Raw genomic sequence first — 127,000 nt, 5'->3', positions numbered from 1 at the left:
AAAGGATATCGTTGAAACTGATAAGTTTGATTTATATCTTAACATTCTCTTAAAGTAATATAATTGTATGATGTTGGTTGATTAACCAAGTGCTCTACAAAATGAATATTTGGTTTTCTTTCCCTTCTTGGTACATGTACCATTTCACATATCATGAGGTTTCCAGGATGTACTTGTTGGAGGGTTATCTTAGCCTGCAAAATATTACTAAACCATGGCTCATATATATTATTATTAAGTTGAAGTCCTTTCCTTGAAAGTTGTTAGGGCATCATCATGGTTTGTTTGACCGTTATTAGAAATCTGCATTACAGATTGCCACAGATATGTTCCATTTATTTTACAGGGTTGACTGCTGGGGTAAATATATTGCCATTTTATTTAATCGTCCCGCCTGGCAGTGTAACCCGTACTATTTTTATTTTTAAGGGGATGACGGAGAAAGGGGTATGTCTAAATACACAAACACCTCCGATGGGAATGTGGACATTAATTCGATGATTCTGGTAAGGAAAATGTCACGTTCTGTAAATTTAAAGAATCATTGCAACGACACCCTGAGAGTTCAATTGGTTGTCTGTTGCGAGGTAACATTTCTTCGTCTTCCTTACTTGCAATACTTCCTATTTTAAGAGTTGTTAATTTGTAATTGTTATGATTATAGATTTGCATGAAATATTTGCCACTGGAATGAAAGCAAGAAACAATCAATCAATATGCCAAAATGACGTCCTCCTTTCTTCATTCATGACTATAATCAACAACTGCAAATTATAATTGAAACGAGCATCACTATAGTTCAAATAGGTTTACCCAGACTTATTCTAGTTGATGTTACTCGTTTTAAGTGTATAGTTTCAGGACTTATATTATTTGTGGTTTCGTCTTTGTTCATTGCTTTATCTTTTTTGGATACATGAATTTTGATAGCTCCCGTGATGTCCTCTTGCTTTTGTTACAAATTTGTGATATGCATTAACTATTTTCTGCTGGGCGTAAATTAATCCAGAACTGAGAGACAAAAGTAAAGAATGATGTATACACTCACCTTGTTTTCAGGAAGTGTGTAAAGAATTACGACCACAAAGACACTATATGCTAGATATTGATGATAACCTGGTTGTCCTTATTAATGATAGGACTGATAAGATAGAAACAATGTTACCATCTTTGCACGAACAAACGTAGAGTATTACAAAAGTGTGAATTTCTAAGGTGTTTAAGAATCGGGATCAGATTTTTGATATCTTGAGGAAAACGAATATCAATGCATATATAAATCAACATGTAGACATCTTATACATTCAGGAATTTTACATCCAATCTTTTATGGTAATATTCTATACAAAGCACAAAAATGTCGTCATTCACATCCAAAGCTAACAAAACCTTTAAACAGACTTATTCAGAAGGGATATAGTTACGATACTGTTGTCAGGTCATAAAAGATGGCATATTTTGGAATTAATATTGATTCACTCATAGGGTCTTTGCATCGGAAATAAACACATTTATTCTAAAACCAGTTGTTGGCATCATACAGGTTATGTTATTCTCATATATTTTATGATGGTATGATACTAAACCTCTAACAGGAGGGATTGTGCTTGATTTTCATATGATAAAGACATAATCTTTCAATCAGTCTAATTGAGGTCTGGAGCTGGCATGTCAGTAACTGCTAGTAGTCCTTTGTTAATTTATGTATCATTGTCATTTTGCTTAGTTTCTTCTGTTACCTATTCTGACATCGGACTCGGACTTCTTTTAAACTGAGTTTTACTGTGCATATTGCTGTGTGTTTGTTTATTCTACATTGGTTAGAGGTATAGGGGGAGGGTTGAGATCTCACAAAACATGTTTAACCCCGCCACGTGTTTGCGCCTGTTCCAAGTCAAGAGCCTCTGGTCATTGTTATTCTTGTATGTTTTTTTTTATTTCAGTTCATTTATATGTTGTGACGTCTATTTTCACTGAACTATAGTACACATTTTTGTTTAGGGGCCAGCTGAAACCCGCCTTCGGGTGCGTGATTTTCTCGTTGTGTTGAAGACTCATTGGTGGCCTCCAGCTGTTTTCTGCTCTTCGGTCGGGTTGTTGTCTCTTTGACATATTCCCCATTTCCATTCTCAATTTTATTTGTCGAAAAACGAACGTGTTCTTCTTTTGTCATTCTGTGACCTTTAAAAGCGGTAGTTCATAAATATTTTAATCTGTTTCCAGAACAGATGCGTTATGAATCGTAGCTTTCCACATAACATTTTATGTATTTTATCACATAGTATATTAAATGACTGCCATAGATATTTGAATGACCATTTAAAACCTAATGTTACATTAGTGTGAAGGAAATGAGATGATGCGTATACATCGTTGATTGATTCCTACCTAATGATCAGTGGCAAATAATATATCATGCACATCAGGACCACATATGATAATAAATAAGAATATACGCTGCTTTCTACTAGACCGACACGCATAAGATATATTTGATGTATGAACATTCCGTAAAAATTTGAATTTGAAACGGAAGAAAAGGTCACAGGTCATTATCTATTGATTATCGTGTCAATAACATCCAATTTCAGGATTTTCAAATTTATAGCGATCAAAACCACTAAATATCATGATACAAGTTAGAGCTAATTATGAAGGATGAACAGAACAGGTGGAATTGGAGATTACTTTGAATGAAACATAAAAATAGGGGCCTTTTTGTAGGCTCGGAATATATATGAACTTCTCTGTGGAAATACTGGACATGGCCGTTAAATCTCTGAGGACACAAAATCTCATACAACAAAGACTTAATCGATTTCATAGAACCAGATCAAGTATCAAATGAATGTAATAACTGGTTCTGAATATACATGAACTATTTGTCACTGGACGATGCAATTGACCGATTATTCGAATTCATTAAAACGCCTTTGTCTGACGAACTAAAGGCAAAATTGACACATGTAACAGCATCCTCTTCAAGCTTCATTATACAGCAGCTATAGGTAAATTTAATTTCTTGGTTAACTGTTACAGATTCCCAATCACAACAGGTGGTAAGTTTGGACAATATTTATACAAATAAATGATCACATAACGATATAGTACACTTGAAATAAATATATCTAGGATTCAGAAAAAAGCAAAGTTGTTTTTACAATCTGTCTCCTACAAGGTGGTTATATTTTGCATACTGTTCTATATTTACACAAAATAATTGATGTGACTGTTTCAGTGAACAAACACTACTTACACTTACCTGGACACTAATATACTCCGGTTTGTAGTCAGATTAGTGTTGCTCATGATTATTCATTAGCTTCTTGTTTATGTTTTTTTTTACATTTTTTTATATTGTGGTCTCTTTTTCTTTCTTTTTTTCTGTCCAAAGGTGAGGCCTGTCGTTTGAAAAAGGATTATATTGACAGGTCCAATTTACTATTTTATTTATTTTTTAAAGATAAAGCAAGCAGGAGAAGGAATAACGATTTTTTTTAACCCTTTTGACAAATATATCATTAAATTTTAATCTGTAATTGTGAAACTGTATTACGGTGAGTTCAGCATAGGGTTAAAAACGATGCGGTCAATAAGGTCGTAACTGTTTGGGATTCCGTATAGATGCAAACGAAAAACCTCGAAGACTTACAAGGTTGCAGTGCAGACATCCTAATGAAACTCCGGATTTTGAATCTTAGACTATCTCTTCCGTTTTAAAATACTCTACTAGAAAATTTCCGTAATCGTGTTGCTCCTAAAAGTTACTAAATAAGGTTGTGGCTGAATACCTTTTTGGTTTTGCGTTTTTAAATGTAAAGAAAAATGACCATAAAGATATAACCATGGGTAACGTAACACGCAATAATTTGTGTTTTTATAGACAGTTGTTGCACAAAGTGCCCATAATGTAATGTGAAAAAATTACAGTCTATTTCAAAACAAATTTGTTTATAATTTTGCTAGAATCCGACCTAATTTCTACAATTGTTCGGACATTTTCACCAATTTTGATAATTTGGGTTGAATTATTATTGGTGTAACACACTCTCATTAAATTATGATAACAATTTTATTACGAATATCATACTAAGAAATGAGAAGATGTGGTATAATTGCCAATGAGAGAACTATCCATAGACCAAAGGACAATAATGAGAACAAACACGTGTCATCGTATGGCCTCTGACATTGAGAAACCCATACTGTATAGTAGTCTATAAAAGCCCCAGGTACAAAATGTATAACAAAATGGTAAACAAAACGGCCTGATTTGTCCAATAAACAAAATCAAAAATGATAGACAGCAACCGACGACTACTGGATTATAGCTTCCTGACTACGGACATGAACATAAAAAATTTGGTTGGGTTTAACATGTATATGGGTACTCAACTATCCTTCTAAATATTAGTTAATTGTGGATGTTACCCGTCTTCTGATTGGCTGAAAGTTTTTTTCTATCAGCTCATAGACATAATTTTGTCATGTGACAGTGACGTCATCAATTTTTTTTTCATGATTTACTCCGTAAGGATGTACTTAGGTGAAATTAAAAAAATCTAGAATTTAAAATTGATACTATAAGTCGGAAGAGCATTAGTTAAGGAACAAAATAAACATATTGATGCAGCTCCTTTTCGAGATATTTAATTTTTTTTTTAAATACGGGACTATTACCTTATATTTGCATTGGTATTATTTGGGTCTCAAATCGAAAGAAAAGAAATCTAGAATCTGCTTAAATTTTGGTAAATGACCTTTTATGAGCTTTTGAAGTCTTATATGAAAAGAAAAATGGGTGTTATGGGGCAAAATATTTTACCCTGTATCAAAGGAAAAAACCAAGGCGTCCGAACATCTGACACAAATTCCTAAACCTGACCTAAGTATACCCTTAACCCTCTTGCTGCCGAGTTTATTTCTAGCTTTGTCGCACCAAAAGTATCTTCACGTTTCATATTTGTGACGTTGCAAAACGTGTGCCTCTCTGTAGAACAGCGCTTTCCCGCGTCAATTTAGCCGTAATTAGGAAAAAGGGTGTAAAAGTAATTTTATAAAAAATATTGCCCCAAGAATGTTATAAACGATGTTTTTAATACAACATTATTTAAAAACACAACTTTTAACCTTGAAATATAGTTTTTTTTTATATTTCTTATCTTTAAAAAAAGAAGATAATATACTCATTGCTAATAATTTTACAAGCGCTTTTGTTTTATCTTTGTAAAGTGAAATGCATAACTGATTCTTAACCACCTCTAAAATATTGGAATATGTTTATCCTTGTTATCTGATTAGCTTACTAATAGTAAACCTTGTTATGATTGATAAAAATGTAAAGAATCTCTCAAATAATTATACAAACAAAACAACGGCACCCAATAAAAATAAAAATAAAAACAATACATGTACAAATAGAAATAGATAAAACTCCGAGCAGCCGATTCTATGACCTACTTCGTCTTGTAAAGTATTATATAATGTCAGATTAAATTTTCATTCTAAACCTTGTTTCGGTATGCGAGGAAAGAATGTTTATCCATATATATTCCTTTTGTTTATTTCTTGATCATGTTTTTTATTATTTTGTTGACCACTTACCACTTATTGCACAAAATTTTAGGGAAATGTTTGAAATATGAATTTTAAAAACAGAAAAAACGAGGGAACATTTTGCGTGAAAAGGAACAACTACATAATTAGTAAAAACGTTAAATAAGTTGGTAATATAGTACTAACAAACTTATGATCCTGTATCATGGACCATTGACGTTCTACACAATAACAAATTTTGTGTGTAGAAGCCATAAATGTCCCTTTGGCAGCAAGAGGGTTAAGGACATACGATACAGGGGACGTAAAATGTTTTTTTTCGCGACGTCAAACTGTGACATATCGGGAAAAGATACATTTTTCGACTGATTTTTATCATTCAAACTGATTTAACTTAAAAAAACGAGTTCATGGAACCCTCTTTTTTTTTAAAATGACATTAGGTTTGATTACGTATGAAGATTATTTGTACCAATTTTTATGAAAAAGTCACCGATGAAATTTTTTTCAATTAGATAAAATATACAGCAAAAAATGCCGTTTTTTCTAAAATCAAGAAACTTTGATTAAAAATTGATTATTTCCAAAGAAAAATTTAGAGCATACTTATATAAAGAAATTTTTATAAATGATTTTACAAAAATCCGCTTGAATTTATCTTTTGAAACAAAAAAGTTGGGTATGTCTATCCAAACTTAAGGATAGAAATGTTCAACAATCCGAAATTTTGAGTAAATGTCTAAAATTTCGAACCCATTTATACCTTAACCGTTAGAGTGCCACGGATTTTTTGGGTAAAAAACCGATGAGTGCCATGGGATAGGCCCTAGATTTTTTAAAATTTCAACGAAAAACGTCATAAAAGAAGCGTAACAATGCATAACGTCATGCAATTGTTTTTGTCTGGAAGCAATACTGTTTCGACGTCCGGCGTATGTCAGGTACGTCAATGGACAATCAGTTTCTCTTTAACTAATAAGTTTTGTGTGATATTTTGGTATCTTTCGCATCTTTTTTTATATCAAAGTTTCTGGTCCTTTTTGCGATATTTATATGATTGTATTATATTCATTCATACTCACTATTTCCGGATATCTTATTTAATATATATATGGGAAAGTACAACAGCTACATATATCTTTTTTTGATATCATCATGCAGTTATTTGAACTGTAGTTTCAGTCAAAATTTAAATCAAATCCGTGATCTCTACCATTTACGTACCTATTACCTTAATTGGAGTATATGGTCAAATTTAATAGTGAAAAAAGAAGTAAATTAATCTATTTTGTAGTTGTTTGTTGCAGTCTATAATATTTGTTTTTCGTTAATTATTTTGTTACAGTACATTAATCAGGTCGTTGACTTCATTGTTTAACATTTTGTTATGTTGGTTTCTTTACAGCTTACAATACGGTATGGGTTTACGCACTGTTAAAGACCGTACAGTGACCTACAGTTGCTCACATTTACGCCAATTGGACTTAGATGGATAGTTGTCCTCTTGGCAATCATACCACTTCTTTCTAACTTTACATCGATTTTTCCAAGCAAAAAAAGGAGTCCAAGATGAAATAATTTTTCTTCTAATAAGCCCCATATTTGTACATTTTTTAAATATCAACACTGATTTAAAAGGCAAGGCTCTGCAGTCAATGTGTAGCGATTCCCATTCAACATTGAGAAAACATGTTTTTAACATTTTTTAAAAGTTTGACATAATACGAAAGGGACAATAGAAAAGCAATGCTTAGTCTCGCCCTACGCAATTTCTGTTAAGAAAAAAATTAATGTTTGATTATCAAATTGGGTGTAATATTTGTGTAGTGAGGAACAAAGCCAAACAATTTGTGACTGTGTTTGTTTGCCCCTTGATGTCTTTTCATTTTTGAATCGTTTGTTTGTGCTGTCTAATGGACGTACAGTACAGTCCTATTCAATATATTTTTTTTCGTATAAAACAACACCGTTTTGAAGATAATAAATATATATCCATATATATACAAATCTAAATTGAAAACAACGTGCCAACCTATGATTGCGTTGGATAGAAACCGCAATTTTTATACGTGTGTATGCAAAACAAATTTCTTGGTAAAGGGGTCTAAATACAGCACAAACAATTATATTAATATTAGAAACACTTCTCATTGCTGATATTTTAACAAATATATCTCCTCTTGTATTGATTATGCAATCCCTTTTGACAGCGAACACATTCAGTTCTAGCTCTATGCATAATCCCATTTTTCCGGTCAGAGCAAACAAGCAGTCCTTTTGTTTACCGCGCTTAATCTTCCTGATACCTGACTGTGAGATCAACGGATTACTTTTCTTTTGGAGATGTTCAAGTGCTAAACTGTCAATAACGCTTTGAATGAACTGAAGTCTTGACAAAGGTGGGCGTTCATCAGTGTTCTTATAATATGAAATTAAGAATTGAATAAAATGAGATGAAATATATTAATAAGAACTTTTTTCCAAACTCGGCAACTCTTTTTTTTTTGTCGTTGTATTTCACAATCATTTTATCTGCCAAATCAACACCTCCCATGAAAGTGTTGTATGCACACAGAACTTTTGGTTTACCTGTATTTGCAAGTGCATTATAATAGCACATGAAGGTATATTTTTTTATTACATATTATTAATTGAATTGACTAGTAGGTGAAAAACAGCTTGTATGCAAATTTTCGTAAAAACATCGCCGTTGGATCAAATTAAAACTCTATCGTCTGCCCCTAAAAATGGAATTTAGAATTAAATTATAAGGAATATTTTTTCTGTCTATTCGAAATAACATATAAAATGTGGTGCACACTTTTAAATAACCCGCGTTGTGTGCACCACATTTTCGATGTTATTTCTTCATAAACAATGGCGTAACAACACAACATAAACACAAACTGTAAACATCACTTGGAAAGGAAATGATTCATAAGATCGGAAGCTCTAACACTAAAATAACAAAAAGACAAAGATTCAAATTACCGAGTACTCAGTTTCTGAAAACTAGTTCAAAGCCAATTTTAACTGATAAATAAACCAGTCTTAATAAATAATGAAAAACAAATCGAACTATTAGTTTACCTCACAATAAGTATATCCGCTATCAATCCATGCTAAAGTTTAAATTGCTCTGAAAGCCTGACGAATTTTCAGAGTTAAAATATAAATATAAACGAAAGTGGGGTATATGCCAATAAGACAGCAACACAGCGACATAACATACAGAGGGCAACATACAGTCTTCAACAATCGCCAAATATCTATACAACATGCCGAGCCTTTAATCCGAGCTGAGTAGGTATTTAAAAAAATGAATTTCTCTTTAAAGTCATATGAAACAAGTTTCTGGTGATTATAATGTTAATGAAATTAATGAACCAATGCATGGTTTTTTTAACATTTATTACGAATTCATAATGTATAATCGACAAAAAATATTTCATTCGATGATTGTTGATGGAAAATATTGACTGCTTATTAACTTTTTTTGAATTTTTGGTGACGAAGTTTATCGATCGTTACCTTTATAACAATCAACAGATAATGATGAAGCACGTGAAAAATGAGTGAAAACATAAATGTATGTTCATTTTTTTTTTTATATATATATTTCCCATTTGTAAATCACGTTCTTTTAAAAAAAAAGAACTAAATGGTTCATCATTTAATATACTTTATGCTGCTTTTTGCACAAAATGATAATCCGAAATTTCAAATCTTTTCCATTTAATAAAGTAAAAGGGGTGCGTACATTGTAGTTGGCCTGCTGTGAGGCAAATCGTTCTCCCATATTAACATATGACATAATTTTCATGTGGCAGTCTAAACTTAAACGCCTTCATCCAAGTGGACCTATAGTATTGATTTTTTCGATATTTTGCTTTTGTTTGATTATACACGAAATATTCGCCGTTCCATGTCAAACAAACAACAACTAATCAATTCAATTTAATTTACCCTTGTTAAATCACCCTACTAAAATAGCCATTATGTAAGGAGTCCCAAGTCAGGAACCTGCAGTTCAGTGGTTGTCGTTTGTTGCTGCATTTCATATTTGTTTCCCGATTTTTGTTTTGTACATGAATCAGGCCGTTAGTTTTCTCTATTGAATTGTTTTACCTTTTACTTTATCATTTCGGTGCCTTGTACAGCTAACTATGCGATATGGGTTTTGTTCATTGTTGAATGCCGTACAGTGACCTGAAGTGAATACATGTACTTCTACGTCATTTGGTCTCTGAGCAATAGTTGTCTCAATGGCAAGCATACCACATCTTCTTATTTTTATATATGGAAAAAAGAAAAAGTCAATTTTCATTCAATTTTCTTTTTTTATCGTTATTTCATCGTCAGACAAGCACACATTTTTACGGTACCAGTCGTTATATTTTTTACCAGTCCATGTCAAGTTTCTTGTTTTATATGTATTCATTAATTCACATAAATCACACATTGCTCTCCAATAATTCCTTTCATTGTCTATATGATATTTATCAGCTTCTTTAAGATATGATATATATTCATTTTCATTTGATGCTATGTTTAATAAATATTCGGCTAAATGTTTAGAACTATTGAAATCAGTAACATCTATATAAGTTTTTGGAGGTAAAACTGACTTTACATTCGGTGCTGTTCTGGCTACATATACTGCATTACTATTGTCTAGGAAAGTGTGGAAAACTTTCTCAGTTACATAATCTTTGCATAAACTATTTTCAAATCCTAGATAAAACTTATACTTCTGAGACAAAGCTTCGTGACAGCCTGGCATAGTTTCTGCGGGACAAGGGGCTTTACCACATCTTCCATAAATATCAACCTCGATATATTTTTCCAATTCTGTGACGTACTCGCCACGTTTTGACGCTGACCCGCAATTGCTTACCGCCCACGCAACTAATTTCGTTTTGTTTTTATAAATCTCGTGGTAATTTTTATCCAAGGGATGCGTTCTCCTAAAGGTTTTATAATTCAATAGGATTTCACTGTCCCGTCTGTAAGTCATGCTCCAATCAAATTTGTTATCCCACACATGACTTAAATCTGAATCCGAAGCAGGGCTTTCAATATTGACAATCACCCAAATTTGACCATTCTTTTTTACGGGAACGTTGCTCCACATATCCCGATAGGCAAATAAAACTGCCTGGCTGGTATTAAGCACTTTCTTGTCTTCAGTCAAGATACAGTTTGAATATTTACAATCTGTGAAATTAAAACTTCCGCTAAAATAGGGTTGCTTTGCATACCACAGAATAAGTATTTTTGGCGCAGTTTTGTTTTGGATAGCAGTTAATGCAGATCGCTCACGCATGTTACTTAATTCCGCAAGGAATGATCGGATATAGAATGTTGTTCGAGGTCCAGGACTGAAAATCGTGATTATTTGCAGTAGTTCTAGCAACACTGCACCGACAAAAATGATGAAACAGAAAATAAAAAAATTCTTCTTCATATGAATACCTGCAAAATAAAAACAAACTATTCATTTAAAATAATTTCATTACATAGTTGTTTCATGAGACTCCTTAATTTGTATCGCCAGAAAATATCTAAATAGTGATTTAAATTCATCATCATTCTTTCCCAGAATATAAAGTTGATAATGTTTAAAAGGCTTAATGACTTTATTGGTTGTTCTTGGCTTTGAACTAGCTTCAGTAACTACAATAATCTTAAATCGATACATTATGCGTTAGTTGTTTTTGTGCTTCGTGTCGATTTGATGAGTGAAGCCATTTCTGACTGATTTTTACGTTTTGTTCTTATGTTGTGCTTTTACACCATTGTCCCTGGTTAACGACGGTGGTGAGCACTCACCTATATGTGTGTGCCTGTCCCAACTCGGAGGTCTGAACTTCAGTTGTTGTCGTTGCTTGCAGTCTGTATAATTTTTTTTTATTATTGTTTTGTCATAAATCAGGCCATTAATATTTTTGCAATCGTTTCATATTTTGTCATGTTTGGCCTTTTATAGCTGGCTATATTGTATGGGTTTTGCTCATTGTTGAAATCCGAACGGTGATCTCTTCATTTGGACTATGTTGGGTATTTGTCTTATTGGCAGTCACATCAACATCTCATTGTTTTATATTAATAAAACCAGTCTCTCAAATTTCTATCCAATATATGCCATCTCTTAACGATTGTATACTTTATATTCATCGCGTGGTTGGCTTGAACTCTACAGGGGCAGTTCCAGGTGAGGGCGTAATGGGTGTACGCACCCCTCCTTTAAAAAAAAAAAAAAAAAAAAAAAAAAAAAACTATCGTAATCTGCTTATATTGTTACATTAGTGCATTTCACAATTATTTTATGTTTTTTAGCAAAAAAAGGTCCAAAAACATTTTTCCAAATGCAGTCATTGTTTAATCTTGGATACAATTTTACAGAATTGTTAACGTCGCGGACAAGGGTTTTTAAGGTTAGTGGTCATAACGCTGCAATTATACAATACATATATAAGTTGACTTTGCAAATTTCACGAAATTAAATGCAAAATAAAACGTAATAGACATACCTTTATTGGAATGTGTGTGCTTTCAACTACACACTACTCTCATTCACACAATTATATGTTTTATTTATTTATAACTTTGAATTAAAAGGACACATTTTAACAGGAAACATTTAAGAATCCCCAAGTACATCATGGTGTTTTATTTCCCGGTATGTGAATGACATATATATAATACTAAGTGAAGTTTAGCTTTTCTACTAATGGAGGATTTAAATGTCATAATATCTGGTATAATTGTGTTCATTCGTCAAAACAATTAAGTGATGTTGAACTTACTGAAGACACCGAACATTCATGGAGGAGGCATGTTTGCTTTTTAAATACACTTGTGAAAACAAATAAAAAAAAAATAATGTTTGTTTCTGTTGCTGTTTATAAATGATTTGCATTTCACAAAAGTATCCTTTGTGCTTATACGTGCATGACAATAAAGATAATTTATTATTTTTAGTCCGGTATATGATGCTTGTTTGTTGTTTTATCAAGGCGTTTTTCGGCACAGCGGTTTTCTTTCAACAACTTTGTTATTCTTAACCAAATATAATCAGGTTTATGAAACAACAAACATTAAGAAAAACACCCCATTCTAAGGGTAGTCACGGCTTCTGAAATCTGGTTCAAAACCAAATACAACTAAATTAATAACTAAATCATGTTCTCCCAGACTTAAGGATGTACTTAGGTCAGGTTTTGGATTTTTTGTCAGATGTTCGGAGTCCTTGGTTTTTTTCCTACGATAGAGGGTAAACAATTTTGCCCCATAACACCCATTTTTCTTTTCATATAAGACTTCAATAGCTCATAAAAGGACATTTACCAAAATTTAAGCTTATTCTAGATTTCTTTTCTTTCGTTCTTATGACTTCTAGTATCAATTTTAAATTCTAGACTTTTTTTAATCTCACCTAAGTACATCCTTGAGTTCAATAAGTTTCCAATAAATTTAATGGGAAGATGTCATAAACAGTCTGATAAATGCCAAAATATAAGAACATTGTATCGACAGGATGAAGGACCATATTCTTTTATAACTGTATAGCAATACATACTTACTGTGCGGTATGGGCTTTGCTCATTGTTGAAGGCCGCACGGTGACCTATAGTGGTTAATTTCTGTGTCATTTGGTCTCTTGTGGAGAGTTGTTGCATTGGCAATCATACCACATCTTCTTTTTTATATTTACTAGCAACCGTTATGTTTTAATTTATAAAAAAACAAAATAAATCTAGTATCTATAAAACAATATTCAAAGATTGCACTACGGGGTATTTGGATCGTATCTACATTGACGGCTCTATATACGACATCCCCGTTAAAATAAGGATGTGATGTCCCGTTTGTAATAAGAATTCTACAGTTTAAGCCAAACTTCAAAACCTCAAAACCAAATATTTGTATCTACTACTAAACAATTTAATAAAGGTTTTAAGTAATTTGTGGAAACGAAATCCCCGAATTATTAATTTGCCAGTTATACATATATAACGTTCATTGAAATCTAAAAAGTCACTACCGACACGTACATAGCGAACGCATTAGGAAATATACACACCGTAAGGAAGGTCCAAAAGGAATAGCAACGTCCAAAAAAGGAAAATTAACAGTAGGGAACGACAAATCGAATGGTTTGTCATAAATTTTTGTATAGAGTTTCCAGTGTGAAAAGTTGACTATCACAAACACATTCCTTATTTAAATAGATAACTCAATTGACCACGTTCTACCACTTTATTTTATAGGGGGCATTTCCAACCCACCCACTAAAAAAAGAATAATAGAAAATGTTTAAGATTATGTTTAATATATAATTTTTTAAATTGAATTCACAAAGAGAACATGAAATTTACCTCTAACATTTTCAGGTGCCTTAGTAAAAAAATGTTAGAAAGACCTACAGATTGACTGATTGTTGTTGCTTGCTTAATGTCCAGTGGCAAATATGTCATATATATACTTGTCGAGAATATATTAACAACTAAAACCATATGCAGGTTCTGTATGGTAGCTCGGGATGGAGGGAGGAATTTTCGGAACTATACTGAAGGCCGTATTTTGACCTAAAACTGTTAACTTTTTATACATTGTGACTTGGATGGAGAGTTGTCTCATTGGCACCCATACCACATTTTCTTATTTATATCTACGTAACGCAAATGGCTTTCAATTGTCTATATACACAACCTTTATACATTGTGCATGTATTTCTTACAAATTTAAAGTAAAACATATGATTGCAGTGGTTCAATTCAAGTACAGTAAACTCTTGTAATATTTTTCATTGGTTTTCACGCACAATGTAGGTCCATTTAGGGCAATCGAAATTTAAACATATTTTTTGCGGATACTTTATTTCGCGTGCGTTTCTCAGTTTTCATCCGACTTTGCGGCGATTTTTTTTTTTTTTTTTTTTTTTTTTTTGTTAAAGCGATTTTCTACATTTCTTGATGTATTTAAAGGATAAATCCAAGTTTTACATATTCGAGACGGTCTATATTCGAGATATTTTCGTTCTTGCGAAGTTCCGTAAAGTTGTTGGTTTACAGTGCATTATTTCGGTAGAAATTGTAGATATAACAATAAAACACACACACACACGTAAACAATATATTTATAGAAATTGGCGTTTAAAGAAAAGATAAATTTTCTTCACACAGCTATATTGGATTTCTTTTCTAAAATGTAGGTCGCAAAATGGTTTCATACATTTTATCGTCTAAATTGTCCTTTATATTCAATTATCAAGTGTATTTAAAAATAATGAACCAGTGGTATTAACATCCACACATCCCTTCAACATTGTCTCTAGCGTTATTTGGTTACATTATCTATAAACATGTAGTGAGTTATCAGACAATCCGACAATGGCACAACGTACAGATCAATCTAATGGAGGAAATTAAAATGATAATGGCGCAACGTACAGTTCAATTTAATGGAGTTATAATTATAATGACAATGGCGCAACGTACAGTTCAATCTAATGAAATTGGTAAAAATGACAATGGCGCAACGTACAGTTCAATCTAATGGAGTAAATTAAAATAACAATGGCGCAACGTACAGATCAATCTAATGAAGTTGGTTAAAATGACAATGGCGCAACGTACAGTTCAATCTAATGGAGTAAATTAAAATGACAATGGCGCAACGTACAGATCAATTTAATGAAGTTGGTTAAAATGACAATGGCGCAACGTAAAGATCATTCTAATGCAGATGGTTAAAATGACAATGGCGCAACGTACAGATCAATCTAATGAAGTTGGTTAAAATGACAATGGCGCAACGTACAGATCAATCTAATGAAGTTAGTTAAAATGACAATGGCGCAACGTACAGTTCAATCTAATGAAGTTGGTTAAAATGACAATGGCGCAACGTACAGATCAATCTAATGAAGTTAGTTAAAATGACAATGGCGCAACGTACAGTTCAATCTAATGAAGTTGGTTAAAATGACAATGGCGCAACGTACAGATCAATCTAATGAAGTTAGTTAAAATGACAATGGCGCAACGTACAGATCAATCTAATGAAGTTGGTTAAAATGACAATGGCGCAACGTACAGATCAATCTAATGAAGTTAGTTAAAATGACAATGGCGCAACGTACAGTTCAATCTAATGAAGTTGGTTAACAGGCGCGTAGCTACGTTTACGTCAAAAGGCCCGGCGTGCACTTGCATTTTGGAGAAACAAATATTTTAACCTTAATACATTAAAAAAACTGGTTAAAAGCACATGAGCTTTTAATTATTTCTTCGTTGGCTTGTAATTGAAGATAAAAAAGACGAAATTTACTTTCGAACAAAATGGTATCATATTATGTTCATTTTCTGTCAAAGTCTGAATCTACTATGAATTTTATTCACTTTTTTTTTTTTAATGCAATTCATTACCTGCTAAGATTCGATATGTGGTTTGCATTTTTTGTCGAGCCTGCGAGACATAGCGATCCTAGATTTCGTCGTCCTCATCGGCGGCGTCAACATTTAGGATCAGTATGTGGTTAAATAACATGACATAATGACATGAATGATGAAAACATATTTTTAGTTTCCCGTATTTTACTGATAAAAAAGATTCGTTTTTGCACTTAACACGTAGTCTGTGGTTAAAGTTTATTACACATCAATTACTTTGTCAAACCTTCATCAAATTTTATAAAACTTTGGCAGAAGCTTTTTTTATGATTTATGTCTGAAGCAAAATTTTTAACGTATCTTTTTCAATTTTTTAGTATTACACTGACAGACGGACTTACTTTTTTTGCAATTCACAGCCGGTCTTTGAATACATTTTTTTGACATGATAAATTCGTAAACTTTCATAGATTGTATTGAAACTTTGACAGAAGCTAATATTTAAGACCAAGAAAAAGTATCCGAAGTAAATGTTAGATTTTTCTTAAATCCTGTATTTGACTGATAAATGGATCCACGGAACGCTTAACGGATTTTCATATTACACCTGAACATCTATGAAAACTAGTTATTTCATGTGTCCATTTACGATCCGAAATTTACAAAAATACACAAATTAGACTCTAAAGGATGTTGTTATTGAAGAGTATTTAGTGACAGAATGGTATCCTATTCTCAATAACTCGTTAGCTTCTGCCATGTGGGCTTCGCATCCTCGAATCCACCACCAGGAGGTCCTATCCTCAATGCTATGTCCTGAACCCGTTTGGGCCCTCAGTTCGGGCGTACACGTAATAATGGCCTAGCTACGCCACTGGTTAAAATGACAATGGCGCAACGTACATTTCAATTTAATGAAGTTGGTTGAAATGACAATGGAGCAACGTACAGTTCAATTTAATGGAGTTAATTAAAATGACAATGGCGCAACGTACAGTGCAATTTAATGGAGTTTATTATCAAAGTACTGAAGTACTGAACATCGGATGACCTCAAGGGTTCATTCCTCCTATTCCCACTTTTTATAAATCTGGTAAGAAAAGTTAAAATTTCATGTGGGAATAGGGGAAAAACTTGTGCAAACAAAGGATTATACTGTATAAACATTATTTAATCAACTTTAAATTGACAAGTGTTTTTTTGATAGGTTATAGGTTATTTTTGTATGTGTTAAATTCTGTGTTTTTAATTCAAGTTAATATGAAAGAAATGGAAACAAATATAAGTAAATTTATTTTATTTCTTTTATAACACAAATTCAACAGTAGATTCAAGCAAGCATTATAATATGAAACACACAATACAAGTTTACAGCACTAAAACAAATCACACATTGTAGCACACACATTAGAAATTCACTGTATATAAGTCTATTAATGGTTAATAATCTATTCAACGCGAATAAGGTGGGAGGCTGCATCACCAAACTGTACTGTTGTAACTTCATAGTTGCAATATCTATCCATAAGCTCTTCTAATCTGTTGTTGATTTCGACATACTTTCGTTTTTGGGCCACTCTCTTCCCATCGGCTGCATACTGGATCATGGTCAGGGATTAGCTTCCTCATGTTTCAGTAGTTTTATGAGTTTAAAGATGTTTGGATGTGGGTGCTGGACATGTTTTATCAGCTTGCTTTGCCATCCCTCTAGATGATGTGTAGTCCTCAGTCCCTGTGTTGTGTAATGGTGATTAGTTAAGCTGATCAGTAAATATAGTCTAAAAATGTTTTGTTTAAATAAAAGAGTGTTATTATCCCGGTATGTCATAAAATATACTGAATTGAACTTCAAATTTAATCTAAATTCATATTAAACTGCTCTAAAATGCATAGTCAATTGAACTACAAAACAAAAACTTGAGACTACTATAACGTAGAGATTGGTCACTTCCCATGTTATAGTAGCCTCAGACAAAAACAAAGCTGACTTAAAAAAAGTATGTTCAGAAATTTCTTGAAGAATGGACAACAATGAGATATTTATTATTCTAATATCGGCAAAAATCTCATAGTATCAAATCAGAATTTAATCGCATTATTTACTTTAATAAAAACCTCATGATAATTTCTGAATTTACAGTCATGACTTAGCTTGTCAATCTCTGCGCTTAAAAGATTGAGTTTCCTAGGCCTAAATGTCATAAATGTGGTTGAAATACTGACAATTTTGCTAACTTTTACCAAAAATCTTCAATTAATTAAAAAACATCAATTATTTTTGAATTAATAGCCCAAAATATTAATCTGGAATCAGTACATACATTTGTTTTTCTTAAACATCTATACACTATTCATTAGTAGAGAATTCATTAGGGAACTTATAAATTTTGCACAAGACACTCATGGCAGTATACTTAGAAAAAAGGATGTTGAGGACTTGGCCACATCAAACAGCATTTTTAGACACATTATGGCCTATTGCAATCTGCCCTATTTGCTCCAACCTATAAGTAATAAAATTAATGCCTAGGGTGGGAATTAAACTCATGTATGTTCATATATACTCTTTTGTTCTCTTTGTACATACATGTATATGAAAAATATCAAATGCAAAAAAATGCTGTAATGTAAATATGGTAATTTACATCATTACAACCTCATTTTTTTTTAATAAGGACCTAGTAAAGGAAATCCCTGAACCTAGTTAGACCTATTTCTTAGGCAAGGTGTATTATATATGCGGATCCAGGGAGGGGGGAGGGGGGGCGGCCCCCTCCCTTTTGTGGGAAAAAATTGGTTGCTTATATAGGGGATCACTGAAGCATGACTGGAACGCGCCCCCCCTTTTTAGGTCAGTCAGCGGAACATCATTCTCAAAGATGCCGTAGAAAAAATTATAGGAGGGCGTAAACATTTTACATACGGGTACTTTTTGTGTCGACAGATTGACCTTTATCTGTCAGATTCAGGCGTTTGCCTTTCTGTGTATAATTTCCTGTATTGATCGCCTCTCCTGTTTCTTTCAAGCTCGCTCTTGATGAATGCGCATTCGTGGTATTCATCCGCAACATAAATTTTTCGGTACGTCATAGATATTAAAGATTGTTTGACTTATATATTAATATTTCTAACGACAAAACATTTTAATATTATTAATTTGTGTTTAAAAAATTTTTTTTTTTGGAGTATCCATTGAAAAAAAGGAATTTAAAACCAGCGATAAGGAATGTTATTTTGCACTAGATAATGTCCGCGGATCTATAATTTTTATAGATCGGTTGAAAACCCAAAACTAATTTGCATAATGGAAATTTAGGCGATAGCAATACACCGGATTGACCTCACGGCGCAACGTACATTTTAGTTTAATGGAGTTTATCAACATACCACTTAATTGCCTGATCGTTTTGAGTATTTTCGTAGTGTTTCAGGAACTAACTTTTTTCTTCAATTAAAAGTGTATTATTTTTTTCAAAATGTCTCAAGATGCATTATTGTGTTGATTAAATACTTTTATCGACTTTGAAATTCAAACTTTTAGGTTGCAAAGAACAGATTCAAAAACGGTGCCCATACAATCATGATGATAATATAATTTTGATTTATTTATAGTAACTTATAAACCATATGATACAATATCAATACGCAGGCACACTCGAGACCAGAGGATATTAAATATAAATAGAATATTGCAGCACCTCTTCACTGTAAATCATTGCAAATGGAAATGGGGAATGTGTCTAAGAGACAACAACCCGACCAAAGAGCAAAAAACCGCCTAAGGCCATCAATGGGTCTTTAACGCAGCGAGAAAATCCCGCAACCGAAGTCGGGCTTCAGTTGGCCCCTAAACAATTCAATAATGCATACTAGTTCAGCGAAATGGACGCCACACTAAACTCTGAAACAAATAAAGGAACCAAAATTAAAAAATCACACAAGACTAACAAAGGCTAGAGGATCCTGCATTTGGACAGGCGCAAATATGCGGCAGGGTTTGTGAGATCTCAACCCTCCCCTTTACCTCTAGCCAATTCAGTGTGGAATAAACAAACACACAGCAATACGCACAGTAAAGATCAGTTTAAAAGAAGTCCGAGTCGGATGTTAAAATAGGAAACAGAAGAAACTAAACAAAATGACAATGATTAACATATTAAATTAACAAAGGAGTACTAGCAGTTACCGACATGCCATCTAAAGACCTCAATAAATATAATATGCAAGTTTTAAAAAATGCTATATATGAAACTGTAATGTTTTCAATTACTTGATCTTTTCAGTTAGCAAAGTTAATAAATTCTGACATGTCTCGTTATGTGTTATATTTTCGTAATATTTTATTTATCTTCTTTCTATCAATAATTTAGATAAAGAAAATCACCCTTTAACTTTCAAGTAGAGGTTAACAAACAGAGACAGATAGAAAAGAATCTAACAAAACTAAATATCAATTTCAAATGATAAAATTGTTGAACGCTCGAATAAAATAAATGAAAGATGACAAACCGGTTTTTTGATGATTTTTGATAAAAGTTAATCATATGTAAATTACTATATGATACTATCATATGTATCTGTACATATGCATGAGTGATCTTTAGTTGGCAACAATTAGCCGGGAATCTGCATCGAGGATCACGTGATACATGTTTATAGAACACGTGATCTCTATTAGACTATTATCTTCACTCGCCAGAAGGTAGACATGCATAAATATTAACGAAATTTTCAATGTTTGCTTTTAACAGTATATTTGCGATGTTACATGTATTTTTAAATTTGTCGAAGTCAAAAATCGGTATTAGGAAAATAGTCGATTGTAAAACGCTATCTTCCCTAAGATAACAAATAATCCCTACAATAAAAATAAATCAACAGACAAATGAAAACAACAATTAAATTAAATTGTTACTATCAAAGTTAACTTGGTCAAAGTTTTCTTTGACCACGTAAACTTGGTCCAATACATCTGTTGTCACTATCAAAGTTTTTTTTTATCAAAAACTTGGTGAAAAGAAAAACTGCACTGTGCACGTGATTGGATAATTCCCGTCCAAGTCCATCCAAGTTTCAAGAAAAATAGAATGAGATTCTATTCCATCCAAGTCCGTCAAAGATTTTGATCAAAGTTTTCTTTGACGGTTGTCACTATCAAACTCCCCGGCAATTCCAGCTCCGATCCGCATAGTAAAGGAAAATAGTTCCGGAACGGAAACGATCACTGTACGGAGTTTGGATTGTCACTATCAAACAATCCATCAACAAACTTTGATAAAAACAGCGGGCCTTAAGATGAAAAAAAAATAAGACATACTTTTTATTTCTTAAATGAGGATTGATTGATTGATTGTTGTTTGCCTAACGTCAAGTGGCAAATATTTCATGCATGTTCAGAACTATAAACAACAAGAAATGATTGTAACAGGATGCTGTTACGAAGTCTCCCAAACGAAGCTCCCATAATTCGTAATTCCCATGGTCGCCTGACATTGAGCAAAGTCCAGTGAAAATTGGTTTGGTCCAGTAAAGTTATATGCATTAGTGATGCCTGGGGACTAACCCTGTATATCATTCAAATCATCTTGGCATGACAAACCAGAATATATATGGTTTAGTGGTGGGGATCTCGACCATTTACAAGATAGAACTTTCTCAAATGGCAGGGGGTGGGGATGACCCCTGGGGACTAACCCTGTATATCATTCAAACCATCTTAGCATGACAAACCAGAATATATATGGTTTAGGGGTGGGGATCTGGACCATTTACAAGATATTAGAACTTTCTCAAATGGCAGGGGGTCGGGATGACCCCTGGGGACTAACCCTGTATATCATTCAAACCATCTTAGCATGACAAACAAGAATATATATGGTTTAGGGGTGGGGATCTTGACCACTTACAAGATATTAGAACTTTCTTAAATGGCATAGGGTGGGAGTGACCCCTGGGGACTAACCCTGTATTTCATTTGATTTGCTTTATCATGACAAACAAGAATATATATGGTTTAGGGGTGGGGATCTCGACCATTTACAAGATATTAGAACTTTCTCAAATGGCAGGGGGTCGGGATGACCCCTGGGGACTAACTTTGTATATCATTCAAACCATCTTAGCATGACAAACAAGAATATATATGGTTTAGGGGTGGGGATCTTGACCACTTACAAGATATTAGAACTTTCTTGAATGGCATGGGGTGGGGGTGACCCCTGGGGACTAACCCTGTATTTCATTTCATGTGCATTATCATGACAAACCAGAATATACATGGTTTAGGGGTGGGGATCTCGACCATTTACAAGATGTTAGAACTTTTTCAAATGGCAGGGGGTCAGGATGACCCCTGGGGACTAACCCTGTATATCATTCAAACTATCTTAGCATGACAAACCAGAATATATATGGTTTAGGGGTGGGGATCTCGACCATTTACAAGATATTAGAACTTTCTCAAATGGCATGGGGTGGCGATGACCCCTGGGGACTAATCCTGTATATCATTCAAACCATCTTAGCATGACAAACCAGAATATATATGGTTTAGGGGTGGGGATCTTGACCACTTACAAGGTATTAGAACATTCTTAAATGGCAGGGGGTGGGGGTGACCCCTGGGGACTAACCCTGTATTTCATTTAATGGGTTTTATCATTTAGAACATTTTCAATTAAAAAGATTGTGTCTATCACAAACGGTTTTCAATTTATAATCATTTGAAAATTTTAAAAAATAAAATCCCATAGGGTTCTATAGTAAAACCCTCTTATGTTTTTGCCCCTCAAAGTACCCCTTTATAAACCCCATTGCACAAACAAAACCCTGATTGCACCACTAGACATGTTAGTCTAACATATTGTGAAACCCTAACTTAATCTGACAAGCGGTTTTGGAGAACGGGTGCGGACAAGTTCAAATTTAAAAGCGGCGGAAGAGGAAGAGGAAGAGGAAGAAGAATAATAATAATAACAAGAAATGATTGTAACAGGATGCTGTTACGAAGTCTCCCAAACGAAGCTCCCATAATTCGTAATTCCCAGGGTCGCCTGATATTGGGCAAAGTCTAGTGAAAATTGGTTTGGTCCAGTAAAGTTATATGCATTAGTGATGCCTGGGGACTAACCCTGTATATCATTCAAATCATATTGGCATGACAAACCAGAATATATATGGTTTAGGGGTGGGGATCTCGACCATTTACATGATATTACAACTTTCTCAAATGGCAGGGGGTCGGGATGATCCCTGGGGACTAACCCTGTATTTCATTTGATTTGCTTTATCATGACAAACAAGAATATATATGGTTTAGGGGTGGGGATCTCGACCATTTACAAGATATTACAACTTTCTCAAATGGCAGGGGGTCAGGATGACCCCTGGGGACTAACCCTGTATATCATTCAAACCATCTTAGCATGACAAACCAGAATATATATGGTTTAGGGGTGGGGATCTTGACCACTTACAAGATATTAGAACTTTCTTAAATGGCATAGGGTGGGGTGACCCCTGGGGACTAACCCTGTATTTCATTTGATTTGCTTTATCATGACAAACCAGAATATATATGGTTTAGGGGTGGGGATCTCGACCATTTACAAGATATTACAACTTTCTCAAATGGCAGGGGGTTGGGATGACCCCTGGGGACTAACCCTGTATATCATTCAAACCATCTTAGCATGACAAACCAGAATATATATGGTTTAGGGGTGGGGATCTTGACCACTTACAAGATATTAGAACTTTCTTAAATGGCATGGGGTGGGGGTGACCCCTGGGGACTAACCCTGTATTTCATTTCATGTGCATTATCATGACAAACCAGAATATATATGGTTTAGGGGTGGGGATCTCGACCATTTACAAGATATTACAACTTTCTCAAATGGCAGGGGGTCGGGATGACCCCTGGGGACTAACACTGTATATCATTCAAACCATCTTAGCATGACAAACCAGAATATATATGGTTTAGGGGTGGGGATCTCGACCATTTACAAGGTATTAGAACTTTCTTAAATGGCAGGGGGTGGGGGTGACCCCTGGGGACTAACCCTGTATTTCATTTAATGGGTTTTATCATTTAGAACATTTTCAATTAAAAAGATTGTGTCTATTACAAACGGTTTTCAATTTATAATCATTTGAAAATTAAAAAAAATAAAATCCCATAGGGTTCTATAGTAAAACCCTCTTTTCTTTTTGCCCCTCAAAGTACCCCTTTATAAACCCCATTGCACAAACAAAACCCTGATTGCACCACTAGACATGTTAGTCTAACATATTGTGAAACCCTAAGTTAATCTGACAAGCGGTTTTGGAGAACGGGTGCGGACAAGTTCAAATTTAAAAGCGGCGGAAGAGGAAGAGGAAGAGGAAGAAGAATAATAATAATAATAAGAACTGAGCAAAAACAATAAGTCTTCCCAAACTTCGTTTGGGAGACTTAATAAGAACTGAGCAAAAACAATAAGTCTTCCCAAACTTCGTTTGGGAGACTTAATTAATACAATAGGTAGGTCCTGTAATGAGGGTCGACGGGATGGCTGTTAGTAAATTAGACTGCCACTGGAAAAATTAGGATATATTGGATAGGGACAGAAATCATGACTACCAAAAAGCCACCTACCGACCCCAAAGAGTTGTTGCAAAGGTTCTTACCGTGCAGGGAGCGTGGTATTCTCTCTACACGAGGTATTGGATTTAATGTCTCCATGCTGACCAAAATTGGCTGTGTATTTTCTACATCCGGCACAACCAAACGGACGTCCCAATTTGGCAAGGGGTGTACTGGCTGTCGGAAAAAGACCAAGATGACCAAGATGACCATATTTTAATTCTCCAGTCAACCATGGTGATAAGAAACTCGACGAGACAGCAATACTGTTTGTCGGTATGATTAGAGACATAAGACAATTTTATTTTATATGTTTCTGTTGTGTTTGGACAAAACTTTCCAATCATGCCCTTAGAGTATAAGTTATCAAATAGTGTTGCCTACAATCGTGGTCGAGTTGTTTAATACATGGACCGATTACAATAATGTTTATTGAAGAAAATGCGCGGAAGTTCGAGCCTTATAATTCATTTTGGAGAGGTAAAAAAGTCGCAAGTGGCACGATTATAAGTTAACTTTAGTTAATACAGTGGTCAGTTGATTTCTAAAAAAAATAGTCTACAGTAAGAACAATAGACTGACGTCAGAGAAATGGTTTAATTACATATACAATACTGATTTTATAAACAGGTCTATCTAAGTAAAATTGCAATATGTCTGTATCACATAATTATATGTATCATTAAATCGATATGAATTGTTTAAAAACGCGTTAACGTCGGTAATAATGGTATATTTCATTCTTTGTTTAAGGGCATGTATAAATATAATTATCAACATTAGTTACGCTTTGGCTATATATCATGAAAATTGAGATAAATTATATGGCCTTCCAAATACCGTTTCGATTCCTAACATCACTGAAGAGACATTAATTGTCGAAATCCGGATATGGTGTACAAATTTTTGCACCTCATCTTTGCGGTATACCATTTTTTTTGCAAGTTTATTGTTTTCTGTTTGGTATTAAATTAATAATAAAGATCCATTTTGTTACAACTTGTGATCCGTTTATTTGGCAATCGCCAATGGCAGTCAGCAGGGTTTAAGAACATCCGTTGTTCGTCCTGTTAGTCAAATGCGTTTTGTTTAAATATACCTTTTCACTTTTTTGGTCTTTTGGAAAATGTTGTTTGTGCTGTATTTAGACCCCTCTACCAAGAAATTTGTTTTGCATGCACACGTATAAAAATTGCGGTTTTTATCCAACGCAATCATAGGTTTGAACGTTGTTTACAATTTAGACTTATTTATCATGAAATTCATATTTACATAAAATATCTCTGACTGAACTTGCCCAATTCATTTTGTCGTTAGGTTTTTAAATGAACTGTCCAACATGTCTTCATAACATGCTTTCAATATACAGTTATCAATATTCAATATTTTAAACCAAAACTGAATCATTCTTCTGTGTCTTTCATTTGGTAAAGTCCCAATTCACAGTAAACAGAGGATATTAATTAATCATTTTAATAATGATAAATCCATCAATGACTTGACAGAACGATCCATAGGTTCCAAGGTTTGCACAGACCCTTAAAAATGTGGCGGCTTCTAACATGTTTGTAGGTGCCTAATCATTCAATAACTTGTGGGACACATGTTTGGGGTATTAGGGGTTTTTAAGGCAGACATTCATTAGTCGAAGAACAGAAAGTTAAAAAGTTGTCAACATTGTAAGAGGGTCTGTATGGGGTTTACAGAATAGAGATTAATGGAACAAGATTACAGAAAAATGGGACAAAACAATAAATGATGGACAAAATAGGCAAAAATTAAAAAAAAAAACCAAGAGAATAATGACCTGTATAAATATAAAGAATAGAAAATATGGACAAAATAGATTAAAAAAAGAGATAAATGGCCTAAAAAAATTTATATAAAGAAATGAAGGACCCCCATTCTGACCCTCATACATGATATGAAATGTATACAAATTTGCTGTCCTAATATAAAATTGCAGTTTTCAATTTCATTATGTCGTCGTTATCTCTTCAAATCAACCCAAGCAAAAGTAAGTGGTGAATAATGACAAGTTATAACATTTTCACTGAATTCCATATTTTAAATCTTATTAGTAAGACCGTTTGATCGTGATAAAACCGGATTTGTGTACCTAACAAAATCTTTTTTCTTTTTAGTCACTAAAACACTAGCGAAATTTAACAATGACTGATTATATAAAAACTAGGTTACATGACTTGTATAGAATGTACATGGATCTCAAACTTGTAACGATATATCACTGTCTCATGTAAATCAATTTGATAAAAGTAAGCAAACACGGCGTTTAAAAACAAAATTGGACATTCATTTCAGGCCCTGATTCTTATTCAAAAAGTAAATCTAAAATTTGTTAATTTATTAACAGATATTATGTTTGAAATCGATCTCATTAAGAAAAACAGGCACTTTTGTCAATCTTACAATAAGAGGAAATAGGACTACATGGACATGGTCTGGTCTTTCATAAAAATTCAACTGTATTTTTAACAGCAGTGTATCTTTGTAATTATAATGAACATACTCCTAGATGGATAAGAAACGATATCGAATCATAACCATTCCCAAGGACAGAATTGACCCTAGCAGCTATCAGCCCCTAGCTATTAACTTCTTAATAATGAATATTAAGTTTTGTTCAATGTCACGTGGAATGGTCTCAACACATCATATATTGATTAAGCTATCAAATTTAACATACAGTGGAATATCATGAATTATATAATTGCAAATGGTTGATCGAGTTATTGGTAAATAGCTGTGTAACGTCCAGCAGTCAGTCCAACATTAGTAGTCAGAACAATACACACCGCGTCGGAGAAAAGTACCACGAAATTGTAAATACAAAAATTATAATATTTTATAGTATAAGTTGGTGCACGCGCTTTTATGAAAAAGATAAAAATAAGAAGATGTGATATGATTACCAATGGGACATCTATCCAAATAGAGTTCAAATGACGTGGTTATAAGCAACTATAGATCACCGCACGGCTTTCAACAATGAGCAAAACCCACACCGTTTAGTAAGCTATAAAGTTGGCTTTGAAGAGAAAAAAAACCTGATTTATTGATTTATTGATTGATATACATATATATTGACTCTTTCGTGCTACATGTAAGGTAACGCCCATATTTATGTAGAACTGTAAGATACATGTATGGGAACTATGTAATAATAAAATGGATGCATATTTGTCAATTATACAACGAATTATTAAAAGTAATTGGGGATTAACGTCCAGTGGCATATATAACATGCGTATCAAAGACGATAAACGTAAATGAAAATACCAAACGTTCCGACACTTTAAGTCAGATTTGTAACGACCAACAGGAGGATGTTGTTTCACCTTGCCCATGCTCGATATTTTGACTTTAAGGGTTTAGCTGTATCATGATAAATTATACTTATAAATATCTATTGTTATAAAAACCTAATGATAAATTCTTTTAAATTATGAATTATATTAGTGAATGCATAACTGCAATTTAAATAGATTGTGGTGGATTTTAGTTCTTTTTAGAAAATATGCAGGAAAAAGAAATGTCCGTCGGATAGAGGTAACCTCGCATTGCTTTCGGATGTACAAGCATGAATAATCAACATATTACAATTTGTATTCTTTGAAAATGAATAAGTTAAAACATTTATTTATTGTATATATTAAGCTTCTTGAAAACACCGTGATTGTAGCTTTACGTTTCTAATTTGACTAAGTGATACGATATTACAGAATTAAGTTACCATACCGCTTTCATAAATTTGAATAAATTATCTAAACTATCTAAACAAGAAATATTTTGACTTTTATTTATAGTATTATTTCTAACTCATATAATATACATCTCCTTATTTTTATATTTAACAATTTGTCCTTGAGCATGTTGAGACAAAGGAAGTTAAAAAAATGTGTGTCATTGCTTTATAGCTTCAATTGATTATACTTACTTCATAATAGTAGAAAACAGTTTTTTAATTTTAAAAGTAGACTGTAATACGCTATGAACAAATTAAAAATCAACAAAAATCATATAAAAATAGATTATACTGAATAGAGGTAAATAAGAAAGAAATATATGTACTACCTGTTAAGTCGAACGAGATAAGCCCCTTATCTTATTTACAAATCTCAGTACACATACAAACACACGTTGCACAGTCTACCTAAGGTTTTTAAAATCTATGCTTTACACCTGTGTGCATTAAATTTTATTTAAACGACTGTAATTAGACTGGAAAGAAGAATGATATAAACTCATCAACAAATAAAATCAAGGATCGTGTGATGAGTTTCTTTAATAAACTAAGTGATAGAACAAACTGGGGTTTTTTTGGGGGTGGGGAGGGGGTCAAAGGGAAGTTGAGAGTTCATAAAAAAGGTATGGCCAATTGGTCCGAGTATACACTATTTGCGTACATTCCCTTTTCGTTTGGACAAATCAAAAACGCATTTTTGCCTGAATTTATTTCAAAGCAGGGCAATTTTCTAAAAGTCCATTTACCGGTATATTATCTTATTTACTTAAATTCACAGTAAGGTAAATGATTGATTGATTGATTGTTGGTTGCTTAACGTCCAGTGGCAAATATTTCATGCATATTCAGGACGTAAGGTAAATGATTAGCGTGCTTAAAAGTTTCAATAACATTTCGGGTTTTTGACGAACAATTAACCAAAATGTATAAATAACTAATGAGACAAAAAAATGTCTTTTAAATAGAGTTTGGAAGAGTTATAGTCACCCGAAACTGTATAGCAAGGACATTTAAAAAAAATCCTTAATGGAAGAACTTCTATAAATAGTTTTTCATATACAAATTAATTCTTTTGCTTGATATCCTTCGGTTAATCCAATTTATTAATTTTACCCTAAAAAACCTGATATCAAATCAAATTGTGGCTCAAAAAATAATTTTCGATGAAACATTGAGACAGTTTTTACGCGTCTGATGTCCCAAATTATAGACCGAGAATATGTATCTAGCCTAATATCTTTGGTTAGTTTTTACGTCATTTAATCCGTTTAAACAAAACTTATGCACAGATCCTTACATTCATTGACGAGACATTCGCCAATTTCAATATGTATGTGTAAGATTGTATCTTTTAGTTGGAATTATAAGTCATAAACGGTTCTTCGAGCTAAAAGACACTAAACATATAAATAATAATCATAACATTCACAATTGGCGAAAATTCAAATTGTTCGTTCAACTTTTAAAACGGATTAAATGTGAAGCAAAACTTACGAAATCTAGCCATTTGATATACTAGTGCGTGTTTTCATCTGTGTAAGGCTATTAAGTATCGTTAATTTTCTAGTATCTGTTACATACAAAAGTCATGTACAATATAATTTATACCATAATTATTGCTTCAGTGATTTTTTCATATCATGTCACGAATTTTCCATACAATTTTGTCAATTTAAATATAACTAAAAAAAATCTTTTATTTCTGAAATTTGTTTGAGTAAATTCCTCAACAACATGTGTGCATTTGTATATAAAGCATGTAAAATCGACTAATAACGTTCTTCAAATTGTCTTAAAATCATCCAATAGCCTAAAACCAATTATAATAGATTTTCTTAAAAATCAATCTGTTAAAAAACAGTTGTTAATATGTTGTTGTTACTTAAATTTCTGTTTTAAACAATACATGGACCATTAACTGTATGAACTGTTACCGTGTTGGTAGTGAAAATTATTTTGTTCACACATCGTTGTCAATATAATGGAATTTAATGCGACTGTCATACAAGTGAGAGGTTTAGCTAGCTTTAAAACCAGGTTTAATCCACCATTTTCTACATTAGAAAATGCCTGTACCAAGTCAGGAATATGACAGTTGTTATCCATTCGTTTGATGTGTTTGGGCTTTTGGTTTTGCCGTTTGATTAGGGACTTTCCTTTTTGAATTTCCTCGGGGTTCGGTATTTTTGTGATTTTACTTTTGACATATTGTTGCTTTACATGTAACATTGTGCATTTCGACGTTTTTGATATTGATATTTTTTAATCAAGAAAACTACTGTTACTAATATGTACCCAAAAAGGAATTCGGTGACAAATAAAAAGCGCCAATTATCCTGAATTTATTTCACAGCAAGTCAAATTTCTAAAATTCCATTTATATTTACTAATGTTTACAGTAAGAAAAATGATAAGCGTGCTTAGAAGTTTCAATATCATTTTGGCTTTTTTCCCCGAACAATTGACCACATTATAGATAATAAAAGATACAAAAAAACTGCGATTTCAACAGATTTTGGCAAAATTATAGTTTCATCCAAAAACTGCCTAGAGTGATCATTCCGGGGCTGCTCCATTGCAAAAAATTTGGAGGAACCGTAACACTGTCGGTAGAGAGGCGAATGCAGGGTCCCATGATCATATCCAGGATACACAGAAATTCTAATCTTGTCATGAATCAACTTGTAAAAAGGAAAACAATCAAGAAAACCCACAAATGTCTACCTTTATGTAAAGCGATACAAAAACTTTTAATCAATTACGTTTATGTCTTTTAAACCTAAGATATATGATACAGTACTTTAGTTGAAATTCTACAGTTTCGAATTTCGATCTATTCATACAAAATAAATTTGGAAGATAAATTATTTAAAGTTTAAAATGTAAACAACATTCCGATCTGCATCATCAATTCAATTTTAAAAGGAAGTAATTATATAAAAAAATATTGAATATCAATATGAATTAATTATTATACATAAAAATTGAAATAGATGACATAGTCTAGTAAAGTTTATAAAAGGCAGTCAGTAGTATACACACTTATGTTCAAAGGTAGCGGGCCTCGGTGGCGGTGTGTTCGAAGTTGTTTATCTACTGTATCACTAGTTTGGCAACACTGAGGTTGTTAATCTCGATTACCCAGACGCATATATAAATAAACCGTCTGGGTTGATTAACCGGACTGGTCAGATATTTATAGGGGGCGTAACAAAAATTTAAATATAGAACATCATCCATAAATAGCACTTCCGTTATCCCCCCAAAAAAACAGTAAGCAGTGTACTAGTATATCTATAAACACTGGACACTTTTAATTTGCAAAACACTCATTTGCAAATCCGCCGCCGCCTCTCCTTAGACCTACAGTGTCGTGTAAATAACCAAAATGTGCGGAATTACATGGGATTCAATAATTTCATTGCTTTTCTGCTGTTATTATTATATATATTTTGTAATTTGATTTAGAAAAACATGGGATTTTCAATATCCCATGGGATAAGGCAAATCCCATGGGATTGACCATTATCCCATGGGATTTTGGTTAAATCCCATGGGATTTTTTGGGGTCCCATGGGATAATTGTAGTCCCATGGGATATTTGTTGTCCCATGGGACAAAAAAAATCCCATGGGACTATAATTATCCCATGGGATTTTTAATATCCCATGGGACAAAATAAAATCTTATGGAATTCAAATTATAAATATACAGTAATGTGTATGTGACAATGAATTCTGTTTGGTAGTAAAAAGTTTATAATATATATATGAGTGTCATTTGGTTTTTTTCATTTTGTTACAAACATGTTTTTAATTTGTTTATATGACAATAAAGATTATTATTATTTTGGAAATATAATAATATTTAAAGTCAAAAAATAAAATCCTTTAACTGAAATAAAATGATGACGTCTTAATAAAAGAAAAAAATATTGATTTGAAATCTTTGTCTTCTTTGTTTTATTATGAAAAATAGAACTGAAAAAAATATTTCATATTCTGACTGAATAAATTGACAAAGCACAGTTAATAGTTTACTCTTTTCATGAGGTAAAGTTTTCTTTGTTATAGTTCCATTGCAATACATGAATATGCAAATGATTTGAATCTCATTTCTTTGTGGTGTTCATAATATTACATTTATATTTGTAAATTTATAAAATAAACACTTTTCCTGTTAAGTTTTAGTTTTCTTGTTTCAGCTTGCTATGAACAATTATTCAGCCCACTATATAAGAGTCAAGTAAATAAATTATTTCATCCACTACAATATTCCTACAATTCTAAGACAAAACATTCATGCAATCTGTTCTTCAAAAATCTTCCTCAGTACATCTTTATTGGATGGAGCGATTTAAATGAGTGGACAAAGCAAGTTCATTTGGACAACAAAATACTAATATATTTTTTCATTCCTCCCTTCTTTCAATTGATAATTACATTGTTGCATTTACATGATTAAGTTCTTGAGCATCTATGATCATGATGATATGACTCCTTTTTGTTTATAGTAATTATGTTGAAATTTCCTCTTTCTTATGTAGGAAAAAAAACACATTCCATTTCAAATTAATAAAAAAGTCACACTATGTAGAAAAAATATCAACTTTAAGTTTGCTGTTCAGTATTGACCTGTTGAATAATGATCATGAAAACCAAGATGTCTGACCTACAAATACACAAAACTCAAAAATTATAAATGAAGAGAAATACAGCAATAAAATGGCTTTTTTATCATGTTTATGTACATTTTGATAAAAATTTCATTTGAATATTTAAAATTGTAAGAACTCTTATTTCAGTGCTTTGTGTCTATGGTTTTCATATTAGTTGTTTTTTGTGCCTTGTTGCAGTCTTTCGAGTTAAGCCAATTGCAACAAATGTTTACAGTTTGTTCAAATGTTGTGCTGTTATTAAAACCACTGTCCCAGGTTAGGGGTGGGTTGGGTGCTCACTAAATGTTTATTTTATTAGTTGATATTTGCTTTGAATTAGCTGTCAGTAACTGTGAGTACTAATAGATCTGTATGTTGAGTCTTTTTTGTTAAAGGGAAAGAATAAATTTCCAGCCACATCCGGTCTGTGTTTTTGGTAGCTGTTTTTCTGCTTTGTTGCATTCTAATGAGTTAATAAAATTGAGAATAAAAATGGGAATGTATCAAAATAATTTAATTTTGGATGTAACGCGTCTTCTGATTGGCTGACGTTGTTTTGTTTATCAGCTCATAGACATAATTTTGTCATGTGACTGTGACGTCATCAACGTTTTTTCATGGTTAACTCCGGTTTAAAATGGAATTTAGAATTAAATTATAAGAAATGACTGTAATATTTTTTCTGTCTATTCGAAATTGCATAAAAAATGTGGTGCACACTTTAAAATAACCCGCTACGCGGGTTATTCAGTGTGCACCACATTTTTGATGTTATTTCTTCATAGACAGAAAAAATATTATAGTCATTCCTTAAATAACCTGACCTAAGAGCAGAAAAAAAACCTTTTCAACTGATTTTATAGTATTTATATTGAACTGACACTTACACCACTGTCCTTAATTAGAGGAGGATTTGGCGCCAGCAAACATGTTAAACCATGCCACATTTTGTAAGTATCTGTCCCAAGTCAGGGGTCTATTATTCAGTGGTTGTCAATTGTTGCTATATATCATATTTGTTTTTTGTTTATTGTTTTGTGCAAAAATCAGGCACTTAGCTTTCATCTTTATGGTGTTTCCCCCAAGCATGTTTAGCATGGATAGACACAATGCCCTTTTTAAATGACGGCATGCCCTTATTGAATTGTTTTATATTTGATATTTCATGGCCTTTTATGGATTACTATGCAGTATAGGGTTTGCTCATTGTCGAAGGCTGTACAGTGAACTAATTTTGTTAAATTTAATGTCATTTGATCTCTATTGGAGAAAAGTCTCATTGGCAATCGTACCGCTTCTTATTTTTATATCAACCCTGCCATATATTGCCTGTCATTATTTACAGGTCATCATTGGCCTCTAATAAGTAATTGCATTGCTTACATCCACTTAATTGAACTCTGGTGGATAGTTTTCTCATTTATCATACCACATCTTATTTTCATAATAATCATTATTCTAGGGCAATAACTTTTATAGAAGTGGACTTACCATTTAGGCTTTGTTTACGTCTGTAAATCTACTTTTGTTGATAATTTCTTTTGTTTATAGTTTCCCTTTATCTTTAATGTTCTTGCCCTACACATAAAAGGGTAAACATTATCATTTAATGACAATAACTACTATTACATAATGAGTAGGCAACTGACAATTTTGGATCATTTGTATCTTGTCTTGCTCATCATTTTTGCTTGATATTATCAATATTCTATGAAAATGAGGTCACAGTAATATTAAACTTGGCAGACAGACATCTTCTTATTTTTATATGACACCTTGTAGTCATTCCATACACCAACAAGTAGACATATGCTTATTATATCTGATAAAATGAATAAAATGCTCCGCTGGGCGCAGCTTGATACGACCGCAGAGGTCGAACCCTGAACAGTTGGGGCAAGTATGGACACAACATTCAAGCTTGATACAGCACTGAATTTGGATTGTGATTAAATAATTGACACAGCATAGGTTTCTGACACAGAATGAATGTGGTCTAAGAACTTAAATTTTTTTAATTTGCCTATTCAAACCATATCATTATTATTTGCTTTTATATATAAATCAGAAATAACCAATTTAAAATGGAAAATTTTAAAGAAAAAAAAAGGAAAAAAAGGGGAAAAAAATCCCCCCCAATTTTTTGAACCCCCTTATGATTCATCACCCCAAACTCAATCCCAGCCTTCCCTTTGTGGTATGGTACCTTGCAGTACAATTTCAGAGAGATCCATACACTTATACACAAGTTATTGTCTGGAAACTAGAAAAATGCTTGTTTTTTTGGCCCCAAATTCCTAAACGTTTAGGGCAATTACCCCCAAACTCAAACCCAGCTTTCCCTTTGTGATATGGAACCTTGTAGTACAATTTCAGAAAGATCCATACACTTACACACAAGTTATTGTCCTGAAACTAGAAAAATGCTTGTTTTTTGCCCCTTTTTGGCCCCTTATTCCTAAAATTTTGAGGCAAATACCCCCAAAATCAATCCCAGCCTTCCCTTTGTGGTATGGTACCTTGCAGTACAATTTCAGAGAGATCCATACACTTGAACACAAGTTATTGTCTGGAAACTAGAAAAATGCTTATTTTTGGCCCCTTTTTGCTAAACATTTTGGGCAATTACCCCCAAACTCAATTCCAGCTTTCCCTTTGTGATATGGAACCTTGTAGTACAATTTCAGAAAGATCCATACACTTACACACAAGTTATTGTCATGAAACTAGAAAAATTCTTGTTTTTTGCCCCTTTTTTGGCCCCTAATTCCTAAAATTTTAAAGCAATTGCCCCCAAAATCAATCCCAGCCTTCCCTTTGTGGTATGGTACCTTGCAGTACAATTTCAGAGAGATCCTTACACTTGAACACAAGTTATTGTCTGGAAACTAGAAAAATGCTTATTTTTGGCCCCTTTTTGGCCCCTTATTCCTAAACGTTTTGGGCAATTACCCCCAAACTCAATTCCAGCTTTCCCTTTGTGATATGGAACCTTGTAGTACAATTTCAGAAAGATCCATACACTTACACACAAGTTATTGTCATGAAACTAGAAAAATGCTTGTTTTTTGCCCCTTTTTTGGCCCCTAATTCCTAATATTTTGAGGCAATTACCCCCAAAATCAATCCCAGCATTCCCTTTGTGATATAGAACCTTATGGTACAATGTCAGAGAGATCCATCATGGTTATATGAATCTGCCAGACAGACATGCACACCTTACAATCGTTACATCCGCCAAATATAATTTACCTGTTGCTTAAAGCACATGATAAACTGACAAAACAATGCAAACTTTTCATTGACCAATGAACCATGAAAATGAGGTCAAGGTCATATAAAACATGCCAGACAGACTGTGCATCTCACAATCATTCCATTCACCAAATATAGGGGCCTTATTCATGTTATTACCTAGGAATAGTGATGTCATGGACTAGGAAAATTAGTCTGGGGACATAAATTACTGACATCGGACTAAATATACTAGTTAATTCTGTATCCATGGACTTTTTATACTAGTTATATTTGTCTGACCAGACAATTTATCTCTTAAACTAGTTCTCGGAGAGACATGTCACCTTACCTTGACACATTATTCTGACTCTGAACAAACCAGTATTTGCTCTTACTCCTTAATAATACTGCGTGCTAAGGGGAGAAGCAGCAAATACCAACTTTAAAGTCTTTGGTTTTACCCGGTTGGGTTCAAAATAAACAACCTTCTGCACGTGAGGTGAACACGCTACCACGAGACCAGGCAGTATAATATAAGGAGTTTACCCAAGAATTAAAGTTTCCAAGTTTTTGCAAAAACTGGATCAAAATCATCATTGAAAAGCAATAACTTTTTAATAAGATTTAAGTTTCTCTTTAATTATTACAGTTTTCGAGATAAAAAGGCAAATTCAAGAAATATGAAGAAAAAAAAAATGGTTAAAATCTGTATTTAAGGCAACAACTCCTATGAGTCAGCTGCTAGTTTTGATGCAAATGGACAGTAGATTTTTTTTTCAACATTCTGAACATTTCTACCCTTGTCGGATATCGTCTATCTATTTTAGCCTTTTGTAGCTTATTACGCAGTTTGGCTTTTTAGCCCATTGTTGAAATCTGTACGGTGACCTATATAGTTGTTAACTTCTACGGTTTAAGTTTCTGTTGAAGAGCCGTCACATTGGCAATGATACCATATTTGTATATGTTTTTGTCATGTAGGTGTAAGGAGACAACCTTTTGATTTTCTGGTGGGATAAAAAGGGGAGACAGATTTGTTATCACCTGGCCTGGTAAGTTTTTCAGGGTTCGTAAGGATAGAAAACCCGGCAAATTGTAACAAACCCCTGTGGTACGACCATATTTGCCAAAAGATTAGTCCAAATAATTATGACGTCTTGCAAGGCTATTTTAACTTTTTTCTGGGCACGTAATAGTCAAAGTTGTGACTGAGTGCGGAAATATGAAGATAGATAGATAGAAAAATTATAAAGGGACATAACTGAAGAACGGTAAAAGTGACGCTACCCAAATTTGAACTTGATCTGAGTTTTGTGGTAATAAGCATTGTGTGTAAGTCTCATAACATTTGGTTGAGGCTAACTTAAGTAGAGAACAGAAACTAAAAATTCAGCAATTTTTCTATTTGTAAACACACATAACTCTAGAACGGTTGTGTATAAGTTTTATAACATTTGGTTGGTTAAGACAAACTAAAGTTAGAGAACGGAAACGAAAAATTCAGCAATTTTTATGTTTATAAAGGGACATTACTCAAGAATGGTAATTTGTCGCCACCTAATTTCGTACTTAATCTGTATTATGTAGTAATAAGCATTGTGTATAAGTTTCATATCATTTGGTTGAGGCAAACTAAAGTTAGAAAACGGAAACAAAAAATTTGTACTTGATCTTAGTTTTGTGGTAATGAATATTGGGTATAGGTTTCATAATGATTGGTTGAGGCAAACTTAAGTTACAGAATGGAAACTAAAAATTTGCAATCATTCAATTTATAAAGGGGCATAACTCAATAATGGTTAAAGTGACATTACCCAAATTCAACTTGATCTGTGTTTTATCAGTGGAAGTCAAAATTAAACATTGCATTGTATAAAGCATTGATTGTAGTTGATTCAACTATAATAATGGACAAAGGGAGATAATTCCAATTTTAAAAATTACTTGATTTTAAGAAGAAAATAAAAATTTTGCAATTTTTCCATTTATAAAGGGGCATGACTCTAGAACAGGTTAAAGTGACGCCACCAAAATTCAAACTTGATCTGTGTTTTGTGGTAATAAGCATTGTGTATAAGTTTTATAACATTTGGTTGAGGCAAACTTAAGTTAGAGAACGGAAACTAAAAATTTAGCAATTTTTCCATTTATAAAGGGGCATAACTCTAGAACGGTTAAAGTGACGCCACCAAAATTCAAACTTGATCTGTGTTTTGTGGTAATAAGCATTGTGTATAAGTTTTTACTTTAACATTTGGTTGAGGCAAAGTCAAGTTAGAGAACGGAAACCAATTTTGGGACGTACGGACGTATGTACGTACAGACGGACAAGGGTAAAACTTAATGCCCCCACCGCTACAGCGGGGGCATAAAAATAATAAAATAGCCTTGCTAGACGTCATAATTATTTGGACTACCAAAAGATGTAACCTAATTCTTACTTGTTTGGGGAAGAGGGGATTAACCGAACCACTATTCAATCTAAATCAGTGAACTGAATTATTGTCTTCTGCAGTAGTCCGAGTCGACATCTGGAACTAATCATGCAAATTGATAGTCAACAGTATACCTTTTTCAGAATGTCAGTTCACAAAGAATCACTGGTGGTAGGGGAGTGTAACCGATAAATTGATCCTGAATCAGATAAGATTTTCCAAGGACGTATAACTAACACAATACGTCCTTGGATTTTCCCAGTAACGGAGAACCCCTTTCTTTGAGTGAATATAAATAGTGACGGGGGTCTCACAAATAAATTTAAATCTGAATTACAGGAACATCGATTAGCAAAGTAAACTTACATATTAATCTCGAAGTTATTTACGGTAAAGACAGACTATGCTCCTGAATTAAGGTATTATACATTTGTGTATTTTACTCGGGGGGGGGGGGGGGGGGGGGGCACTTCCTATATACAAGGTGATATGACTTTTTCCAGCTTGAAAATATGGGAATAGGTGGGGAAAACTATCAGAAATATATGATAAGGTCGATAAAGTTCCAATTACTTGTATATGAAAAGCCCTGTCATTTTTTCACAGCCGAAAGTCTCGCCGTAAGTAAACATTACATACAGAATCTTAGCCTTAAATATTCCACTTTTCCAACACACCCCAAGAAAACCAACCAATATGGGAAAAGGTTACAATTTTACCCTCGCAATATATGAAAAGGTATAATACATTTTTAAGATCTAAATTATATGAATAGGGTGGGGTAACAGAACCCTAGCGACACCCCCTATCAATTAAGTATTGAAGTGCCCCTCCCCCCCCCCCCCCCCCCGGAGGTATTTTACTGCTACAAGATATTTAAATTGCTAATCACGCACCCGTTGATGAGCAGAGAACCATACTTTCAAGCCAGGGGCAGTCTATACTAACAGTTAGTATAGAAAGACCCTGTAAAAAGGCAGGCAAATTCTAACAGTACTGTAACTTAATGATACATGTATATCAAGTTACAGCACCTCACCCAGCACAGTTAGCACACTGGTGTGTGTCAGTCTTATAATATAAAACTGCGTAGGTTCATATCGTTTGATTCAACGTTTTTTCGGATATTTTTTAGGACCGTTGTCAACTTGACATTGTCAAATCCGATCGCGACCTGCCACTTTGCAACTTGACCTGCAAAAACATAATTCGACTAAAAACAATGCCAGTCAAAATTGCTTTTTGAGACTGGGCGACTGAAAAAGTTTTAAAATGTGACCTTGTGACCCTACTTGGAATTCTTCATTTATCGGCGTGTGTCGGTTTGGCTAAAAAGGGGGCATTGTTTTTTTTTCTTGGGACAAAAAATTGTTTCTATCTCTATTAAAAAAAAATAAAGACCAATCATAAACTTTTTTTTCAAAACTCAGTGTCGTATTTTATTGTTTTCCCAACAATTTTTAATAAAAGCTTGAAATGTTTGTTTCACTTCCCTCTGACTTACCTCCTGATTTTTTTCTCAAGAAATTATAGAATTAGTAAATGGATATATATATATGTCTGTGGTCACCGTCATGCAGTTAGATAAGACATTCCATCATGCATCATCAAATAATTCATGTGTATTTGTGACATCAACATAACTGAAACATTATATTATTTCCCAGTAATTATGTAAATCATTTTGATTTACAATTATATATGTCTGGCACCTATGCATGTATATATCTCACAGGCACTTGTCTCAGAAAAAAAAATCCTATTTACTTTAATAAAAGTATATAGGAAAAAAATTCTGATACAAGTGCCTGTGATATATCTGTCAGTCCCAGAATAATAAATATAATTGTATCTTAATCTTTGGGAAAATCCGATTATTAAATTGTTAAATTCTTTAACGTCATAATTCTATCAAAGTTTACTTTTTAAAGTTTTAAATTTTAAAGTTAAAATGAATATTCCGTTTTGATCTGAGGAAAAACTTTTTAAACTGTAATGACATGGTCAGTCAACTGATTTGTTGCATGGCTGATTACAGGTAATTAAAGCATGCAGTAATTTTCCATTACGACAGTGCGTGTACCCTGGGGTGTGTATAACGTATTAGAAATATCATAGTTTTCTAGAGAACATCCTGTCTATGTGTAATACAGATTGATGACATTACACAATTTTTTTTTCGTTAAATGTAGTTAAGTATCTGTGTCCATTCCCTATTGCAACACTACAATTCTTTCGAAGAAAAAAATGTTAAAATTAAAAAAAAATAATCATTAATATAAAATAAAGAAGAAAAAAGTAGCAAATAAACTTATGTAACTACGCATTGAGTAAACATAATTTCACTTTACATGTACAAACCCTTGAGAAAACGTATATATAGATGTGTTTTTAAAGGCCAATTCCCAGTGGATTTATTTCACACTAGGACCACAGGCACTTGTCTCAGAATTTTGTTTCCTATATACCTTAATACAGGGACTTTCTATACTAACATAGTGTAGAAAGTCCCTGCTTAATATAACATTAAAAGTATATAGGACATTTTTTTTCTGAGACAAATGCCTGTGACTAGGAACTAAGATAACTAGAACTAAGTTCATTGGAAAGTCTTTTTGTCTGATATATGTATACCTATAGATAATGTACATAATTAAGAACAGCTTCAAATATATGCCTGTAAATTAACGGTACGTCTAAAAACCGCTCAGGACCTCCTGAGTGCAGACATGACATAAAAAGTCACTCAGGACATGTATATATGTTTTAGTGAGCGTTGAGGGTATACATTCGATAGATAATTTAATATTTGATCTTATAATTTTGGTTTTGATAAAATCAAACCAACATTAAAGAAGTTATTTGGGATACGTCATGCATGACCGATGATCATATTCAATACCAATCATCATTTTGATTACAACGTTTGATCTTTAATAATTAGGACTGATTGGTGGTGGTTATAAACACATACAAGTAAACTTTGCAAACAAACAAAAAAAAACACGTTTCCTAGGAAAAAATATAAAAATACATGAATATTGTTTTTACAAAAAAAGTTAAATAAATTTTTCGTTTTGTATGTAATAATTGAAGCCATTTAGAAATATAAGAAATCTTCACATAGTCGGGAAATTTTCAATTCAAGTTATTTCATTTGAAAACGTTAACAAATATAGTTCTTATTCGATGTAAAATGTGGCGTCCTTGGAGATCAAAACCCCGTTTAAATAGGTTTTGTCTACTTTCGTCTATTGCCGAACATTCTATAATCAAGGATTTTTACAAATCCTTGCTATAATATAATGAATCGCGTCGCCAATATCACCACAATTACATAAAGTACAAATACAATCTTCTCCTAAATATTTGGCATCTAACAATTACAATAGGAAATTTTGAGTCGAAACTGAAGAACCAAATCTACAAAAAGAATCACTATTTTTTGTAGTAGTAGGCGTTGAAAACTAAACTGTTTATAATCTTTTTTTTTCTCCTAAATTAATTGAAACTCCTGAAATAATTTAACATTATCTATAATATAGACAGCTTACATATGCAAATCTTTTTAGAAGTATGTGAGTGTATAGTAATAATTTGTTCATTAACCCCCCCTTTTTCCTTCTATAAAATTACATTGTAATCGATTTTATTTCCAAATTTTTGTTTGCTAGGATTGACACTTAGAACGTTCAACAAAAAGTAACAAGTAAAAAGTCACGATTCAGTTTTGGGATATTTTTTTTGAATAAACTTAATTTTAAAAACGTTTCAGTATTTTTCTGAAACATTTTTAAAAGGGAACGGACTTGTAAACAAAATTTATTTTTGATTATTAATATGAACAATGATTGTTAAGAAAACAATCTGCAAAAGTGGTTTGGTAATTAACTGAAGTCATGCTGTCAAAAATGTCTCCTTTTTACAAGTTATTGATAGAAAAAAACTATTTGAAGGCGAATTAATCATTTCCTCAACTAAATACATTTATCTATAAATAAAGTCAATTCGTCAAGAACTTTCTCTCATATATTTAAACAATTGTAAAATAATTAATCTAAACCTTTGTCCTGCGACTTTCTGTCCGTTTACCAATACTTATTCCTTGTTAAGTTTTTTCATATCCATTTACGAATACTTATAACGTGATAATTAATTTTTCCGGATGCTTTTTATCCTATTTTCATATCAAACAACCATGTTACCCGTAGAACGGAGTTAAGTACAAATTTAGGAATTTAGTACTTAAAATTTTCGACAACACAATTTTACACTTTCATTTACCTGGATTTTTTTCTACGCTTCGAAGCCGCCACCCTGTATCAAACTTATCCAACACCTCGCATGGCGTATTCACGATGTGGAGGGATTGACAATATACAATCAAAGTTAGCAATATACAGCAAGTAAGTAATTGGGTGTTGAATGCCAGTAGATCTGAATTTGTAAATTTTTAAATTGAATTTAACCTGTTTAGAACGTGTATTGTTGAATTGTTCAATAAAATTACACACATAATCTGGGCTGATATGCATAAAACCACTTTAAGTTCAAGGTATCAATAAAACTGGGTCTGCATGAAAAAATGACTTATCACATAATACCAGAACCTATGTTTAGCCGATAAGAAAATATAGCTGTAGGCCTAGTTGAAAATCTTTACAAATTATTTATTCTTTTAATTTCTGTTTGACTGTCTGGGTGCTTCTTATGTGTTTTAAATGCTATAGTCAAGTTTTATATACTGTTGTACGTCATTTGGTCGTTTTTAAGTTTTTGCCATGGCGTTTGTCAGTATGTCTTCGACTTATAAGTTTTATCAAGGATTTGTATAGTGAGATTGGTTTTATATAATCTGCATCTCTTGTGCTGTATTTTAAAATGTATTACAATTGCTGCATCTTTACACATTCACCAATACACCAAAAAATATGAATAACGCTTTCGTATATATATAAATAAGGAGATGTGGTACGATTGGTAATGAAACAACTATCCGCCAGTTCAATTCAAAAACCTGATATAAGCAAATGTGACTTACTTACTTACTTTTGTCAGAGAGATCTTGAATCTGAATTCAAGGATACGAAGTGGGAAGGGTTTAGAGGTGGATTAAGGTGAGGGCATGGGGGGCCGCCCCTTTTTTGGAAAAAAATTGGTTGATTATTTAGAGAATCAATGAAGCGGGCCCCCTCTTTATGCATGACAGTTAGTGCCTCCTTATGAAATTTTTTGGATCTGCAACTGGTGAGGACTTCATAAAAAATTATTTAGTAAGTTTGTGTTTTGTGATAAATAATGTATTTAGACAGAAATAGGATAACATAAACTACCGAAAGCTTAAGTATGGATGGGGGTTAACAGAATAGAGAATAACGGGCAAACAATAAAGATTAAAGAATAATGAAATGCTAAAATATGAGGAAAGAGAGTAATGAGCAAAAAGTGTAAGTTTGTAGAAATATAGCAAAAAAAAAATAAAGAACACAGAAAAAGAAGACCCCCCCCCCCCCCCCCCCAAGATCCTGACTTCAACTTTGACGCTGCTGGGATATTTTTTAGACAAAGTGCACGTATTAGTAGTCAGCCGAAACCACTAAGCGTTTTGCATCCATACGGTTTTTTTTTCGGGATACTGACTGCATAGTAAACTATCAATGTACTAGTTAATGTTCTCGAGGGATGACCCTATTACAGAGACATATATACACATATGTGTAAATATGTCTCTGCCCTATTACGTGTCAGTAACCTCCTCGACACGGTTCATTTTTACGGCGGCTCAGTTTTGTCTTAAGAATAAACATAATTGATAAGTTTCTTTCCCCTGCATTTCTCGATCGCACTTGTAAATAGCACATTGGTCTCAAGACATTGGTTACAACACTTGCCGTCAGTACTCAAAATTGGAAAAATATTAAATAAGAAGGTATAGAAAATTAAATTAATGCACACACACTATTATCAACCACAGACATGATGTTTTTCTCAATTTGCCTAAATCGTTATTCCGCAATACAACGAGGGTGAAAACCCACCACTTTGAACACAGTCACAGGCACCGGCATGCTGTGGACTTGTAAGTTTCCCAAATGAGTAACTATCCATGACTTTTCTAGTGTAAAGTTTTATTTAATACACATTTGATTTGAATGGCATATCAGAGAGATATATAAACATATATCATAGGCTGATGCGGGGGGGGGGGGGCTTTCTTGGGAAAAATTTGGTTGATTATATAGGGATCACTGAAGCATGACTGGAGCCGGCGCTCCCTTATGAAAAGTTCTGGATCTGCCACTGTATATTCATAAAATAAACCAACAAATTATCCAAAAGATGAATAATACTTAATACTTACGACTAAGATTGATTATAAGTATACTTGAGTCGGTTTTACAAAAAAAAAAACTTACAATTTATCGTAAGTATACTGTATTGTACATGACTTAATTACTATCAATATTATTTGTAAGTTTTTTTGTGAAACTGACTGCTGAATTGTTTTTCCATGCTTATGGTACATCTAAGTCGTATGCTTTTTTTAAAACCACCTCCAGGGTATAATGTCTGCTCGCCCATAGAATCTGTTTGTAGATATAGGAAGATGTGGTATGAGTGCCAATGAGACAACTCTCCATCCAAGTCACACAATTTATAAAAGTAAACCATTATAGGTCAAGGTATGGTCTTCAACACAGAGCCTAGTTTTTATCAAAAATGAAATATATTTATATTAATAGTCATGATAGTATACAGGTTAAATAATTTATTCATACATTTTTAATTGACTGACTAGAATTATCATGATTATTGAGGAATTTGAACCATTCCTATTTTTAAAAAGGAACAAAAAATAAAATTTATATATAATAACAGGGTGATACAAATGAGAGAAATTGTTTTCAATTAAGATAAATACATGGTTTTCAGTTGATTTTTAAAGCAGAGGCAGATTTAGTTTAAAGTTGGAAAAAATTGTTTGTACCAACAAAAATAAATACAGAAAGTTAATCCAGAATTATGTGTTTATCATTTTTTTTTATGTTTAGGTTGCCAGCAAGATGAAAAGAACAATGCAGTTCAAAAGTCAAAATGTGGATAAGCTGCGGTACAAAGTTCTACTTTTGCAGATTTTCATATTTTGCATGAATGAATTTGAAGTTTATATCCTGGAGGGCAGAGAAAGAAAAGAAACACTTCAGTTTTCCTGCTTCTGAAGGATAAATGTAAAACATCTTGTTTGGTAAGTTTTATGCTCTGTTATGATAATGTTTGTGCATCCATCTGTCGTTCTCTAAATTGTATTCACTTTAAGTTTTTGGTTACAGTTCACCATGAACTTCAGTTAGTAACTTGTGGTTTTACATGTATATACTCAAAATTTAGTACTTTAAAATGTTCATGTATTTTTGTCGAGCCTGCAACTTTTGTCGCAGAAAGCTCGACATAGGGATATTGATCCGGTGGCGGCTATGGCGGTGGCGTTAGCAGTGGGCGTAAGCTAACTTCCTAAAAGCTTTATATTTTAGAAGGTGGAAGACCTGGATGCTTCATACTTTGTATATAGATGCCTCATGATACGAATTCTGTCTGAAACATGTCCATTGTCCTTGACCTCATTTTCATGGTTCAGTGACTACTTGAAAAAAAAGTTCAGAATTTTTGTAATGTTAATTTCTCTCATATTATGAATAATAGGATAACTATATTTGGTATGTGCGTACCTTGCAATGTCCTCATGCTCGTCAGAGAGTTTTCACTTGACCTAGACCTCATTTCATGGATCAGTGAACAAGAACTTAGTCTTAGATGCATGATTTTTTTTATTAGTTGTTAGTGGCTTTGTACTAGCTGTCAGTAACTGCGAGTACTCTCAGATCTGTACTTAGTGTCTTTTTGTTGTTTGGATGTACAAGTACCCGGCCACGTCCACTTGTATTTGTAGTATTTGTATTTTTATCCATCTGATGAGTTAAGCCTCTTTCAACTGATTTTTTTGCGGTCGTATATTGGTATGATGTTGTCGTCGGTGTCGTCGTCGTCCAAAGACACATTGGTTTTCGCACTCTAACTTTAGTTTAAGTGAATGGATCTCTATGAAATTTTACAATAAGGTTCAATACCACAAAAGAAAGGTTGGGATTGATTTTGGGGGTTATGGTACCAACAGTTAAGGAATTAGGGGCCAAAGAGGGGCCAAAAATAAGCATTTTTGTAACTTCCAGACATAACTTGTGTGTTAGTGTATGGATCTCTGACATTGTACCACAAGGTTGCATATCACAAAGGGAATGCTGGGATTGGTTTTGGGGGGTAATTGCCTCAAAATATTAGGAATTAGGGGCCATAAAAGTGGCAAAAAACAAGCATTTTTCTAGTTTCATGACAATAACTTGTGTGTAAGTGTATGGATCTTTCTGAATTTGTACTACAAGGTTCCATATCACAAAGAGAAAGCTGGAATTGAGTTTGGGGGTAATTGCCCAAAACGTTTAGGAAAAAGGGCCAAAAATAAGCATTTTTCTAGTTTCCAGACAATAACTTGTGTTCAGGTGTATGGATCTCTCTGAAATTGTACTGCAAGGTACCATACTACTAAGGGAAGGCTGGGATTGATTTTGGGGGTAATTGCCTCAAAATTTTAGGAATTAGGGGCTCTTGTGTAGAATTGTTGTCTCATTGGCAATCATACCACATCTTCTTTTTTATATTTAAGGTTAAGTTTTGGTGGTCAAGTCCATATCTCAAATACTTTAAGCAATAGGTCTAGTATATTCTGTGTATGGAAGGACTGTAAGGTGTACATGACCAACTGGCAGGTGTCATCTGACCTTGACCTCATTTTCATGGTTCAGTGTTTGAATCATTATTGAAGGCCGTACGGTGACCTATAGTTGTTAATTTCTGTGTCATTTGGTCTCTTGTGCAGAATTGTTGTCTCATTGGCAATCATACCACATCTTCTTTTTTATATTTAAGGTTAAGTTTTGGTGGTCAAGTCCATATCTCAGCAATAGGTCTAGTATATTTGGTGTATGGAAGGACTGTAAGGTGTACATGACCAACTGGCAGGTGTCATCTGACCTTGACCTCATTTTCATGGTTCAGTGTATGAATCTCTCTGAAATTGTACTGCAAGGTACAATACCACAAAGGGAAGGCTGTTAATGAGTTTTGGGGTGATGAATCATAAGGGGGTTCAAAAAATTGGGGGGGGGGGGATTTTTTTTCCTTTTTTTTTACTTTAAAATTTTCCATTTTAAATTGGTTATTTCTGATTTATATATAAAAGCAAATAATTATGATATGGTTTGAATAGGTAAATTAAAATTTTTTAAGTTCTTAGACCACATTCATTCTGTGTCAGAAACCTATGCTGTGTCAAATATTTTATCACAATCCTAATTCAGTGCTGTATCAAGCTTGAATGTTGTGTCCATACTTGCCTCAACTGTTCAGGGTTCGACCTCTGCGGTCGTATCAAGCTGTGCCCAGCGGAGCATTTTATTATTGTTCGTTCTTATGTTGTACTGTTACACCACTGTCCCAGGTTAGGGGGAGGGTTTGGATCCCGCTAACATGTTTAACCCCGCCACATTCTGTATGTATGTGCCTGTCCCAAGTCAGGAGCCTGTAATTCAGTGGTTGTTGTTTGTTTATGTGTTACATACTTGTTTTTCATTCATTTTTTGTACATAAATTAGGCCGTTAGTTTTTCGTTTGAATTGTTTTACATTGTCATTTCGGGGCCTTTTGTAGCTGACTGTGCGGTATGGGCTTTGCTCATTGTTGAAGGCCGTACGGTGACCTATAGTTGTTAATTTCTGTGTCATTTGGTCTCTTGTGTAGAATTGTTGTCTCATTGGCAATCATACCACATCTTCTTTTTTATATTTAAGGTTAAGTTTTGGTGGTCAAGTCCATATCTCAAATACTTTAAGCAATAGGTCTAGTATATTCTGTGTATGGAAGGACTGTAAGGTGTACATGACCAACTGGCAGGTGTCATCTGACCTTGACCTCATTTTCATGGTTCAGTAGTTATAGTTAAGTTTTTGTGTTTTGGTCTGTTTTTCTTATACTGTATGCAATAGGTCTACTATATTTGGTGTATGGAATGATTGTAAGGTGTACATGTCTAGCTGGCAGGTGTCATCTGACCATGACCTCATTTTCATGGTTCAGTAGTCAAAGTTAAATTTTTGAGTTTTGGTCTTTTTTTCTAACACTAAATGCAATAGGTCAACTATATTTGGTGTATGGAAACATTTTATGATGTACATGTCAGTCCCGCAGGTTTAATTTGACCTTGACCTTATTTTCACGGTTCATTGCTCAGTGTTAAGTGTTTGTGTTTTGGTCTGTTTTTCTTAATCTATAAGCAATAGGTCAACTATATGTGTTGTATGGAAGGATTGTAAGCTGTACATGTCTGCCTGGCATGGTTCATCTGATCTTCACCTCATTTCCATGGTTCATTGGTCAATGTTTAGTTTTCTTGGTTAAGTCTGCTTCTTAGAAACTATAAGCAATACCGGTAGGTCAACTGTATTTAGTAATTTGAATGATTGTAAGGTGTACATATATTTCTTGTCAGGTTTATATGACCTTGAATTCATTTTCTTGGATCATGTTGAGTTTATGTGATAGTTGTAGTAAAGCTTTATATTTAGGACTATCAACATGATATCAATAATTAGTAAAGAAGGCGCAACATTTCAGTGTGTGCACTCTTGTGTATACATTAAACACCACATTTACTGTTTTTACCCTGATTTTATGGATCACTGAACATAGAAATGTCATAATGTGAAATTATAGTACATTCTTACGTTAAAGTTTTAGGTTAAGGTACATAGCTTACCATGAAGTTGAATTTCATGCACATGTTCATTATGTGGTGAATTTTTAAATTCAGTGCCAAAATAAGATTTTGAGCCTGATTACATGATTGACTAGACATTGACACATGCTAGTGTTTGCCAGGCATTGTGTCCTGTACTAGGAATTTGTCCTGTACTAAGAACTTTAATAGTACTCGCTGAGTATGGAGTTTTTGTGAAAGTTTAATATTAGTGAGATTTTTGCATGACATCCTGTCAACTGCTTGTTGATCATGTTTATACATGTCTTAAAATTAATATCTGACACATTGGTGTTTTGTGAACTTGGAAATAAGTTATTTGATAGAATAATAATGTTTTGAGATTATCAAAATAAAAAATATCCCATTTTTACTACATTGTGTATTAATGATTAAGTATTTAAAAAAGAAGATTTAGGATATATGTATAACCATATATAAAAATGAGACAGCAACCGAACAACACAAAAATAAGAAAAAAAAACCAAATATAATTTTTTGTATCAATGTTATAATTTCCAACATGTCAAAGAGTTCAATGTATTTTCTAATTGAAATAAAACACAAGTGGAACTCTTTCAGAACTTCAGAAGCTTAAAGAAGTGCTGTTTCTATTGTTGGCTTTCTGTATAATATATTGCAAATTCTTGTGAAAAATGGAATTTTATTGTAATTGCCTAAAGTTTTAACATTGATCTATATATATATAACTGGGGAAAATACCCAAATGTTATAAAGAAGAATACATAAATTGATTGTTATATAATATTAGAATAGGAAGATGTGGTATATTGCTAATTTGACAACTGTCCATCAGAGACCAAAGGATGTAGGAGGTTAGCAACTGATGACACTGGACAACCTTCAACAATCAGTAAAATCCATACCGCATAGCTATTTTTATTGAAAATCATATGTTCTTGCTACATGTATGTATACAATTTTTTATTATCCATAACTTCGGATTTTATTGGTTCTTTTTCAGAAGGATTGGAATTCATCACTGAGAATAGAAGGAGAAAACACAGAAACAAGACCAAAATAAATTCAAAGACAAAAGTCTGATCAGTTATTATTTTCATCACTCAGCCAATGAATTGCAGTTCTATTAAATATCTAAAGATATTAAAACCACAATAATGACAATGTTCTGTGCTGAATGGCAAAAAAGTGGACTATACATTACGATCACACAATGCTGGATGATAAGAAACTATTAATTTTTTGGGTGGAGGGATATCCTGAAAAAAAAATAGATTTATGTAAAAAGCTACTAGTATGTTAAGCCTATTAATAGAGTATTCATTGATTTCAAATGGGAAAATATGTGTTTCAAAAAAGTGTTCTAGAATTCATAAATAAACATATATTGATACTTACATTATCTGCTTTGTTGTTTAAAAGTTTAGTTTTGAACAGTTATAGAACAATATAATTGCATTAACATTTCCAAGGAAAAAAAAAAGATATTTAACTAAAAAGATTCATCATAAAACAATTTACTACCAAACAGAATTCATTGTAACATACACATTTATTTACTGTATATTTATAATTTGAATCATAGGATTTTATTTTGTCCCATGGGATATTAAAAATCCCATGGGATAATTGTAGTCCCATGGGATATTTGTTGTCCCATGGGACAAAAAAAATCCCATGGGACTACAATTATCCCATGGGACCCCAAAAAATCCCATGGGATTTAACCAAAATCCCATGGGATAATGGTCAATCCCATGGGATTTGCCTTATCCCATGGGATATTGAAAATCCCATGTTTTTCTAAATCAAATTACAAAATATATATAATAATAACAGCAGAAAAGCAATGAAATTATTGAATCCCATGTAATTCCGCACATTTTGGTTATTTACACGACACTGTAGGTCTAAGGAGAGGCGGCGGCGGATTTGCAAATGAGTGTTTTGCAAATTAAAAGTGTCCAGTGTTTATATGTGATTATTAAACTGACATTCTATGTTCTTGTAGCTCACGCAGTGATGCCCAACTTGACAGTGATATGCATTTTTAACAGATACATTATGTCAAATAAATAAAACGACTTCCAATACCACTTCACATGTATTCTTGTCTCAGTGGTTTATAAACATTTATTTAAGATCTATAGCCAAAATAAACCTGTACACCGTACTTATTCAGATTTTTCGTTGATTAAAAATACTTATAAGTTTTAATCATTGTTTTGCCATGATTTTTATCTAAAAGACTTTATCATTATAACTACTTGTCTAGCTTAAATTTCTACAAAAACGATTATAAACTGTAACTAACGGTGACCTTTTTGACTTGAATTTTGTACATGTACATTTAAAAAAAAAGAAAAAACTGAATTGGTAAATGCTCATACAAGATCAGTCCAAGTTTTCCAAAATAGAACGTGAATGTCTGTTCTAAATGTTATAGCACTCGTGTATAAGAGGGTACCACGCTCTCTGTGCGCTATGAGAGGGGTTCGTAAGTGGACCGTTGTACTAAAGGCTAAATTTCTGACTTTGCAGGTTGCAGTCATAATTTCTCAGATCTGTATCCCGGACGGCCTCTATTACAGGACCTTAGTTTTCTCGTTTGAATTGTTTTACATTTGTGATTTCGGGGCCTTTTATAGCTGACTATGCGGTATGGGCTTTGCTCATTGTTGAAGGCCGTACGGTGACTTATAGCTGTTAATTTCTGTGTCATTTGGTCTCTTGTGGAGAGTAGTCTCATTTGCACATCTTCATTGTTATACTTATTATATTTATTGTTAATTTCTAATCGTCCTGAACATGTATGCAATATATTTACCACTAGACTATAACCAAGCAATCAATCTATTCTTATATTATAGCACACCACGTTATTCCTTTTATCTTTATACTATAAAACACCATTATTCTCTATTGTTCACATTATAGCACACCACTTTTCTTTTTTTATTTTATATATTGTAGCACACCATTAGTCTCTATTCTTTATTTTTTGGTCCATTTTTCTTATTTTTTTTCCATTATTCTCATTTCTGAAACTCCTGTTATAATTTATGCTGTCCTAGTTATGTATTTTTTCAGATATCTAATACACCTGAGTCATTCATGAAACCCGATACTATATGTGTTATAGCAGTCTCAGGATACACTTACCTTACAAAAAACACACATCAAGTTACTTCTATGTAAAGAAAACTAATACAAATACTAAGAATGCAATGTAAAACAATTTCCTCAACAGCTATTACTTGCAGATCAGTGAGATCACACAATGAGCCAACTCAATTTTCATTTACAAAATAAACTGCAAACGACAGAATAGTATCGCCTAATCCTTTTGAGAAGAACAAATTTATGAACCAACCTTCACACAATACCACTGTGCCAGTGTTACCCCCGTGTCCATAGAGGAAATACAGAACTTTTAAAACCAGTCATTCATGAAACCCAATACTCTTTGAATGCATGTTTGTATCATGCACATGGAGAAGATGGAATAGGATTTATCCCATACTGCATGGTAACTTGTTAAAAAACCAACAACTCAAAAGTGTATTCTACTTCTCTAGAGGAATATCCTTATGATTGTTATTAATTAACTGATTTATTGTTTCAGATCTCCATCATTTCTACTACAATTTTAATATTCATCATGTATTAGTATGCAAGAAAGGACAGCTTCACAAGAACAATATCTTCTCTTGTGAACCTTTATATAAAAATAAGGAGATATGGTAATGATTGTTAAAGAGGCAACAACCCACCAAAGTTAAAATGATGTGGATATGAGCAAATATAGTCACTGCACGGCCTTCAATATTGATAAACTCCATACCGTATAGTCAACTATAAAAGGGCGTGGCATAAAAAATGTGATACAATTCAAACGAGAAAACTTACTGTTTAATTGTTTATATGATTTTTAATTTGTTAATACAAATCTTAATGCTCTGACATGTCTGACAACAATGTTGTTCTTAATTTTTGTTTTATAGACTTAATATACGTCTGTGTACCTTTTTTGCCTTTGTGGTTGCTGTCAAAATAATGTTTACCCAACATTCTTGGTACTGTGATTTTTTATACTGATTTATACTTCAGTATTTAAAAAAAAATTCTTTGAATCTTATTCTTATAAAATTGAAGCTGTTTAAGCATGATACAATGAATATCCTGAACATTATATTTTTTTAATTCTTGATATTTATCACATATTTATCACATAAAATCTGTGTCCAGAAATCATCATTATTGTTTGAGAAAAAAACATCATACAAATATATTGTATAAATTAGTGTCTAGGGACAAGCTGAATCCCGCCTCCGGAAGGGTGATTTTCTCACTGCACTGAAGACCCATTGGAGCATTGGGCTGTTTCCTGCTCTTCGGTCGGGTTGTTGTCTCTTTGACACAGTCCCTGTTTTTATTCTCTATCCAAACCATTCTCATTGTTGAAGTCCATACAGTTAACCATAATTGTCCACATCCACTTCATTTGAACTTGGGTGGATAGTTTTCTCATTGGGAATGCCGCATTCATACCGCATCTCCTTATTTTGCATAACAACGTGTCCAATTTCTAATCTGTATTGTTTAAGCAAAGTGCATACGTTTTTTTTTAAATCGAGTATAGAACATTTTGTCCGTTTGGTGTATATACAAAATGGCATCTTCTAGATACACTTTGTCTGTTTTTAATCTACTTATGGTTTTGGATTGCGTTCCCTCCTTTGAATATGTACATCATTGTGAATCTCCCCCTTTTTTTACACATATCAAGATGCAAACTCCCTTATACAGATAGATACAACAATCTAATCTTGGATGAAGGTCATATTTCGGCGTCATAGCCCCTTTTCATCAAATATTTATAAAGTTTAAGATACTACATATCAACTCCAAATTGTATTTATAGCATGTACGACTATTCGAGTGGTCCCATGCAGTCAACAGGTCAATACAAAATTTGTCATTTAATTGTATAACTATTAACTCGTTTGCATAGCACGGACATGCATGAAAAAATATAACTACTCAATGTATCAGGTTGCATTGAAATTTATGTTACAGTTTGTATTGTTATAACATCTTACCAAGCCCAAGGTTGGCTATGTTGTTATTTTCCTTCGCGGCCAAGCCATGCTGTCTGGTGTTTTCCATGATTTGTATAACGTCACAAACAAATAAAAATAGCTTTAAACGACGTCATTCAACTAATCCAAACAACAATCGAAACACTCGGACTTTTCAATAGACGTGTTAGGAAAGGGATATCAATACTGCGCTGATGTTAAATAACAATACCGATACAAGATTTAAGTGTGGACTTTCTCAAAATGCAATTGGTGGTGTGTTTGATACAATATAAAGCGAACAGTTAAAGTCGACTCCTAATTTTAAGACGTGCATGGGCCTTTCGTATAGATCTTCATATATTCATTTGTATTTGTTCGATTGAGGATGTAACGAAGTCAGTAAGTGGATAATTAAATTTTATTATGTAATTACAAAGTTAAGACTGCTTCTAAAGTTCAAATGTTCGATTGTTCACAACTGTCTTTAAAGTTGAATTGTTCGAATGTTCATATCGTCACACGGACACGTGATCGTATAGTGGTATAACTGTTCGGTCCTGACTGAGTAATTCGGATGTTTAGTGAATTAATTCCAGCCTACCCACGAGGGGGGAGACCTTGGCCGAATCTCCTGTCGGAATCTATCTGTACGAATCTATCTGCCCTTCGAGTCCAAAGCTGGATCTTATATAGTTCAGTGGTCCATACAAACGGTCCATAGCTGTAGGCCGGTTACGTAGTAGTCTGGTTGTGGAGTAATACTAGTCTGTGGTTAATTGTCAAACTATGCAATTAACCCCTGACGGATACATGTTATTTCACAGAAGACATGGTCATTTATTGGCTGCAGGGTATATGTCTATAATATTCGTACAGATTGTTATTAAGTGTCTAAAGGTTACATGTAATCGTTTCGGATTTGCTGTATTTAGTTACTTCCTGATGATTAACGTATGGAACACAATTGTGTTACAAGGAGGGCAAAACAAAACTTCGAAAAAAAAATATATTAAAGGGTTAAGAATTGGAATGACGGATTTTTACGGCCACAAGTCCAAATATATACATTCAATGATATGAGTAGAATATGTTTGATAGTCAAATAACTCAGTTTGTCTCTCAACAAGTCTAGCTCACAATTCAACAATTTGATTTAATTCGTGTCTTGGATGTCTCCACAAAGTTCCGACAACCCTAAATGTTTTTAAACGTCTGATAAAATTCTTCTATTTAGTTTTTTGCACTTTCTTTTTTCCCTTCGCGGTGTTTGTCTCAAATGGTGTCTCCTATAGTGCGTAACAATTGGTTGACGGTTCGCATAAATCTTATCGCCTAAAATAACACGTTTTGGAGGAAAATCCAATTCCAAGTTAATGCCAATTCTTGGAATAAGGTTGTCTTGCTGAGCATCGTTTCACGGAAGTTGGACAGACTGCAGCTTTTTATGCTAAAAAAATTATCCATGATAAACATATATTTTTATTTTTTTTACTGATAAAAGACTTTGTTTTTTGCAGTTACACAATGTATAAAGTCTGAGGTTAAATTTTGTTACACATCAGTTACTTTGTCAAACCTTCATCGAATTTTATGAAACTTTGGCAGAAGCTTTTTATGATAATGTCTGAAGCCGCAAAAGTACAAATGCATATTTTTTACTTCATTTTTCAGTATTAATATACTGACAGATACTTTTTGGCAATTAACAGACGGTCTGGGATTAAATTTTTTTGAAATGATAAATTTTTAAACCTTCATAGATTGTTAAAAACTTGGGTAGAAGCTAATCTTCAAGATAAAAAAAAGCATCTAAATAAAAAGTTTGATTTATTTTTAAATCCGATATATGACTGATAAATGGATTATATTTTTACAGTCAACATTACACTTTTACACTGACAGCAGCAATCGAAGGCGAGACACAGGGTACCCTTTGCGAATTTTCATTTTACACCTGACCATCTGTGAAAATTATTATTTCATGTGTCCATTAACGAAATTTGCACATAAAAAGGGAAGCAAACTAGATGAGGTCAAAATAAATAGAACGACAACATTGAAATGTAGACTTGCTTTTTTACTGTTTCTAAAGTTTTGGATTTTTTGTCGATTGATTGTCGTACCCCACATCTCTTTTTAAACATATTTTACAGTAACTGGTATTGATATTTTTCTCTCATTAGATTCCAAATCAACACAATAAATAAATTAAACATAAGACAAATCATCAAATTAGACAGTAAAGTATGTTGATTTTGATGTGTTTTAATGACAGAAATGGTATCGCTTTCTCGATAACTTGTTAGCTTCCGGGGGCTTCGCCCTTCGAACCCATACCAGAAGGTCCTCTGCCCTGGACCCGCTGGGGACCTTCAGACCTCTCACCGAGGTCCAGGCGTACACTTAAAAATGACCTAGTTACGCCATTGGGAAGCCGTGATACCAAGAAAAAAACTTTCGAACCTTCACCGAAACGTAAATTTAACATGCTTGAATAGTGCCAAATGTGGTAATCTTTTAAAACTGAATTCGATAACCTCTTCTGTCCGAAAAACTAACTGACGAAAGTTGATAGAAAGAAAATGTCAGGGAAAATGTGAATTAGAATAAATAATTCACACATTTTTTTTTTAGATATTGACCATTTTCAGCATTACATTAAAGGGACATTTCTAGATAAACATAGAAAATAAAGATAATCAAATTGAATACGCTTTTGTTTACATTCTATTATTTCTTTTAATTGTCAAGTACACAAATCTCTAGTTCTTTTATTAGAATTTAAAGCTACACATTTCTCTATTCTAGAAACATGATATTAAATAAGGAGATGTGGTATGATTGCCAAAGTAGACATCTATCCAAGAGAGACCAAAATGACGTAAATGTTGGCATATATAGGTCACCGTATGGCCCAAAACAAGGAGCAAAACCCACCCCGCATAAAAGCTATGAAAGGCCCCGACCTGAAAAGTATATTTTAAATAAATTTCAAATAAACGAACATTTTGAACAAAGATTGATGTAGAGTAAACAAATGGATTCGGATGTGATTTGATTGCAGTGTTTTTTCATTCACTTTGCGGATTTTCCTTGTAGTCAGAAAGGGGGGAACTACTATGAAACAATGCAATTTTATGATAATAATATTAATAATGATCGTGTTGATTTGCTGTATCCTCGTCGGTGTATTGCGGAATAAATTGTTAATATTTTATTGTTTAAAAATCATCTCAACATTATCAAACAAACCCATACAGGTAACTATAATGAATGATTATCATTCTGTGCTTTTTGAGATGGTCCCCACTATAGCCTAGTATAGTAGTATTGGTATTTAACATCAGTGCCAAAATCGTATTGACTTTCCTAACACGTCTAATAATATTATCGTAATGTAATTTCTTCCGAAGTCAATAACCAACTTCTTGGTTATTCGTCTTTGATATTAACCATTTAAACAAGCTAAAAAAGCCGATACTATTCCGATTGTCATAAATTACCATTTCTATATCACTTGTCATCCAGACGCTATACTTTGAAAAATAAAGCGGCTGGATGATCGAGACTATGAGGTTGTGAGTTCGAACCCCGCACGTGGCAGCTGGTTCGTTCGACTCCAATCTTAATTGACTCGGTTTGCATGTTTTCATACCGAAGGTCAGTGGTTCTCTCCGGGATATCCGACTTCCTTGACCAATACTAGTAAATAATGATCGCTACGAAATATCCAGTGGACTGAGAGTGGCATTACAAACCAAATAATCAAACAATCAATGTACAAAGGTGCAATACATTTATTCAATCTTTTTAACGGATCGAGATCGACATGTACATTGTACATGTAGGTGTACGGACTAAAATACAGTACCGTTTTATTATTAAGTTTAAATTTTGATATTTAGAATTTGATAATTTCGACTTTTATTTTTATAAAATCTTGAAATATTATTTGAAAATTCAAATATTTATGTACATTTGCCTGAAAAAGAAAACACATTAGAATTAAGTGTAATGCATATCCCATCAAGAAACAGGGATGAACTCAGGTGTTCTGGATGTGTTTACAGCTCATGTTTCAAGAAAGCAAGCGCCCTGGAAGGGTAAACAGCTCATGTTTTAAGAAAGCATGTGCTGTGGAAGGATTTTGCAGTTCCAGGAACGAAATGCTGTGGGAGGATTTACAGTTCTTCGATCTTTTACTACCACAAGAGCTCTGAAATTGTTAACAGGTCATGTTTGAAAAACGGAAGGGCTTCGGAAAGGCTTACATTTCCTGTTTTAAGAACGCAAATGTTCTGGAAGGGTTTACAGTTCCTATTTTTAAAATTAAGAATGCACGTGCTTTTGAAGGATTGACAGTACCTGGAACTAATTATATATATATATATATATATAAGTGTGCTCCGGAAAGGTTTATCGTTTCTGTTTTAATAACGCGTTCTTGAAACAGGAAATGTAAGTCTTTCCAGGCCCCTTACGTTCTTAAAACAGGACCTATAAACCCTCGAAGAGAGCACTTACTTTCTTCAACACTTACAGAGCACTTGTGTTGTTAAAACATGAACTGTAAACCCTCCCAGAGAGCACTAACATTATGTTACCCTCCCATGGGAACTTTGTTCCAGGACTTAATAGAGCATTCGCGTTCTTCAAACAGGAAAAAAGTAATGTAAGCCTTTCCAGAGCACTTCCAATCTTAAAAAAGTTGCGTTCTTACAATAGAAAATGTAAGTCTCTCTATAGCACCGTTCCGTTCTTCAACAGGAATTGTAAACCTTCCACAGCACTTTCGTTCTTAAAGCAGAAACTGTGTATTCTCCCAGAGCACACCCGTTCTGAACTTGGGCAATATGAATCCTTCCAGGGCACTTCCGTTCTTAAAGCAGGAACTGTGATTTTTTCATAAGCACTTCCGTTCTTAAAGCAGGAACTGTGATTTTTTCATAAGCACTTTCGTTCTTAAAACAAGACCTGAAACACCTTTCAGAACAGGTGCGTTCTTGAAACAGGAAATGTAAGACTTTCCAGAGCACATCAATCTTAAAGAAGTTGCGTTTTTACAACAGAAAATGTGTCTTTCCAGAGCACCATTCCATTCTTCAACAGGAACTTTAAACCCTTCCAGAGCACCGTTCCGTTCTTCAACAGGAATTGTAAACCTTCCACAGCACTTTCGTTCTTAAAGCAGGAACTGTGTATCCTTCCAGAGCACATCCGTTTTGAACTCAGGAAATTTGAATCCTTCCAGGGCACTTCCGTTCTTAAAGCAGGAACTGTGAATTTTTCATAAGCACTTCCGTTTTTAAAACATGACTTGTACTCCTTTCAGAACAGGCTGCCGTTTCATAAAACAATCGTTAGATTACGTTTGATCGTTTGAAACGTAACGCCGCTAAAATACCGTTTCATAAAACAATCGTACTTTGCGATGGTCGTACATTGCGTGTAAATCGCGAACGCTAATTGCGTGTAGTTAAGCCTGCCGCAAAGAGATCATTATATCGAAGATGGCCGTCGCCTTGCATATTTTGAGACATAACTGACGCTGAGCCTTAAGCCGAGAAAGGGTTTTCAGGGAAAAATTTAAATGACACAGATATCGCTACCTTCTTGATAGACAGAGCATATTTGAGTTTTCAGATAACCTTTTACATGTACCACGCCTTGAAAGGGCAACCTCCTTTCTTCCACGTATTGACAACCTTATGTATTATGCAAAGGGGGGCTTCGTGTTCGAGATATTCATGGGATAAGCTAGTCATCGGTCAGTCGTTCAATATCCTCCATACTAGTAGAGGATGAAAAGACTTTTGTTTGTAGGATAAACTTTCATGCCTTAAATGTGCAAGGCATATGTGATGCAAACATGAAGATGGTATAAGTCAAATGTATGCTATTTGAGTGAAATTTTCTTTATTCTACCAAAAAATACATAGATATTGCCTAAATGAAGACCATACTGAAATGTTTGTAGTTGTGTACACGTGTCATTTATGATCTGCTATCTTAAATTTATTAACTTCTGTTACTCTACAAAAAAAAACTTGTTTTCTCTTTTCGGGTAAATTCACTTAGAGTGCTATCTACTTACAAAGTAAATCTATAACAAGTTATTTTAACATAGCATTCAGAAAAATCTGGACCCAAACCATTTCTTTATGATATATGAAAAACATGAGCAAATTAAATTGTGTATCAAATGTTTAATTGTTGACGCTACTTAAAAGGTGTCTTCTGTCATGGCCGCGTTTTGACAGGGAGTGCTTGTTTGTCCAATCATAATAACTCCGGCTGAAATATTTAAAAAGTTTGTTTTTATGATTTTATCCACTAAGGCATTTGAAACTATCGAAATCCGTAGCTGTTAGTAAAAATGGTAGCAGCACTCTATTAAAAAAGATACGGAAAGGGTATAAGGGTATATTTATATAAAAAAAAGTTGTCAGAAATATTGATAGTCGACCTTCTTACTGATAGAAACACGTGCCTGTGATATACATGGATACTTTTGTTCTTTACCTAGGCTACACAACAGACGAAAAATATATAAAAAATTGTCTATAAAACAATCAAATTTCGGGTATGCAACAGCAGATGACTGAAATAACTCCCCTTAAAATGCTAACAATAATTGTAAATAATAAAAACAATAGCTTTTGCAAATATTATAATTAATATGAAAATAATGTGGTACGATAGCCAATGGGACAATTATAACCGAATATACCTCTCAACCCGACCAAAGAGCAGAAACAGCCCAAGGCGACTAATGGGCCTTCAACACAGCGAGAAAAACCTGCATCCGGATCGGGCTTCAACTGGTTCCTAAACAAAAATGTGAACTACTTCAGTGAAAATGGACGTCAGACTTAACTCCGAAACAAATAAACAAAAAACAAAAAACAAAAAATACAAGACTAATAAAGGCCAGATGTTCCTGACTTTGGACAGGCGAAAAAAATGCGGCGGGGTTAAACATGTTTTGTGAGATCTCAACCCTCACCTATACCTCTAGCCAATGTAGAATAAACAAACACACAGCAATACGCACAGTAAAATTCAGTTAAAAAGAAGTCCGAGTCCGATGTTAGAATAGGTAACAGTTTTAAATGGATATTTTGAATCGTTGTGTACTTCTGAAATAAGATTGTACAGACTCAAAATTTTTTACATTTTACTGAAATGTAAGATCACCATCACCAGCCAATTAAAGCTCAATTGATATACACACATCTTTCTAATTTTAAAAATATCATTTCTCTCGCTTCATTTTAAAAATAGCACTAAAAACAGTTGAAACAATACTCAGCAGAAAACCATAGAAGCCACCGATGTGCTTAAATAAATTCTAGAGATACTGCGATCAAAGATCACAAAATGATTTTTACGTCCCGTAGAAAGTTTATGCTTTTCTGTGGTCTGGTTAATGCACGAAAAATGCACAACAAAAATCCACTGACTTCCATGCTCCAGGTATACGAAAGGAACATATACATGTTGAAGACCGTACTTTGACCTATAATGGTTTACTTTTATAAATTTTTACTTGGATGGAGAGTGGTCTCATTGGCACTCATACCACATCTTATATCTATATAGTGTGTGTCGGGATTGAGCATGTGTCCGAGTCCTCAACAACAACCCTCTCCCAACCTAAAACAGTGGAGTTGACAACAGCCTTACATAGAAATACACTCTTTAAAAAACAGCAAAAACATCCACTTACTAGACACAAAACACACATTGATATAAAAATAACAAAAAGGCAAACAAAAATGGTCCAACATATTATCGATAATGTACGGTTGGCGGAACATCTTGTAAAAAAGTTATAAATTAAACACAAGATTAGAGTTAGGAAAAAAAAGAGCTATCATATTATATATAAATGGTATTTTCCCTATCAAATAAAGCAAACGCGGTCATTTTGAACACGAAATTATGTATATATCTTTTACAATGTTTCACTGGTTTTACTAGTCTTGAACAAAATGCATGCAAGAAATACTGCAGTTTTCAACCATGAAACTGTTAATATATAAAACAAGAATGGTGTGGTATGGTTGCATATGAGAAAACTATCTACACCAGACCAAATGACGTACATACATGTAAGCAACTATATATATTGATTAGAAATAAAAATAGAAATTCTTTATTTTCCAATCATGGACTTTTGCGAGTTTGTATAGGTCAACGTACGACCATTTCCAACGAGCACATACTATATTGCGATGATAGTAAGTTATAAAAATGCCCCGACTTGACATAATGAAAACATTCATACGAGAAAATCAATGGACTAATTTCATATGTAGAAAGTAATACACGAAAATCAAATATATATGATTGACAGAAACAAACAATAAACAATGAATTATTACAGGCTCCTGACATAGATTGTGCACATAGTTAAGATTGGGTTGTTAGATATGTTTTAAGTACTCAACAACCCCCTGACATGGGAAAGTGACAAAACATTAAAACATAAGAATAAATTTCAAGATAAATTGAAAATGGCTTAATTCGTTACATTGCGGAGACACAAGACATAAAAAAACAACGATCAAAAAGATAAAGTACCGATTGACAGTTACTGAAATCTAGTTTAACACCAATTACAACTATTTAAAATCACGTTTCCCCAGACTTAAATATCAGTCCGTACTAATTAAATTATTCTGGATATATCTAAAATAGTCTAAATCGAAAAGATAGTACTTGTTGTTTTGCAGCTATAACATTTCATCTCCTCTGAAATTACTGCACCAAATACATCCAACTTTAAAGCCGCAGTCACACCTTACCGGATAGAGCGAACGGACGACGAACGGATAGTGTTTTTTCTTCAATCCGTTCATGCCTATGTCACAGATTCACGGATCACCTCGCCAGTTCCACTACGGATTAAATCTCACGGATGATCCCGGAAATGCAGTTTCCGTAGTCTGCTACGAATCCGATACGGATGCACAGCGGTGTGATTACGGGCTTTGATGTATCTACCACGGGTGAAGAAAGAAAGGGGCTATTTGGCGACATGAGTGATACGGATTCTTACGGTACGACACGGTTTAATACGGACATGACACGTTTTAATACGCAACGGTACGTGTCGGAGAATTAAATAGTATTATTCTTCCAAATATGAGATTTATCAAGTATTTAATTTTAGTGTGTTTGATGATACATACTGTTATAATGGAATTGTCTATTGTTTAAAATTCAACTATCATCCCTCCGTTAATCATATAATATATTGTATAAATTGAAAACTTATTTTATTATTTCCTCGAAAATATTCACTTTTAAACTGAAATTCTCTTATAAAAAATCCTGACTGATAATATATGTATATAAGTCAACACATTCGATCGTCCTCATTGACCTGATGTTTTTATGTACACGAGCGAATGAACATTAATGTAGACATATCAAGTTGTGATATTTCCTGTATTTATATATTTTGCAAACTGTCCTAAATCTAAAATTCATTTCCGTTAGAACAAACTTATTAATTCATTTCCGTTTGATCAAACTTGTTATTTCTATTTTTTGAAATGCGGTTTTATTTCAAGATAGTGTACACAGGAGAAAAGGAAACAACGTCTGCCCGCTACAACTGGTAAATTAGACTGAACTGATTATCGATCGAAAAAATTTGCCGAATTCGAAACTAACCAATCAAATTACGTTAATTGGGGATTTCCACAAGGTATCGACAGTTAGCTATAAAACACTGAAAATCTAATCATTTACCATTGTTATCGCGACTATTAAAAAGAAAAGTCACACAAAATATTTTCTTAATCTTCTAAAGAAAAATAAAGGTATTGTATCATTGTGTATGCTTGATTATCAATTTATAAACGACTTTAAACATTTAGTTAAGACTTGTATCGCTACAATAATAATCATCTTGCTTATTTTTTTTTTTCTTTGAATAAATTACCAAAACAAATAAATGGAATAGACATATGCTTATTTTCAAAATAATGGGGGAAAAAGTTGGGGGGCTTTATTTCAATTTTAAGTTCTCGAACATTTGAAGCAGTCTCATGCACTGGTAAGGTGTAGTGACTTAGGGCAGTGTCATTTAGCTTAAAATGGAGAGGAAGTGTCATGTGGCATGCTCCGTTATAGTCAGGAAGACATCTCCGACAAAAACCTTTGCAGTCTTGCTTAACTGCGAGAGCAGCTCTGTTTCCAGTGACGGAAATGTTGACGGGCGGTGACTACTTTGGCGAAAGCCTTAGTCAAACATTCTTGAATATCAATCAGATCGTTATTCATATCAGTATCAAGACTGGGAACCCATACGGTCGGTAGACTGAGGAGTCGTTTTTCCGACCCGTGGGCGAGTACCAGTGACGATAGGCTCCTTTGATATGAATAATGACTGGTTGTCCGTATCATATTATGATGAATAATTAAAATAAAAATGAAAATGCTTTATCAATATTGAGCAAACTTTCAATTTTCAGAAAAAGATGGAACCAGCGTCGAAAAAAATAAAGATGGCAAAATCTCCAATCAAATGTAGTGTATGCGGAAAATCGTTTTCCCATAAAGAGAGTTTAATGCGCCAAAAGAGATCGGAACGAAATGGCATTGCGCCACCTGCGATGTGGTATTTTCAAGAATAGACAACTTCCAACATCATAAACGAAACCATGATAAACAACCAATCCAAAATGGTGGTGGTGCTACCATGACTGGTACAGAAACACATAAAAAGACGGATCCATGCAACTTCAAAGCGCTCAATGGCACCGTTTAAACACATACTATCGATGCAAAAGGATTGAATAAATTGGATCCAATGTCATTCCTGAAAAGCCAGTATGATGATGTTAAAGATGTCATCAAGCGTAAAATTAAAGAAAGAGGTGAATTGAAGAGGTATCTATCTATGAAGGTTAAAATGAGCAGACGAAAAGGAGATGCCATAGAAACAGCAGAGCCACATTTCCGGGGAAAATGCAAAACAAGTTTAAAATTGGAGGATATAGATGAAGGATTGAAGGAATCTAACAAAAAGATGTATACGTCTTTCATTGAATATCAGCGACAAGTTATATTCCACTTCCGATCAAGCTCAGATCAAAACATGCCGTTATTAATGTGAAAAACAAGGACAGCAAATGTTTCATATGGTCTATTCTGGCTGCAATGTACCCAGCGAAACGTGATGGAGAGCGGGTTTGGAAGTACAAGGAACACGTATCCAGCTTGAACTTTGAAAACATCATGTTTTCTGTAAAATTGGCCGACATTCCAAAGTTCGAAAAACAGAACAAAATATCAATTAATGTCTTTGGATTCGAAAAGGGTGATGTATTCCCGATACACATTACGAAACATCGGTATGAACAACATGTAAATCAAATCATGATATCAGATAGCAAAACATCACACTATTGCTGGATCAAAGATGTAAATAGGTTGTTAGGGGACCAGCATAGTCATTGCGCACGACATTATCACTGTCCATACTGCTTACACGGATTTACAAAAGAAAGAATATTAAACAACCACCTACCAAACTGCCTAACCCACGGACCACAGAAAATCGAACTTCCTACTGAAGAAAATAAGTGGTTACATTACAAAGATATACGTAAACAGCTGAAGGTGCCATACATAATTTATGCAGATTTTGAATGTCTTCAAGAACCAATACTAGATAGCAACGAGTGTGATCAAAAGACGAAAAAGACTACGTTATATGTATCATGTGGCTTTGCATACAAAGTCGTTGGTCTTACACCTGAAACTTCGAGTGAACCAGTAGTATATCGCGGTGCCGATGCTGCTGATAAATTTGTGGAGTGTATGGTAAAGGAACAGGAAGAAATAGAACAAAGATTCAACCATTGCGAGCCCATGATAATGACTGGGAGTGATTGGCAATCGTTTAAGAAGGCAACTCATTGTCACATATGTAAAAAAAGAACTAGCAGACAATAGAGTGAGGGATCATTGTCACGTGACTGGAAAATTTAGAGGGACGGCTCATAACGACTGTAATATCAACTATAAGTTTACAGGTCGAATTCCAGTTGTTTTTCACAATCTGCGAGGATATGATAGTCATTTAATCATTCAAGTTATTGGAAAAGTTGAAGGAAAGCAGCTGAATTGTATCGCTAATAATATGGAAAAATATATTTCTTTTTCATTGGGATGTATGGATTTTATAGACTCGTTCCAGTTCATGTCTTCGTCATTACAAAAACTCGACGAAAACCTTGCAAAAGAAGGTGCAAGTAAATTTAGACACATGACAAGCCACTTTGGAGAAGAACAGATACAACTGCTTCTGCGAAAACAAGTATACCCTTACGAGTACTTTGATTCTGAGGCAAAGTTTTTAGAATCTCAACTGCCACCGATTGAAGCTTTTTACAGTACATTATCGGGAGAATGTATAACAACAATGGACTATGCACATGCACAACACGTTTGGCAATTGTTTAACATACAGAATCTTGGACAGTACCACGACTTATACGTTCTATCAGACGTTCTTGCATTAGCTGACGTCTTTGAAAAATTTCAGAGAGATCTGACCAACTACTATGGACTGGATGCTGCACGTTTTTATACGTCACCCGGTTTCGCCTGACAGGCTGCCTTGAAAATGACAGGTGTCAAGCTGGAATTACTCACTGACGTAGATATGCATTTGTTTATAGAGAAAGGTTTAAGAGGGGGAAGAAATTAATGATATCCCATCGTCATGCCAAATCTAACAACAAACATGTGCCAAACTACGACCAAAATCAACCCAATAATCACGTAATGTACCTAGATGACAACAACTTATACGGATGGGCTAAGTCCCAGGCACTTCCAGTTGAAGGTTTCAGATGGCTAAACGAATGCGAAATTAAGAACCTACACATAAGTGACATTGCAGATGACAATAAAAATGGTTATATATTGGAAGTTGACATAGAATATCCAAGGGAACTTCACGACGACCACAACGAATATCCACTCGCCCACGAAAAATTGAAGGTTACAAAATTAATGATATGTTATCACTCTATGCGGAAAAGCTATTGGACGATTTAAACTTAAAAGGAACATCGACAGAAAAATTGATACCAAATTTATATCCAAAGGAAAAATACGTGGTACATTACAAAAATTTAAAACTCTACTTATCACTTGGAATGAGACTAACAAAGATCCATAGAGTCATGACATTTGAACAACGACCCTGGTTAAAGACATATATTGATTTCAACACAGAGAAGAGAAAGCTTGTAATAAACGAGTTCGAAAAGGATTTTTTTAAACTCATGAATAATGCAGTCTTTGGAAAGACAATGGAAAATTTAAGGAAGAGAACAGATATAAAACTTTTGAATGACCAATCAAAGGCCAGAAAACTAATCTGCAAACCAACATTTCATGCCTTCAAAATATTCAACGACGACTTGGTGGCTGTTCACATGCTGAAACAACGATGATACTTAAACAGACCCATCTACGTGGGATTCAGTATACTCGATTTGTCAAAGACGCTTATGTACTATTTTCATTACAATTATATGAAGGATAAATATGGGCCTAGAGCAACATTCTTGTTTACGGACACTGACTCGCTATGCTACAGCATCAACACTGATGATATATATCAAGATAGGATGGAGGACAAACACTTGTTATTTGTCTGTTTGTCTTTTTATTTTTGGCCATGGCGTTGTCAGTTTGTTTTCGATCTATGAGTTTGACTGTCCCTCTGGTATCTTTCGTCCCTATTGTTTGATACGTCAGAGTATAACCCTGAACATCGGCTTTATAACACATTAAATAAAAAGGTGTTAGGAAAGATGAAGGACGAAACACATGGTATCCCCATACAGGAATTCGTTGGTCTCAAGTCGAAGATGTACTCATTGATATATGAGGAGAATGAACAAATCTGTGAGAAGAAGACAGCAAAGGGTATAAAGAAGAGTGTGATCAAACATGACACAAAACACGAACATTATAAACAAAAATTATTCAATAAAGAAATCCACATGTCTACCATGACACAGATCCGTTCATACGACCACAAGTTATATAATATATCCATCAAAAAACTTGGCTTATCCCCTTATGATAACAAAAGATACTGACTAGCCACCACCACCACTGATGCCACATGTGGTACTACATCATCCATTCACTATGATGTTGGCTGGACCTACTGGTTCAGGTAAGAAGTTTTGGATGAAAACATTATTGGAGCGAGCACGGACTATGATCAAACCATCACCTGATAGGATTATATGGTGTGATAAACGGTGGCAGCCATTATTTAGTGAAATAAAGCAGACCATTAAGAACATTTTGTTTGTTCAAGGTTTACCTGAAAATTTGAATAATGACTCATTCATTGACTCTAGATATCCAAGTTTAATAATCCTAGACAATTTAATGAGAGACGCCACCAATAGTAAGGATGTGTGCGAATTATTTGTCGAGGGAAGTCATCACCGTAACTTGAGTGTAGCTTGTATAATGCAAAATGCGTTCCCGAAGAGAAACGAGAGTCGAACCATGAGCATCAATAGCCAGTATATAGTCCTATTCAAAACCCCACGTGATCAAGTTGGGCCAGCCATATTTGCTTGACAGATGTATCCTAATAACCCAAAGAAATTCATGAATAAGTACAAAGAGGGGACACAACGACCATATGGGAGCCTATTCATTGATTTGAAACATAATACACCAGAAGACGACAGACTAAAACTTAATATATTCGAAAACAAGAACATGATTGGTGGAGGTAATTCTGAAGAGTATATTAGCAGAAAAGGACTAGAACCACCTCAGTTTGAAGAAACATTTCAAAGTGAGCAGACGTATTTACCAGACGAGAGAGAAATCATGCCTTCATGTGATGATTGCGGTGTAGTCTTTGAAAGCGTTCCTGATTTAGCTAGACACATGAATAAGTGGTGCCCGGATAATAATGATTTAAAAAGAAAAAGGGGAAACGAGGATGACGACATTCCCTTAAAGAAGTCTCGTGTAAACGAAATTGATATAGAAGATGGAGAAGATATTGCTTTTATAAAATTAGCTGAACTTGCCAGAGAGGCAAATGAAGATATATGGGAAGAAAAAGTTGATAAATACATGGATGGTGACATGAATGAAGACCATGCAATAAGTAAGGCCAATCGCAAACTAAAAGACGAGGATATGGATCAGTTTTGGTCGAGATATAGCAGTTTGGTTGAGTATTTACTACAGTTACAAAATGGTAAATTGCATGGAAAAGTCATGAAAATGATTACAGAATTAGTTAACGATGGCATGGACTACGAGAAAGCCATTAAAGTAGCCATCAGGAAATATAAACCTTTGTTGGAAAGCTATCTAGATGAAGCTATTGATAACGAAAAAAATGATGATGGTTCTGAAAGTGAAGATAGCATTGATGATGATGAAGAGGAAGAGGAGGATGAGGAGGAAGTAGACGATGAAAGATCAACTACTGTAAATTCAGAAATTATTGCGAGGTTTTTAATAATGCGAATAATGCGTCTGGGTGAGTATCGCAATAATAAGAATTCGCATTTTGATATCTGATGCATTTATCTGAATGAAGATTTCCCTGAAATCGCAATAATAAATCTCGCATTTTCGTCCTTATTTCAAAAATCGCAATAATAAATGCACGCAATATTCTGAAATGGTTAACAGTGTTTGTTTTAGCAACGTATGTGCTTTTGAAGAATTTAAAGTTCATGACAGAAGTGCTCTGGAAGGATTTATAGTTCCTGTTTTAAGAACGCACGTGTTTTTTTGGAGGATTTAAAGTTCCTGTTTTAGCAACGCACGTGTGTTGGAAGAATTTAAAGTTCCTGGAACATAGTAATCTGAAAGTCCTGTTTAAACACCGCAAGTTCTCTGAATGGGTTAACTGGTGTTAGTACTTCCTGGAAGGGTTTACACTTCCTATTTTAAGAACGAACGTGATCTAGAAAAGCTTACATTTCCTATTTTAAGAACGCAAATGTTCTAAAAGGATTTACAATTCCTGTTTTAACAACTCAAGTGCTCTGGAAAGATTTACAGTTTTTGCTTTAACAATACAAGTGATCTAAAAGGATTTTCTGTTCCTTTTTTAAAAACGCAACTGTTTTGGAAGGATTTACAGTTCCCTTTTTTTAAAAGGTTCATGCTTTAGAAGGATTCACAGTTCCTGCTTTAACAATCTAAGTTCTCTGAAAGGATTAAAGACGTATCTTCTCTGAAGGATTTACAGTTCATCTTTGAAGAACGTAAGTGCTCTGGAAGGTTTTGAAGATTCTGTTTTAAAAAATGCAAGTGATTATGAAGGATTTACAGTTCCTGTTTTAACAATGCAAGTGTTCTGAAGGGGTTAAGAAACGTCAGTGCTCTCTGGAACTGTTTACAGTTCCTGTTTTATGAACGGAAGTGCTCTGTAAAGGTTTTCAATTTCTGTTTTAAGAACGCAAATGTTCTGGAATGGTTAACAGTTCCTATTTTAAGAACACAAGTGTTCTGGAAAGGCTTATATTTGTTGTTTTAAGAACGCAAATATTCTGAAAGGATTAACAGTTCATGTTTTAACTTCACAAGTACTCTGAAAATATTAACTGACGTTAGTGCTCTCTGGAAGGGTTTACAGTTCCTGTTTTAAAATCAGAAGTGCTCTGGAAAGGCTTACATTTTCAGTTTTAAGAACACAAATGTTATGGAAGGGTTTATAGCTCCTGTTCTAAGAACGCAAGTTCTCGTGAAGGGTTTACCGCTCCTGTTTTAAGAACGCAGATGTTCTGGAAGGGTTTACAGCTCCTGTTTTAAGAACGAAAATGTTCTGAAAGGGTTTACAGCTCCTGTTTTAAGAACGGAAGTGCTCTGGAAGGATTCACAGTTCCGTATTTAAGAACGATAGTGCTCTGGAAGGATTTGCAATTCCTGCTTTAACATAAGTGCTTTGAAAGGTTTAAAGAACGTAAGTTCTCGGAGAAGATTTACAGTTCTTGTTTTAACAATAGAAGTGCTTTCTTATTTGAAATTGCATTCAAAGAATGGCAGGCTTATGAAAATAATTTAGGGTACATGATTATTCGTGTAAGAAGCTGAATTACTTCGTTCTTACACATTTTTTACTGTACATTTAATCCTAATGAGAAATTCTAAATTTTTGGCCTTGTTTTGCATCAAACTCATTAAATACTTCAAAAAATAAATTTCAATGAACATTGAAATACAGTTTACGCGTACCAAATTATAAGCCTGGTATCTTTGGTGTGTTTTATGTCATTTGATCCGTTCATGAGTACATTTACATATATTGATATTCATAACGGAATCAATCACCAATTTCAATACTAGTATTTATTTGTAAGATTGTATTTTGTTCGATAGAAATTATTATAAGTGATGAATTGCAGATGTACATAAGAGTGCACACGTACGCTGAAATGTCTCGCCTGTTTTACTTATCATTGAATTTATGTTGAAAGTCTGAAATATGAAGTTTTTACTACAAGTATCACATTAACTTAACTTGTATGAAAATGAGGTCACGGTCAGATGACTCATGCCAGGCAGACATTTTCACCTTACAATCATTCCATAAACCTAATATAGTGATCATATCGCTAATAGTACCCGAGAAACAGATCAAACCACAAAATCTTAACATTGACGAATGAACCATGAAAATGAGGTCAATGTCATATAAACCCTGCCAGCCAAATATGTACACCTTACATCATTCATACCCCAAATATTGTTGAGCTATTGCTTATAGTATCTGACAAACTGACAAAATTATGAAACTTATCATTGACCAATGCATTCAGTTCTTCTACCTTCTGAAATATAAAGCTTTGTGCAAATAGTTTACGCCGTCGCTACCGCCGCCGTCGAATTGTACTCCCTTTGGCGCATTCTGTGACTTTCGTCGCAGGCGAGACAAAAACTAAACATAATTATAATTAGAAATAATCATGAAATATTATAAAATTGGGAAAAAATGTCATTATGTGTTTTAGAAAACATAAAGAGATACTTACCACTACTAGCCATTTGAAATACTAATTCATGTCTGCAATCAAGGATATAGTAAGATCTTACTATATAAATCCTTGGTGTAATGCTATTGATATTGTTTGTTGGATTTGACTTTTCCAACATCTGTTACAATGTATATAAAAACATACTTTTTATTTCTGTTTAACGATCGGTTAGTCATGTCAACTGCCTAGCAAACACATAACATTTTAAAAACATTTTTCGAATGTCATATAGATGTCTTTCCGAAAACATTGCAATAAAATATCCTTTGAACATCAAAAAAATGTTTATTTTATTGTTTTTGAAATGTTTTAATTCTAACATTTAGGTCAAATGTTTTAACAACATAAAAAAATATTATTTCCTAATATCTTTTATTCACGTTCTCAAACATTGTTCTGAAATATCCCGTACATATTTCTATAATATAAAAAAATAATATTTTCTTCAATTGGTATTTTGTATTGCTAAACCATTTAAAGTAAATATTTTCCAAATATCCCAAAAACATTCGGCTAAAAATGTTTTGCAGAAAATATAGTTTTGCTATTTTACATAAAATGTTTTATAACTTTTAATTAAAATGTGTTACATGTAACATCTGAAAGATATCGGCTAAATGTTTTCTATAAAATATTTTGACATACACTTTATTTCTTTAATGTTTATTTAATTCTTTCATGTATATTTAAGAAAGTAAGAATTGAAAACTGTCGATTAAATGTAACTGCCCTCGTTTCGTTATGCATTACGGAAAACCGACCTTTTCCGGAATTGGTGCAGAAGACACAAGTCGACTGTTTTGTTTTTCACATGTGAATATTGGGAACCAGTTTACGGAAATGCGAAGTTTAAAATTTGGGGTCGGGGTTAATGTCAACGGGTCGGGGATACTGTCAACGATTAAAATACGATCAAGAAGTCAGATGTGACGAGCATGCGCATTAAATTGTAAAAAAAATAGAACAGAATTTTAATTTTATTTATAGTACGATATCAATATGGAAAAGAGCGGGGACATCAATATTCCCAAAGAAGTAGAGACCCCACCATGGCGTGATTTATTTGCTAGTAACTTATCCCATTACTATGGATATGTGAAAACTAATGACGAGGCGTCCGATTTAATTGACGAATTTAGCACTTCAACATCAACCTATTTCATAGAAACTAGATCCACTAAGAACTTTGGCACTTATGATATTTGTAATGGTACATAACAATCCATACACAATCTTATTATAACTTAATGGTTCTTTTATATATAATTATGAACCATTACAAAACAATATATAAAACATATGCATTGTCAGTGTGCAGAGGCGGATCAAGAATTTCCTAAAAAGGGGGGTGGGGCAACTATATTTTTATTTTGTTTAATGGCCTATACCAAATTTTGCCCTAAAATTCCTGTAAATATTGGATAGAAATTCAGGTAAGGGGCCTGGGCCCACTGCCACCTCTTAGTCTGCCTCTGTGATGTCGACAACTATATTTAACTTTCTAGTTATTTCCAGTGTCATATGGTATTTTGAACCTCATGGAAAATTGACCCCGGGGTCATAATACCGCTATGGTAAAATGAACCCCCCCCCCTGGTAAATTGAACCAACCCCACCCCAAACCCCCTGTATGGAAAATTGACCCCCATGTTAAATTGAACCCCCCTGTTTTTCCTTCTAGATAATTATTTGAACATTATACATTATTTTAAAGCTTATTATAGATTGGAAATCAGACATACAACCCCCCCTCCCTGGTAAATTGACCCCTCCCCCCCTCCCCCCACCCCCCCTCTGGAAAATTGACCCCCCATGGTAAATTGAACCCCCCTGTTTTTTCCTTCTAGATAATTATTTGAACATTAAACATTATTTAAAAGCTTATTATAGATTGAAAATCAGACATACAAAAATGGGAGGTAAATTTTCCATGGTAGGAAAAACAAAATACCATGGCTTGGTATATATAAGTGCTCTGAAATATGATTTATATGTATCATATATTAATTAGAGTATTAAAACTTTGAAAAGTGATTTGAAATAATGTGATTTTTGATACTAGAGGTGTATAGATAATGGGGTTAATGGCAGGGGAGGGGGGGGGGGGGGGGGGTAAAAATACCATATCTAAGAAAAATTGCTAAATAATCTTTTTCAACATGTTTTATATATACCAAATACTAATAAGAGCATTATAACTATGTAAAATAGTTTGAATAGATATGAATTTTGAAGTTTGAGGTGTAAAGTGGGGGGTTCTTCCATCAATACTATGGCAGGGGGGATTCAAAATACCATGGCTAAGTAAAATTTTCCAAACATCTTTTCCAGCATGTGATATGCATACCAACTACTTATTGGAGTATTATAACTATGTAAAGGAGTTAAAATAGCTAGAATTTTTGAAATTAGAGGTCTAATGTAGGGGGTTCAATATATCATGGCAGGGGGGTCAAAATACCATGGCTAAGTAAAATTTTCAAAACATCTTTTCCACCATGTTAAATACATACAAACTACTTATTGGAGTATCATAACTATGCAAAGGAGTTAGAATAGCTAGAAGTTTTGAAATTAGAGGTCTATTGTAGGGGGTTCAATATACCATGGCAGGGCGGGGGTCAAAATACCATGGCTAAGTAAAATTTTCAAAATATCTTTTCCAGCATGTTAAATACATACAAGTTACTTATTGGAGTATTATAACTATGTAAAGGAGTTAGAATAGCTAGAATTTTTGAAATTAGAGGTCTAAAGTAGGGTGTTCAATATACCATGGCAGGGCCAAAATTTTTATTTGTGAAAGCTGCAGGTCAGATCCATTTTGAACAACAATTAAGAAATATTTAAGTTGTATAAATGCAAAAACTATTGTTAAAATTAAAATATTTCTATATGATTGATAGTTAAAAGGTAAAAAGTCGACCAATTATTGCTGGTAAGTAAGCAACACTTGGTCATTTTCTAAACCACTTTCGTTTTCTACAATTCTGCATAACCGAAAATACAGAGTCTGATCCCTTCCCCTTTTACTGAAAACACTCACCCTTTGAGAATTTTTCCTACCCTAATTCGAGCTGCTACTTCCAAATTTATATTTGATGAATGTCTGAAAGTACCTAACAGCCACGTTTGCCTATTCTCCAGGACCCCACACATCGTGTTTCTGCAGTACAGAATAGAACAAACTCTACAATATTCCGTGGCCCATATGAAGGGTGGGTGCTTCATCAGGGGTCCTGACCCAATCCTTCATGTTATACTAAGCTTTGACTACCGAGCTAGTCAGTATTTCTTTTAAGTTCCGATGTCTACTATACGCCACCATTGGTGGTTTTGCAAATAGCTCCCTACATTTCGCATTGCGAAGTAGTTTTATATAATGTTTTCGCAAAACTTTATTTATATTTCCTAACGAAAGGTGATTTTTAGTTACAAATACTAGTGGTATCTGCTTGTCAGATTCTTGTTTAAAGCGGAGTAACATCGGACATCGGAACTTAAAAGAAATACTGACTAGCTCGGTAGTCAAAGCTTAGTATAACATGAAGGATTGGGTCAGGACCCCTGGTAAGCACCCACCCTTCATATGAGCCACGGAATATTGTAGAATTTGTCCTATTCTGTACTGCAGAAACACGATGTGTGGGGTCCTGGAGAATAGTCAAACGTGGCTGTTAGGTACTTTCAGATATTCATCAAATATAAATTTGGAAGTAGCAGCTCGAATTAGGGTAGGAAAAATTCTCAAAGGCAGGGTGTTTTCAGTAAAAGGGGAAGGGATCAGACTCTGTATTTTCGGTTATGCAGAATAGTAGAGAACGAAAGTGGTTTAGGAAATGACCAAGTGTTGCTTACTTGACAGCAATAATTGGTCTACTTTTTACCTTTTATCTATCAATCATATAGAAATATTTAAATTTTAACAATAGTTTTTTTATTTATACACTTTAAATATTTCTTAATTGTTGTTCAACATGGATCTGACATGCAGCTTTCACAAAGAAAAATTTTGGTCCCCCTGCCATGGTATATTGAACCCCCTACTTTAGACCTCTAATTACAAAATTTCTAGCTAACTAACTCCTTTACATAGTTATAATACTCCAATAAGTAACTTGTATGTAATTACATGCTGGAAAAGATGTTTTGAAAATTTTTCTTAGCCATGGTATTTTGCCCCCCCCCCCTTTCCCCCTTGCCATGGTATATTGAACCCCCTATAATAGACCTTTAATTTCAAAAATTCTAGCTATTCTAACTCCTTTACATAGTTATAATACTCCAATAAGTAACTTGTATGTATTTAACATGTGGAAAAGATGTTTGGAAAATTTTACTTAGCCATGGTATTTTGACCCCCCTGCCATGGTATATTGAACCCCCTACAATAGACATCTAATTTCAATAATTCTAGCTATTCTAACTCCTTTACATAGTTATGATACTCCAATAAGTAGTTTGTATGTATTTAACATGCTGGAAAAGATGTTTTGAAAATTTTACTTAGCCATGGTATTTTGACCCCCCTGCCATGGTATATTGAACTCCCTACAACAGACCTCTAATTTCAAAAATTCTAGCTATTCTAACTCCTTTACATAGTTATGATACTCCAATAAGTAGTTTGTATGTATTTAACATGCTGGAAAATATGTTTGGAAAATTTTACTTAGCCATGGTATTTTGAATCCCCCCCTGCCATAGTATTGATGGATGAACCCCCCCACTTTACACCTCAAACTTCAAAAATCATATCTGTTCAAACTATTTTACATAGTTATAATGGTCTAACTAGTATTTGGTATATATGAAACATGTTGAAAAAGATTATTTAGCATTTTTTCTTAGATATGGTATTTTGAATTTTTGTTGGTAAAGTCTTCAGCATGTTCAGAGCACTTATATAAAGCCATGGTATTTTTTTTCCTACCATGGAACATTTACCTCCCATTTTTGTATGTCTGATTTTCAATCTATAATAAGCTTTAAAATAATGTATAATGTTCAAATAATTATCTAGAAGGAAAAAACAGGGGTTCAATTTACCATGGGGGTCAATTCTCAATACAGGGGAGTTCAATTTACCAGATGGGGGGGGGGGGGGGGGGGTCATTTTACCATAGCGGTATTATGACCCCGGGGTCAGTTTTCCATGGGGTTCAAAATACCATATGAAACTGGAGTTAACTAGAAAGTTAAATATAGTTGTCGACAACACAGAGGCAGACTAAGAGGTGGCAATGGGCCCAGACCCCTTACCTGAATTTCTATCCAGAATTTACAGGGATTTTAGGGCAAAATTTGGTAAAGGCCCCTAAACAAAATAAAGATATAGTAGCCACCCCCCGCCCCCCTTTTAGGAAATTCTTGATCCGCTTCTGCACACTGACAATGCATATGTTTTATATATTGTTTTGTAATGGTTCATAATTATATATAAAAGAACCATAAAGTTATAATAAGATTGTGTATGGATTGTTATCCCAGTTAACACAAAAACATTTTGTTTATGTTTTAAAAGCATTTTGAAAAACATAAAAAAACAATTTTTGCAGGATAAAATGTTGTGAAAATGTTCAAAAAACAATTTAACCTGATCCCCCTTATGGAGCTACATTTATGGTTAATCAAATTCCACCTATTTCACTCCAATTTTGTCTAGTTTGGAGCCTTTGGCTCCTCTTTTCAAAATCCTGGATCTGCATCTGAAAAACAACTGCTGTCATACTGATCTTGACCCCACATATCCTTTTACAATTGTCTGTTGATGACAGTGGAATCTACATATATTTTGGTTATTTTTGTCTGATTGATGTCATTGACATTACCCTACTATTTCCTGTTTTAGATATCATTTTTATTCACAAATCTGATTTTTATCTAATAGTCCATTTTTTATTTTGAAGTATTGCCTTGAACACGTTACAATTTGTCATGGTTTCACTGACAGAAAGGTATTCTTTTTTTCAGATTTTAAAAATCTTTGTGTGCATTTTATTTGGTCTTCGCATTGAACAAAGCATTTTGAGAAGTATTTCTTGATCTCTTGTTTGATCATGTGTAGCATCTGACATTTTTTTTTCTGAACATCTTTTTGACTGTTTTGACGATATTGTCATGACATTCGACATAACATTTTAAAAATATTTTTGTGTTTGATGGGTGCGGTCAACTAGAAAGCACTTGAAATCGATGATCATAATGATTGACGGCTGTTTAACGTCCACAGGTAAATGAAATGCATATTCAGGATGAGAACATGTTTATTTAACATGAGGTCAGTATTAACTCTCCTTTGTACTATACCCGCAAGCTGAGCCGGATTTTTAACGTTCACAAGGTAACAATCCGCTGGAAGACATGTCAACCAACCAGGACACATTATATTGACTCGAAGCCAACCACACTTTGCTCTTACTCCATAAAGACGTGTGCTTAGCGGAGAAGCAGCAGATACCATTTTAAAGTCTTAAATTTGTTCCGGCTGTAGTTCAAAACCACGACCTCCAACGAACACGTTACCACGAAACCACCGAGGCGAGTAATAAAATCGATGAAAAACGTTAACGTTCTTCAGATTGTGTAACAATCACCAAATTTCCAAAATCAATTCATATATTTTTATTTAAAAATTATAATACTAGGGACTTTGTTGTTTATGTTTTAACCAATCTGTTATCGATTGGTTGTGAAAAGGGTAAAACACGACGTTATGAAAATAAGAAGATGCGGTATGATTGCCAATGAGACAACTCTCCACCAGAGAGTCACGCTTATTTAGATAGTGTGTTGGCATTTTTGTCAACCAAGAACACCACTTTGACTATTGTATACTCAAACAAAACACAAAGTTGTGATTATAAAATTATCTTGCATCATTTAAACGAAAAATCTGGCAACTCAAAGAAAAGGCAGTTTTTAAAGATAATTTGGACTTAGTTGTGTGTTATGATATTGTAATTATCCTGTTTATTTATCTTGGCCTAATTTGTTTTGTGTGGCTTTATAACATGTTTAATATGTTTACGTAATATTTATAGTTGTTTACAAAATAATGTTATAATTGTGCAGTTTAGAAATAACTGGAACAATCTTAGATGCTGATGGAATGATTAGAACTTTCTGTTTGACTTACATAACGATTCCAGAATGATCATAATAGACGATGCGTAAATTGAACTTCTACAATATTCTAGAAGTTTCCGTTCTACAGTTTTCTAGGAGTTTCTCTTCTACAGTGTTCTTAAAGTTTCCGTGACAACTATATATATACAGACACTAAAGTAAGAGTCCAAGGATCCGTGTTGAAGGCCGTACTTTGACCTATAATGGTTTACGTTTACAAATTGTGACTTGGATGAAGAGTTGTCTCATTGGCACTCATACCACATCTTCTTATATCTATTTGAGATCAGACATTACTATACTTGTACTTTCAGAAGTTCTTTGGAGTTGTTGGATTGACACTTTTATTTACGTTAACTACATCATAATAGATTGGACATATTCCGTACAGTTAAGAGAAGAATTCCGAATAAAGAAAAGACAAAGGATCGAATATATATTTTAACAGTTAAGTTGACATTTCAATTTGTATAAAATTTCTTGTAAACTTGTGTATAATAAATCTTGTTAATTCTTATTATTGATTTGTGTCTTTTGTTGACTACAAATCAAAGGTGATTTCTGGCCGTAGCAGATTAAATTATGAATTAGAATTAGCCAACAAATTCAACAAAATGGCATTTGATGCTGGTAATTTTTTTTGAAAACGCCAGACCTAAAAGGGTTTGATAAACTAAAGAAAGAAGAATTAGTGTTGCTTGCTAAACACGTACAAATAGATTCTAGAGGATCTATGAGAAAACAAATTATAAAAAAAATGGTAAAAGACAATTTAGTTGACTCAGAAATGTTTGGTGAAGAGGCTCTTGAACTCAAGGTAGAAAAAGTTGATGCTTTCAAATTAAAACAGCTTGAATTAGGACATGAACTTTTTAAAAATTAAAACAACTTGAATTAGAAAAGGAAGATGGATTGGAATTAAAACAATTGGAAAAACAATTGGAAAACGAAGTTAAATTAAAACAATTGGAAAAGGAAAAAGAAGAAAGACAGGCAGAACTTGAAATGAAGGAAAGGTTAGAGATGGAGAAGATAAAAGGAAAAGAAGATGAATTTAAATTAAAACAGGCAGAACTTGAAATGAGGGAAAGGTTAGAGATGGAGAAAATAAAAAATAGAAATGGTCAAAGTAGAAAGCAACACTAAATATGAGTGAAAATCAGAACATTTTGATGTAACAAAAAATATACGTCTGGTTCCCAGATTTTGTGAAAAAACAGTTGATAAATATTTTCCACAGTTTGAGAAAATTGCTCAAAATTTTAAATGGCCAAAGCCTTATTAAACTACAATGCTGCAAAGTGTTTTGTCTGCACTTCAAGATTTTGACGATATTTTAATCCCACTATGCATCCTATTCTTGTTTATATTGATCATAATCCTCTCACTTTCATACAAAAAATGACAAACAAGAACCAGAGGTTGACTAGGTGGAGTTTATTGTTATAGGAATATGATGTTATTGTAAAATATATTAAAGGTAAAGATAATGTAATAGCAGATGCTTAATCTAGATCTTATTAAAACACTGTATAAATACTATATATTTTTGGGTATCTATTGTTGATGAAAAATTCTCGTTACACTCAAACTTTGTTTAAGGGGGGAGGTGTTATGATATTTTAATTATCCTGTTTATTTATCTTGGCCTAATTTGTGATGTGTGGCCTTATAACATGTTTAATATGTTTACATAATATTTATATCTGTTTATAAAAATAATGTTATAATTGTGCAGTTTGGAAATAACTGGAACAATCATAGATACTGAACTTTCTATTTGACTTACATAACGATTCCAGAATGATCATAAAAGACGATGCGTAATTTAAACTTCTACAATATTCTAGAAGTTTCCGTTCTACGGTTTTCTAGTAGTTTCCCTTCTACAGTGATCTAGAAGTTTCCGTGACACACACATATATATATATATATATATATATATATATATACAGACACTAAAATTAGACTTTGAGATCAGATATTAACATACTTGTACTCTAAGAAGTTCTTTGGAGTTGTTGGATTGACACTGTTATTTACGTTAACTACATCATACTGGATTGGACATATTCCGTACAGTTAAGAGAAGAATTCCGGATAAAGAAAAGACAAAGGATCGGTTATATATTTTAACAGTTAAGTTGACATTTCAATTTGTATAATATTTGTTGTAAACTTGTGTATAATAAATCTTGTTAAATTTTATTATTGAGTTGTGTCTTTTGTTGGCTACAATTTAAAGGTGATTTCTGGCCGTAACATATGTATAAAATATATTATGAAATTGTTGAACTTTTTAAAGGAGTTTCAATTAATAATATTTTAGCATATTAACTACGGTATTTTTTCTCCTATTTTGAGTTGGAACCCAACGTGTAAAAATTAAATGCAAAATATAAACAGCACCTTTAACAAACATGTAGTCAGTTTGTAAAAAGTTAACAGAATACTAGTGTATGACATACATGTAGCCCATTTACTGTTCCTTGACTTTTAAATTGTATATTACAAATTACTGACTAAACAACATTAACGGATGCACAGAGCTTCGGTTCATACACGAAGCTTTTGCAAATAGTAAAATTTGAAATCAGGCTTGTAATGATAAATTTTATTGCTTTTATTTCTGTATTTTTGTATTTTTGTATTTATTTTTTATTGTTTTGGATTTGAAAACAATTTTCATACAAACAAACTTAGTTTTTAATCCATAATCATGAACTCCACGACGGTACCATAACATTCCCGTAAACATGATTTGCATTTCGGTGTCATGACGTACGTACCCAAATTCGAATTTGTATAAAAAAATCTTTTAAAAATTCATTATTCTGAAACAAAAGTATGGAATGATTTACCCTTCACCATAAAAAATTGTCGTGATGTGGAATTTTTCAAGAAACAGTGTTACAATCATTTTCTTCTCGGAAATTCTATGAAAAATAAATATTTTTTTCTTGTATGGTTAGAATATGCAAACTTCATTTATTGTTGCCATGTATGAATGATTGATATACAGGCATTTTCTAAATTAAGGCATTTTGTAAAATGACTGAATTTTCAGACAATTTATAAAATGCCTAACCTTGACAAGCATTATATAAGATGACTAAAAATACCTAGTCATTTTGTAAAATGACTGAAATTTTGAAACAAAATTCAACAAATTGCCTGTTCAGTTTCAGGCAATTTGTAGAAAAAGCAAATCATTGAGATGCATGTGACAAAAAGTGGACAAAAACACAACATCTTACAAAAAAAATAACTGATGTTTCGGTAGAATTAATTTATTCTTCAAGAACCAGCTGGGAAGGTTTGTTTGTCATATGATGTTTTTTTTTAGTAAAACTATGTAAAGTATTTACTCACTCTGTATTTCAGATACTATTGGTAAATTTGTGATTATTTTGTCAAAATGGCAGAATGGCAAATTGTGCTTTCAATAAAAAAAAACGTTTACAAACGATTTTTTAGAAAATCTAGAATCAAAACAATGAAGTGTAACAAATGAAGCAGAGAAAAAGAAGTTTTTTTTAATCGACTGATTGCTGTTTGTTTGCTTTCAGTAGCAAATATTTCATACATTTTTAAGACGAAAACAATTTGTTTATGATTCATACGGTTATTTCTTCAGTAGATTGACCTGGATAAAGGACAGGAATTTCGACTGACACTTGCAATTGAAATGAAGGTATTTTGGATAGGGACAGAAAATTCCACCTGCAGAACGGTCATAAAGTTCTTAACATACAGAGAGTGTTGCACTTTACTAACATGCACCAATATATTTAATGTTCCCATTCAGAAATAATGAGAATTTATACATCCACATCCAAACAAATTCCCCTCTAAAGCATGGGTTTCGCCATGCCATAGTGGTGTGACAAATCAAGAAAATGTCGCTTATTTAAAGCGTTTAATGGACCAAAATACCTCATGGCTGAAAATTCTCATGAAGATAGAGTAAACATTATACTTTCATTTTAGCCCTGTCGTAGAGTTTTCCCATGGTGCAGTTTTTTGTAAAATCGCAATAAATTGTGACTTTCCGATTTTTTTCTTTTTTATTTTCAAACATTGGAACGCTTATAATAAATTCCCGAATGAATAAACCATCAAACAGTTGTTATCAAATGAAACAGTTATGTTTAAGCTTTTATTCAACATCAAACTTTAATATCACATGAACATATGAATTGAGTGAAATGGACGATTTTCAAATGTATGTGACATTTTTTACAATCTTACCGTTTGTCAAAGTATATTACTTTTCCTTTATATATCACCAGTAGTCAATTTGCCCAAAAAATAGTGGCACAACTAATATGCAAGTGGTTTTATTATATAAAAGTTTGAAAAAGCATACAAATTAACTTTTACGGGCCTTTTTATAATACTCATCATATAGCAGTTTTACTATTCAATTTTCACCTCAATAAGTCGTGTTGCGCTCCCTTTTCCTATTTTCCCTTGACTTATGATTTGCTGTACTTTTATAAAAGAATTAAACTGTGTATTTTCTTTATTTTCGTATATAAGAATATAGATTTATATCAATGTTTGTGTACAGATTTATGTTTTTTAGTAACTTTTGAGGTGTTTTATTTTCTTATTGAGTTTTTCGAATAGACTAATTTTAGACCACATTGGTACACCGCCGAAAAAAACCCGGAAAATAATGGACACGAGTCCTGTTAAATATGCTCACTCAATGCCGAAAATGAGTAGACTCAAGAGTAATTGGGAATAATGTTTTATTTGCCAAATTTCTGCAAACGAATACAACAGAAAAAGGGTAGAATACTCATTTACATGCAATAGATGTGAGACAGGGTACTGCTTCTCGCCGTTTTATGATGAATTTGATTCAGCCAAAATGATTCCATTAGAAAAAATAAGTATCATAGGTCGTGTTATAAAGTCTATCAGGTAGAAAAAAAATTGGAAACATGTAAATTCTCAACAGCTAGTGCAAAGCATTCCGTGTATGAATCAACAATGATCAAATTGCGTTAAAACACGCTCTATGGCATTACCTTTAGACTGGTCTAAATGTTTATTCTATAGACAAAAGTCATACAAGCGAGATAAGCAATTAAAACCAGTCTATTGAACGTGCCGATATCTTAAATGCCGCAAAGACAAGCCTGACTATTCAATGGTAAGTTTACTCTCTATAGATAACTTCAAGGACAAGTGCGACACTGTATCATTCAGTATGCATTGCTAACTACATGCTGAACTGGAAAAAGGAACTTGATTATGATGCTTCAAATTAGTCGGAGCATGACGCTGCTTTCAGAAAGTCTACACAATGATCTGTTTGTGAAAAAAGAAAGCATTTTCGTTTTCACATTTACTAAAAACATATTGTTCCTTTCTTCCACAAGAAATGAGAAGTAAATATACAACTGCTAAACTGCAACACAAACAAGAAAATCACTACCGTAACGGTGATAACATTGTTGTTCAGACTCAAAGATAACAGGGTAGATCCATTATGATTTTCAGTAGCTCAATTAGTGTTTCTGAGGCTTTTCGCGCTGCCAGTTGTTTAAAAGCGAAGTTAAAGTTTTCAGAGATGGAAACAAGTTTTGTAAATGATTCCATACATCAAGAAGATCAGACCCTTCATGATGCGTCAAAAATTTTGAAGAAGCAGTTTACGATCGTTCAAAATTTCAAATGAATATTATCCATCGCCTTCAGAAGTTTCTATCCCTACAGCTTTACAATTTATACCTACCTCTTTGATAAATTTTCTTGACAGGTTAATAGATGAAAATTGTTTTCATATGAAGAAAGATTACAATTCACTCCCATGTGATACTGTACGGAAATGTATTGCTTTAAGCTGAGTGTGTGATATCCCTGCATAAAAACCAGTACACCCTTTTTAGTTGAGCATTGGCTCTTCAGCTGCATCATGAATATGGTTCGAAATATCTTATTGAAACTTTACATTCACATGGCTTTTGTGTGTCGTACACTGAAGCTAGAACATTTCTGACCGGTTTCTTCAACCAAAGACGCAAGACGGTTTATACATACATATGCAATGTTATTGGAACAGCGATGTCTAGCACACTACTAGCTGCTCACGCTCTAACGGGATGCGACACGACGTCTTCTTTCTTCGGAGTTGGCAAAAAGATAGTATATAAGGCGTTGAAACAACACCAATTCAGATATCAAAGTTTGACAAATCTAGCTGGTTCTGATATTGAAACATCCAATTGCAGTGGGAAGACAATTTATCGCTGATCTGTATGACTCCAAAGGCAAGGCTCAATCAGTACATGCTGATCTTAATAAGCTGGGATTGAAGTCAGTGCTATCTAAGGATGCTGCCTTAGTGAGACTTCCTCTTTCAGAGGCATCATTCAGACAAATCATTTTTAGAGTTTCACTACCTGGATAAATGCTAATATCGCCAAAACACCACTCAGATCACCTCTGGGGTATGGATGGACAATAGGGAATAGCTCCATAAATCAAGTATATTTTGAAGGGCCAATGTCTTTTGACTTTTTACAGTACCTTTTGTGCACATGCACAAGTATTTGTGGTTGTCAGGGCAGTGACGATTGTAGAAACCAGCTTACTTATCAGATTGTTTTAGAAGATTGCAACGATGAGGATGATGATTAAGTGTTAATCTCAATGCCCAATATTTCATGTGTTTGTTGCAAATGGTTTTTTTACTTGACGTGTAGAGGGAGGTTTTCTCTTTCTCTTAACAAAAAATTTTAAAAATTAAAAAATGAATTTTTAGTTTTTAGAATTAAAAAAAAAAATGCCAGTGGTCTCCGACCTTGACGTGGTTAACGTTGGTGGGCTTGTAAACCAACTGAAGACTTTTTCGAATATTTCGGAAGTATAACATGACATCGAATCGATACATTTTTGTCTTAGTTTTCCGTTACCACTTCAAATGGACGTGCATATTGATGTCAAGAGTTACAGAAATATAAACAAATATCTTCATTTTTATCATAGTCTCTGTGAATCGTGTTTGTTTGATATATATCGTGCTTTAAAATCGTTTTAGGTCAAGAGTATGCTCTTTATTCCATTGTTTGTGTTGTTTTATAAAAAGGGGGACACACATTTTCAATATGCTATTGCTCTCGTACTGATTGACCTATTATCATAAAATAAAATGCATATGCTATTGTGTTCATACTGACATTTATGCATCAAGACTATTTTTTAAGTTCCGAAATTCTTTTGGGTTTAAAAAAATAATAATGAATTTCATCATTTTTTCATTGAATCATGGACCGGGTGTTAACTATACTGTACTAATTTCCCCTTTGTTCTTTATGGCATGTTAACAAAACTTTCCCAAAAATATTTGTATATGTTGTCATATATTATTGCACCACTAAATATTAAATATAAATATTTTTTGTCGATAATTTCTGTAGATAAAGATAGTTTTTATCATTGTTTTCCATGTTGGATGCGGGGGTATTCATCACTAATCTCTGTCAATCTGGCATAAATATGACAAGCTGAATTTGTGCAACACTCCCAGAGCATGATTCCATATAAATTTTTTCTCAGTTATCATGAGGGAGTACCGAGAAATTGTCCAATTTTTTTTTTAAAATCCCCATTTTGACCTTTGACCACAGTTTTCAAAAATCTGCACCACTTTGACACTCTACGACTTGCCTTAATCAAAGGGTATTATATTTATCTTCAGAATAAGACCAAAATTAGCCGTGAGGTATTTCGGTCCATTAAATTTTTAAATTTACCTTACTTGTCACCGTACTACTAGGTCGTGTTTGGTTGTGATGCAAAGATATGAGTTACTTCATCTTCACTGCCTCAACAGAATTCCTGGGTCTTTGCAATCTGACGAATTAATGAAACAGTAGTTAACTGTGGTTAAAATCTCGAAAATCGACAAAGAAGAGACAAATAACGGCGCTTTGACAGGGTAAGCGTCTCCTGCTATAGATGCATCACCTGTTATGGACAGATCTGCTTCAGTTCGTTAAAAGCTATAAGCCAAAAGATACAAGACAAACTCATCATGATAATGTACTTTAAAATCTTTTGGGAACATATGAAAAAGAAGATATCCATGTGTGACGAGTGTGCTTATTGCGAAACCCAATGTTGTCGAACGTAAAGTGTTTTATCAGAAAAGGTAATGAAAGAGATAAATGTGTCATGATCCAGGCTTCTCCAAATGTAGTTGAACTGCAAAAACCAGATTTTACTCCAAACAATGTATTTGAAAAAAATCAGGAAAAATATTGTGTAAAAGTTCTGTCTTCCAAACATTTTAAGAAATAACAAATAATTGTCGAGTTCTGTGCTTGTGTGAATTTGGAATAATTAAGTAAAATTTATTTTTGATTATTAAAACTCATAAAATGCAAGCTTTAACATTCAGTAATTATCATAAATAAAACTGCTCTGTTGTTCAAAGCTTTCAATTGTTTTTTTAACATTTCATTCTATAAATTAGTTTCAGGTATTTTGTAAAATGCCTTTCAATTTTTCCCGGCATTTTGTAAAATGCCTAGACACATTAGTCATTATGTAAAATCCCTGAATCTTTTTACAAAATGCCTAAAGTTTTAAAGCATTTTACAAAATGCCTTAATTTAGAAAATGCCTGTAACATATATATATATATCTATGTTATATTTTTATGTATGAATGTTAACTGTATACATGTATTTTGTCGAGTGCCTCAATGAAAATAAGACTACTTCTAATTGAAATATTCTCTTTAAATAAAGAGTTTATAACAATAATAATAATAATTATAATAATTATTATAATTATGCCTGTATCATGACTACTCTAAATGATGATCTCCACGACGGTACCATAACCTTCCCGTAATGATGACTTGCATGCCGGTATCATGACGTATCCTAAATGATGATCACCACGACGATAACATAACCTTCCCGTAATGATGACTTGCATGTCGGTATCATGACGTACCCTAAATGATCATCTGCACGACGGTACCATAACCTTCCCGTAATGATGACTTACATGCCGGTATCATGACGTACCCTAATGATGATCTGCACGACGATGACATAACCTTCCCGTAATGATGATTTGCATGTCGGTATGACGACGTACCCTAAATGATGATCTGCACGACGATAACATAAAGTGTTACTTGGCCCGTCTCACTGGGCTCTACGGTTACCCCAAGTGTTTATACAAGCTAAGCTTGGTGTAGATGTGCCTTTACCTTCCTACTATGTGTCAATCCCATCTAACCTCGTCAGGTCCTAAATTTTTGGCTCCTTGCAGTAAGAGAGGGATGTACTCGAAGTAGAGGCTGAGAGTACCCAACTGTGACCCTTGTGTCATATATCCCTTCGGATCCCTCGGTGCTGTACCAGTACCCTCACGACAGGCTGGGAAAACCCCCTAGTTCTAAAGGGCAATTACGCAACACCCCCCGCCACCTTAAAAAGGAGGAACTATAGCATGTATATTTCCGACAAAGAACAACAACTCCCCAGATGAAGACTGGCAGCGTCTTTTATTAACTCAACCATGACACAAGGTAGCTAAAATATCCACACCCCTAAATCCTGGATATTGGGAAAATTAAATAAAAATAATCTGTCCCTAAGAAAAAAAAATAATTACCCATATAAACATAAGTATACAAATGACAATTAAAGCATTCATTATTCCAGTATTTTAATAACCACGTCTGGTATCTCTCCTGTTACCTGAATCAAACCTCTGCCCACGTCCTCGGCCATTATAATAACGTCTAGGCGAATAATTTGAAGACCTGTTGTCTCGATTAGTTGACTTAGAACTTGGACTGGTTGTTGGTTTGGCTGATTTTTCCTGAACTAAACTGGTGACTGTGGAAATCAATTTATCCTTGTATTCATCCATCCTTGAGAGAAGGGTGTCCATATTGGATTTGAAACTTCCTACACCATGAACTACTGGTGACTTAGCTGACTTGTCCATAGGAGACTTCTCTGTTTCCTTCCCAGGTTTCGTAATAGCATTTACTGCTTTCCTAGTGTGCTGACACCATCTAATCATATCTAAAGCAGCATCCATGGTCCAGGCTTTGATATACAGGCCTCAGTTCATGTCACCTCATCATTGAAACCATGACAAAATCTCATGATAGCCTCTTCAGTCATTAGTTGTTCACTGTACCTGCTTTAGGCTCTACTTGCGAGAGACAGCACTCTTTCAGACCACTCCTCCAAGGGCTGCTCTTCTCCTTGGGCACTTGTCTGGAATTGAACCTGTGAGGTTTGTCAGTTCCTGAAAACCGAATCTCTTGTTCATCATGGATATGATGTCAGTTAAACTCGCTGTTTTGTTATTCTCCAGGAGTAAGATGTAGTATTCACTGTCCGAATCTTCTAAACACCAGCATAGCTGTTCCCTCTTCTGCTCGGCCGTCCACTCAGCAATTCTAGCACAACCAGAAAACTTAGTATAAAAGGCTTGCCAGTTACCTTTCCCACTAAAACGGAGCGTTCTTGGGATCAAGGACAAATATTGCCTTTTTTTCAATTTTCTCCTTCTTTTTCTTACATCCCCGACTGCTTTAAGAATGTCGCCCATCTGTGTCAGACTCTGATTGCGAGTCATTAGAACCTCTGGACCTTCTAGGACTATGTCGACTATGGTGTGCTGGAGAACACTTTAAACTCCTTATTGGCGAGAAGTCTCGATGTTGATTCTCACCAAAAAAAAATACCAGTTGTCAGGATTGACAGTAGTTACTTACAATTTTGGATTGATGCCAAGATGGCGTTCTTACCCCTGCAGGACCAAAGTTTAAACCACCCGCAACTACCAGTAAAGTGTTACTTGGTCTGTCTCGCTGGACTCTACGGTAACCCCAAGGATTTAAACAAGCTAAGCTTGGTGTAAATGTGCCTGCCTTGTCATGTCCTAAATCTATGATTCCTTGCCTTGCTCGTTCCGCAGTAATAGAGTGATGCATTCGAAGTAGAGGCTGAGTACTCAGCTGTGACCCTTGTGTTATGTATCCCTTCGGATCCCTCGGTGCTGTACCAGTACCCTCACGACAGGCTGGGGAAACATTACACAACAAACATAACCTTCCCGTAATGATGACTTGCATGCCGGTATCATGACGTATCCTAAATGATCATCTGCTCGACAATAACATAACCTTCCCCATTGTTCCCTAAATGATGACTTGCATGCCAATATCATGACGTACCCTAATTGATGATCTGCACCACGGTAACATAACCTTCCCGTAATGATGACTTGCATGCCGGTATCATGACATAACCTCAATCATGATCTGCAGGACGATAACATAACCTTCCCGTAATGATGACTTGCATGTCAGTATCATGACGTACCCTAATTGATGATCTGCACCACGGTAACATAACTTTCCCGTTATGATGACTTGCATGCCGGTATCATGACGTAACCTAAATCATGATCTGCAGGACGATAACATAACATTCCCGTTATGATGACTTGCATGTCAGTATCATGACGTACTCTAAAAAACGATCTGCACGACGATAACATAACCTTCCCGTAATGATGACTTGCATGCCAGTATCATGCCGTATCCTAATTGAAGATCTGCAGCACGTTAACATAACCTTCCCGTAATGATGACTTGCATGCCGATATCATGACGTATCCTAAACGATGATCTGCACGACGATAACATAACCTTACCGTTATGATTCCTTGCCTTGCTCGTTCCGCACTAATAGAGTGATGCATTCGAAATAGAGGCTGAGAGTACTCAGCTGTGACCCTTGTGTCATGTATCCCTTCGGATCCCTCGGTGCTGTACCAGTACCCTCACAACAGGCTGGGGAAACATTACACAACAAACATAACCTTCCCGTTATGATGACTTGCATGTCGGTATCATGACGTATCCGAAATGATCATCTGCTCGACCATAACATAACCGTCCCGTAATGATGACTTGCATGCCGGTATCATGACGTACCCTAATTGATGAATTGCACGACGATACCATAACCTTCCCGTAATGATGACTTGCATGCCGGTACCATGACGTACACTAGATGATGATCTGCACGACGATAACATAACCTTCCCGTAACAATGACTTGCGCGACTTTACCATAACTACCAGTAATGATGACTAAGTCTTGTGTGACTTTACCATAACTACCCATAATGATGACTAAGTCTTGCGTGACATTACCATAACTACCCGTAATTATGACTAGTCTTGGCCGACTTTACCATAACTACCTGTAATGATGACTAAGTCTTTCGCGACTTTACCATAACTACCCGTACTGATGACTAAGTCTTACGTGACTTTACCATAACTACCCGTAATGATGACCAAGTCTTGTTCGACCAGTATCGAAATATTGTCGTCTCAGCAATTACCTCTTTGTTATAATTAACTGCACGACAGTAAAAAAAATAACATAGTACTGCACAAAGGTCCTTAATTCATTCCCGTATTGAGGTATTGTATAACAGGAAAACAATCGACCTATGGCCTATGCTGGTTCTCAACTGACTACTACACTTTGTTCTTAGAGCGCACCTTAACTACAAGCGGATTCCAGTTTACATCTAGCCATATGCTGGTACTACACACAACAAAAACAGTATCTACACGTATATTGGGGTAATGCAAGTTGGTACCATAACCTGGCTGTAATTATTTTCCTATTATTGCTCTTAGCTTTTTAAATATCAGTCAAATACTGCTGCAGTTTTACCCTTTCTTCTATTTCAAGCTATAGCTTTCATGTTTGTTGACAAATCGATTAAAATCTCTGACACTATTTATAAACTAAGTACCACAAGGAACATTCACACAAAGATTGGTTCAAGTCTTAAAGTGGTTTCATGGAAGTGGTTTTTCAAAATTTTTACACTGAAGAACTACAAGTGATGGCAATAGCTCATTGGCCCTCTGTTGATTTATAACACAACAAAATAACACCTTTCAAAATGTTTTAATTATATAAAATAAGATTCAGATCTTTGTAAGCACAATTATTTAACCACAGCACCATAACATTAGTAATATTCATAAATTAATATTAAAACTCAATATAATGATTTTCTAATGTTACTGTATATATCAGTGGCGGATCCAGAAATTTTGATAAGAGGGCCCACTGACTGCTTAAGAGGGGGCCCGCTCTAGTCATACTTCAGTGATTCCCTATATAATCAACCAAATTTTTCCACAAAAGGGGGGGCCCAGGCCCCCTGAAAAACCCTCTAAATCCGCCTCTGTATATGAACAGGTATCAAATCAAAGCGAATGCACATGATATTAGTTATAAGGTGAATACAATATGCGAGATATCTAGAATTTCATGTAAAATGAAACGAAACAAATAGTTAATAGTAGTTCAACTGATGTCAAAGGGAAATAACTCAAAGTCACAGATGTGCTATAAAAATCATGTAAAATAAAAACACTTAACAAAAACAAACACTCATCAGGTTCATGAATTATTACATAAAAAATTATATACTAATTTCAACCTACTTTCAATTCTTTATTACTTTGAACAATACAGTTCATCAGTATAGTATGCATAAATATACAATTTACAAGTTGTATAGCATTAACAAAAACAGAAATAATAAATGTCAGAAATATCAGTCACATTTGTTAAACAGTTTGTGAGTTTCAAAATACATATAATATAAACATGTCTTAAATATTGTTTCTGCACTTAAACGCATAGAGTAAGTACTTTCCAAAATTACAAAGTTCCTTTAAGTTAGTGTTTTCAACAGAAAGTAATTGTACTAGTTTATAACCTATTAGATAGTTATTAACTTGAAAAAAAGGCCTCCTTATCCTGGTGCAATCATTTTATAAGAATAAAATTTCCTGCAACAGTCTTTTCTAGAAACCTTCATCTACTTAACATGAAGATGACAGATTGGTGTTTAACGTCCAGTGGCAAATATAACATGAATATCAAGATGAAGAACATGTCTATGTGATATGAATATGAACCCTTGTCTTGTACTAGAACAGACATGATGAGCTGGATTTTAAATGTCCTAGTTCAAAAAGTATGTGCTTAGCAGAGAAGCTGCAAATGCCAATTCTTACGTCTTTGGTTTGATCTGGACAGGGATCAAACTCATAACTTCAAGCACTCCAGTGTTCTCCCCAGGGCCTTTTACCATCATGGTAATGTGATGCTATCTGAGATTATTATGTTATAGATTGTGTTATGGATGTGATGCTATAATTTCTAGAAATAAGATGGTATTTTAAAATTCCCCTGTTTACCAGGATGCTATATGAAATTTCTGGGGAGAACACTGCACTCAAGACGAGCAAGCTTTCACAAGACCACTTGGGCAACTCCACTCAACAAGAAACGATTACTTCTATCTAAATATTCACTCAATAAATGATCAACAGCTAAACATTACTTTTTATATAATATAAATTCTTTTTTTAAGTTTCATTGGTTAAAGGTTTACCATGCATTTCTTTATTTAACAAAAAAATATTTTTCTATTAGCTTATTTACAAAATTTGTTTAAATCATGAAAACAAGTATCCAGGATAATGCTACTTTGCAATAATCAATTAACACTGATACCCAAGAAAATAAATTAATCAATAGTCTCTAAAATGAGCTTACACATGTAAAAATGATTTTTTTTCCACAACCAAATGATAATGATAATGATTGGACTACAGAAAAAAGACAATAAACATGTCATGATCTTATTGAAATATTGTGAATTCAGAAATTTGTGTGTGCATTTAATACTGCGATTCTCAAACAATGGACAATAATGCAAGATTATTTTTTGTGATTTCAGGAGATACAAATAATACTATAAGTTTTTAATGCAAGTGGTCTCATCTTTGTTAAATCTATCCCATTGCATTTTTTTACATTAATAAAAAACATCACAAAAATTTCTGAATTTACAGTAATTATATTACCAAGGTACAAAAGCTTCTTAGAGCTAAGGAGGCTAATGTAAACAATAAGTTATAATTGTTGACAGATGCAGGTAGACAAAATAAACATCATCTTCAACTGAGAAACCAGTTTATTGAAAAACAATAACTGTGTCCATAGTACACGGATGCCCCACTCGCACTATCATTTTCCTAGGTGGGGCATAAAAATGCAATCTGATTGAATTACAGATCCTATGTTCTTGTTTCGCTTACAAGGATATCACAACACTCCAGTCTACTTTCTGTTTCAAAGACCTTTCGGAATCTTCTGGTTTTGTTGTGATGATACACACCATAACATATTTGAAGGCTGAAATCTCATTGGCTGATGTAATAATTGCCAGGACAGAAAGTAGAATGAAATGTTGTCAGCTCCTTGTAAGACACAAGATCTTTATCTTAATCTGATTAACAAAAAAATATATGACATCAGAGTTACATATGTGTGATTTTGGGGTAAGAAGTAATTATGGTCTTTCTCCAATAAAAAACATATTTTGTTAAATTTATTTCTCTAAATATTATACAAAAAAATTGAAAGTCAAGACATAAAACCGGCATCATTATCACTCTTTAACAAAATTCTAGATTTGCTAATGAATTTCAGGCAAGATTAAGCAGATACAATAAAAAAAAATGTGTTTGCAAATCACATAAATCAGACTGTCAAGATACATATTCACAACTTACAGATAACCACAACACTACAGTAAAAATCCCCATCATTATTTAGATATAAAAATAGAAACATGCAAAAAAACAATAATAGAATTTGTCATATCTGTAACAAAATAAATGTAAAAGTTAAAGTACCATGTAAAAAGGTAAAGACATGAACACATGTCCTGAGCAGGAAGATTCTGAATTAATACAATAAATAATGAGGGGGTGACATGAGGTGCTCATTCAACAATTCCCGCATTTTTATAATTTTTCCCACTTCCCCTTTTGCTTCCTTCTTTTTCCCAGATCCCTCTTTTTTATATCCTATATCCCACATTTCCACTTTTTTACCTCCGAAAGCCCACATTCCAAAAGCGTGTCATCCCCCCCCTCCCTCCCCTTCTCATCAATCACTACAAATGTTAATCAATACGCTTGTGACCTCTAATTAAGAGGGAAAAGATTGCTTTCAATTTGCATTTAGATTTTGAAATTACAAGATTAAAAATTTATTGAATTTCCCTTTGTCCATAAAATTGTAGATGGAACAGATAAATCATACACCATGCACTACTTTTTGAAATAATTACGATTTTATATAAACAGTTTCCTTAACTAATATTGTAATACACAAATACATGATCATAAAATGGACATCTGAGCACATTATTTTAATAAATTGCTTGACATGGCCATGGCTAGCTGCGGAACCGTAGCTCTTAGGTCCTTATGATATTTTTTGACTATTTGCCGACCATAGAGCTACCGATTATTTCTTTTTCAAAACGTTCGGAATTGTGACCCAGGTTCAGGTCGCACTTATTTCCCAAAAGTTTATTGGTTATCATCCATGCATAGCTTGTCAATGTATATAGTTCGTTTCGATAGATATTTTTCTAGGATTTGGCGTACCTATTTATGTTTGAATATTGATTTCTTTGAAGCTATTATCTAATTATTTCCTTTTGTATACATTCTGCACCTATTTTGTCTATTGAATCTCGTTCTAACGTCAGATCCCAGATTAAGCAAAGAGACCCAGGGACATTGTTTTATTCTTCCAGTGTTTTCATTGGATAAAGAGGAATAACGTTCTAAAATAACATTCCCAAGCCCCTGGGATTTTTGGTGGCACGACAGCTATCTCTGATGGAGTGTTTTGGCAAAATACCAATAAAATGCTCCGCAGGGCGCAGCTTGATACGACCGCAGAGGTCGAACCCTGAACAGTTGGGGCAAGTATGGACACAACATTCAAGCTTGATACAGCTTTGCATTTGGATTGTGATTAAATATTTGACACAGCATAGGTTTCTGACACAGAATGAATGTGGTCTAAGAACTTAAAAATTTTAAATTGGACATTCACCTATTATGGTCTAATATCCAAAATCTAAATACATGGTTAGATTCAGCATATCAAAGAACCCCAAGAATTCAATTTTTGATGAAATCAAACAAAGTTTAATTTTGGACCCTTTTGACCTCAATGTGGACAAAGTTGATAACGGGGCCCAAAAATCAAAAATCTAAATACATGGTTAGATTCAGCATATCAAAGAACCCCATATATTCAATTTTTGTTGAAATCAAACAAAGTTTAATTTTGGACCCCGATTTGGACAAACTTGAAAACTGGGCCCATAATCAAAAATCTAAATACATGTTTAGATTCAGCATATCAAAGAACCCTAAGAATTCAATTTTTGTTAAAATCAAACTAAGTTTTATTTTGGACCCTTTGGACCTTAATGTAGACCAAATTGAAAACGGAACCAAAAATTAAGAATCTAAATACACGGTTAGATTCGGCATATCAAAGAACCCAAATAATTCAATTTTTGATGAAATCAAACAAAGTTTAATTTTGGACCCTTTGGACCTCAATGTGGACCAATTTAAAAACTGGGCCCAAAATCCAAAAACTAAATACACGGTTAGATTCAGCATATTAAAGAACCCCAAGAATTCAAGAATAAAACCCCACTGAAATTGGTCAAGAAATAAGCAATTTATACGAAGTATCTTCTTTTGCACAATACTGTGCAATTAAATATTTCTTGCTATTGCGCAATACTGTACAATTGACAATTTCTTGCTATTGCGCAATATTGTGCTATTGGATATTTCTTGCTATTGCGCAATACTGTGCAATTGAAGATTTCTTGCTATTGCGCAATACTGTGCAATTGAAGATTTCTTGCTATTGTGCAATACTGTGCAATTGAAAATTTCTTGCTATTGCACAATACTAATTATATAATAATTTACACATCCTGTTTGGTGTGTATCTCCTACCATATCATTATTATTTGCTTTTAAATATAAATCAGAAATAACCAACTTAAAATGGAAAATTTTAAAAGAAAAAAAAAAGGAAAAAAAAAAAATCCCCCCCAAAATTTTTTGAAACCCCTTATGATTTATCACCCCCAAACTTAATCCTCACCTTCCCTTTGTAGTATGGTACCTTGCAGTACAATTTCAGAGAGATCCATACACTTGAACACAAGTTATTGTCTGGAAACTAGAAAAATGTGTTTTTTGGCCCCTTTTTGGCCCCAAATTCCTAAACCTTTAGGGCAATTACCCCCAAACTCAAACCCAGCTTTCCCTTTGTGATATGGAACCTTGTAGTACAATTTCAGAAAGATCCATACACTTACACACAAGTTATTGTCCTGAAACTAGAAAAATGCTTGTTTTTTGCCATTTTTTGGCCCCTAATTCCTAAAATATTGAGGCAATTACCCCCATCATCAATCCCAGCCTTCCCTTTGTGGTATGGTACCTTGCAGTACAATTTCAGAGAGATCCATACACTTGAACACAAGTTATTGTCTGGAAACTAGAAAAATGCTTATTTTTTGCCCCTTTTTGGCCCCCAATTCCTAAACGTTTCGGCAATTACCCCCAAACTCAATTCCAGCTTTCCCTTAGTGATATGGAACCTTGTAGTACAATTTCAGAAAGATCCATATACTTACACACAAGTTATTGTCATGAAACTAGAAAAATGCTTGTTTTTTGCCCCCTTTTTTGGCCCCTAATTCCTATAATTTTTTAGGCAATTACCCCCAAAATCAATCCCAGCATTCCTTTTGTGATATGGAACCTTGTGGTACAATGTCAGAGAGATCCATACACTAACACACAAGTTATGTCTGGAAGTTACAAAAATGCTTATTTTTGGCCCCTTTTTGGCCCCTAATTCCTTTACTGTTGGTACCATAACCCCCAAAATCAATCCCAACCTTCCTTTTGTGGTATTGAACCTTGTGGTAAAATTTCATAGAGATCCATTCACTTAAACTAAAGTTAGAGTGCGAAAACCAATGTGTCTTCGGACGATGCCGGACGACGACGACGACACCGACGCCAACGTCATACCAATATACGACCACAAAAATTTTTTGGCGGTCGTATAAAAATATGAAAAGCTAACAATGATAATAAAAAAAGGTAAAATACACTTTAAGGGTATCAGAGATTGTACAGATTCGATATTTTGTATATAAATACTGAACAGGACAGACAAATAAGTCCTTGAAAATTTGTCAACAAAAAATAAAAACTACAAAATTATAATGTTGTGACTTAAAACATATATATTTTGCTTTGAGTTTTCTTTAAGGTCAAATTGCTGAAGTGGTTTGGTTCAAGTGGCTTGGTACAGCACTTTCTGTAAACCACTACATTTCATTTATTTTTGGTGAATTTATCTGATTTTATGCCCATAAATGGCAATTTAAAATTTCTTAAGAAAGCACATAATTTGGACAAGTGGTTATCTCTTTTGAACAAGTTATATATCATGGTTACTTGCCCAAAGGGTACGTTGTTAAAAAAGTTTATGTCTACCTCTGACATGTATTTAAATGAATGTATGTGAAAGTACTCATCTAAGAGTTGCCAGTATCACAAATAAGTTAACTTAGTCTTTAAGTTTTACCAGGTGACAGTTTCCTTTTTTGAATATTATTATCAAAATACTGTAATTTTCTTTAAACTATAATTACAAAGTCACTGCATTTACATTAAACTAAGTGTTTTGATTCTCAAACAGTTGCAAAAATGTATGTGGTGTTCAAAAAAACTAACTGAGCAATTTACATTATAAAGTAAAGAGAATACAAAATTTGGAAAAATTAGATTGATTAAAAAAAAAAGATACAAAAGCTAAAAAAAAATATACATATTGAATTTCTTAGCACATTTTAGTTTATTTTATTATTTTAGCTTTATAATCAAGGAAATATGTAGAAAATAGTTCAATAAAAATGTAATTAAATACAAATAATGTAGTAATTTTTATCTGAACTGACATATTTCATGATCTACTATAACAAAAAAGTGCAATGCAAAATGCAAATATGATGGACTGCAGTTAGGGCTTTAATAATATAGAATTGCACATTAAAGAAAAGAATGACCATCTCTCTCTCTCTCCCCAAAAATAACAACATAATCCTGAGAACTAAAGTACTTATATCAAACCCATTGTAACATCCTTTCTTCATTCAGGTTTTAATTTTTCATCTTTAGTGACTGTTTTTATCATTTCTTTCAACTTTTTGTATCTAAGGGGAGGAAGATCTTCTTTAGATGCAATAAACTCTTGTTTTAGTTTGGTCAGTCTGTTGTGAGCTCGTAAGAATTTATTTTCATACACGCTGATCATGTGTTCCTTGCTTCTGTTATCTTCTTCTATCTCTTTCTTATGCATGTCTGAAAGATCTGAAATGGAATGAGCATTTAAAGTTGATGTCACAAGTATGAATTTCACGTGTGCCTCTTCTAAGTGTTAAGTCTTTATTGTCCCTTTGTGAAAATGAATAAAAAGAGACATGGGCTAGTTGTCAATGAGAATTCCATATTACAGAGGATTCATTATTATTCGTGGGATACCAATTTTCTTGGATTTCATGAGTATCATGAGTATAGGTTAACCAAGTGTTAAGGATGTTCGCTCCTCTTGTTTTTGAATTTTTGCCAGATTTTCAGAATCCTTTGGTTTTATCCAAGTATTGCTATTAAAAAATTTTGCCCACTAACCTCTACTTTTCTTTTCATAATTTTATTACATACAGTTTAAAAAGCCATATTTGAAAATCCTATAAAATCCTTGTTATTTTTTCATATTTTTTAAAAGAAAAAGGGTGCCAATGTTAAATGTATGAAAAATCTAGAGAAAATTATTTCCCGCCAAATTTTCAATGGCTTCTATCTCAAAAAAAACAAAACACACAGACCCTTCTTTTTTTCTGCTTTTTTAGTTCCTTTATTTATATACTATCATTTTAGAACAGTCTTTTAAAAAGCTTGTTATTTTAAAACAGAGTAGCGAACATCCGTAAATGTCAAATGACGTACAAATATTCTTTAGGTTAGTATGTAGGCTTTTGCATAACCATAAAATCAAATATCCACAAAAATACAATATTTTCACAACCCACGAATATTGGTATGTACGTAAATAAATGAATCCATATTATTTTGGTAAAGCATTCTTTCCAATTTTGTGCTAAAAAATGTTCCTATTGAATTTACATGCCAAAGCGCCCTTTTTGAGATAATCCAGCCTGACCTTTTCAAAATATTTCTTAAAACTATTCCATAATAGTAGCTGCTCAACTTCAACATGTGTGTAATCTTCCCATGAATTACAAGTACACAAAATAGGTAACAACTTTTCCTCATCCCCCCCTTCTTTCTGACATTACCAAACTATAAGCTGATTTTGATGTCATCTAACAAATGAAAATATTTCATAACACACATTATAAATCTTACTTCTTGTAACAGTTCTTGTTTCATAAGAAGAATCATCAGATTTGCCAGCAAACTGTTTACAGGTCTGTAAGAAACTAGAAGACTTTGATGCGACTGGCTGTTGCACTTGTGTTGTCCCTTCTGTACTATGAAACAGATCTGAAATTTATAAATATTAAACCAAATAAACATATAAGTAAAGTAAATTCAAAGTGATAAAGTATAAAATGGATCCTGCAAGTGATGAAAGAACCACTGTATAATAGGGTGCACTTGAATGATTTGGAGTTGTAACATTCAGGTCATCAATCCTGTCTTTTATTTTACTTAGTACACAACTGTATAATAGGGTGCACTTGAATGATTTGGAGTTGTAACATTCAGGTTAACAATCCTGTCATTTATTTTACTTAGTACACAACTGTATAATAGGGTGCACTTGAATGATTAGTTGTAACATTCAGGTTAACAATCCTGTCATTTGTTCTACATAGTACTTCACTGTACAAACAATGCAGGTAATTTGCAGGCTGTTATTTCAGGGTGAAACACCAACAATTACCAGCATACACTGGGAAAATTCACTATCAAGAGAGGTTTCTTTAATGGAATGGTCTAGTGTTGTTTGTACTAGCTGACTGTCTTCCATCAGTGATTTTGCTGGTTTTTTTCAAAACTAACCCCATCATTTTTTTTTGTTGGAAATTTCAAATAATAACTGTTCATCAATTTAATTTTCATATTTTTAAAGATCCATTCTAACTTGTCTAACCTCTGATTTGATTTCAAATCATTTCCTCTGTATATTTTTTTGAACATATCTAATATTTTTTGCTGACCTTTGGAGTCTTTGTTGCAGTTTTTTAACGTAGTATTTAGAATGGTGCAACAATCTCAATTGGAAGGGAAGTTTTTTAACGTAGTATTTTGAATTGTGCGACAATCTCAATTGGAAGGGAAGTTTTTTAACGTTGTATTTTGAATTGTGCGACAATCTCAATTGGAAGGGAAGTTTTTTAACGTAGTATTTTGAATTGTGCGACAATCTCAATTGGAAGGGAAGTATTTTAACGTAGTATTTTGAATTGTGCGACAATCTCAATTGGAAGGGAAGTTTTTTAACGTAGTATTTTGAATTGTGCGACAATCTCAATTGGAAAGGAAGTTTTTTAAAGAGGAAACAAATGGAAACATATAACAATATCTTGACAACAAAAATAATGTGTGTTACAAACAACACATTAATTCTGATCAAAATCTCAAAATTTTTCATGATATAAAAAATAACATTGGGGATGGAAACACGATAGTTATGTACATTTATAACATGTTTAACCCCACATCATTCTGTATGTCAATGTATGTGCCTGTCCCAAGTCAGAAGCCAGCTGTAATTCAGCGGTTGTAGTTTTTTGCTGAATATCATATTTGTTTCTCATTTATTATTTTGTACATAAACTGGGCCGTTACTTTAATTGTGTTACATTTTAACATTTGTCATATCAGGGACTTTCATAGCTTTGCTATGCAGTATGGGTTTTGCTCATTGTTGAAGGCCATACAGTAACATATAGTTGTTAACTTCTATATCATTTGGTCTCTGATGGGTAGTTGTCTCATTGGCAATCATACCATATCTATTTATTTTTATTTTGGGATGATTCAGAGCTAGACATATAATATAGACTTTAAAGACAACTGCCTGATGTTGAAGATGTAGCCCTCAAAATGAATTTGTTGGTTTTTGTCTTTGGGTTGCTGTCTCAATGTTGTATACATGTTTTTATTCATATAAACAAAGATAAAAACAACTAAAGACACAAACCTTTAACTCCTTTATGTTTAGGAATCTTAGGGACCTCGGCCTGTTGTATAACATGATCAGTTGTTGCTTGTCTTATCATCTGTTTTAACTGTGGGTATCTAAGTACCATGTTGTCTTTAGACTGTTCGTACTCCTGATCAAGTTGATGTATGACATCGTAGGTCACTTTGTACTTCTTCTTCAGATCGTTAAGTATCTTACATAATCTTTGGTTCTCTATCTTCAACCCATCCTTTGTCTGTGTTGAAAGTTTCTGAACTAAAATGAACATTACCATGATAAAGATTTTTTCATGGATTAAGGAAAGTGAATATTTGATTTTGTGGTTTTGCAAAGGCTAGATAAAAACCTAAAAAAATAGAAAGTTAATTAGCGCTGAATTGAACATTTAAATTCATGGTTTACCGATATTACCAACGAAATCCACAACAAAAATTAGTATCCCATGAATAATAATGAATCCACAGTATTTAACTCTTTTTCTATTTTTTCAAAAGCTCTCCAAGTGGTGATCTCTGATCAGTGACAACCGATAATCATGATCATAATTATTTTGGTTGAATAGTTGATCTATTTCAGTGTAAAATTACAAATGTACATGGTTTTATTCTCATTTGATATTAAAATTACAGGTTTGTGAACAAGTGAAATTCTTTCCTTCAATAATATGAATAACCAGCATTACCTTAATGGGGATGGGGTCATGGATCAAAGTAATTATAATTGACTGTAATAGTGTATTTTTTCAATTACATGTCCCCAATGATTCTATCAGCACAAGGCTGAGGGAAGAATGATCTTTTAATGGAACGACCTTGAGTGACCTATATATACATGTATAAATAGAAAGGTATGTATGTTAATGAGACAACAACCAAATGATCCTTTGAATAAACTTACTCTTAAATATAAACTAGAGGCTCTAAAGAGCCTGTGTCGCTCACCTTGGTCTATGTGCATATTAAACAATGGACACAGATGGATTCATGACAAAATTGTGTTTTGGTGATGGTGATGTGTTTGTAGATCTTACTTTACTGAACATTCTTGCTCCTTACTATTATCTCTATCTATAATGAACTTGGCCCAGTAGTTACAGTGGAAAATATTTTGTAAAAATTTACAAAAATTTACAAAATTTATGAAAATTGTAAAAAATTGACTATAAAGGGCAATAACTCCTTAAGGGGTCAATTGACAATTTTGGTCATGTTGACTTATTTGTAGATCTAACTTTGCTGTACATTATATAATATTCAAGATAATAACCAAAAGCTGCAAAATTTTCTTAAAATTACCAATTCAGGGGCAGCAACCCAACAACATGTTGCCTGATTGGTCTGAAAATTTCAGGGCAGATAGATCTTGACCTAATGAACAATTTTATACCATCAGATTTGCTTTGGTTTCAGAGATATGAGCCAAAAACTGCATTTTACCCTATGTATTATTTTTTGCCATGTCGGCCATCTTGGTTTGCGGGCAGGGTCATCGGACACATTTTTTAAACTAGATACCCTAATGATGATTGTGGACAATTTTGGTTAAATTTGTCTTAGTAGTTTCAGAGGAGAAGATTTTTGTAAAAGATTACAAAAATTTACGAAAAATGGTTAAAAATTGACTATAAAGGGCAATAACTCCTTAAGGGGTCAACTGACCATTTTGGTCAAGTTGACTTATTTGTAGATCATACTTTGCTGAACATTATTGCTGTTTACAGTTTATCTCTATCTATAATAATATTCAAGATAATAACCAAAAACGGCAAAATTTCCTTAAAATTACCAATTCAGGGGCAGCAACCCAACAACGGGTTGTCCGATTCATCTGAAAATTTCAGGGCAGATAGATCTTGACCTGATAAACAATTTTACCCCATGTCAGATTTGCTCTAAATGCTTTGGTTTCAGAGATATAAGCCAAAATCTACATTTTACCCCTATGTTCTATTTTTAGCCATGGCGGCCATCTTGGTTGGTTGGTGGGGTCATCGGACACATTTTTTAAACTAGATACCCCAATGATGATTGTGGCCAAGTTTGGTCAAATTTGGCCCAGTAGTTTCAGAGGAGAAGATTTTTGTAAAAGTTTACGGACGACGGACGACGGACGCAGGACGACGGACGCAAAGTGATGAGAAAAGCTCACTTGACCTTTCAGGTCAGGTGAGCTAAAAAGAAGATGGGCAAGCCGCCGGGCCCGGGGTATGATTGCCAATGAGACAACTCTCCACAAGAGACCAAATGACACAGAAATTAACAACTATAGGTCACCGTACGGCCTTCAACAATGAGCAAAGCCCATACCGCACAGTCTTAAAAGTTTATCCATGTAACATCTTTGAATATAGTTTTTATTGGTACTAACATTGATTTTGTTTTTGATACATTAAATCATTACTGCATGAACACAGTAATAAATTATATTGGTCCAACATCCTGTTGATGCTATTTACAGCACATTATACTTATATTAATTTGGCATTGCACAAGGTCATGCTTGCCCAGACTGTTTATGACATCTTCATACTTAATCTGTTGAATTTGTACTGATTGATACTTTTGCCTGGGAGAACTTTATATTTTAGTTGTAATTTGTTCTGAACTAGCTATCAGTAACCGTGAGTACTCTTAGATCAGCACTTTGTGATTTTTGTCTTTATGTTAGTTGTTTTTCATGCTTTGTGCCAATCTGACGAGTCAAGCCATTTTCAACTGATTTTTATATTTTCCTTATTTTGTGATGTCACACAAATGTCACAGGTAAGGGGAGGGTTGAGCACTCACAAACATATTTAACCCTGCCACATTCTGTATGTCCCTGTCCCAAGTTGTCTGTTTTATTTTTTTGGTTTTTGTTTGTTCTTTTATTGTAAACAAGGCCATGGGTATCCTTGTTTGACATTTTCTCATTTTTTTAAGATATATGATTTGCTCATTGTTGAAGGCTTTAGGGTGAACTATAGCTGCTTACATTCTTTGGGTTCTGGTGTATAGTTGTCTTATCAGCAATCACATCCCTTTATCTTAATATTAAAGTTTTGTTTCTTACCTTATCAACTTGTCATGATTTTTTCCTGCATGACCTTTAAACCTACTTAAGTTTTGTTTTACCTTTAACATGTTTTATTTTTCCTGAATGACCTTTAATTTGAACTTAGGTTTCCTATCTTTCCTTTTTTTGTCACAAGTTGTTCCCACAATACCTTTGAACTTACCATTGCTTGTTTCTATCATTTACTTGTCATAATTTGTTCTAAACTGACCTTTGAACTTACCCAAGTTTTTTTCTTTTATTTGTTATGATTTGTTCCTACATGACCTTTAACACATGTTTAAGTTATACTTACCTAAGTTTTGTTTATTTCCTTTACTTGTTCCCGACATTTCTCAGATCATTTGTTCTGTGCATTATTCAGTCTGAAATTAACATATAAATTAGTTTTATTGATCTTTTTTTCTCCCAACAATTTCTACATTGTAGCTAGTCATAATGTAACAGATGTTATTAATGTTTTAACAACAAAATACAATGCCTAAAGTATATGGATAGATTTGGTTAAGATACTTATCAATTCACAATAGGATTATATAGGCATCACAACAATATTACATATTTTTAAATGGCATGACCATCATTCAATATACACAATTAAATAGGGGATGCCGATGATTGTCAATTTTTTTGCTGGGACAGGAAACCTCTCACACCCTCCCTTGCCCCCTGTAATCACAGCCAGTGTCTCATTGTATTAGACAATACTTTTAAAGAATTCATAGTATATGTATTATGATTATAATACATAATTTGACCCCTTTGTGACTTGTACATCAGTCAGAGATATAACTCTATAGGGTTATTACAGAAAATAACTTGCGGGTGTTATTACAGATACTTTCATGAGTTGTCTACTCTTTATTCCTTTAATTTTCTAAATCTGCAATAACATATGTTTGTTATTTGTAAAATAAATCAAAAATATTTTAATTTATAATGGGCTCTAGGGAACTCTTGAGACTTTGCGCAGAAACTAAATGCATAGCCTTGATAATTAATTTTCTAAATAAATTAATACTTTTTTGATTAACCATGGTATATCAATGATACAAGGCTTTTAAGGGATAAAATTAGCTGTAATAACATAGCTTAGTTATTAAAGGAATGTAACCTATTATATGAGACACTTGGGACGTCTTGCTGGGAAGCTTACACAGAACCTCATTACATGCTCTGGTCATTATTTCTTACAATAAATTAAAATACATTGTAATTAAGCATGATGTATGTCTGAGAAAATGTTTTGGAGTGATATAGAGAAGCTGTGATAACACCCTTTAGTTATTACAGGCATATTTTTTTCTGTAATAACATATAGGTGTACTATGCAAAATTGGCAAACTATGAACTGTTATATCTTTCTGTAGTTAAGTATACATAAAGACAATAGTAATATCAATAGAACTTGTATGCATTTTAAATAAACTAGTGATGTATATTGTCCCTTTGAAACATGTAACATACATATGTTATCACAGATCTTTGATTTTTTAGACCACAATAACAAATGTATGTTATTTTTCTGTAATAATCCTGTAGAGTTATATCCCTGACTGTTCATGTAGTACTAGACAGTAGTTCTAAAAAAAATTCTTACTGCCATTTTTTTTTTGTGAGGCACATGGTTTTCTGGACACAAATTATTTCTCAACATGTTCTATAACATACAAGGTGATACAGGCAATATTAAATGTAGGTACAAGATTTGTTTTTAAAAGGAATGTTGTCAATTTTTTTAATAGAAACAATAACATGAATAATAAACAAACTATTTATGTATTTACTATTTACATTACTTTACTTTTTGTCTGAAGCATGTGATTTTATCATGTTTATTCAAGAAATTTAATTAAGAGTCAACTTTTTGAATTACAAATGCTCCCCATTCCCCCCTCCCCACAATCAAAACTGGTTGATGCATTACAATAAAGATTTACATATTGCATTGTTTTTGATACTAGATGTTATTGTTTTTGCTTTGTTGGTTTGCTGTCTCCTGACATAATGTATTCGCAGCATTTGTTCTTCATAGAAATAATATACATGTACCAACTTACAATATTACTTTATCATGTTTATAAGCTGAAAGGTCATTGTATTCCCAAATGAACTAAAAAATCTGATCACATTTTCATAAACACCAATTTATATGTACATGATATACACTGTGATTGTACATGTATTAACAAATGAACATCATTATTGGGGACATTTAGATTAATAGAATACCTAAATTTCCTCACAATCAATATTTATAATGGTTTTTTTCAGACAATTTTTTTCTTATACTAATCAATTTGATTAATTTTCAATTTTCATGATTTTAGGAGGAAAAAGTACAATGTATGCAACTGCAAAATTATGTATAGATGTATATGTTCTTATTTATTTAAAACATGTTTGTGCTTATTTCAGTGATCCCCAAATGTGAACCTCAAACATTAACAATAGCCATTAGATGTAATGATTTCCTGTTTCGATCAATGTTTGTTGGCGGTGTCAAATAAACTTTTCTTTACATTACATGCATTGAATATCAATTGATAGCATGGATAGTGTTGCAAAAGTTAAATGTTAAAAATGCACTTTGTGTTTGTGCAACATGTACAACAGCTTTAAATTTCCTTGTTGCAATAAAATCAATTACAACATTTGAATTAAGTAAATTATCAATTATAATTTGTCATCTGTACATTATGTCCCCTTCTTGAATATGCATGCAATATTTGCCACTGGACATTAAGTAAACAACAATTAATATTCTCAATAAATATATATGAATGTAAAAATTGTCAGTGGGATTTCAGCAAAACCTCTTATTAACAATTATTCAATTATTTTTTAAGTCATGTAATTAAGTCATTCAGGGGTAGTACTTGTTCAACATCAGCTGAACATGTTCAAGTAAATTGAATTTACTGGTGCAAAGGTAACTTACTGTAAATTCAGAAATTATTACGTGCATTTATTATTACGATTTTGTCATTTTAGACTAAAATGCGATTTTAATTTTTGCGATATTGAGAAAAATCCTGTTTAATTCATATAAAAAATTTCAAAATGCGAGTTTGAATTATTGCGATTATAACCCTGTCGCATTTTTCGCAATAATAAAAACATCGCAATAATTTCTGAATTTACAGTATTTTGGAGCAGACTGACAGTTTTTTTTTTCTTTTCTTTTACTTACACAAGCAAGAAAGTCATATTTTTTTTTCTCTTTTCCTGATTTTCTCTACAACTACAAAAAAAAATATACATGTACATAATACATGTAATAACTCTAAAAGAATGTTTAATAAACAGCTGCGCCATGAGCGCATGATACGCTCTTCGATTTTTCAATAGATATAAACCAGTCACCAAAGTTTCATGAAAGCTGCTCAAAGCATTTTTGAGTAATTATCCGAAAACTGGAAAATCCCCCTTCTTTAACATGTTTAATGAATTAAAACCCATAACTCGGAAACGTAAAATTTAAATTTATAAAAATCGAAAGGGAGCTCTAATCAATACACATAAACAATTCACCAAAGTGTCATGAAAACTGTTCAAAGCATTTTTGAGTTATTGTCCAAAAACTGGAAAATCCCCCTTTTGTAATGAATAAAACCCCATAACTCGGAAACATCAAATCCAAAATTTATAAAAATCTTAAGGGATCTCACATCAATAGATATAAGTAATTCACCAAAGTTTCATGAAAACTGTTAAAAGCATTTTTGAGTTATTGTCCGAAAACTGGAAAACCCCCCTTTTTTAATGAATAAAACCCCACAACTCGGAAACGTAAAATCCAAAATTTATAAAAATCAAAAGGGAGCTCACGTAAATAGATATAAACAATTCACCAAAGTTTAATGCAAATTGGTTATAGCATTTTTGAGTTATTGTCCGACATGTTGATGACAGACGGACAATGGTATACCATAATACGTCCCATCCCGTAAACGGCCGTATAAAAACTACTTGTAAGTTGTAGAAGAAATTTTGGAGAAGCATACTGAAATGATCCTGTTCATCATGTCTTTACCCTAAATCGTGCATTGGATACATGTGTATTGATATATATTTTAGCATTTTAGTTTGGGAAAACATGATTTTTTTATAAGGTGTTATTGGCTTTGAAAATGATGAACTAGCTTTCAGTAACTGCTAGTACTCTTAAATCTGCATTTTGAAAAATTTATTACATGTAACATGTGTAAGACAAATACAAGTTACAAGAAAGTCCATATAGTGATTAACAGATAAGATGCAGTGAACATGTACAGTCACTACCAGATGATGTTATTTGTGATGTACAGGTAAGCAGGGTCCAACACTAACTTGCATTACTTTTGTTAATATTAACAAATAAAATGCCACATCATGCATGTCATGCAATCTGAGCACTTTGGTGACATAAAATTGTTTACTGTTATATATGTGTTTTATTTTAGGGGAATTACATGTGCATGTCATGCATGTAGGTTATTCAGCAACTTATTCTCTCCAGAAAAAATTAAAACAAAGTTAAACAAATCAATATTCATTATTCAGTCAGGGGACTTATTGAAATAAGTGATTTTTAAATCACTTATTTAAGTAGCAAATTCGAAGTTTTGTCACAAATTGTGATTTTGTAGTTTTACCAAAATTTTAAATACATAGGTTTAGATAATATCTTTTCATTAGTAAAATTGAAAAAAATGAACTTTTTGCTTCTTTTAAGCAGCAAGGTTTATGCCTTTGCTGCAATCATTTGGCTGCAAATTCTGTTTTAGTTGAAAAAATGCTATAAAAATGGCTTTACATAATGAACTGATACTTTCTTAACAGTTTTTTCCCAGCAGTGGGAGTATTTTTCCTATAAAATTCAAGGTTTCATCTTAAAGATTATGTAATAAAATTCTACTGTTCGCGATCAAAATTTCACTGTTCGGGAGTGTTGAAATTAGTGGGGGTTATTAAAATAATGATACTTAAAGAAGTGATTTTTTGGAAGGAAATTGAGGTATGATACTTAAACAAGTGATTTTTATGTCATTATCCTAGATTTAGTACAAGGTCATCACCTGACATGACCCGGTCATCCTATCAACACAGATGTTGGTTCTGATAACATAATTAGTCCCTGGATCATTGGTATTCTATATTTAAAGCTACAATAAAATTAAATCACTTAGTCTAGATATTGATTTGTACTACTTAAATAGGTGATTATTAAAGAAAGACAACTCTTACTTCTAACCTTTATGGACATAATGATACTTGTAAGTAAGTTCCCTGACTGTTATTATTCAGGATTTTTTTATTTCATCAGTTCTAGAAAGAGTCTTTCAGACTTCAAATGCCAACAATCCTCATGACATCATTTCCAACTTGGCAGGCATCAGTAACAACATATTGAAATTTGAAAAGCATTGGTAAAACAGTTCATACGTTATTGCACAGAAAGAACATAAACTCATTATAAAGTGTAATTTTTTAATGTATCAACACGAGACAAAAAATAGAAACATGTGTGTTTGCCTGTCCCAAGTCAGGAACCTCTAGCTTTTGTTAGTCTTTTGTGTTTTTTTTTAAAATTCGGTTCATTTGTATCATTTGGGGTTTAGTGTGGCATCCATTTTGCTGAACTTCTAAGGTAGTATTATATGTATTATTGAGTAAGGGACAACAAAAGCCCACCTCTGGGAGCGGGATTCTCTCGCTGAGTTGAAGACCCATTAGTGGCTGTGGGCTGTTTTCTACTCTTTGGTTGAGTTGTTGTCTCTGACACATTCCCCAATTCAATTCTCTATTCTATTACGATGTTAACTGTACCCCAAACTGTCCCTAATTTTTGAGAGCTGTCCCTAACTTTTATGACACTGAAAATTGGGTAAATTATATTTTCACCAGTATTATTCTTGACAGCGATGTTCTTTTAGTGCAACCCCTATCTTAATGCTGAAAAACGTCCACAAGTACATATGTACATGTATTGTGAAAAACTGATTAAAAACATATCAGTCTGACAAAAACAACTTTGAGAAAAAAATATTTTTGCAGAACAACCGAACCTATTTATTTTCAGAAGGTTACAGTAAACACACATGTATTTTTTTTTTTTGCCTTAGGATGACAATTCTTGAAACCCTGAGATTAAGGGTTTCCATTCATGTATTTTCACAAATTAGGCGTTGCGAGCATGAACCACTGGCAGAAAGATAAATGAGGCTAGAGTCATAAGGTTTGACCAGGTCATTAGATGACTGTGACATGTCTTGGTGACAGGCAAGGAACTGGCCAGAGGGTATCCGAGCGAAAGACTCAGGGATTGTCCAGTAGTAGATCTGTGAGCTGTTCAGACAGATGAATGGTATGCAGGGGGGATAAAGAAAAGGGGGGAGAGTGCTGTATAACTTGAGATATACATTTGTAAAGGTAGTCTAACTGGTTGAGGTAGGGAAGATCTTCTTTAGCTCCATGTATTTTCACAATAATACCATCCCTAGACCACAGGCAATTTTTTTCTGTCAATGGGGGGTTTACTATCCGCACTTGTACGAAAAATCACAATGACAATAATTATTGACCTTTTTTCAGACCATTGAATTTCTAATTCCTTGACTTTCGGTAAACTTTAGTTTTGTAGGAAGTAAATATAACTGTGCAATCTGATTTGTCAAATTTTTCTGGTTACCTGTTTCATTTTACTAGTTACCAGATCAAAAACTAAACTTTAAACTAAATAGAATAACCATGTTAGAATTCTCTTCAATAAATATACTAGATATCTTTATTAATTTCAGTCTTTGCAAAAGAATAAAGGTTTTATTTTTCAAAGCAATTTGAATTTATTTGTTTAAAATGTATCCAGTCCGAACTGGAAGTCAAGGATCCGAATTAGAAATTCAATGGTCTGGGAAAAGGTTAATAATTATAGTCACAAGTGTGTTATTCTGTTAGGAATCCAGGTCCGTTCGCCCTGGGTCCGTTCGCCCTGGGTCCGTTCGCCATGTGTCCGTTTGCCCTATTTTTTTATTTTATATTGTAGTCTTGTTGTTTATTGTAAATTATTTGAATAAAGTACATGTATGTTCAAATTTGTTGAAAGTTTCTCCGAATATTTGTGTTATAATGCTACTGCCAGATAGATATTTTTCTTTGATTTGCACTGAAATGTACAGGAATACAAGATATTTGATACATGTATATTAACACAACTGTAAATCAAGTTATCACATGATCAGTTTGTGTTTTTTTTTCATACATTTTAACCAATTTCAAAACATGCAAAACAACCATATGCATTAACAGTAATAACAAGATCCAACTTGAACTTAGTCATGTTAGTCCTTTGCATCACGCACCAGTTGTGTCTAACACTATTTTTTTAAAGAGCACTGAATTGAAATATTCTATATAAATAAAATCTAAAAGGACACAATAAAACAGCCATTCACCATTGTTCACTCTACATTTCTACACCATGATTTACTAAACAAAACAAATTTAAGATGAAAGAAGCCAAGTTGTATTACAATTCAAAATCAATGTTTTCACTCATTCCAAGCTGACTAGTTTATTTAAAAAAGTGATTCTAAATAAAATCATATGTAACAATGAAGCCAATTAATGCTCCAAAACAAGCCATTAATTTTTAAATATTTTGGTATCGGGTCCGTTCGCACCCTACACGTTCGCCCCCTGGGTCCGTTCGCACCCTTTTTTTTTTATTCAAAAACCCGATGAATTATAAGATGTTTTTTAAGATGTTTATCTCAAAATAAAGAAAAATTCGACAATTTTTGAATTTTTTAAATGAAATATTGTTTTAAATTGATTTGATGATTAATTATTTATCATGTTTATGATTACTGTTAATTATATATGGTGTTTACACAGCTAAACTTGATGTAAATTCTGCATGTAGTTATATTAGCATGTATTTAACTTGGTATGAGTAAAAACAATTAAGATTCAAAATGTTATTGTTGTTGAGTTTAAAGCGGTTTGGTATCTTAACATTTAAATAATATTCAACACAAAAAACCTTTTTTAGAAAGTCACTTTATTTTGAAACAATGAAAAAAAAAAAAAAAAAACAGCAATACACTAACCAAAACACGATTAAAAAGATATTCAACACAAAAAACGTCACTTTATTTTGCATGTTTTTAAACAATGAAAAAAAAACTTATTTATAGCAATACAATAACCAAAACACGATTAAAAAATTATTCAACACAAAAATCGTTTTTAGAAAGTCACTTCATTTTAAAACAATGAACAAAAAAAATATTTATAGCAATACACTAACCAAAATACGATTGAAAAATTATTTAAGACAAAATCAATAAAAAGGGTGCGAACGTGTAGGGTGCGAACGGACCCGGGGTGTGAACGTGAAAGAGGGCGAACGTGAATGGGCGCGAACGGACCCGGATTCAAATATTTTCATGGGTTTTTTTTCATGACTTTTGAGAATTATATATTTTCTTTAATATTTAACTTATAAATTAAATATCTGAATAAGTTTATAAAACCTTATATAACTAATACCATTAATATTTATTACATGTATGTACATTTATAAAAGTAGGGCGAACGAACACAGGGCGAACGGACCTGACACCTTCTGTTAGAGGGGTATATTCTCAATTTAAGGTATGTGAAACATGTTTAATGCATATGGTAAAGATAAATCATGATCAATTACCAGCAGACTGATGTGTGTTTATTCATGAGAAATGCAAGGGAATGTTAGAAATTATTGGTTGAACCGAAGACTTAGAAAATTTTCTTTAGCTACATTGTAACTTGTGATTTTTCATACAAGTGTGGATATTAAACCCCAGCATTGACAGAAACAAGTGCCTGTGCCCTAGACCCCTCATGAACCTTTGTGTATGTACTTAGGTCCTTAGATGTATTTCTATGGTCCTAATTTAGGCAATTATTGGGATCCTACAAATGTATATCTAAATAATTATTAGAACTGAAGACAGAGGACTCAGGACTATTAGTCTACTGTGTTAAAGTTTTTCACTTGTTTTATAAAATTGAGAATGGACATGATGGAAATGGGGAATATGTCAAAGAGACAACAACCTGACCAAAGAGCAGACAACAGTGAAGGCCACTAATGGGTCTTCACTGCATGCGCGAAAATTACGCACCCGGAGGTGGTCCTCAGCTGGCCCGGTATCGGGTCCGTTCGCGCCCAATACACGTTCGCACCCTACACGTTCGCTCCCCATACGTTCGCTCCCTAGGTCCGTTCGCACCCTACACGTTCGCACCCTATATTTATAGCAATACACTTACCATGCTTACCATTTATTCAACACCAAAATAACGTTGTCAGATTCGCACTTTATTTACTAGAAACAATGAAAAATATTTATAACAATACACTAACCAAAACATGATTAAAAATTATTCAACACTAAAATAAAATACTGGTCGTCAGAATCTCACTTTATTTAAAAACAATGAAAAAAAAATGTTTATAGAAATACATCTAACATGACACAAAAAAAAACCTTGCCAGAATCTCACTTTATTTAGAAACAATGAAAAAATACATATTAATAGCAATACACTTACCAAAACTCGTTTACAAATTATTAAACACAAAACCAATAAAAATTGGGCGCGAACGTGTAGGGTGCGAACGGACTTTGGGTGCGAACGTGTTGGGTGCGAAAGTGAAAGGGGGCGAACGTGATTGGGCGCGAACGGACCCGGATTCAGCTGGCCCCTAAATAAAATTGTGTGCTAGTTCAGTGAAAATGGACGTCACACTTAACTCCAAAACATATAAATGAACTAAAATTAAAAAACATACAAGACTGACAAAGGCCAGAGGCTCCTGACTTGGGACAGGCGCAAAAATGCGGCGGGGTTAAACATGTTTTGTGAGATCTCAACCCTCCCCCTATAGTACCTGTAGTCAATGTAGAAAAAAGAAACACATAGCAATACGCACAGTAAAACTAAGTTTAAAAGAAGTCCGAGTCCGATGTCAGAATAGGTAACAAAAGAAACTAAGCAAAATAGCATTGCATGTTTTGTATTTATACTTGTCACAAACTTTTTACGAAGTTTACATGAAGTTAAATTGTTTACATGGCAAATAAACCAGCATGATTTTCTAATTACAGTTAATACATTAATACCTCAACAGTCTGGATGAAAAACAGATCTACCGGCTTCAGTAATTGAGAAAATACTCAAAAATTCTTTCAGAAACATTTTTCGTGGGGAAAAAAAAACCGGAAGTAAATGACGTAACAGTAAAGTGAAGATTATGATATTCATCTAACACCACCTACAAAACCTGTAACTCAATTTTCCGTTTGAATCAGCCACAGCTAGCTAAATCCAGTTTCTTCTATTTTCCTTCATTAATAGTGAAAACAAACATACTGTATTCTGTATCCAATGAAATTCTGCCAATATAGGCACACCTCCGTATTTGGAGTAAAACAATAAACAAGAGGCTCTCAAGAGCCTGAATCGCTCACCTGTAATTTTTTGCTTAAATCTTTCATCGATGATTATTTTTGCTTTTTTTTCAATATATATTAATGAGTGGCTTAAAATGCCATTTAAATGTTATTTGTAATCTGTCTTATTTTCTTCAAAAGCCAAAAAATGCATTTTAACCCTATGTTCCATTTTAGCCATAGTGACTATGTTTCTTGACGTACAAGGAAATAAAATACAAGATACTCTGAAACTCTTTCAGCCCATTTTTGGCTGAATTTGATTCAGCAGTTTCAAAGGAGAAGACTTTTTAAAGTAAGCAAACTAGATTAGATAAACAAATTGTGAAAAATTGTCTTTAAAGGACAATAACTCCTTAAGGGGTCAATTGACAATTTTGGTCATAAAACTTATTTGTAGATCTTACTTTGCTGAACATTTTTGCTGTTTACAGTTTATCTTTATCTATAATAATATTCAAGATAATAACCGAAAACTGCAAAATTTCCTTAAAATCATCAATTCAGGGGTAATAACCTTAAAATCAGATACCCGATTTGGCTGATAATTTCAGGGCAGGTAGACCTTGACATAATGAATACTTTAACTTCTTGTCTAATTTGCTGTAAATGCTTTAGTTTTTGAGATATGTCAAAAACTGCATTTTACCCTATGTTCTATTTTTAGCCATGGGGGCCATGTTTTCTGAGGAAACAGAAAATAAAACACAAACTTTAATATGAGGAAGGCGCTACCTTGAATGCCAGCTTACCAAGACTATGTCCTACATATTGATTGATTGCTGGTTTGCTTAACGTCCAGTGGCAAATATTTCATGCATGTCAGGACGAATGTCCTACATATAGTTTTTGTCTAAAATAAAATAATAAGTTCAGATGGAAAATGTTAAGGGAACGATCATTGAACTTCAAAAGGCAGGATGGAGTAAGATTTTTTTTTCTTTAAAAATATTCTGATTCCCAAATTGATGAAAAACAAATATTCTAATCAAGCAGAGGACAAAAAAGTTTCTGAATCCAGATTATCCCCATACCTTCTAGTGTTAATTTTTTACCAAATAATTTTGATTGATAGCGTTGAAGCCTTTTGCGTGAAAATAAATCTTAAATCAAACAAAAAACCATTCCCCCACCCCCCGACCTTTTGAAGCTAAATGGTTGCACCCTTATTGTCCATATTTTTTTCTGCTGAAAATAAATTTATTGGTGACTTATCTAAATGACAATGCTTAAATTCATTATCTTGTGCCATTTTCAAATCCATTTTTCTTTCTTTGCAAATTTTACAAAATTTAAAACAATAAGACATTTGTTTAATTTCAAAACTATGAATACTGTTATACAATTCATAACTTTATTAAATTATTTTTTTGTTGATTTTCATGAAAAGGTGGAGGATTTGGAATATCTTTTTCATCAATATCTAAAAGTTGTAGCTGTTTTATTTTGTTTAGTATTGCAAACAACGCTTTCTGTTTGTTGAATTATTTTTACTTTCTAAATTAGCTGGATGTTCATATTGTGTTCCCAGTTTCCTGCATCTCATATATATGTGATCAGCAAGAGGATCATTCTGATTGTTAAAAGAAGAGTTTGAATTTACAGTGAGCCTGTTTAGAATAATGTTTTGATCAGGTTTTTCATTTTGCACTATTAGCATAAAGAACCATAAATAGGATTGTTAAGTTGATAATTTAAAGATTTTGCTATTTTCTAGGATGCTATTTAAAATTTGAGGGGAGAACACTGCTCAGCAGTATAAATGTATTCCTGATCATCTTCTGTTTGTGGGTTTCTACATCAATTTCATGTACTAATTCAGAGTCAGTTTTATGTCATTTTTGCATTTTGTTTTAGTAGCTTACTTTTCAAGTTTTTATACGACGGCAAAATAAAATTCAGAATGGAAATGGGGAATATGTCAAAAATTTGCTTTCGAGTAATGCAATCATGTCGCTTTTGTTGTCCGAAGACACATTTGGTTTCCAGACAATAACTTTAGTTTATGTAAATGGATCTCTATGACAATGTATGAAATTGTACCAGAAGGTTCAACTTCAATACACAAAAGGAAGGTTAGAATTGATTTTGGGGGTTATCATATGGTACAAACAGTTTACAAAAAATGGTTTAGGAGTCAGTGGTCAAAAACAACATTTTTGGGTTGTTTTTTTCATGATTTTTGGGGTTTTTCTCCAAATATTTACCATTTTTACATTGATTATTTCTCATTTATATATAAATGCAACAAATACTGATATGGCAGGAGATACACAGGAAACAGGGTGTGTAAATTATTTTATCGGTAATTTGTGCATTTTTCCTTTGATGTGTACTTCTTGATAATGTCGAAGTCGGTATCAGTGAACTGGTCATGATAAAGAAAATATATTGGGTCAGTTCGCAATTGACATGCGCGCATGCACCGCAAAAGGATCTTCTTTCCCTTTAATTCACAAAATTGCACATGATTGATTTTTTCGCAGAAACGCACAAGTTATTTCATGAACGAAACACTTGTCATTGTTTGAAACTTTCAGTAATAACAAGTTAGTTTAGCCTTTTTGAACGATTCACTGATTGTGTGAAAATTTGAACAGAAAATGTACGATAAACCTGATAAAATTGCGTTATCTGCAGAATTATTGATAGCTTTCCTTACTATCCACAAGGACATATAACTAACATATCGTCCATGCTATTCCGATCTGAGTTTTTATTCATACATAGTCTGGCATGGCTGGTGCTGTTCCAAGTTGTTTTCTTTCTCTGCATGTTTCTTGAGAAGTATTTGTTTGACCTGGTCAGTCACTATAAAGTGTTACAATTCATATTTAGACGCAACACATAAATAGTGACCAAAAAGGTACCGCTTTCACATGTATGACATGAGAGAATCTAGAAAAAAAATTAAATGTACACATAATTTTTCAACATTTTTGTGGGACTATCATATAAAATTAAGGAGATATGTAGTTGGAGACTGCTGCTGAATAGAAATGTTCGGCCTACCTGATACCTGTTTTCAAATTAGTCCATATTAAAGTTTGAAGGGTCCAAAATTACAATCTCATTAAAATCCGATGTTCTGATACGCTACACTCCATCAGAACATCGGATTTTAATGAGATTGCCAAAATTAACATAAATTATGTTTGATTTCAACTGACATAAAATTTTTGGTGTTTTTTATATGCTAAATCTACATCTGCGGTTGTATTAGGCTGTGCTTGGCGAAGCATTTTATTGCTTTTTTGTTTGTACAATATTTTATTTTGGTCATGAAAATTAACTTGAAGTTGTGAAGTTGCTTACATTTTTAAAAGATGATAATTAGATAACTTCGCATGGTGACAACACAGACGTTTTCGTAGATTTACTTTTTCCCAGGAATGCTTCATCTGTTGATATATTCTCATTGTGAACAATTTGTGTATATATATGAATATAGTAACCGATGTTGAAAGACATGTATAATGTCAAATCATAACAATACAAATTGTTTAGTCTCAAAGAAAACTTCCGCAGTTATTTTCATACGACCGCAAACAAATTTTGCGGTCGTATATTGGTATGAAGTTGGCGTCGTCGTCGTCGTCCGAAGACACATTGGTTTTCGCACTCTAACTTTAGTTTAAGTGAATAGATCTTTATGAAATTTTACCATAAGATTTAATACCACAAAAGGAAGGTGGGGATTGATTTTGGGGGTTATGGTACCAACAGTTAAGGAATTAGGGGCCAAAAAGGGGCAAAAAATAAGCAGTTTTGTAAATTCCAGACATAACTTGTGTGTTAGTGTATGGATCTCTCTGACATTGTACCACAAGGTTCCATATCACAAAGGGAATGCTGGGATTGATTTTGGGGGTAATTGCCTCCAAATTATAGGAATTAGGGGCCAAAAAGGGGCAAAAAACAAGCATTTTTCTAGTTTCATGACAATAACTTGTGTGTAAGTATATGGATCTCTCTGACATTGTACCACAAGGTTCCATATCACAAAGGGAATGCTGGGATTGATTTTGGGGGTAACTGCCTCTAAATTTTAGGAATTAGGGGCCAAAAAGGGGCAAAAAACAAGCAGTTTTCTAGTTTCATGACAATAACTTGTGTGTAAGTGTATTGATCTTTTTGAAATTGTACTGCAAGGTTCCATATCACAAAGGGAAAGCTGGAATTGAGTTTGGGGGAAATTGCCCTAAACGTTTAGGAATAAGGGGCCAAAAAGGGGCCAACAATAAGCATTTTTCTAGTTTACAGACAATAACTTGTGTTCTAGTGTATGGATCTCCCTGAAATTGTACTGCAAGGTACCATACCACAAAGGGAAGGCTGGGATTGAGTTTGGGGGTGATGAATCATAAGGGGGTTCAAAAAATTTGGGGGGGGGGGGATTTTTTTTTCCTTTTTTTTTCTTTTAGGTTTTCCATTTTAAATTGGTTATTTCTGATTTATATATAAAAGCAAATAATAATGATATGGTTTGAATAGGTAAATTAAAATTTTTTAAGTTCTTAGACCACATTCATTCTGTGTCAGAAATCTATGCTGTGTCAAATATTTAATTACAATCCAAATTCAGTGCTGTATCAAGCTTGAATGTTGTATCCATACTTGCCCCAACTGTTCAGGGTTCGACCTCTGCGGTCGTATCAAGCTGCGCCCCAGCGGAGCATTTTATTGTTGAATAGGTGCAAATTGGGAACTGTGACGTTATAGTCATAAGTGTTTATTGCTTTAATAGGTTGAAATGTGCACCTGATAAAAGTATTCAGTAGAGGGAAAATGTTTTGATCAGGTTTAAACTGACGCATAAAATATACAGGCGACTTCGGGAGGCAATTATTTATATTGCATCCAAATAATGTGTCGGCAGCTTGAACATGTTGAATTTCAAAGGATGTAGCCCACATACTTCCAAGTAACATGCTCTATACCTATCAAAAGTCATGGTATTATCATGGGTTATCATAACTCTATCTTCCCATAAAATCCTACTTTGGACAATATGGGTGCATACAATATATATGTACCTATAAATGTATCACTCAGACTCAAGTCTCCTTTTACAGCTGTTTTATGATTAAACTTAGAGAGTGAAAAAAAAACAGTCTCCATCTCCTGGGACTGTTTAAGGTAGATATATGTCATGATTAATGAAAAGATTTGTTGAGAATTTGTTAAAGGAAGTACAGTCTACAGATAGTGAATTTGAATATATTTTTTTTGTTTAAAACTTTTGTTAAGTTTTGAATTTCACCTGCATTTGTCTGTGAGCTTCAGGAATAACCGTGATCACATTCAACAGTATAACCAACTTCATTATCACTGTAACTTGATATGGGAAATTCTGTAGCAGATAAATGATAGTAGTCATCACTCATGGTCAACCAGACTTGTCCAGAGGCAGAGCACCGGATTTTACTACCTCCGGCTACGTTTCTCCCGAAATTTATTGCTTGCAGAGGGTTTTTCTGTGTTCCCATGGCTGGACGGAACTTTTACACTACAAATGTTATCATCAATTATGATATTGTAACTTTTAAATGAAGTACCTGTGGTTATTTTAGAAATTTGTCACTGATAATGGAAAGATGAAGCAGACGATAAACATGGTGTAAGATGTTGTTGTCCAAACTTCGGGTATTTCCGTGGTACAATAAAATTTAAATAAACTACACAAGTTACTAAAATTTCTAAATTCTTGTTTTTGTAAACAAATAAAAATTCATGTCGTATTTAACATCGAATTTATTCCGTTTTGTCCCGTTTTTTTCAAGATCGCGATTAAACGAGAATCTGGCAGCCATTAAAATATAAGGGTTAAACTAATGTCCTGACAATGTCCTGACGGATATTCCAATTCTAATTTCGTTTTCATTATTTGAAGAATTGACTTTATATTTGGAGCCAAGCAAGAATACAATATTTATTTAATAAATATAAGGAAAAAAAAGAAAAAAAAATATTTTTAAGAGTAAGATAACTTGACTTGATCAACTTCGAAATTAAAAAAAAAAAATCGTACGAGATTTAACGAGAGTGACGAAACTTTTTAGATTGATCATGTAGAGAGAGTTATCGTTCTTTATTCCAATGCGATGCTTCTACCATAAGTGCCAGCTAAAGCTGGCATAATATGAGGAAGGCGCTACCTTGAATGCCAGCTTACCAAAACTATGTCCTACATATTGATTGATTGTTGGTTTGCTTAACGCCCAGTGGCAAATATTTCATGCATGTTCAGGACGAATGTCCTACATATAGTTTTTGTCTAAAATAAAATAATAAGTTTAGATGGAAAATGTTTAGGGAAAGATCATTGAACTTCAAAAGGCAGAAGGAGGTATGGTATTTTTTTTTTGGTGTGTTGCAGGAAGCATCAAAGCAAAAATTTAAAATAGCCTTCCTGGACGTCATAATTATTTGGACTAGTATTTTTCTTTAAAAATTGATGACAAAAACACTCTGTTCAAGCAGAGGACAAAAAAAAATATTCTGAATCCAGATTTTCCCCATACCTTCTAGTGTTTATATTTTGACTAAATAATTTTGATTGATAGCATTGAAGTGCTTCACGTGTAAAAAATCTGACTCAAACAAAAAACCATACCCCCCTTTGAAGCTAAATGGTTGCTCCCTTATTGTTTTCTGCTGAAAATGAATTTATTGGTGATTTATATAAATGACAATGCTTACATTCATTATCTTGTGCATTTTCATATCCATTTTTCTTTCTTTGCAAATTTTATAAAATTTAAAACAATAAGACATTTGTTTAATTTCAAAACTATGAATACTGTACAGTTATACAATCCATAACTTTATTAAATTAATTTTTTGTTGATTTTCATGAAACTGGAGGATTTGGAATATCTTTTTCATCAATATCTAAAAGTTGTAGCGTTTTTTTTTATTTAGTATTGCAAACAACGCTTTCTGTTTGTTGAATTATTTTTACTTTCTAAATTAGCTGGTTGTTCATATTGTATTCCCAGTTTCCTGCATCTCATATATATGTGATCAGCAAGAGGATCATTCTGATTGTTAAAAGAAGAGTTTGAATTTACAGTGAGCCTGCTTAGAATAATGTTTTGATCAGGTTTTTTATTTTCATCTAAGCATATAAGGAACCATAAATAGGATTGTTAAGTTGATAATCTAAAGATTCATCTATTTTCTAGGATGCTATTTAAAATTTGAGGGGAGAACACTGCTCAGCAGTATAAATGTATTCCTGATCATCTTCTTTTTGTGGGTTTCTACATCAATTTCATGTACTAATTCAGAGTCGGTTTTATGTCATTTCTTGCATAATTTGTTTTATTAGCTTACTTTTCAAGTTTTTATACGACGGCAATATAAAATTGAGAATCGAAATGGGGAATATGTCAAAAATTTGCTTTCGAGTAATGCTATCATGTCGCTGTTGCTGTCCGAAGACACATTTGGTTTCCGGACATAACTTTAGTTTAAGTAAATGGATCTCTATGACAATGTATGAAATTGTACCAGAAGGTTCAATACACAAAAGGAATGTTAGAATTGATTTTGGGGGTTATGGTACCAACAGTTTGGGAGTCAGTGGTCAAAAACAACATTTTTTGGTTGTTTTTTTTCCATAATTTTTGGGTTTTTTTCTCCAAAAATTTACCATTTTTACATTGATTATTTCTCATTTATATATAAATGCAACAAATACTGATATGGGAGGTGATACACACGAAACAGTGTGTGTAAATCAAATTAATCGGTAATTTGTGCATTTTTCCTTTGATGTGTATACTCCTTGTCCTTGATAATGTTGACGTCATTATCAGTGGACTGGTCATGATAAAGAAAATATACTGGGTTAGTTCGCAATTGACATGCACAAGTGCACCGCAAAAGGATCTTCTTTCCCTTTAATTCACAAAATTGCACATGATTTTTTTCACAGAAACGCACACGTTATTTCATGAATGAAACACTTGTCATTGTTTGAAACTTTCACAGTAATCAGCTGGTAATAAAACGTTAGTTTAGCCTTTTTGAACGATTCACTGATTGTGTGAAAATTTGAACAGAAAATGTACGATAAACCTGATAAAATTGCGGAATTATTGATAGCTTTCCTTACTATTCACAAGGACATATCACTAACATATCGTCCATGCTATTCCGATTTGAGTTTTTATTCCTACATAGTCTGGCATGGCTGGTGCTGTTCCAAGTTGTCTTCTTTTGCTGCATGTTTCTTGAGAAGTATTTGTTTGACCTGGTCAGTCACTATAAAGTGTTACAATTCATATTAAGACGCAACACATAAATAGTGACCAAAAAGGTACCGCTTTCACATGCATGACATGAGAGAATCTAGAAAAAAAATTAAATGTACACATTTTCAACATTTTTGTGGGACTATCATATAAAATTAAGGAGATATGTAGTTGGAGACTGCTGCTGAATAGAAATGTTTGGGCTCACCTGATACCTGTTTTCAAATCAGTCCATATTAAAGTTTGAAGGGTCCAAAATTAAAATATGTTTGATTTCAACTGACATAAAAATTTTGGTGTTTTTTATATGCTAAATCTACATCTGTGGTTGTATCAGGCTGTGCTTGGCGAAGCATTTTATTGCTGTTTTGTTTGTACTTTATTTTATTTTGGTCATGAAAATTAACTTGTAGTTGTGAAGTTGCTAACATTTTTAAAAGATGATAATTAGATAACTTCGCATGGTGACGACACTGATGTTTTCGTAGATTTACTTTTTCCCAGGAATGCTTCATCTGTTGATACATGTATATTCTCACTGTGAACGATTTGTGTCTCAAAAAAAACTTGTAAGATTTCTGCAGTTATTTTTGTTGAATACATACATACACATAGGGTGAAAATTGGGTACTTGGTGCAATTTGGGTACTGTGACGTTATAGCCATAATTGTTTATTGCTATAATAGGTTGAAATGTGCACCTGATAAAAGTATTCGGTAAAGTGAAAATGTTTTGATCAGGTTTAAACTGACGCATAAAATATACTGGTGACTGCTGGAGGCAAATATTTATATTGCCTCCAAATAATGTGTCTGCAGCTTGAATTTCAAAAGATGTATGTAGCCCACATACTTCCAAGTAACATGCTCTATACCTATCAAAAGTCATGGTATTATCATGGGTTATCATAACTCCATTGTAATTCCCATAAAATCCAATTTTGGACAATATGGGAGCATACAATATATACCTAAATGTATCACTCAGACTCAAGTCTCCTTTTACTATGATTAAACTTAGAGAGTGAAAAAAAAACAGTCTCCATCTCCTGGGACTGTTTAAGGTAGATATGTGTCATAACTAATGACAAGATTTGTTGAGAGTTTGTCAAAGGAAGTACAGTGACAGTCTCCAAATTAGAAGATTGTGAATTTGAATATATATATTTTTTTTTTAATTTTTGTTAAGTTTTGAATTACACCTGCATTCGTCTGTTAGCTAGGAATAACAGTGACCACATTCCACAGTATAACCAACTTCAGTATCACTGTAACTTGATGTGGGAAATTCTGTAGCAGATTTTACTACCTTCACCAGGTCAGGAATAACCACCAATTGATGGATTATACCTCAATTGACGTATAATCCACCAATTGACATATATTGGTATAGACCAATTGGCGTATAATGCAATTTTTTTGTTATAAAATGCTAGTGTGAGATAGGAGCATCATTTTGCAACTTACAACCTATTTTATGACCATTATTGAGTCCTCTGAAAGTTTCAGTTTTGTCAAAGCCTGCTGCATCTCTTGAGAATGCATGTGTACAACAATTCTTTTGTTGAAACATCTGTACTATTGACCAAGAATTGACAAGATAACAATAGAAGAAACTGCAAATACAATTATTGATTAAATGCAATATGTTATGTCACTATACTAAACTAGGAATGTTTGACATGTTTTCATACAGTTATATGGTTTTAAGAAAACAATGCTCCATTTTGGTTGAATAATTTGCTTTAAAAAAAAAATTATACATCAATTGGTCTATACCATTACATGTCAATTGGTGGATTGTACGTCAATTGAGGTATAATCCACCAATTGGTGGTTATTCCTGACCTGTTCTGTGTTCACCTCCGCCTCCGGCTACGTTTCTCCCAAAATTTATTGCTTGCACTGCAGAGGGTTTTTCTGTGTTCCCATGGCTGGACGGAACTTTTACACTCAAATGTTATCATTAATTATGATATTGTGACTTTTAAATGAAGTACCTGTGGTAATTTAGGAGATTTGTCACTGATAATGGAAAGATGAAGCAGACGACGAAACATGGCGTAAGATGTTGTTGTCCAAACTTCGGTTGTTTCCGTGGTACAATAAAATTGAAATAAACTGCACAAGTTACTAAAAT

General features: G+C 33.4%; 2 protein-coding genes and 1 long non-coding RNA gene across 10 annotated transcripts; 1 reads left to right on the top strand and 2 right to left on the bottom strand.

The window, feature by feature from the left end:
• Positions 1 to 9,876: 9,876 nt before the first annotated feature.
• Positions 9,877 to 54,776, bottom strand: LOC127709390 (glycoprotein 3-alpha-L-fucosyltransferase A-like). Of its 4 annotated transcripts, none has more exons than XM_052214892.1 (2): positions 54,629 to 54,776; positions 9,877 to 11,031 (listed from the first exon to the last, which is right to left on the bottom strand). In XM_052214892.1, the coding sequence occupies exons 1-2, from the start codon at positions 54,693 to 54,695 to the stop codon at positions 9,884 to 9,886; spliced, it is 1,215 nt and encodes a 404-aa protein (XP_052070852.1). In that variant the 5' UTR covers positions 54,696 to 54,776; the 3' UTR covers positions 9,877 to 9,883. The 4 variants fall into 4 exon arrangements, with proteins under 4 accessions (XP_052070852.1, XP_052070853.1, XP_052070854.1 ...); XM_052214893.1 differs by lacking the exon at positions 54,629 to 54,776 and adding an exon at positions 29,843 to 29,954; XM_052214894.1 differs by lacking the exon at positions 54,629 to 54,776 and adding an exon at positions 28,678 to 28,798.
• On the bottom strand, positions 32,164 to 116,398 carry LOC127709391 (uncharacterized). 4 transcript variants are annotated; one of them, XR_007985627.1, is made up of 8 exons: positions 116,270 to 116,398; positions 109,309 to 109,359; positions 106,411 to 106,480; positions 103,059 to 103,316; positions 101,255 to 101,392; positions 98,253 to 100,198; positions 34,497 to 35,524; positions 32,164 to 33,019 (listed from the first exon to the last, which is right to left on the bottom strand). XR_007985627.1 is itself a non-coding variant. In XM_052214896.1 (6 exons), the coding sequence occupies exons 3-6, from the start codon at positions 106,445 to 106,447 to the stop codon at positions 99,978 to 99,980; spliced, it is 654 nt and encodes a 217-aa protein (XP_052070856.1). In that variant the 5' UTR covers positions 106,448 to 106,480; positions 109,309 to 109,359; positions 116,270 to 116,398; the 3' UTR covers positions 92,783 to 99,977. The 4 variants fall into 4 exon arrangements, 2 of the variants coding, with proteins under 2 accessions (XP_052070856.1, XP_052070857.1); XR_007985628.1 differs by lacking the exons at positions 32,164 to 33,019; positions 34,497 to 35,524 and having other exon boundaries at positions 92,783 to 98,412; positions 98,577 to 100,198; XM_052214896.1 differs by lacking the exons at positions 32,164 to 33,019; positions 34,497 to 35,524 and having other exon boundaries at positions 92,783 to 100,198.
• LOC127709392 (uncharacterized) lies at positions 42,942 to 50,925 on the top strand. Of its 2 annotated transcripts, none has more exons than XR_007985630.1 (3): positions 42,942 to 43,083; positions 45,730 to 45,923; positions 50,530 to 50,925. It is a non-coding gene; the product is annotated as an uncharacterized LOC127709392 (long non-coding RNA). The 2 variants fall into 2 exon arrangements; XR_007985629.1 differs by lacking the exon at positions 42,942 to 43,083 and adding an exon at positions 44,008 to 44,606.
• Positions 116,399 to 127,000: the final 10,602 nt, after the last annotated feature.

Source organism: Mytilus californianus, unplaced genomic scaffold (assembly GCF_021869535.1).
Source record: "Mytilus californianus isolate M0D057914Y unplaced genomic scaffold, xbMytCali1.0.p SCAF_7, whole genome shotgun sequence".
NCBI lineage: Eukaryota > Metazoa > Mollusca > Bivalvia > Mytilida > Mytilidae > Mytilus > Mytilus californianus.
The sequence above is the reverse complement of the archived record's forward strand: the minus strand, read 5'-3'. Positions and strand labels throughout refer to the sequence as shown.

Coding starts and splice junctions, on each gene's coding strand:
- LOC127709390 (XM_052214892.1), bottom strand. CDS start 54,695: ATGGAAAACACCAGACAGCATGGCTTGGCCGCGAAGGAAAATAACAAC. Junction 11,032..54,628: donor CATAGCCAACCTTGGGCTTG/GTAAGATGTTAT, acceptor TTTATTTTGCAG/GTATTCATATGAAGAAGAAT.
- LOC127709391 (XM_052214896.1), bottom strand. CDS start 106,447: ATGTCGGGAACAAGTAAAGGAAATAAACAAAACTTAG. Junction 103,317..106,410: donor AGGAAATAAACAAAACTTAG/GTAAGTATAACT, acceptor TGTTCATTTTAG/TTCAGAAACTTTCAACACAG. Junction 101,393..103,058: donor TAAACATAAAGGAGTTAAAG/GTTTGTGTCTTT, acceptor TATAAATTTCAG/ATCTGTTTCATAGTACAGAA.